Source organism: Rhinolophus sinicus, linkage group LG10 (genome assembly GCF_036562045.2).
Source record: "Rhinolophus sinicus isolate RSC01 linkage group LG10, ASM3656204v1, whole genome shotgun sequence".
NCBI classification, from domain to species: domain Eukaryota; kingdom Metazoa; phylum Chordata; class Mammalia; order Chiroptera; family Rhinolophidae; genus Rhinolophus; species Rhinolophus sinicus.
Window position 1 is genome coordinate 67,486,284 of NC_133759.1, and position 144,179 is coordinate 67,630,462.

The window sequence follows — 144,179 nt, forward strand, 5'->3', positions numbered from 1 at the left end:
CTAATTGCTAAACTAAGGAGTCATTTTTACTGCTATTTTATGCAATTTGTAAGGTGTCTGATGCATAACAGGTGATCAATAAATGTTTGTTGAAGAAATAAATGCATTTAAGGACTCCTATTTCCCATGATCACATATTTTATTTCTTTGTTTTTTTCCTGGACAACAAACATTAGGGAAAAAAACAAACTTACCTTTGTTTTTTGTGCCACCCAGCCTGTGTTCATTCTACCACTTGCCTTTAAAAAACTTTGGGGTAGGTTGAAAAAAAGAAAAAACATAATCTAAAACATAATCTATCTCAATTTGCATAAATCCAATTTAAGAGAGATGCTTTTCTGGTCTAGTCCATTTTCCAGATGTCCTGCTCCTCAGTGGCTACCCTATTTTTGGTAAAAATACTAGGCTAATGGTTATAGATCAACCAGTTACCTTCAGATATTTATATCCAGATTGGGGGTTGCACACCTGACCCATGAAGTGCCCAGACTGATCCTTAAGAGTCCCTTCCTATTCAGTTTCCAATTCTTGCTAACCTTAAAATTTCAGTAAACAACAATTACATCCTAAAATGTTCACACAAAAATGAGACCACTACGTCAATCAACTTAATAGAGAGTGTAATCTAGGAAACATTTCATTCCTTGTCAATAAAGTCTAGCCCAATAGTTCAACCCTCAGTCATTTTTGTTAAACTGTGTGTGTGTACTATTCCTTTGTTTGAGCTCTCAGAGAGCTCCAGAATTCAAAGGTTTGCAATGTACACTACTTAACACAGCCTTCTTTGAGTGTTCCTCTGGAATTCAGGATCTGTGTAGATGTAGAAGTGAGTACATGTATTTCCATCTATCTGTGTATGATCAACCAACTATGTTGTTCTAGAAATAAAATTTATCTCAAAAATGTTAATCAGTTATAGTAATTAATAGCATAACATTACCTTGTACTTACAAGGAATAACAAAAAATTGTCCCATTCCCATATTTGATAAATAAAAGCTGAGGTCTAGATTGTTTTCCTGTCTTGCCCAACATCATCATTTAATGACAGAACAAATACAAAAGCCACAGGAACTAAAAGATAGCTATCTCACTAACTATTTTTTATTAGTTTCAGGTGTACAAAGCAATGCAATAGTTAGACATTTACCCCCCTCACAAAGTGATAATCCCCCTTCCCTAATCTGCTACCCCTCTGACATTGTATATAGCTATTACAATTCCATTGACTCTATTCCTTATGCTCTACTCCACATCCTGTGACCATATATATGTATATATATGGTCAAATATAATAATATAATTGACTTTCTCTCACTAACTTTTATAAACCCCTTCAAGATTAAGTATACTCAATTTAGACAAAATTAGACTGAATTATTATCATCAAGGGAATTTTTTACATCTTCTGAAAGCAAGTTATATAATGTTTTTATAGCTTTGTGATTCTATATCCAACAAGCTGCTGAACCACAGGACAACTGGCTTTGGAACAGTCTGTAGAACAGTTATATTTCTCACGAGTCTATACTGAAAAATACTATTTCAGTGGCAATGAAAACTTAAGGAGAAAGAGTACCAGAAATGGTGAATTTGGCAAGCTTATGAAAATGTTATTTTTTTGCTAATGGTACTAAGTCTTCTGGGGAAAACTTGTGTTCCCAATAGACAATTAGTTGAGGAATTGATGAACTTCTAGGGATCATCCAAGAAAAATTACAACACATACTTCCTCAGTGCGAAGTATTCCTTTCTTTCTTTAGTATTATTCTTGGATTTCCTACTTCGTAAAAGAAATAAAAACCATGAGACTTGTCCAAAATAATATAAACAATACTTATTAGATTCTTTCTCCCTTCACCTGTACATTAGATTTCCTGCACCATATAACTTGTTCTAACTACAGGCATCTTTCTGTGTTAGTACAAAGAAACTTTATAGTAAAATTATTTCAGAAAATGCTAGATTTACTGTCTTTTTTACAATGTCAACTTTCTCTCTCAAACCTTTAAATCTATAGAACCCCATTCCAGTGTCCTCTTCTCTTATCACATATAATCTCTCCCTAATTGAACCCATTTTCTAATCACTATGTTAGTTATATATAGATTCCTATCCTGATGGTCAGATCTATGCATCTATCTTTCAAACTATTATCTTCATGTGAACATAAATATCAAATATACATTCAAAATCTAAGCCCTTTCTCTGAAGACTGTGATTCCTATGACACTAAATGGAGTCAACATCAATCCAATTATGCCCAATTGAGATGTAGGTCCATCTTTAAGGTAACTGTTATAACTTTATACACCATATCCAATCCACTAAATTTATAGATTTAACATCTTAATATGTCTCAACTCTGCCCATATTTTACTAGCTCATGAACCATCAATGTATAATGATTGAGACGAAAGAAAAGTTTGCGGTTCTAATGTAATTATCTTATTAAATGAAGCAGAAAAAAGAGAGTCCAAAATATTTCTACTAGGTATAAAAAGAATTAGGACTAAAACCTAAAACTTATCTTCTGACTCTGGTGTTCTTTGTACTATAATAATACATGGGCCATTTGAAATTGGGAAATTGTTTGTTTTCCATGTATTTAAATCATATCTCCTTTCTTTTTTTAATTTTTTATTTTTCAATTATGGTTGACAAAATATTATATTAGTTTCAGGTGTAAACCAACTAATTAGACATTTATATAACTTATGAAATGAACACCCCAATAAACTGGCACTCATATAACACAACACATCATTATTATAATATTATTGGTGAAATTCCTTATGCTATACTTTATATGCCTATGACAATGTTGTAACTACCAATATGAACTTCTTAATCTCTTCCCCCTTTTCACTCTGTCCCCCAACCTGCCTCCCATATGACAACCATCAAAATAACCTCTAACACAATAACCTCTAGTTCTATTCATGTTGCTGCAGATGGCAAGATTTCATTCTTTTTTATGGCTAAGTAATATTCCATTGTATATATGTGCCACATATTCTTTATCCATTCATCCACTGATGGACACCAAGGTTGCCTCCATATCTTGGTTATTGTAAATGTTGCTATGAACACATGGATGTATATGTCCCTTCAAAGTAGTGTTTTGGGGTTTTTTAGATAAACACCCAGAAGTAAGACTACTGGGCCCTTCTTTGTCTCTTGTTATAGCCTTTGTTTTAAAGTCTATTTTGTCTGATATAAATATTATTACCCCATTTCTTTTTTTTTTATTTCTATTTTCATAAAATATCTTTTTTCATCCCTTTACTGTCAGTCTGTGTGACTTTTAATCTGAAGTGAGTCTCTCGTAGGCGCCATACATAAGGGTCTTGTTTCTTAAGCATTCACACACCCTGTCTTTTGATTGGAGCACTTAATCCATTTACATTGAAAGTAATCGTTGATCAGGCATCATAAAACTGGTGGTGTGAGGTGAGCCTCTTGAAATCTCCCCTGGAATTTACAACAAATTGAACAACTATAACTCCACAAAGGAATCGTGGCACAGCAAACTGACAAGACTAAGAGGCTCAATACTGAAATCACCTAAAGGTGGCCAAATTGTGTGAGTGGGGGAGGAGGGAAAGAGAATTGCAGAGACGGGGCCATGCAGGCACAGGAAGCAGACCTAGCTAGGTGCTCTGAGCTCGCTGCTTTCTGGAACTACTGCAGCTATGGAAGAGGGAAGAACTCAGACTGTTAGGTTTCTGCTTATGGCCCACAGGGCTGAGGGGACAGCATATAACTCAGCTGAACACAACGCTCGCAGCAGATACCTCGGAGCAAAGACTGAGGGAAGAAGGCTGAAAACGGTGGTTTAAGCCCTCACTGCTGAGCAGAGAACAGATTAGGTACTGAGTCTAGCTGTCCCCTCCCTACCCTCTCAGAACACGCCCCACCTCCACTTGCCCACTGCTACAAGCAGAACAGTAGCAGTGTAAGATCAAAAGAACACAACATTTGCAGTTCTGAGAACTGTGGTCCACAGACATGGACTCACAGCCCAACTAGTTCTGGCAAAGGGGAGGGAGCTGTGGAAGCAAGACTGGCTGTGGTGTTGGTCTGGGTGTGGTGTTGGTGTGGCCCACTATTGCTCTGGGCCACAACTCACTACCCATCCTGCCCCTGTCCACATCCTGTCTGGGTGGATCCCTGTAAGAGTAAACAGAGCTGCTGAAACACATGGGTTCTGAATCTGGTGCAGGAAGAGCTTTGGAACATCAGAAGCTCTCTGCATCCCCACACAGAGGCGGTGCAGTATGACCCAGGCGAACTGTTCAGAGGAAAAGCCAGCCTTCCAGGGAATCCCCCCATTGTGTGAGAAGCTGGAATAGTGCAGAGAAAAAATAACACTACCGTGTGAGAAAGAGTAAAAGGCTGCAATCAGAGAGAAAATAAAACATTCTATGAACACCTACTGGAAGACAAAAGAAAGACCATTTCTATCAACCTGTTGCAGAACCCACTCCTATAGATGTCTATGAAGAGAAATAATAAATCATTAATGACCATGAATAACCAACGCAAAAAGACAGCCCAGAAAGAAAACGAAAAGTCTCCAGAAAATGAACTTAAAGATATGGTAATATGTGACTTAAATGACAGAGAATTCAAGATTACAATTCTTAACTCAACGAGATGCAAGAAAACAGATAGGCAGTTTAATGAACTCAGAAACGCAATCAAAGAACAAAATGAACATTTTACCAAAGAGTTTGAAATTTTAAAACAGAACCAAATAGAATTTCTGGAGATTAAGAACTCGGTAAAAGAAATGATGAATGAAATAGCCAGCATAGGAAGTGGAGTTGACCAGATGGAGGAAAGAATCGGTGACATCAAAGATAGAAACCTGGAAATGATACAAATGGAAGAAGAAAGAGACTCAAGTCTTAAAAGAAATGAAAGGACTCTACAAGAACTTTCTGACTCCATCAGAAAGAGCAATATAAGAATAATGGGCATACCAGGAAGAGAAGAAAGGGAGAAGGGAAGAGAGTATATTCAAACAAACAGTCGAAGAGCACTTCCCAAACTTGTAGAAAGAACTGGATCCTCAAATCCAAGAAGCAAATAGAATACCTAATTACCTCAATGGCAACAGGCCTTCTCCAAGTCACATTATACTGAAGCTGTCAAAAATCAACAACAAAGAAAGAATACTCAAGGCAGCCAGGGAAAACAAGACAGTAACCTACAACAGAATATCATCAGATTTTTCAGCAGAAACTCTACAAGGCAGGAGGGAGAGGAAACAAATATTCGAACTATTGAAAGAGAGAAATTATGAGCCAAGAATAATATATCCAGCGAAGATATCCTTTAGATATGAAGGAGGAATAAAGATCTTTCCAGACATACAGAAGCTGAGGGAATTTTCTAACACAGGACCTGCACTACAAGAAATACTGAAGGAGGCTATTCAACCAGAATAAATAGGGATAATTTGTGGCAACCAAGACATAAAAGGGGGAGAGTAAGGCCTGACCAGAATATGGGAATGGAGAAAATAAGCATGCTGAAGAAAATAGAATACTCTAAATATCAAAGTTTCTTTTACATAAACTCAATGGTAACTACTCAAAAAAAGTCCAGAACTGAAATATGCAGTGTAATAAAAGAAGAAACAGAGGGAAAAGTCATACAATACCACCACACAGAAATAATAGACAACAACAAAAAGGGAAAGAAACAATGGAGACACAATCTTACCAGAAAACTAAAGATAGAATGATAGGAAATCCTCACACATCAATAATCACCCTAAATGTAAATGGACTAAACTCACCAATAAAAAGGCACAGAGTAACAGATTGGATCAAAAAACTAAACCCAAATATATGCTGCCTCCATGAGACACATCTCAGCTACAAGGACAAACAAAGACTCAAAGTGAAAAGGTGGAAATTGACACTCCAAGCAAATGGTATCCAGAGAAAATCAGGTGTATCCATACTAATATCAGATAAACAGATCTCAGGATTTAAAAGGTAATAAGAGACAAAGATGGACATTTCATAAAGATAAAGGGGGCTACACAACAAGATGATGTAACACTCAATATCTATGCCCCCAACCAGGGAGTACTGAAATATACCAAGAAACGACTAACAGAACTAAAGGGAGAAATTGACCAAAACACAATTATACTAGGGGACCTAAATACATCATTGACAGCTATGGATAGATCATCCAAACAGAAAATAAATAATGAAATAGCAGCCCTAAATGACACATTAGATGAAATGGACATAATTGACATTTACAGAACACTTCATCCTAAAACATGAGACTATACAGTTTTTTCTAGTGTACATGGAATATTTTCAAGGATAGAGCATATATTGGGACATAAAACTAGCCTCAGCAAATTTAAGAAGATTGAAATCATACCAAGCATATTCTCTGATATTCAAACAAGGGTTTGAAATTGGATATCAACTGCAAAAAAAAGCAGGAAAAACCACAAATACGTGGAGATTAAACAACATACTTTTAAAGAACAACTGGGTCAAAGAAGAAACAAGAGGAAAGATCAAAAGATACATAAAACAAATGAGAACGAAAATACATCCTACCAAAATTTTGGGATGCAGCAAAATTAGTGTTAAGAGGGAAATTTATGTCATTACAGGCCTATCTTGAGAAATAAGAAAAATCCCACATAAATAACCTCACATTACACCTTAAACAAAGAACAAACGAAATCCAAGATCAGCAGAAGAAAGGAAATAATAAAAATCAGGGCAGAACTAAATGAAATAGAGAACAAAAGGACAATAGAAAAAATTAATGTGAGAAAGAGCTGGTTCTTTGAAAAGATTAATAAAATTGACAAACCCTTGGCTAGACTCACTAAGATAAAAAGAGAAAAGACACTGATAAACAAAATCAGAAATGAAAAAGGGAATTACCATATGACCTAGCAGTCCCTCTCCTGGGTATCTACCCAAAAAAATCTGAAAACATTTATCCATAAAAACAAGTGTACTCCAATGTTCATTGCAGCTTTATTGACGGTGGCCAAGACATAGAAAAAACAAATATGTCCTTCGATAGATGAATGGATAAAGAAGGTATGGTATGTATACACAATGATATACTATTCGGCGGTAATAAAAGATGAAATAGGACCATTTGTGACAACATAGATGGATCTTGAGATTATAATGCTAAGCGAAATAAGTCAGACAGAAAAAGTAGAGAACCATGTGATTTCACTGATATGTGGTATATAAACCGAAAACAACAAAAGAACAAGAGAAACAAATGAGAAACAAAAGCTCATAGACACAGACAATAGTTTAGTGGTTACCAGAGGGTAAGGGGGGTGGAGGGGTGGGAGATGAGGGTAAAGGGGATCAAATATATGGTGATGGAAGGAGAACTGACTCTGGGTGGTGAACACACAATGTGACTTATAGATGATGTAACAGAATTGTATACCTGAAATCTATGCAACTTTACTAACAAGTGTCACCCTGATAAACTTTAATTAAAAAAAAAAGAAAGTAATTGTTGATACATATATAGTTATTGTCCTTTTATTATTCATAGTTTTTATCTTTCTTCTTCTTCTTAAAGAACTTTCACTAATATTCTTGTAATACTGATTGGATGTTGAAAAACTTCTTTAGCTTTTTCTTGTCTGGGAAGGTTCTTATATGTCCTTTGATTCTAAATGATAGCTTTGCTGGGTCGAGTAATCTTGGTTTTCCTTGCTTTTCATCACTGAATATTTAGGGTCAATTCCTTCTGGCCTGCAAAGTTTCTGTTGCGTAATCGGCTGACAGTCTTGTGGGAGCTTCCTTGTAGGTAACTAACTGCTTTTTTCTTGCTCTTTTCAAGATTGTCTTTATAACCAGTGTTTTGAACTCTGCATCTGGTGGATTGCTTGTCTCCATTTTGTTCATTTTCTGGAAATTTGTTCTGTTCTTTTACTTGGGACATGTTTGTCTCCCCATTTTGGCTGCCTCCCTGTGTTGGTTTCCATGTAGGGCTGCTATGCCTCCTGGTCTTAGTAGAGTGGCCTTATGTAGTAGGTGCCCTGTGGAGCTCATTGGCACAGTCTCCCTGGTCACTAGAGCCGTGTGCTCCAGGAGTGTCCCTTCTGTGGTTAGTGTGTTCCCTCCTGTTGTAGTTAAGCCTTGGTTGCTGTTTGCAGGTCAATGGGAGAGATTCAGCCTCAGGCTGATTGGACTTGTGAGGACTGGATGTGACTACAGTGGAAGAGCTGTTGTGCTGGGGCTGACCTTATGAAGCCGGATTCACTTTGGCAGTGCTCTGGTGCCTTCCCAGACTGACTTTTGGGTGTGTTCACCTTGGTTTTGGCCAGGTGATACTCCAGTTCTGTCCAAAGCTGGCCACCAGTTGTGCCAGCGCCAGGGCCTCCTGGGAGGAGTCTCACTGCAGGCCAAGTTCAGCCTCAGCCTGTGCAGTACTTGGGGCATAAACCAAGAAGCAATCCCCAGATGGCCCCTACCTGTGCTGGGCTTAAAGTTGCCTCAAGAGACCAAACTGCAAACTGGGGCAATTGCCACCATTGCTGGGTTTTGGGGCTGCTCAGCCAGAGGTATGGGACACTCTGAATCCAGATGCTCTTTGTTTGGATTTTGTGAACCTTTGAGAGATTTTTAGAAAGTCCACAGTATGCGCCAAGACAGGTCACTTGTATGCAAAAGCCACTGGAAATTGGATGGAGCAGGATCTCAGGGAATCACCAGATTGGCACCAATGAATGTCTTAACCAGGTTGATGGAGACACAGATATGGCAGTCACCTGCAACTGTATGCCAAGATAAGGGCTAAACAAGAAAACAATGATTTCTACCAGGACTTCTGTCTAAAAGTAAGCTGCCCTTCCAGCTCTCACTCTGAAGACAGACAATTTAGTTCCTCCCTGAATGTTCCTGGCACCTTTTGAGCTGCTATTCCAGAGCTGGATATCAGAGTGAGTAAGTCCATTAGTGAGTAAGCACGTTCCCTTTAAGAGGCGCACCAGGACTCCGGCCACCCTCCAACTCACTCAGCCACAAATTCTGCTAGTTTTCACAGCCAGAAGTTATGGGGACTGGTCTCCCCGGTGCTGAAATCCTGGGCTGGGAAGTCTGGTGTGGAGCTGGGACCCCTTGCTCCTATGGGGAGGACCTCTGCAGCTGAGATATCCCTCCCAATTTTTAATGGTCACATACGAGTGTGGGACCAGCCCGTTCCACGTCTCTGCCCCTCCTAACAGTCTCAAGGTGGTTTCTTCTGTTGTCCTTAGTTGTAGGGCTTTGATTTAGAAAGATTTCAGGCAATTCTGGCTCTTTTGTAGTTGTAATTTTGATGTGGTCATGAGAGAAGTTAAGCACAGCATTTACATACTCTGCCATCTTGACAAGACTATTTTACAGTTTATAAATCTTATCATCTCACCTCAGAATCTTTAATCCAGGGAAGCCACTTTTTTTTTTTAAATTCTTTCAACATGTTCATAGTTATTCCAGTCATTAAAAAATGCCATTCTCATAGTCAATATTATGGCAATAACTATGTATAATGCAGGTGGCTACTAGACTAGTTAGGGGGATCACTTCTTAAATTATTTAAATGTATAACCACTATGCTGTACCCCTGAAATTAATACAAAATAATACTGAATGTCAACTGTAATTGAAAAATTAAAAAGGGGTGGGGGGGAAGAAGGGTAATAAATAGTCCAAATATCCAGGTATAAAAAAAAAAAAAGTCAGTTGCGATGGTTCCAAGGGGGAAATAGGGAAGAGGGAAGCTGCGGTGCTGCGGTTCACCAGGTTCACTTTTGCTGGTTCTCTTCCATTCTGCCTCTCACCACCATCGCCCTTGGTTCCTCAGCCAATGTCGCCAGAGTTCTGTGCAGAAAACTACAACATGGGCAGTAAGAGAACGAGAAGAGGCGGCGAAGGGTCAAGAAAGAAACTGAAATCAAAATGGCGGCGTGAGGTGAGCCTCTGTATAGCTCCCCTGGAATTTACAACTAATCGAACAACAATAAATCCACAAAGGACTCCCTGCACAGCAGACAGGCAAGACGAAGAGGCCCACTACTGAATTCACCTATAGGTGGGCGAATCACACGGGCGGGAGAGGAGGGAAGGGAGAAGTGAAGAGAGGGAGCCGCGCGGGCACAGGACGCATACCTACCTCAGTGCTCCGAGCTCGCTGCATCCCGGAACTACCACAGCTGTGGGAGAGGGAAGAACTCGGACTGCTAGGGCTCCGCTTACGGCCCACAGGGATGAGGGGGCAGCATATAACATGGCTGAACCCAACGCTCACGGCAGAGACCTCGGAGAAAAGACTGAGGGAAGAAGGCTGAAAATGGTGGTTTAAGCGAGCAGAGAATGGAGCCTTAGGCACTGAGACTAGCCGCCCCCTCCCTACCCTCCCAGAGCTCGCCCGCTCCCACCTACCCATTGCTAGAAGCAGAACAGTAGCAGTGTCAGATCAAAAGAACAGAATATTTGCTGTTGTGAGAACTGTGGACCGCAGACACAGATTCGCACCCCAACTAGTTCCGGCAAAGGGGAGGGAGATGTGGAAGCAGGACCGGCTGTAGTGGTGGTCACCGCCATTGCTCTGGGCCACCTCTCACAACTCACCCTGCCCCTGGCCCCACCTATCTGGGCAGATCACTGCAGGAGTAAACAGAACTGCTGAAACATACAGGCCCTGAATCTGGTGCAGGAGGAAATTTGGAACTTCAAAAGCTCTCCGCATACCAACACAGACACTGTGCACTGTAATCTAGGCAAACTACTAACAGAGGAGAACCCAGTCTCCCAGGGAATCCCCCCATTGTGTGAAAAGCTGGAATAGTGCAGAGAAAACATAGCACTACCGTGTGAGAAGAAAAAAAAGGCTGCAATCAGAGAAAAAATAAAACATTCTACCAACAAGTACTGGAAAACAAAAGAAAGACCTCTTCCTATCAACCTCTTGCAGAAGCCACTCCTGTAGATGTCTAGGAAGAGAAATAGTAAATCAGTAATTGCCATGAATAACTAAGGCAACATGACAGCTCAGAAAGAAAGTGAAAAGTCTCCAGAAGAGGAACTTAAATATATGGAAATATGTGACTTAAATGACAGAGAATTCAAGATTGCAATTCTGAAAAAAACTCAACGAGATACAAGAAAACACAGAAAGGCAGTTTAATTAACTCAGAAACACAATCAAAGAACAGCATGAGCATTTTATGAAAGAGATTTAAATTTTAAAAAAGAACCAAATACAATTTCTAGAGATAAAGAACTCAATAGAAGAAATAAAGAATGAAATAACCAGCTTAGGTAGTAGAGTTGACCAGATGGAGGAAAGAATCAGTGACATCGAAGATAGAAACCTGGAAATTACACAGATGGAAGAAGAAAGAGACTAGAGACTTAAAAGAAATGAAGAACTCTACAAGAACTTTCTGACTCCATCAGAAAAAGCAATATAAGAATAATGGGCATACCAGAAGGAGAAGAAAGAGAGAAGGGAACAGAGAATATATTCAAACAAATTGTCGATGAGAACTTCCCAAATTTGTGGACAGAACTGGACCCTCGAATCCAAGAAGCAAATAGAATACCTAATTACCTCAATCCCAACAGGCCTTCTCCAAGGCACATTGTATTGGAGCTGTCTAAAATCAATGACAAAGAAAGAATCCTCAAAGCAGCCAGGGAAAACAAGACGGTACCTACAAAGGAAAGCCCATTAGATTATCATCAGATTTTTCAGCAGAAACTCTACCATCCAGAAGGGAGTTGAACCAAATATTCAAACTATTGAAAGAGAGAAATTATGAGCCAAGAATAAAATATCCAGCAAAGATATCCTTTAGATATGAAGGAGGAATAAAGACCTTTCCAGACATACAGAAGCTGAGGGAATTTTCTAATACATGACGTGCACTACAAGAAATACTAAAGGAGGCTATTCAACCACCATCAACAGGGACAATTTGTGGCAACTGAAACATAAAAAGGGGGAGAGTAAAGTCCTGAACCGGAATATGGGAATGAAGAAAGTAAGCATGCTGAAGAAAATGGAATACTCTAAATATCAAACTTTCTTTTACATAAACTTAAGGGTAACCACTCAAAAAAAATCCAGAACTGAAATATATACTGTAATAAAAGAAGAAACAGAGGGAAACATCATAGAATACCACCACACAGAAATAATAGACAACAACAAAAAGGCAAAGAAACAATGGAGACACAGCCTTACCAGAAAACTAAAGATAGAATGACAGGAAATCCTCACATATCAATAATCACCCTAAATGTAAATGGACTGAACTCACCAATAAAAAGGCACAGAGTAGCAGATTGGATCAAAAAACTAAACCCAAACATATGCTGTCTCCAAGAGACACATCTCAGCTACAAGGAAAAGCATAGACTCAAAGTGAAAGGGTGGAAATTGACACTCCAAGCAAATGGTATCCAGAGAAAATCAGGTATAGCCATAATGATATCAGATGAAACGGACTTCAGTGTGAAAAAGATAACAAGAGACAAATATGGACATTTCATAATGGTAAAGGGACTATACAACAAGAAGATATAATGGTCATCAACATTTATGATCCCAATCAGGGAGCACCGAAATATGGACATGATTGACATATATAGAGCACTTCATCCTAAAACATCAGACTATACATTCTTTTCTAGTGTACATGGAACATTCTCAAGGATATACCATATATTGGGACATAGAATCAGCCTCAGCAAATTTTAGAAGATTGAAATCATACCAAGCATATTCTCTGATCACAAGGCTTTGAAATTGGATATCAACTGCAAAAGGAAAGCAGAAAAAACACACATACATGGAGATTAAACAACATACTTTTAAAGAATGACTGGGTCAAAGAAGAAATTAGAGGAGAGATCAAAAGATACATAGAAACAAATGACAATGAAAAGACATCCTACCAAAATTCTGGGGATGCAGCGAAAGCAGTTTTAAGAGGGAAATTTATATCATTACAGGCCTATCTCAAGAAACAAGAAAACTCCCAAATAAATAACCTCATGTTACACCTTAAAGAACTAGAAAAAGAAGCACAAGTGAAAACCAAGGTCAGCAGAAGAAAGGAAATAACAGAAATCAGAGCAGAACTAAATGAAATAGAGAACAAAAAGACAATAGAGAAAATTAATCTGACAAAGAGCTGGTTACTTGAAAAGATTAGCAAAATTGACAAACACTTGGCTAGGCTCACTAAGATAACAAGAGAAAAGACACTAATAAAGAAAATCAGAAATGAAAAGGGGAAGTTGTCACGGACACCACAGAAATACAAAGGATCATCCAAAAAAACAATGAAGGACTATATGCCACCAAATTCAATAACCTAGAAGAAATGGACAAGTTCTTAGAAACATATAGCCTTCCAAGGCTGAACCATGAAGAACTGGAAAATGTAAACAGACCGATCACCAGTAATGAAATTGAATCAGTCATCCAAAACCCTCCCAAAAGCCAAAATCCGGGACCAGATGGCTTCAGTAGTGAATTCTACCAAACCTTCAAAGAGGATCTAATGCCAATCCTGCTCAAACTCTTCCAAAAAATTGAAGAAGAGACAGTACTCCCTAACTCATTTTATGAGGCCAACATTACCTTGAGACCAAAACCTGGTAAGGACAACACAAAAAAAGAAAACTATAGACCAATGTCTCTGATGAATACAGATGCAAAAATCCTAAACAAAATTCTAGCAAATCGAATACAACAATGCATTAAAAAGATTATTCATCACGACCAAGTGGGGTTCATCCCCGGGGCACAAGGATGGTTCAACATTCCAAATCCATCAATGTGATACATCACATAAATAAAATAAAGGACAAAAATCATATGATTATATCAATTGATGCAGAAAAAGCATTTGACAAGATACAACATTCATTTATGATTAAAACACTTAATAAAATAGGTATAGAAGGAAAATACCTTAACATAATAAAGGCCATATATGACAAGCCCTCAGCTAATCTCATAATTAATGGTGAAAAACTGAAGCCCTTTGCTCTACGTTCAGGAACACGACAGGGATGTCCCCTATCACCTCTGCTTTTCAACATAGTGTTGGAAGTCCTTGCCAGAGCAATCAGGCAAGAGAAAGAAATAAAAGGCATCCAAATTGGGAATGAAGAAGTTAAATTATCATTCTTTGCAGATGACATGATGCTTTATGTAGAAAACCCTAAAGACTCCACCAAAAAGCTATTAGAAACAATCAACGAATACAGTAAAGTTGCTGGCTACAAAATCAACGTACAAAATTCCATTGCTTTCCTATACACTAGCAATGAAATCTCAGAAAAAGAAATACAAAAAACAATTCCTTTTGCAATTGCAGCAAAAAGAATAAAATACCTAGGAATAAACTTAACCAAGGATGTGAAGGACCTATATGCTGAAAACTATAAGACATTTTTGAAAGAAATTGAAGACACAAAGAAATGGAAAGATATTCCGTGCTCATGGATAGGAAGAATCAACATAGTTAAAATGGCCATATGACCCAAAGCAATATACAGATTTAATGCAATCTCCATCAAAATCCCAATGGCATTTTTTAAACAAATAGAACAAAAAAATCATCAGATTTGTTTGGAGCCACGAAAGACCCCGAATAGCCAAAGCAATCTTAAGAAAAAAGAACAATACTGGAGGTATCATGCTCCCTGACTTTAGCTTGTACTACAGGGCTACAATAATCAAAACAGCATGGTATTGGCAGAAAAACAGACACATAGACCAATGGAATAGAATTGAGAACCCAGAAATAAAACCACATAAATATGGACAGACAATTTTTGACAAAGAAGCTAAAAACATACAATAGAGGAAAGATAGCCTCTTCAATAAATGGTGCTGGGAGAATTGGAAAGCCACGTGCAAAAGAATGAAACTGGACTGCTCTCTGTCACCATGTACCAAAGTTAATTCAAAATGGAACAAAGACTTAAGCATAAGACCTGGCACAATAAACTGCATAGAAGAAAACATAGGTACTAAACTTATGGACCTTGGGTTCAAAGAGCATTTTATGAATTTGACTCCAAAGGCAATGGAAGTAAAAGCTAAAATAAACGAATGGGACTATATGAAACTTAAAAGCTTCTGCACAGCAAAAGAAACCATCGACAAATTAAAGAGGCAACCAACTGAATGGGAGAAGATTTTTGCAAACAGTGCCTCCGATAAGGGACTGATATCCAAAATATACAAGGAACTCATGCAACTCAACAACAAAAAAACAAACAACCCAATTGAAAAATGGGCAGAGGACCTGAAGAGACATTTCTCCAAAGAGGACATACAAATGGCAAATAGACATATGAAAAAATGCTCAACATCACTAATCATCAGAGAAATGCAAATCAAAACCACAATGAGATATCACCTCACCCCAGTCAGAATGGCTGTCATCAACAAGACAAATAGTAACAAGTGTTGGAGAGGCTGTGGAGAAAAAGGAACCCTCATACACTGTTGGTGGGAATGCAGACTGATGCAGCCGTTATGGAAGGCAGTGTGGAGGTTCCTCAAAAAATTATGAATAGAATGACCGTATGACCCAGCAATCCCTCTCCTGGGTATCTACCCAAAAAAATCTGAAAACATTTATACATAAAGACACTTGTGCTCCAATGTTCATTGCAGCTTTGTTTACGGAGGCCAAGACATGGAAACAACCAAAAATGTCCTTCAATAGATGAATGGATAAAGAAGTTGTGGTATATATAAACCATGAATACTATTCGCCAGTAAGAAAAGATGATATAGGAACATTTGTGACAATATGGATGGATCTTGAGAGTATAATGCTAAGCGAAATAAGTCAGACAGAAAAAGCAGAGAGCCATACAATTTCACTGATATGTGGTATATAAACCCAAAATAACAAAAGAACAAGACAAACAAATGAGAGACAAAAACTCATAGACACAGACAATAGTTTAGTGGTTACCAGAGGGTAAGGGGGGTGGGGGGTGGGAGATGAGGGTAAGGGGGATCAAATATATGGTGATGGAAGAACTGACAATGTGGTGGTGAACACACAATGGGATTTATAGATGATGCAATACAGAATTGTACACCTGAAATCTATGTAACTTTACAAACAATTGTCACCCAAATAAACTTTAATTAAAAAAAATTTAACTAGAAAAATGCCATTCTGTCTCTCTCCCCATACATAGACATACACACATACATACACATATATATATATACATATATATAATTATATATTATGTATAGATATGTATATATTATATATTATATTTATATATCATACACACACACACACACACACACAGAGAGGGTGCCAGAAAAATGTATACACATTTTAAGAAAGGAAAACACTATTAAAATTGTAATAATATATACCGATAACAAAAGATGAATACAAGTCACGTTTGACTTCTGCAATTACAAGAGGTGTTCAAAGTGGTTACCATCAGTGTCCAGACACCTCTGATTATGGTGACCTACTGCTTGAGCAACGTTGGCCAAGGTGTCTATTTGTATACATTTTTTTTTTGCATCCCTGGTATATAATACATGTAAAATCTTCCTGACTTTTATTCATTTAGCAAAAACGTTTATAGCACTCATAATGCTCATATCTGTAAAAAGGGGAGACGAGTAATCCTGCTGTATATGTGCTCCATCAGCATTGTGACTTTTCTACTCTAACAGTTACGTTACTTTATTGTTATTGGTCATTTCATTGCTTCTCTTTCTAATATGTAATTTATGTGATTCCAAGAGACTTGCCCCCAGTGCTCCGAACAGACTTAATACATATTTGATAAGTGAACTGATTAATGGACGAAATGTTTGACTCTGAATGGTGACAAAAGAAACATGAATTTCTTACTTACATTAGTCTTATTTTTGCAAAAGCTTAGTTGACTAGAAAGTAAAGGTCCAATATAAACTTTTGATGATTTTAGGCCATACACACTCTACAAATAAGTTATCCAGTATGGTTTTGGAAGGGCTTGAAATAATTATTTAAAATCCACAACATAAATTAGTGCAGCATTGTTTTTATTTTTATAATATACACAGGAACTTGGGCAACTGATCATGACACTACAATTACTCTTAAGAGAAAACAGTCTATATTTGTAAACATATTCTAATAACTTAGCTTGTAAACTGGATCTTTCTAGGTCTGGATGTTTGCTGGTATAGAATACCTCAGAAAAGCATATTCTTGCTGATAATATGAGAAGAAATGTAGTATTCTTGGGAAGATATGGAAGGATCAACCTGAAGAAGAGTGATCAGGAAGAATCAATCGAGTGTATTTAGTGTACGCTCTGTCATATATCCCCACTCGGAAAACGTTTTTGGTGTTCTAATCTCATGAAGAATTCATAAAGATCCAGCAAAAAGGCCATAGTAAATTTAAGAAAGAAAGTCTTCAAGGAATTTGTAAGAATTTAGGGGAGCTTGAAAAATAGCAGGGTGTATAATACGAGAGGTATATCCCATATCATCCAGATTTTGAATGTTAGGGTAAAACTCCAGCTGATATCTTGGCTACATTGCCTTAAGCACAGTCTTCTAGAAACTTCCTTCTTCTTATCCAGCCCCTCCTTTGTAGTTTTCCAGGACTACTCCTGAACTTTACTGAGGTCACAGATTGAGTGCCACTTACTCATGAAACCTTCAGTTAGCAAGGTAATATTCAATTGTATAACTCCCTCTTTGTTTTTCCTTCATGGATCTTATCCAAATTTCATTTCCGTGATAATCTTATAGTTTTCAGAGTCTATCTTTCTAATGGTAATGAGATCAATATGGGTGTGTCATTTCTTTCTAGTTTGCTTCCTGTACTTAGCAACTAGCAGCGCACCTGACATTCAGTATTAGTCTTCAAAAATTTGAATGAGTAAATAAGTGATTGAGGAATTAATACTCAAAGCACTGAAGGATGCTTGCTTCAGTAGCACAAATATTAAACTTCGAATTTTACAGAGAAGATTAGCATGGCCCCTGAGGGGAGAAAAACAACAACACTGAAAAGAGATAGGCCAGGCAGAATTTTATCTATCTAGTTATGCCTCTGCTTCTGAACAGTTATAGATGACAGTTCATTCTCTGACTTCTTATTCTTTATTTGGAACAATTACATTTGGACCTATGGGATTATACCACAAAATTCTTTTCCATCTCACTGAATTTGTTTACTTATTTTGATGTAAGTTTGAACCCAGAGCACTTTGCCAACTGTAAACTATGCAACCCTAATTTGCTATAATGCAATGAAAAGAGAGTATACTATTATGTTTTTACATAAAATTTCCCAAAATCAAGATGCAAAAGTTTCTCATTTTTAGAAAAGGAGTGTTATAGGCAAAAGCCATATAGAGTGAAGTAATAGGGGGTGAAGTAAAAGTGTTGTAGAATAAAAAATAATAGGTGTTTGATTAAGCTTTCATCTGGAAAATAAATCTCCAAATTATGAAAATATGTTTTTGCATATAGAAATGTAAGGGTTTAAATGTAAGATGGTGCAGACATTATGAAAAAACAGTAATAATTAACTATTGCATATTTTAAACATAACAAAACAAATATAAGATTATACTACCAATAATAAATGATATTATTTATATGTCTTCACAAGCCATAAAATATTCTGGAACTGTGCTTTTTCTTAGGAATCAGACTCCAATGTCAGGCAGTTCAAACTGGTTCGTTGGTTCAACCACAACATAATACAACCAGGCTCTTTCCTTCTGCTTTATCCTTGACCTGTAATGTGTGGCATTCTCCTCATGTTGTTTATGCATCTCTACACACATCTGCCACATTCTGAATGGATAGAGTATAAGGTAAAATAAAATAATCTTTTGTATGACAGCTTGCCTAAGGCTCATCCTTGCAAAAGTAAGCCTTAAGTCTATATAGAGATACAGGAAGGCTGAGAGACTTCCCAATGTTTTGTTCACAGATGTAAGAAAAGAGGATGACTGGTTTAAAACATTCCTTGAATAGTTTCATGTTTGTCTTAATCCGGTAAAGCATTTATTTATTTAAAAGGAGTGTCATATATGCTACATGTATAAATGTTTTGGAGAAAAGATATTGAAGCACAGATTGATTAAAGGATTTACTTTATGTTACTACTGGTTCACGGCAAAGTTTGGACTAGACATATATACTCGTATTCCATAGTATATTACAGAATGTTCTATAAAAAAATCAAAAGAAAATGGGAGAAAATTAGCCAAATAGGCTTCTATTAAAAAATGGTTTTTTACAACAAAATAAAGATGTTTATCACTAGTATTTATTCAAACTTTTTTGACAATCATGTAAAATGTATTCCCAGAATCTTTCCTAGAACTTTCTTGAGTGCCCCCTTAACGTCTTTGTTCCTCAGACTGTAGATAAGTGGGTTGAGCATTGGAGTCACCACAGTGTAGAAGAGGGAAACAAACTTCCCTAGTTCTTTGGATCTACTCTTGGCCGGCTGCAGGTACATGAAGATGATGGTTCCGTAGAAGATGATGACGACCATCAGGTGGGAGGAGCAAGTCCCAAATGCTTTTTTTCTTCCAGTAGCTGATTTGATCCTCTGAACGGCTTTGGCAATGTAGCCGTAAGAAACCAGGATGAAGGAGAAAGGCACTATAAGAAACAGGATACTAGCCAAAAAGAGCTCCGCCTCATTGAAAGTGGTGTCCACACAAGCCAACTTGATAAGCACAGGGACCTCACAGATAAAATGATCCACCTGGCGATGCCCGCAAAAGGGTAGCTGCAGGGTGAGAGTGGACTGTACCAGGGTGGTGGTCACTCTGCTGAGCCACGCCAAAGATGCCAAGGACATGCAGAGACGGGGATGCACTGAGACAGTATAGTGGAGGGGACGGCAGACAGCAACGTAGCGATCATAGGACATCACAGCCAAAAGGACACATTCAGTAGATCCCAGGGCAAGAGAGACATAAAGCTGAACCACACAGCCACCATAGGTAATGGGTTTCATGGGATCCCACAAGTTTACTAGGAGCTGGGGAATAACACTACTGGTAAAGCAGAGGTCCAGGAAGGAGAGATGAGAAAGAAAAAAATACATTGGTGTATGAAGTTTGGGCTCCAGGCGAGATACCAGAATGATGGTGGTATTCCCCAAAACTGTTAGTAAGTACAAGATTATAATAACCACAAAGAGAACCTTTCGTAACTGAGGATAATCAGAAAACCCCAACAGGATGAAACCTGCTGGGTTGCTCTCATTGATACTCCTCATGATCCCCATGTGCAAATTATGTCCCAGAAAGCTGAGTCATCGCTGAGAAAGACGACATATTACAGAAGGCCAAACGTTTAAGGGTCACCTCCCCAAAAAGTACTCTATTTTAAATGTTTAGAAGCCATGTCCTCACATGCAGTGACTTAGATCTGCCTATTTTCCTATGGTATGCATTCTCAATAAAAGCAATATACACCTTATTAATATCATAGCTGTTCACTGATGCTTTCCAAAGTAGAAAATATTTTTTTAAAACATCATCAAGCTACAGTAATTAAAATAGTATGGTACTGGTATAAAGGTAGGAATCAACATAGGAATCAATGGAGCAGAATAGAGTGCCCAGAGATAAATCCACTCATATACAGTCAACTGAGCATCAACAAAAGTGTCAAGAATACACAAAGAGGAAAGGACAGTCTCTTCAATAAATGGTGTTGGGAAAACTGAACATCACATGCCAAAGAATGAAATTGAATACCCAGTTTACACCATACACATAAATCAACTCAAATGGATTAAAAACTTAAATGTAAAATCTGAAACTAAAATTCCTAGAAGAAAACATAGGGGAAAATCTCTATGACATTAGTGTTGGCAGTGATTTTTATGGATACTAAAACCACAGGCAACAAAAGCAAAAATATATAAGGAATGGGAGAAAATATTTGCAAACCAGAGATCCACCAAGGGGTTACAATGTAAAATATATAAGGAATTAAAATAACTCAACATTAAAAATACCTGATAATCTGATAGAAAGTGGGCAAAGGAGTTGAATAGATATTTCCCCAAATAAGACATACAAATTCCAATAGGTATATGAAAAGGTATTCAACATCACTACTCATTAGGGAAATGCAAATAAAAACCACAATGAGACACCACTTCACACCTGTTAGAATGGCTGTTATCAAAAAACAAAATATAAATGTTGGTAAGTCATGGGAAAATTAGAAGTTTTGTATAGCATTGGTAGGAATGCAAGATGGTGCAGACATTATGAAAAACAGAATCAGCATTGCTCAAAAAATTAAAAATGTAAATATTGTATGATTCAAAACACTTCTGGGTATATATCCAAAAGAATTGAAATCAGAATACCAAAGAGATATCTTCATTCCTGTGTTCATTCCAGCATTATTCACAGTAATCAACCTAAGTGTCCACCTATGAATGAATGAATAAAGAAGACATGGTATATTATACATCCTTAATTAATGGAAATTATTAGAATATTAATGGGATATTATTCAGCCTTTAAAAAAGGAAATACAGGGGCCAGCCCGGTGGCTCAGGCGGTTAGAGCTCCATGCTCCTAACTCCAAAGGCTGCCGGTTCAATTCCCACATTAGCCAGTGGGCTCTCAACCACAAGGTTGCCGGTTCAATTCCTCGACTCTCACAAGGGATGGTGGGCTCTGCCCCCTGCAACTAAGATTGAACACGGCACCTTGAGCTGAGCTGCCGCTGAGCTCCTGGATGGCTCAGTTGGTTGGAGTGCATCGTCTCAACCACAAGGTTGCCAGTTCGACTCCCGCAAGGGATGGTGGGCTGCGCCCCCTGCAACTAGAAAACAGCAACTGGACCTGGGGCTGAGCTGTGCCCTCCACAACTAAGACTGAAAGAACAACAACTTGAAGCTGAATAGCACCCTCCACAACTAAGATTGAAAGGACAACAACTTGACTTGGAAAACAGTCAACAACTTGACTTGGAAAAAAGTCCTGGAAGCACACACTGTTCCCCCAATAAAGTCCTGTTCCCCTTCCCCAATAAAATCTAAAAAAAAAAAAAAAAAAATTAAAAAAAAATTAAAAAAAAAAGGAAATACATTTTGCAATGTCAAAAAAAATAGATGGACCTTGAGGGCATCGTGCTAAGTAAAATAAGGCAGATACAGAAGGACAAATACTCCTCCTATATGCGGTATGTAAAATAGTCAAATTTATAGAAACAGAAAATAGAATGATGGCAGCCAGGGACTAGAAGGAGGGGAAATGGGAAGTTGTTGTTCAATGGTTAAAAAATTATAGCTATCAAGATGAATACATTCTAGAGAGATGCTGTCCAACATATTGCCTATATTTTACAATACTGTATTGTACACTTAAAATTTATTGAAAGAGTAGATCATGTTAAGTATTCTTAACACACGCACACACACACACACACACACACACAGCAAAAGGACACAGGAATCTTTTGGAGGTAATGGATAAGTGTATTTCTTTGATTGTGGTGATAGTATCATCATCATGGTAATGATATATATCCATGTGCATGCATTTGTACAGACTCATCAAATTGTATACATTAAATAAATTGTGCAGGTTTTATATATCAATTATAACTCAATCAAGCTGTAAAAGTAACTATCATTTGTTGTAGGAAATAAATTAGACTATCACTTACATCCAACCAAATTTAACTCTTTATAGCAATGTTTTTCTAGTTACAAAAAAAAGGGAATCCCAGTTAATTCCAACTACAGAAAAAAATTACACTGAAGTTTTAAGCAATTTTCAATAAAGGAGAAATAAAGCCATTTTTCATCACCCCCCCAAAAGAGTGGAAATTAGTTACAAGTTTACATTTTTAAATATACTAGATGTGATTGTCGTTAACTAAAAATCAATTTCTGAGAGCTTATGTGACTCAGTCAAAGGCACAAACATACTCAGCAAGTGTTTAAGGCAACACTTGAATCTCTCTTACAACCAACTCCATGCTTTTGTTAATTGTACACTCTTATCTGGCTTTCTTTTTCTCGCGCTTACTGCTTTGTTTGTTTGTTTGTTTGTTTGTTTGTTTGTTTTAGCTTATTCATTTATTCAGAGACACAGAATCCTTCTGGATCCAAAATCAGATTTTAGGAAATGAGATGTTATCCTTATGATTTCAGATTTTTTTTCCTGTAATCATTTGCATTTTAGTCATCAGCTCAAAGTGTAGATGCAAAATGTGCTTCTTGTTTTAGAAGCAAGTAATTAAAAGGATATTTTATTTCCAATGAGGGCATTGTGTCTGATTTATGAAATTCTACTCAGAAAGCTACCAATTATGGTTTCATTATGAAAGGCCAGTTCTTCCTTTATCCCCATAGTTACCCAGGGAACTTCCTTAGTAAAAATAGTGCTTTACTGCTAGACACTTCCAAATCTTTGTTCTTAATTATATGGGAACCTTTATAAGGGATTGATTTTTTTTGTTTGACCAAGTTGTATACGTATCTATTCACAATATTTTGTGAAATTCATGAGGCCAGGGGTTGTGCAGGATATGATTTTGCAGGCCCCTGCCCTTAGAGTGTTCAGCACACTGCGGCTTATCAAAAAGGATTCAGCAGTCCACCCATATTATGTCCATCATTTTATACCTCTCTTATTTTCCCTTGAGAGACTAACACATCTCTAGTCAACTAGTAGATAGTAATCTGCTTACCAATTTTTCTCTAAATTAAAGCTGCCTCAAACACATGTGATTCTGCCATCTATTTGAACACGACTTGATTAAAAGCATAAATGTCAAAAGGGGGATTTGCAACGTGATAACTAGGAGTCATGATCACACATGGCCCTCTCCTTGATTTTAATGACCTCTACCCCAATCTTGTAATTACAGAATGAAAACATCCTTCCATGTTTTCGTTATTATTTGCACCCCTTTTCCCCACTTCTCCCCACTAGGAAGCTTCATATATTTTGTCTATTACTAAAGCAAATACATGTTTATTACAAAAGCAAGTGTTTTTCTTTCAAATTCATATTTTCCAGTAAATATTATGCATTAACAATTATTAGTTCTCTCTTTGTCAGTGACCTGCAAAATGGTCCCCTGTCCCTTCATTGGTGAGTCCTTGAATCACTGCCCTTTTACTTGCCGAACGATGGTGAACAATAACTGCCAACGTTCACCTTCCCTTTCAGTCTGAACCCTGAAGCCGCTGGCTCCGGGGACCGTGAGCGGGCTCACAGGGAGCAGGAGCAGTGTGGAGCTGCAGAAAGCCGGTAATGCCACTCACAGACAACGCTGAGCGGGGGCCCGTTTAGCAATAATTTCCTGAGCAAGCAAACTATCTTCGTTGCTCATTAGGACATCATACATTACTAAGTGTAAAAGTCTTGGAATAAGTTCTAAATAAACACTTTAAGACGTAAACATTGACAGTGAATGCAATATTTCCACAACTTCTCTCTTTAAAATTAATTTCTTGGACACAAAAAACAGAGAATACAAGGGAAATACCATTCTAAACAAGAATAGTCCTGAAACTATAGAATGTCTATGAGCATATATCACATAATCTACTTATCAAGTGTCTGATATGTTGAAACTTAAAAAAATCACATGAACAGACAGAGTGACACACTCTTCTTTAAGCACCATTCTACACACACTGACTCATCTTGGAGAAACTAAGTGTCAAATGTAGCAGGCCATGCAGAATAAAAATATCCCCTGGGGATGTAGTCCACACAGAAGATGGCTGCATAAGGGAGATGGGCTCGACTCACAAGCAAATGGCCGGGCTGGATAACAAAGCAAGCTGGGCATGGTTCCAGTGCAGAGACATCTTTCATAAGGGGTAAAGTGATTGGAAAGACTGTATCTGAGTGAACCTTTCAGATGTCCATGGTACCTTTCCACAAAGTGATTAAAGGATAGAATACAAACTGAGAAGTACTGACACTTAAGTCTTCAGCTCACGTTCTAAAAATACAACTAAAACAGCACCCAGGGAAAGAAAAGCAAAAGTGATCCTGGTATATTTGGGGACAGACAAGCCTAGATCATTGTCTGCCTCCAAAGATGACAGATATGTAAGAAATATAAAACAGTGGGTCACAATGTGATATGTAGATGATGTTTTACAGAATTGTACACTTGAAACCTATGTAATTTTACTAACCATTGTCACCCTAATAAATTTAATTTTAATAAAGCAACAACAGTGATTCTAGGTTTCACACATTTAAAAATCCATAATAAAAAAAGAAGACCAAAGAAACATTTTAAAGAGGAAAAGGAAAGGTCTTTAAGAAACAAAAATTAGGTAAGGAACATACACTGGAAGGAGAATTTCTCCAGGAAACAGTGTAGATATTTGGAAAGGTAAATGTATTTCTTCACACAGTCAAAAATTTAAGACAACCTGGAGCTACAAGAACAAATGATTTAAAACAACAGTAGATTTTAAAAGGAGACTGTTTGAACTATGTAAAAATAATTAATGAAATATATAATGGTTACACATCCTAAATTATGTTTAGGAAGTGAAAAAAAGAGCTGAATAAAAATATGTTTGAGTAACTTGCACAGAATGCAATGGAAATAAAAAAGAAAGAGTTATTAAGAAAGATTACATGAAAAAGTCAAAAAACGTAATATATTCTCAAGTTCTCACAGTCAGTAAATTTTCTTGCCATCAAAAGCTCACAGTTTTACCTATGAAAACTAACATCCAAGCAAATGAAATAATTCTTAGTTTCTTTATTACTGTATATTACAAAATCCACAATGAAGACATACCACTATTAAATTTTCAGGCACCAAGTAACATAAAATAAACACATATAAACCAAACATGTCAGTGATATAATGTTTGGTCATTGATCAGGTATTAAGCTTTAATAAAAACTTTTATTATCTATAGAATAAAAATTTTGCTTGTTATGTTCTCTAACTCATTGTTATAAAACTGAAGTCAATAATAGAAAGTTAGGTGAAAGAGGATGCCAAAATTTGAATTAGAGATTATTAAATGTATCATTTTTAAAAATATAAATATTAAAATTTAAGGATATCCACAGTTTTAACACTCTTTATAAACAAGATAAAATAAGAAAAAATTAAAGGTAAATAAGTTAGAAAAACACCAGAACATAAAACTTGTAAACACAAAAGTAACATTTTAAATAACGAAATAAACAAAGTAATCACGAATATTAATGAAACATCCTTTTAAAAGCATAGAGAAAAACATAATATTAAAGACACTAATACAAAATTAACAAAAGGATAATTTTTGGTAATATTTCAGAAACATCTCAGAGGTTACTGCACAAAAAAACATTCCATACAAAATATCTAATTAAGAAGTTATATAGCAAATAATTTGTATTCTTTATTACAAAATGTAAAACATCTATACTACAATTTCATTTATTATTATTATTATTATTATTATTATTATCATTATTCTGGTTGGAATATCTGACCTTCTTATCAATGCCAGTGTAAAAATTTCCCCAAGCTATTCGTTTTATTATTATTATTAAAATTTATTGGCGTGACAATTGTTAATAAAGTTACATAAGTTTCAGGTGTACAATTCTGTAATACATCATCTATATATCACACATTTTTAATTAAGGTAGAAAATATTTGTAAATAAAGATATTTCCTTAAATATACAGAGGCATCATGGAAAGAATCAGTTTGTCTAATTGGGACTGAATGAATCAAACTAATAATTTCCCCTTCCACTAATATTGAGAAGACTCTTCTAAGATCCAACCAAATTTCCCTCCCAGTCCCCCAAATGCAGAGTATGCCCTCTGCACTTCTGTTTCTTCTTTCTGTGTAGCCTACTTTTCCTCAGGCGCTCCCGCCCTTCCCCCACACACACACAATGGCATGGTCCTTAACCACCGTGTGAAGCTGACTGTTGGATTGGGAAGCTGAAAAGACCTCCTAACGTGTGCACTTTTGGTCCCTTTGTCCAGTACCGAACCACAAGGACCTAGGACATCCCATGGGATAGAGCTCTCTAAGCCCTTGAAGATCATACTCCCTGTGTCCCTATTGCCACCTACCCCCTTTAAAGACCACTGATTATTTGTGCCACCCTCAGGAAACAAGATGCTCATAATCAATGTTGCCTTGGGTGCTATCTCCAACCCATGTATTTTAAAGTATAGAAAACTTCTGGGTTTTTTAATGTAACTCTGTCCTGACTACAACAGAAACATTGAGAAAGCACTTCACATCTCCTCATGACCCACCTGGAGCTTGTCCATCCCTTGAGAACGGATTCAGATCCTACCTGTTCATGAGACTCCAGCTGCATTTTCACTTCCTGAGTGTGTGCCCCTCCGTTGACCCCATCACAAGTATTATGTGGATCAACACATTTTGTGAACTCCCATATTGTGCCAACTTCTCTAGCACTAATTTTTTGTTACTTTGGAAATATTCTAGTATCCGTTATTTTACTGTATGATTGCAGATTGTGAGTTGAAAGTGCTGTCATAATGCTTAACCATGAATTAGGATTCTCCTCAAAATACTTCACAGAATACAAATGTTGCCATGAACCATTCAACCTTCTGTTCTATTCTGGTAGCTCTTTTTCACTGCTAAAACCCATAAACATAGCTTATTTTTAAATATGCTAAAAACAACTTCCTCATCCAAATAGAATAGAAATAACTCCAGGCCAAAACCACAAATATTGTCAGCTAACTAGCTGTGCCTTTTAAAAACAACAAAATTTCCACTCAAAAACAATTTTTAAAACTGAGTTCAAATGTTCTTTCTCTTTTTATTAAATTTATTGGGGTGACATTGGTTAGTAAAATTATATAGGTTTCAAGTGTATAATTCTATAATACATCATCTATATATTGCATTGCATGTTCACCACCCAAAGTCAATTCTCCTTCCATCACTATATATGAAATAGAATAAGATTATGCTTCCCCCATGAGGGGGAAGCATGCTGATGTGAAAGACAAGAATTTCAATTGTCTGTGGGGTCAAACATAGCCCCAGAGCAGGTCAGAAGACTGAGGCTGCAATTAAATAAAGGGGCAAAGAAGATGGTAAGTGGAGGTATGGGCTATAAATTATGTTAATCTCCTTTTAGAACTGAAATTCTGGGAATTTATTTATAGTCATGAGCAAGATCGATTGGTTGAGCAGATATTGTATATCCTGACTTAGTTCCCTTTTTAACTCAATGATATTATCTCTAGTCCCTGGCAAGAGGTTTCAGAAATGTGCATCACATACAAAAATATTTGGGGTGGAAGATAGGTTGTGTTTTTGTTTTGTTTTTTTAATCATTTTGAAGAATACAGCAAGTTCAGGAATGATCAATTTAAACCCATTCTTTGCTGCCTTGAGCAGAGGTGATATTGGGCATAAAAAAATAGAAATCATGATTTTAAAATGTTCAGAAATATCAAGGACAACATGAAAGCACTAATTAGAAATCTACAGACTTCACAATTCTGAGTGCTTTAATGTCATAGTTTGCTCTATGTGCAATAAAACAGACAACATGACCATAATGACTGCATCTGGTCTCCTGCCAACATACCTATTTCAGGCCAAGAATATGCATTCTGACCTTGGGGTTATGTCCTTGTCCACAGTAACTCCTGCTGCCTGTGTCGTAAGAAGAAATAGCGGGGTGTCCCTGGGCTAAGGTTCCAGTGCCATGGGAGCTCTTCAAGGAAGAACAATCTGGGACCCAAATGTGAGGTTCCTAGAAAACGAAGCATCAGGTTTCAGCAGATACTGTCACTGATGGCCACCTGAGCTGGAGTCAATGTACCTGGAAGGAGAATAGCTAGACTTCTCCCCACCTGGAAGAGGGTGGTGCACAAGTGAGTGAGAAGTATCACAACGGCTAGGAAGCCACTTCTGTAGGGGCTGGATCTCTCTGCAAAGGCTCACGAAGATGTTGCTTCTGGTCCATGCCATCTGTGGTACAACATGGAAATGTCCATTCCAAATCATAGAAAAAATTAAATGTTTCTGAAGCCAGGAGTTGGGGCTAGCTTGGAAATGTCTCAGAAGAAAGCAAGCTATCTCCACTGACTACATTTCTAAGGAAATTAACTTGTAGGTGAGAAACCCCAGTGACTTACCTCCTGGATAGAAAATGGTTTATGCTAGGGAAGAAAAAAACTTGCTTTTCTGATATGACATCATCACATCCCCAGAAGGATAATAGAATTATAGTCTTCCCTCTATAGAAAATGTGTAGCTCATTAAAACATCCATAACACAGGGTTCTGGGGTGCAGCCATGAAAAAATGCCCTGCTGTCACAATTTCTTCTTATCACTTAAAGACACATGCAGTAACATATCAGAAACTTACCTTGACTCTTTCCAAAGCATTTGCCAAATAAATTCATCCTGATTACCCCAGTATAAACCTGCATGAAGCAGTAGAAAAGTACTATCACTCAGTAACTACAAAAAATTCAGAGGAATTACAATAATTCAGAGAAACAACTTCATGAGTCAATCCCTTGAATAATTGGTCTATGACATCACAGTGGCTATGGATTGAACTCCAGCTGGACAGCTAATGTCAGCCATTATTGCACTGCACTGTTCTCACTATACTAACATGCTCCTTTATGTTCCTAAGCAGACAAATAAAAAATTCTGTTCCTATTCCTCTTTTCTACTCTAATTGTCCTAAAGAAGTAAAAATTAACGGTTGCTTTATTGTTACTCAAAATAGGAGAGTCCTCATTTTCCCTTAATTATCTAAGTCTCCAGTCATGCTTACCAACAATGTCCAAAACTAGTAAGTCTATTTTCTTTTCCATATAGTTTCTAGGTCATTAAGCCCCACTTTACTTGGAGTTCAGAGACATTTGTGTCCTCTTCAGCACAGGGGAGAACATTTTATTTCCAACCACATCCTGCTATATTTGTGTATATATCCTCTGATTCTTTTAATAAGAATCAGACTAGACTAGACGTCGCATGGACTAGATTCTACCACTTGAATATGATTTAGCTTCTGTTATAAACTGTCAGCACCTTCACAATCTATTTGCGGATTATTTTCTTTCTTATACATATATGAACACATTTGTGTTCATTTGTGAACACATTTGTGTTCAATTTAGCAAATAACAATAATCTCCCTTCTTCAAGGTGAGATGTCACTGCTTATACAATATTTTAAAGGAACCATTATTAATTTAATACAGATATCTAACTAAAATAAAACCACATAGCCATTAATCTTGTTACTTGATTGAGATAAATTCAGTTTTACAATCAATTTGCTGAAAGTGTTTGTTTCCCCTAACATTGACTTCTATTGTTTAATAACATCACATAATGAAACTCTACCAATTAATAGAGCTAAGCCATTAGCATATAAACACTATAAAGGCTGTTTTGTTCACATCTGCATCCTCAAAGCCTCAGTAATTGTCAAATAAACAAATCCAATTCTTGAAAAAAATAAGACAAACATAAAACTCACATGTACCTACTAATGTATGAAAAAATAACAGGTATACTAGAATAAGTGATTGATTTATTACATAAATATCTTCTGTCTAGTAAGGAGGTCTTATTTGCAGTGCACGTGACAAGTGGTAGAATTTTTAAAATGGAAATAAGAAAGTAGACTAGAAAGATAATTAAAGAGTAAAATTCACAGGATTGTGTAAATGTTACATACAGCAGGTGAGAGAGAGGACAGGAGTTACAATGAGGTATGTTCCATTTTGTGATATTAAGATTAGCAAGAAAGATTTTCCGTCAAGATGACAGAGTAGGTAAACGCAGTGCTTACCTCCTCCCAGGACCACATCAATTACAACTAAACCACAGAATAACCATTATTGAGAATCACCTGAAGTCTAGCTGAACTGAAGCCCTACAACTGAGGACATACAAAAGACATACACCTCGAGTCTGGTAGGAGGGGCAGAGACACAGAATGGACTGGTACCACACCCATGTGTGGCCATTAAAAATCAGGAGGGATATCTTGACTGCGGAAGTACCCCCTGAGGAGCAAGGGGTCCCAGCCCCAAACCAGCCCAGGGTTTCAGTGCTGGGGAGAGAAGTCCCCACAATTTCTGGCTGTGAAAACCAGAAGAGATTGGGGCTGAGTCAGACTGGGACTGCTGGAGTCCCAGGCGTTCCTGTCATACATGGACTTGCTCACTAATGGACTCACTCACTCTGATCTCCAGCACTAGGGAAGCAGCTCAAAAGGCCCCAGGGACATACAAGGAGGAACTGAATTATCTACCTTCAGGGTGAGGGCTGGAGGGGCAGCTTTCTCTGGGATGGAGGAGCTGGCAGAAGTCATTGTTTCTTTGTTGAGGCTTTCTCCTCCATATCTGAGTCTCCAGCAAACTGGCTATCACATTTCATCTGCCCCACCCTAGTGATTCCCTGAGACCACACACCACCCAACTTTTGGGCACACCCAAGCTATTTCCAGTGGCTTTTCTGTATAAATGGTCTCTCTTGGCTCATGCTGAGGACTTTCCTAAAAGTTCATGCTGTGGACTTGCCTAAAATCTCTCAAAGGCTCACAAAACCCAAACAAGCAGCATCTGGTTTCTCATGTCCTATATAACTTGCTGAGAAGCCCTAAGCCCGACACTAGTGACAGCCAGCTTTGGTTTGTGAGTTGGCCTCTCAAGGCATCTCCAAGTGCAGCACAAGTGATGGCTATCTCTGGATTGCTTTGCGGCTCATGCCAGGTGGCCCTGGGCAGAGCACAGACTGTAGCTGAACTTGACCTGCAACAGAACCCCTTCCAGGAGGCCCTAGGGCTGGCAGGCCCAATGGCGAGCTTCAGACTGGGTGGGAGCATCACCCGGCCACCTCCAAGGATGACACACCCAAAGGGCAGACTGGGCAGGCACCAAAGTCCCACTAAAGTGAATCCTGCTCTATAGGGTCAACTCCTGCACAACAGCTCCTCTACTGTAGTCAAGGCCAATCCTCACCACCAATCTGCCTGAGCGTCAATCCCTCCTACTGATGTGCAAACAGCAATCAAGTCTCAATTACAGCAAGATGGTACACACAACTCACACAAGGGACACACCTGGAGCACCTGGCTCTGGGGACCAGGAAGACTGCAACACTGGGTCCCACAGGATACCTACTATATAAGGCCACTTTACTAACACTGGAAGGCATAGCAGCCCTACATAGAAACAAACAAAGGAAGGTCGCCAAAATAGGGAGACAAAGAAACATTTCCCAAATGAAAGAACAGAACAAAGCTCCACAAAAAGAACTAAACAAAATGGAGACAAGCAATCTTCCAGATGCAGAGTTCTAAGCACTGCTTATAAGGATGCTCAATGATCTCAGGGAGAACTTCAAAAATAAGATAGGAAACGTAAAAATGGAGATAGAAAACATTAAAAAGAGCAAGTCAGAAATAAGGAATACAATAATGGAAATGAAGTATATATTACAGGGAATCAACAGTAGATTAAATGAAACAGAGGATCAAATCAATGATTCAGAAGATAAGGTAGCTGAAAACACCAAATGGAAACAGAAAAAAAGAACTCAAAAAATTGAGGAGAGCTTAAGAGTCCTTTGGGACAACATCAAGCATACTAATATTTGCATCATAGGGGTACCAGAAGGAGGAGAGAGAGCAATGAATTGAAAACCTATTTGAAGAAATAATAACAGAAATCGTCCTTAACCTGACAAAGAAAATACATACACAAGCCCAAAAAGTACAGAGTCCCAAACAAATTGAACCAGAATAGGCCAACACCAAGACACATCATAATTAAAATGCCAAAGGTTAAAGACAAAGAGAGAATCTTAAAAGCAGCAAGAGAAAAGCAGTTAGTTACCTACAAGGGAGCCCCCACAAGACTATCAGATGATTTCTCAACAGAAACTTCACAGGCCAGAAGAGATTGGCAGGAAACATTTACAGTGATGAAAAGAAAGGACCTACAACCAAGATTACTCTACACAGAAAAGCTAACATTTAGAATTGAAGGACAGATAAAGCGCTTCCCAGACAAGAAACCATAGGATTTCATCACCACGAAACCAGTATTACAAAGAATCTTAGAGGGACTTCTTTAAGACAAAAAATAAATAAAAACTATGAATAGTAAAATGGCAGTAATTACTTACCTGTCAACACTTCCAATGTAAATGGATTAAATGCTCCAATCAAAAGTTACTGGGATGTTGCTGAATGGATAAGAAAACAAAACCCTTACATATGCTGCTTACAAGAGACTCATTTCAGATCAAAAGACACACAGAGACTAAAAGTAAAGGGAGGACAAAAAGATATTTCATAAAAGTGGAAATAAGCAAGCAAACAAAAAGCTGGGGTAACGATACTTACACCAGACAAAATAGACTTTAAAACAAAGACTATAACAAGAAGCAAAAAATGACCTAGTAATCCCACTTCTGGATATTTATCCAAAGAAACCTAAAACGGTAATTCGAGGGGCGGTGCTCATCTATATGTTCATCGCAGCATTATTTACAATGACCAAGATGTGAAGGCAGCTTGGGTGTCCCTGAATGGATGAATGGATAAAGAAAAGGTGGTACATATATACAATAGAATATTACTCAGCAGGAAAAAAAATAATAAATCTTGCCATCTGTGATAACATCACTGGACCTAGAGAGTATTGTGCTTAGTGTAGTAAGTCAGACAGTAAAAGACAAATGTGATATGATTTCACTTATAAGTAAAATCTAAAGAACAAAATAAACAGATAAACAAAACAGAAACAAACTCATAGATACAGAGAACTATTTGATGGTTGCCAGATGGGAGAGGGGTTGGGAATGGGTGAAAAAGGTGAAAGGATTATGAAGTACAAATTGGTTGTTACACAGCAGTCATGGGCATGTATGTTATAGCATAAGGAATATAGGCAATAATATTGTAATATCTATGTATGGTGTCAGATGGGTACTAGATCTATCAGGGTAATAGATGGGAGAGTGTTGGGGAGATGGTGAAAAAGGTGAAGGGATTAAGAAGTACAGATTGACAGTTACAAAATAGTCTTGGGGATGTAAAGTAAAGCATAGGGAATATAATCAATAATATGGTAATAACTATCTATAGTGCCAGGTGGGTACTAGTCAGGGGGATCACTTCTTAAATTATATAAATGTCTAACCACTATGCTATACACCTGAAATTAATGTAAAATAATATTGAATGACAAAAAAAATTGTTATGTTCAGTGAAGGCAATAATGGGGGAAATATAGAAATTGAATAAAATTGAATAAGAGAATTTAAAAAAACTTAATAAGAAAATGAACACCTGATTAAAAATTGCATCTTAACAGGCATCTCACCAATGAAGATATACAGCATATGCAAAGATGTTCCACATTACATATCCCTTAGGGAAATGTAAATTAAAACAATGATAAACTACTACACACGTAATAGAATGGCCAAAATCCAGAACACCATCAACATCAAATGCTGGTGAGGATGTGGGGCAGTGGGAGCTCTCATCCATTGCTGGTGAGAATGAAAAATGGTGCAGCCACTTTGGAAGACCCTTACAAAACTAAACCTACTGTTACCATAAGATCTAGAAATTGTACTCCTTGGCATTTGCACAAATGAGTCGAAAACTTATTATCTACAGAAAAACCTGTACATGGATGTTTACAGCAGCTTTATTCTTAATTGCCAAAACTTGGAAGCAACCAAGATGCCCTTCGGTAGGTGAGTGGATAAACTGTGGAGCTTCGAGACGATGGAATATTATTCAGCTCTTAAAAGAAATGAGCTATCAAGCCACGAAAAGACATGAGAAAACTTAAACGCACATGACTAAGTGAAAGAAGACAATTTGAAAAGTCTCCATACTGTACAATTCCAATTATCTGACATTCTGGGAAATTTAAAACTATAGAGTCAGTGATTGCCAGTGGTTGGGAGAACTGAGGATGAATGGGTGGAACACAAAGGATTTTTAGGGCAGTGTAACACTATAATAATGATGGATACATACCAGTATATATTTTCCCAAAACCACAGAATGTACAACATCAGGAATGATCCCTAATGTAAACTATGAACCTTGGGTGACAATGATATGTCAATAAGGGTTCATCAATTGTAACAAATATACGACAAATGTGGGGGAAATTGATAATGGCTACACATGTATGGAGGCAGGGAGTTCTGGGAAATCTCTGTACCTGCCTCTCAATTTTTTTGTCAATCTAAAACTTGCCCCAAAAAGTCTATTAAAAATTTATATGAGTTCATTCAAATATGGGTAGCAATACCTATAAATTACACACCATATTATCTGAGTACAAACTGTGGTGTCATACAAATAGCAATATGCCTTTGCTTGAAACACTATCAAACTTCCACTTATTTTAAACGGTACATTTATTTAGTGTGTTTCAGCATGGGGAATGCCACTATATCCTAAAAGGACTTGTTTTCTGAAAAGTCGTATATGTTTTCAAAAGCCCATATGACATTTCATGGTCTTCCCACCTGCATGCTACCATCCCTTTCCTGAGCAGCATGATTTCCCATTGCTTCTTGCGTCAGACTCCTAATTTGTTTCTCTGCTTTCAACTTTGTGCCCTAGAATCTATTCCTAACACAATAACCAAAGGTATCTTTTAAAAACAAGTTAGAAAAGTTTTCAGAATTATCCATCCAATGGCCCTCCATCTCATTCAGAAGAAAAGCCCAGATCCTTACAATGGTTTCAGTATCCTGCACAACCTGGACCCCTTTTCTCCACATTTTTGCCGACATTTGTTGTTAGTTAATTTATTGATGTGAGCCATTCTGACAGGTGTCAGGTGACACCTCACTGTGGCCTAATCATTTTAAAAGCATTGTATTTCATTGCCTCTGCTAGCTCACTTATTTGAGGTCCTTGGAGATCTAATCCTGCCACCTTTTATGTCTGTGGAATCTTACTAGTGACGGACGCTGTGCTCATTCCTTCCCTAAGTTCACACTGTGAGCTTGTTTTAGGAAGGGCTTGAGCTATAGGAGCTTCTTCTTAATCTACCTGGAGAAACAGGGACACCAAGAGCATCACCAACTCAAGGCTACATTTTATGTTAATTTATTGGTTTGAAGTCTAGAGTATTTTAGATATGATAAAAACCACAGGAATTTATAGACCATGGTTATAATATTACAGTAAAAATCGTATTTTATTCTCACTCAGAAGCCAGGATAAGACATTCTGTGGGGACTAAAGGAAAGAAGAAAGCTAAGACCCATAGACATGAAACATGAATGCCATGGGCCTCCCAGGCCCAGGAATAAACACTTCTTCTTTTTTTTTTTTTTTTTTTTTTTTCACTTAAAGCTTATTGGGGTGACAATTGTTAGTAAAGTTACTTAGGTCTCAGGTATACAATTCTGTACTACATCATTTATATATCACATTGTGTGTTCACCACCCAGACTCAGTGCTCTTCCCATTTCTTTATGTCTGTATTTTTTTTCTGGATTAAAAATGTTATTGGTCATTGTAATTTTGTAGGGAAAATACAGGTAAGTAAATATTAAGAAAATAAAACATTGAAAACACCAAAAATTTCACATTTGCATGTCTTCTTGCCCACGCACACATTTTACACACAATGCAATATATATAGATGACGCACTATAGAAATGTACACTTAAAACCTATATAATTTTACCAACAAATGTCACCCCAATAAATTTAATAAAGATAAAAATAATAACACTTGTAAAAAATTTAGGAAAATTTTACACTAAAATGTCTGCAATGGTTTCACTAGAATTACATGCACTTACACATACATAAGATGTATAATGAATTAGGCTCCTACTATATATCATATTTTATAATCTGTGTCTTCACTTAATAATATACTATCAATGCTTTACTCTTGCAATGTGTGTGTGTTATGAATACTTGAATAATGATAAATTGTAAAACATGGTATGCACCATAATTTGTCAAACAAATCTCCTATTGTTGGACACTACTGTTTCCATTTTCTCAATTATATAGTACTTCATGAAGTCTTAACACAGACCATTTTGCAAAATGGTTGGACACTTTTCAAAACTATTTTTAATATCTTCTCTAGAAATGTTGCATCCACAAACAGTGGGAGTCCAATGTCTTACGCCATTGACATCTTTGACTATGACATGCCTATTCAACATCTTTATTTCTTCACCTTTTTCCCAGAAATTAACAGTCACTAAATATCTGGTTCCCATGAGCCTCTCCTTAATGACCTCACTAGTATTAAATTAATTCTAGTCAGAAACTGAACACACTATTTCTAAACTTCCAACTTTAATCACATTTTACCTCTGCTTGACACCTCCCCACTCTACCAAATTAATCATAGTCAGTTTGGCTCACCCTACTAGTTGCCTACCCAAGATCCATCCCCCATTTTCTCCCTTAATTTGTTGAGCCCCAATTTTGGGGAGAAAGCAATGTGACTAGATGAAATACTCAATTTCCCAACCTAACTCAATGCCAGAACTGATCCAGTTCTGGCCAATAAAATATAGGAAAATGTACCTTCTCAGGTAAAAAGACAAAATATTCAGAGAATACATCTTTTAGCTTCTTTACTCAACGCTTTCATTCTGCTCAGAACATGAAGCCTACAGGTGAAAATATCTTTATGCAATCATAAGGCAAAAAGTATGAGAATGAAGACTCATGCTAAAGATGGTGGAGCAGAAAGAGAGAAGGAGCCTGAGGACTCTTATTCTGCTTGGCCTCAGATCCATCTTCTGATCTGCTCTTTGCCTTCAGAAGCTGATCCTTGTGGACTGCCATCTCCCAGCTTCATCTGCTTGTTGAATTTTCATCAGGGTCCCCACACCTATCAAGGCACCAGAAGATGAGAAAATGAAGTGAAAGCTTGCAGGATAGTTTCCCTTTCTTCCCCGTGCTTCAGTGCATCTCTGGGAGCAGCTGCATCCCTACAGCACACACAAGTCACTCCTATCCATAGTTCCCAATCTCTGATGACACTTTTCCTTCCCTTGTTCTTCCAGATCAAAAGGGAATACGCTTCCCCCTGTGGCTAGTCTCTGGGTGCCTCCCTATTCCTTCTGTTTCCCCAAACTCCTACTCAAAATGGTATGTATACCTTCATCTAAACCATCCAGGAGGATTTCTCTACCTGACAGGACCCTCTCTGATACCCAAATAATGCCTAATGGTGTCACTGAGCACCACAGTGCCAGACTGCTTGCTGCCCAAGAATCAAAGCTAATCTATAGTAATCAACAGCTGCAAAGATTTTCTCTTCTTTGCACCAAATATCGCCCCATCATCCTTTATAAGAACTTCCTCTGGGGGGGGAAATAAGTCCCTTCACAAAACTGTCAGTTTTTACATTGCCTGTAACACCTCCATTATAATATCTCTCTCTCTCTCTCTCTCTCTCTCTCTCTCTCTCTCTCTCTCTCGCTCTCGCTCTCACTCTCTCTCTCTCTACTGTTTTATAATTGTTTTGTAATTGTCATCAAAAGTGGACTGTAGTCTTCTCATGTGATGTTCTTCATTGATCATCAGGATTGTATTTCTAGAAAGGCACCAGTTCAGAAAAATTAGGAGCACTTATTAACATTGACTTAAAATTCATAAATGAAACATTCGTTAAATACAAATGAACATTCTAAAAAAAAACTGTTATCCAATAAGGCTTATCACAGCTTTGCAAATATGAGTCAATAGCAATAAATATAAGACTAAAATTCATCAGAATAATGGCCTAACAGAAAAATTTCACATATACAAGTATTTCAAAGTAAATGCACAAAAAAATTAATGGAATTTAATAACAATTTATGGGGGGCATTGCTTTTTTAATCTCATAAAACCAGGAATTAAATGGAAATTATTATATTTATTAAGAATTATATACCAAAACCTACCTCTAATATCATATTTAGTGGGGAAAAAACTTGAACACATTCATTTTAACACTAAAAAAAGAAAAAGTTACATGCCATTACTGATAGTGCTAAAGATTCTTTCAATGGCCCAAGTCAATATTATAAGATAAAGAAAAAAATGGCTAATGAAAAACTTTAAATCATGAATTAACTGAATAAGTGATAGCCTTAATGTATATAAGCAGTCTGTTTAATGTGTCATTGTCATATAAATATCTAATATGGCATTTCTACCTAAACAGTTTACTGACCTCTAATCATTATTAATTTCATTTACTCAATTACTCAACAAGTATTTATACAGCCTATTGTAAGCAAAGGACACCACTCTCTTTTACATTAGACTGGAAATGATGGTAAATAATTTGAGAAGTATTAAGAAAGAACATCCATAGGATGCAATGACCAATTTGATATTTTGAAAGAGGAGAAGTTTCAAGTTTGCTTCATACATTCTGGTTGACACAACCAAGCAAATAGAGGAAACACCAGCATCTATATGGTTTATATTTTTCTTGTTTTATTGCCCACTTTATAAGGACATGTTATAATTATTTCCATGCTGAGGAGACAATATTGGGTGAGAAAACAATGGAAAGCCCTCAGTAGCATAGGTAGTCTTCTGAGCTATGAATAGTCCTGACGGTACCACTCCAGTGGAGCAGGAATGCAATTCATAATACCTACTGCTATTCTCAATAGATGTGGAAGCCTATTGTCCATCAATATGATCATGGCCATTTTCCTTTCTACATGGAAAGAAAGTCTTGACGAAATTAACTGGAAAATAACCCCCTCATATGAAAATTAGGTTGGTTTTGGGCAAAAGATACTTAAAAGAAAAAGTCTTCCCATCTCACTATATCCATATAAATCAACTTGATCAGCAAAGTTTATTTGTTTATTTGTTGGAAGCAGATTTAAATTTTTTAAGTTGAATTAAAAACAAATACCAAGAATAGAGGGAACATCCCTCAACATACAACATAATAAAGGCCATATATGACAAACCCACACCTAACATCATACTCAACAGGAAAAAGCTAAAAGCATTCTCCTTAAGATCAGGAACAAGACAAGGATGTCCACTTTCACCACTTTTATTCAACATAGCATTGGAAGTCCTAGTCATTGCAATCACACAAGAAAAAGAAACAAAAGTCATCCAAATTGAAAAGGAAGAAGTAAAACTGTCATTATTTGCAGATACTATATATAGAGAACACAAAAATTTCCACCAAAAAACTATTAAACTGATAAACAAATTCAGTAAAGTAGCAGGACATAAAATTAATATTCAGAAATCAGTTGCATCTTTGTATACCAATAACAAACTATCAGAAAGAGAAATTAAGAAAACAATCTCATTTACAATTCCATAAAAAAGTAAAATAAAATAAAATACCTAGGAACAAATCTAACCAAGGAGGTGAAAGTCCTGTACTCAGAAAATTATAAAACATTGAAGAAAGAAATTGAATAAGATGCAAATCAATGAAAGCATACCATGCTCAGAGATAAAAAGAATTAACATCGTTAAAATGTTCATACTTCCCAAAACAATCTACAGATTCAATGCATTCCCTATCAAAATGCTATGGCATTTTGCACAGAACTAGAATAATTGTAAAATGTATATGGAACCACAAAAGACCCTGAATAGCCACAGCAATCTTGAGAAAGAGCAGAGGTATCACACTACCTGATTTCAAACTATATTACAAGGCAATAGTAATAAAAATGGTATGGTACTGGTATAAAAACAGACACATAGATCAGTGGGACAAAATAGAGTGTGCAGAAATAAACTTATGCCTATACAGTGAATCTACTATACAGAAGTCAAGAATATACAATGGGGTAAAGACAGTCTATTCAATAAATTGTGTTGGGAAAGCTGAACAGACACATGCAAAAAAATAAAACTGGATCACCTTCTTACTCTATATACAAGAATAAACTAAAAATGGATTAAAGACTTAAATGTAAGATCTGAAACCATAAAACTCCTAGAAGAGAACAGGCAATAAACTCTCTGACATTGCATATATATATATATATATATATATATATATATATATATATATATATATATGATATATCTCCTTGGGCAAAGAAAACAAAAGAAAAATTAACATATGGGACTATTTCAAGCTAAAAAGTTTTTGCACAGCAAAGAAGCCATTAACAAAACAAAAAGATAACCTCCTGAATGGGAGAAGATATTTGCCAAATATATATCCAATAAGGGGTTAATATCCAAAATTTATAAAGAACTCATTCAACTTAACACCAAAAAAAATTCCAATTAAAAAATGGGCAGAAGAGCTGAAAAACATTTTTCCAACAAGGACATACAAGTGTCCAATAGACATCTGAAAAGATGCTCAATATCACTAATTATCAGATAAATGCAAATTAAAACCACAACGAGATGTCACCTCACACCAGTCAAAATGGCTATTATGAAAAACATCAACAAACAATAAGTGTTGGCAAGGATCTGGAGTAAAGAGAACCCTCATGCACTGTTGCTATGAAATCAAATTTGTGCAGCCACTATGGAAAACAATATGGAGGTTCCTCAAAAAATTAAAAATAGAACTAACTTATGACCCACTAATCCCACTTTTGGGTTATCTGAAGAAATCGAAAACACCAATTTGAAAAGATATGTGACCCCTATGTTAATTGCACTATTATTTACAACAGCTAAGATATGGAAGCAACCCAATTGCCCACCAATAGATGATTGGATAAAGAAGGTGTGGTACATACACAATGGAATATTACTCAGCCATAAAAAGGAATGAAATCTTACCATTTGTGACAACGTGAATGGACCTAGAGTATATTAGGCTGAGTGAAATAAATCAGACAGAAAAAGACAAATTCTATATGATTGATTTCATTTGTATGTGGAATCTAAAGAATAAAATAAACAAACAAACAAAATAGAAACACACTCAGATAAAAACTGATGATTGCCAGATGGGAGAGTGGTTGTGGGGCTAGGTAAAAACAGTGGTGGGATTAAGAAGTACAAATGGATAGTTACAAAATTGTTATAAGGATGTAAAGTACAACATAAAGAATATAGTCAATAATGTTGTAATAACTGTGTATAGTGCCAGGTGGGTAGTAGACTTAACAGAGCACTCACTTCATAAATTATATAAATGTCTAACCACTATGCTACACACCTATAACTAATATAAAGTAATATTTAATGTCAACTGTAATTTTAAAATTAAAACAATAAAGATAAAATACTGTGATTGTGAGGAGGCCTGGCATCATGTGACCTAAGCAATAGAGGAAAATATTATGTGTTAATTCAGAAAAGTGCATAGCACTCTATTTCATATGTTGAAAATATTTAGGCAAAGGGAATATTATATTGTCAGAGGCTATTTGTCTGCCTCTGAAGGCCAAAGCCAAACCAACAGGGTTGATTTCATAAAAAGGCAAACTTCCAGCTTGATCTTCGGAAAAACAGGATAATGAGCATATCTTTCTAAATATGGAGTATGCACCTTGGGAAAAATAGATCCCCTTTTATGGAAATGTTTAAATAAATTTGAATAACTATCATTTAAAAATGTTTTACTGGGATTTGTTTGTTAGATCAATTAGGCCAGATGGACTCTAAGGTACCTACCGATGAGGAGATTATATAATTCTAAATAATCTAAAACTAAAATTAACCCCCTAAAATTGTATGTGGAATTGCTTGTATTTTACATTTGCAATCTACAAATCACTACTTTGTCTAACTCCATCTCACAGTACCTTCTCAACTATGCAGGATGGTATTTTCATTGCCTTTTTCTAATATTAATAATGACGATAAGAATTGCTTGAGTTAGTCATTGCCATTAAGCTGGTCATTGGTAGAGTGAAGATTAGCTAATCTCAGTTATTTATCCCTTGTAGTTAAGCTATAAAAATACATTAACCTGATAAAATTAATATGTTCTGTCTTATGAATTTGGCTACTCAGAAATAAAAGAAAGATCACCACTTTTTGAGAACGAAAAACATCTCATGGTTTGTTTCCATTTAGCAATTCTGCATTCTCCAGTTTCCACTATCTCTTCAGACTCCTTTTTCTTTACTCACTCCCTATCACTTTCCTCAGTGCCCCTTTCATATCTTTGTTACATAATGTGTAAATGAAAGGATTTAGAGTTGGAGTGACAGTTCCATAGAGTGAACTTGTCCCGGTCCCAGGAAGTGGCCGAAGTGGACTGCAGATACGTGGCCATAGCAGAGCCATAAAAGAGAAACACCACCACCAAATGGGAAGAGCATGTTCCCAGGGCCTTTTGACAATCTTGAGAGGCCCTGATCTTCCACAGGACTTGAGCAATGCAGCTGTGGGAAATAAGAATGAGAGAGAGGGGCACCCAGAGTAAAAATGCACTGACCAGAAAAAGCTCATCCAATTGAATGTGATATCCACACAGCCCAGTTTGAGGAGAACCGGCACTTCGCAGAAAACATGATCTATGACATTCCTTACACAAAGGGGGACCTGTGTGATAAGCACAGTCTGCACCAGTGAGCTGCCCAAGCCAGTCAGCCAGGTTGTGGCCACCAGTTGCCAACAGACTCTTGGATGCATGAGGATGGTGTAGAGTAAGGGCCGGCATATGGAGCCCATTGCCAAGGACACATACAGTTGACCAACACAGCCACCATAAGTTATCGTCTTCCTGGGCCCTGTAAGTTAACCAGCAGCTGCGGCACCGTGCTGCTGGTATAGCAGAGGTCCACTAAAGACAACTGTGTTAGGAAAATGTACATCGGAGTGTGGAGCCGGGGATCCAGACCAGCCAAAACGATGCTGGCCACGTTGCCCAGCAGGGTCAGCAAACACAGAAGCGCAGTGATAGCAAAGAGGTTCATCTACAGTACAAGCTGCTCAGAGAAGCCCAGCAGAAAAAACCCACTGAAGGAACTGAGGTTCAGAATGACTGTTATTTTTCATTGCATTACTACTAAAAGAGAAAAATATGCTGGAATAAGAAAATACGCAACAAGTCCAGCAAGCGTCTGGCACCATACCTCGCTATCACAATATTAGTGACTATATTCCCCGTGCTGTGCATGACATCCCCATGACTTATTTGTTTTATGCCTGGAAATTTGAACCTCTTACTCCTCTATACCCTTTCTCCCCTTTTTGTGATTTTTCAATTACAGTTGACATTCAATATTATTATATATTACTGAATAGAAATGTACACTTTCATCATCTTTCCTGGGTGCTGAACTGAAAGACACAAAGAGAACACATTCCTCTCTTTGAATTATAAATAATCACGTCAGATTTAAACCCTTGGCCTCTTCTTATGCCTACATTATTATATTTCGCCTGCCTTCCCTGGAATATCTGTCATTCACTTTATATATTTACACTACCTGTAACTATGACTTCTCCATTTCTTTACCTCTGCCTTCAAACATGCATATGTCTCCCCTATTTTGAAAATTGACAATGCTATTAAAATTCTTTTTTCCTTGCTGTTCTCTATACCTCCAGCTATCATGTCCTAATTAAGGCTGTAAAGATATGACTCCAATATCTAAATATAATCGGAAAGGTCCTCCTCTGATTTCACTGCTGAAGGCACCCTCCATCCCCCAGCGCTACTATCTTTGATCAATACACGTATACGCACACTGTATTATTAACCACTTTTTAAATTTTACTCAATATCCTAAATTTGTTTTCTGTGCTTTTGTCTTGCTGAAATGGGATTCACAAAACTTAGACATACTCTCTTAACAGTAAGTCCTGTGAGCTTGACTCACTTCCATTCTGCCTCAATGAATTACGTTGTCATGTTTTATTTTTAAACTCTATTCATTAGCATAGTCTAAACATATTTTGTTCTTTCTCTGCTATGACAACTTTTGCCTTTTCTATACTGAGTTCATTCTTCCTCCTCTTCATTGGGGTCATTTCCCAATTTTTCATACTTGTTTTCTTCTCTCTTCTGCCAATACTTCTCAACTATTCCACCTAACTTTTAATATATGCCTTGCTCTGTGAGCTTCTAAGCTTTTTCCTTGCCAGTAATTTTACATGGACTTGTATATAGACACAGACTTGTATATAGAATATCTCTATATAGTCATGTTAGCTTTATTATACATATTATGAGCATCTGGAAGAAAAGAGCAATAAATGTGTTTCAAAAGCCGCATAGCCAAATCTTGCAAATAAAACAGAAATTCTATGAAATGTGGGCTGATGACATTATTAACTATGCCAAAACTGAGTGCAAAGGCCTACTTCTTCTTTTCCTAAATATGCATGTTTTCTAATTCTCACCTTTCTTCTTTCTCGGTAAGATCCTGACCACCAATCTCATCTATGTAGCAGCATCAACCATCATCTCTAATCAGATAATTCACATGTATGCACACACATGTGTGCACAGACACATACACACACATGCATACGCCTCACTTTTGTCCTGCAACCTCACATTTTACGTGCACTTAATCAGCTCTAAAAATAATGATTTAAAAAAGACTTGTCTTCCATTGTTTTGACTCAATGTTGTGTTATGTTAACAGGTCTTAGTGAATGAAGCATGTTAACCTAGACATGTCGAAAGGCATTTATCCACAGATGTTTTCACTCTGCACCTGGTTAAGGACCGCTTGCTTGAAGCTTTGTCAGCAGGTTCCATCTGCCAGTTTCTTATTGCCAAGGAAATCCCTTAAATGTGATAATAATACAGAAATAGAGAAGAATGAAAGTACAGTTGGCCACTTTAAAAATTAGTCATGTTGGGACCGGTGGCTCAGGCGGTTAGAGCTCCATGCTCCTAACTCCAAAGGCTGCTGGTTTGATTCCCACATGGGCCAGTGGGCTCTCAACCACAAGGTTGCCAGTTCAACTCCTCGAGTCCCGCAAGGGATGGTGGGCTCCGCCCCCTGCAAATAAGGTTGAACACGGCATCTTGAGATGAGCTGCCGCTGAGCTCCTGGAAGGCTCAGTTGGTTGGAGCGCATCCTCTCAACCACAAGATTGCCAGTTCGACTCCCGCAAGGGATGGTGGACTGCGCCCCCTGCAACTAGCAACGTCAACTGGACCTTTAACTGAGCTGCGCCCTCCACAACTAAGATTGAAGGGACAACAACTTGACTTGGAAAAAAGTCCTGGAAGTACACACTATTCCCCAATAAAGTCCTGTTCCCCTTCCCCAATAAAATCTTTTTAAAAGAAATTAGTCATGTTGTTATATTCACAAGGAATGTCATCCATATTTTACTTTCTTAATAGTATTTTTAAAAATGATTTATACTTCCTGGAAATTTAATCTAATCACAAATTTCTACACATTTGCATACTAGAAGAACACAGAATTATTTGCAATGTTTGCGCCAAATCCAAGTAATTTTTTTTTAAATTAGCACTTCATCCATGCCATAAAATGGATTGATAGGTTTTGATCTGTATGCAATTTTTTCATTTAACGAATTCACATAAGAAAAACATATATCTGTCATGTAAAAATACTGAAAAACAATCATCTTCATTTCCTTTAAATCTGATTAATAACAGAACACTTTATTTAATTATGTATTTATTTATTATAGAGGAGCCAAAGCAACAAATGGCCTTACCCCCCATAGAGCTTTTGCCACAAGATCTATGGACACCACACATGGAAAGAACTATGGACATAACTGTCGGCCAGCATCTGTTACCTGAGCTCAAAAAGCAGGCACCAGGAAAGAGCAAAGGCATCTACTTCTAAAGTCAGGACTCTTCCTTTCTCTAAAATAATGAGAGCATGAGGAAGTCACAAAGAGGACTATGTCGTGTGTTTCCTTGGCTGGGTCACTGGGGCAACAGATCCCAAAGAAGCAATTAGGACTTGTGTTCACTCATGTACAGTTAGTCAGAACTCACTTAGGAAAAAGGACACCTGTGGGGCAAGACACTTTTGTCACTCTGCTCTTATTATTTAGTGAGAGATTACTTGCAATTTTCAAATTCCAAATAAGATGAATAGATAGGATGGGGTATCATCTTATTTGGAAGGTCTAACATTTTTCAAACCTCTGCTGAAAATCCATCTTTTCCAGATGTTCTCCTAACTGTTCCCACTCCCCACCCTACCCCCAATCTCCCTAAATAAAGGATGAAAAATGTAAAACGTCTTACTAGAAGGCCTCATGTAGGTACATATCATTGGTTATAAACTGATTGAAATAGGTTTACCAAAAGCATTCAAATCCAGTTGAATTAATATGCAAATTAAGCTTAATTACAACACTGAGATTGATAAACAAAAATAACTTCAAACAATGCCAGTATAGAACTTATGGACAAAAACTGAGTTGGAAGATGATGGGGATGTCACACATGATCTCCCTCTGTGAGAGGAATATAAATTTAGAAGAAAAAAATTGAGGAATTCTAGGAACACACACGTGCGTGCATGTGCACACACATACACAAGGCTGGGCTCCAATGTCATGTTGCTGCAAGACCTTCCTGAGCCTCCTCACTACAGACACTCTCCACCTGCTCAGAGATATACCATCCTGAGTGTCCTGTCTTCTGGAAATTTTCACGTTCTGAACCAAATTTAATTTTGTATGAGGTCTGACAATTAGGTTCGCAAACTTGTTGCAATGATGTTGCTAACCTTTTTTGATATCAGAGGGGTTATTCATTATGAATTTGTACCAACTGGACAAACAGTAACCAAGTTTACCATTTGGAAGTGCTGAAAAGGGTTGAAAAAGTTAGACGACCTGAACTTTTTGCCAACTATTCATGGCTCTTGCATCACGACAATGCACCAGCTCACAAGTCACTGTCTGTGAGGAAGTTTTTAGCCAGGAAACAAATAACCCTCCCAATTCATCTGATCTGGCCCCCAATGACTTCTTTCTTTACCCGAAGATAAAGGAAATATTGAAAGGAAGGCATTTTGATGACATTCAAGACATCAAGGGTAATACGATGAGAGCTCTAATGGCCATTCCAGAAAAAAAAATTCCAAAATTGCTTTGAAGGGTGGACTAGGCACTGGTGTCAGTGCATAGTTTCCCAAAGGGAGTATGTTGAAGGTGACCGTAGTGATATTCAGCAATGAGGTATGTAGCACTTTTTCTAGGGTGAGTTCGCAAACTTAATTGTCAGACCTTGTATGCGCAGGAGCCCAAAAGATATGAGACTCAAATAGGTGATCAAAGCAGTCATACCTTGTAGACAAAAAAACATGGAATTTGTGAAGAATTGACAAACACAAAGGGATTCGGGTTTGAAGCAGAAAATTAATGAAGTAATAATGTTTGCTTATAAAGCCTCCTCAGCCTTGAATTCCCTCTTTCTGGAAATAAGGATGCCTTCTATCCTCCTGGCATAGGAAGGATACTGAAACCAGAGGACAACAAACTCAAGGGCCCGTGCTTCCTGCACCACTCAACCAGTAGACAGACACAGAAGTTGGGCTTTAGGATAAGCATTTATTTTCAGAGCACTGGTTGTCTGAGAAGGCAGCGGGTCAACACCTTCAAAAACTCCCTTAACATTCTCAGACCGGCTTAGGGTATTTAAGAGAAAATCTGGGTGTTCCTCCAGAGGCTACATGAGGGTTCTGGGGGCCTGCATGGAGCTTTCCCTCTGGCAACGTGGTTCTCTGGTGGAATCAGGAACCCAGGAACAATGATGGGGGTAGCCTGGAAAGAATGGTAGACCATAGAGATTGTGATCAATAAGCCTAAGGGTATTAATTGTAAACTTCAGGGTAATTTTCTAAAATGGGAAACTGAGACAGGGGACATTCTGAGCTCAAACCACAGGGGGATGATCTGTTAAGCTATAGGTAGGTCAAGGAAAGGTGAGGCCAGAGTCACGGAGAGGTCTCTACTATGGGAATCCCAACCAGGCCTGCTTCAATACCTTCACATGGAGATTTATTTTCTGTTTTCACTGGGGGGGCAAAAGAGACTCAGAATGTCCTTCTTGCATGGGCTGCTTCTCAAGCAACTTTAATTCAAAATAATCAATATGCTAAAGTGGCATATTCTGCTCTTCCTCAGCATTAATGCTAGGATTTCAAACAAATTAAAGATTTTCTTGAAGTAAAATATGTAAATGTCAAAAAATGTTGTTACTGTTAGTGAACAATGTCAAAATATGCCACTCCAAAGTTGCCCCTTTGGCATAAGATTATTTTGAGCTGATTATTTTTTTTAAACTACACACATAAGTGAAGCTCTGAAAACCAGAGTTTAAGTTACTCTTTCATAAGAGAAATTTACATTTATAAAAGAAATCTCCATTTGTAAGGGCGTCGCACTCTCTGTAACCCAGGAAGAGAAGGATGACTAAATCACAAGAGAAACTTAGCAATGGAGAAAGCACCTCCTTAAATCTGCATAACAAACACTTACCTTATTTACCGTGCTTTTCCTGGTGACTTCCAACTCAGAAGTGCTGAGAGGGTAATGCAGCTGGAGAGGGCATAGGAACTCTGTAATTTTAATGACAATATAATATATAAAACTATAGTTTTAAGAATACATTTTGGGACTTAAACTGTCTGACTTTAATATTTACCATAAAACTACTGTAATCAAGACAGTGTAGTATTGATGTGACCATGAACATTACACAATCATTAACTTGAAGCAGTCATAAAGACAATCAAATGTGGGGAGGAAAGTCTTCTCAACAAATGGCTACATATCAATAGTTTTCTCAAAATGTCAACCGCAATACTACTTACACTATGCACAAAAATAATCTGAGGTGCATCATAATGATAATTAAAAAGCTAAAACCATAGCTTGGGAGTATACAATGGTTAGACAGGACACAGAAAGCAAAACATTAAAAATAAGTTGTAATTTAACTTCATCAATAAATATCTGCTCATCAGAATATCAATTACGAGAACAATTGGTAAACCACAAAATGGAAGAAAACATGGCAAAATTTACACCTGATAAAGGACTTGTAGCAAAGATAAACAAAGAAGTCTTACAACACAAAGATAAATAATCGAATAAGAAACAAATGAATATATATAAATGGTCAATAAGCATGTGAAAAGTACTCAATACCATTAGTCATCAGGAAAATACAAATAAAAAAACCAAATGTGATACAGATACATACCCACCACAATAGCTAAACTTAAATAGAGAGGTAATTGTCATGGCTGCTCGCTTGCAGGTTGTGAAAGCATTCACGAGGTAGGTAGAAATACAGAAGGAAGATTTATTAAAGTAAGAGGAGGGTCAGCTGGGCAGAGCGTCTGCTGGAGACTACTGCCTCGAACCTTTGTTTCTTCTGAAGTTTTATATTTTCTAACCAGAATGTAAATTGCCTCAGCCTGTAATGGAAACTTCCATTGTGTTCTGTTTTGTCCAGTGGGGTGGGGAAAGGTGCAGTTAAACTGGTTATCACAATCTTTGCATATGTTAATGTAAATTTAAGTTGGAGCAAGGAGTGGATCCCATACAGATGTAGAAAACCTCTCCCAAGTCACCGGCCAGGCATGCAAGGCCGAAGTAAACAGAACCATTAAAACTGGTATGCATGGTAAATGTATAGTAAACGGAGTCATTAAGGTTTGGTGGGGAGGGAAGCAAAGAAAAGAAAGAAAAAAACAACTTTCAGAAATGTCCCAAGCTAAATTACATTTGTTAAATTGAATTATACCAGGGTTCCAATCTCAAAATAGAAGATATAGTGCCACCTTACAACTCCCCATCTTATCAGTGATGACAAATGTTAGCAAAGATGTGGAACAACCAAAACTCATAAATTACATGTGGGAGAGTAAAATAATAAAACCACTTTTGTAAAAGGTCTATCAGTTTTCTGTACAACTAAACATATTTACCCTCTGACCTAGTTAATCCACATCTAAAAATTTACTGAAAAGCAAGGAAAATGCATGTCCACAACAACTCATGTAAAAAAAAAATGTTCATAGCAAGTAGCTCACATGACTATTAATAAGAAAATGGATTAACAAATCAGTATATTCATGCAATGGAACAGTGTAATGATGAGTGGGGAAAAGGAAGGGAAGGGACATGCTCAAGAGGGGCTAATTAATGTATTTAGCAATATCTAATCAATTTATTAGCAATATGCAATAGCAAAAGACAAAGGCAATTCAAACGAGGTGCTAATGACAGAAAGTAAAGGTGGTTAAGACTAAACTACATACATTGATAATAATGTCATGCCAAAAGAGTATGCATACATACAAGTTTAAGAGATCCCAACATATGTTTATTATTGATCAAAAATCACTTGGCTAAATACACAAATAACATTAATGAGGAGTATCTAAAAGCAGCAATAAGCTTTATAGGATAGTAACTATTGTAGTAGATGCCAAAAGCTCACCAAACTGTAGGGCAACAACAGTAGAAAGCTCAAGAATCAAAACCTTGCCAGGTCTGCAGCTGAGAAAGCTCAGGTGTCTCCTGATGTTGTAAGCTGCAAGCTGTATACAAGTTTCTAAAATGCTAACAAGTTCTCAAGAAGGCTAACCATGGGGAACAACACTGGAGAGGTCCTCACCAGGTCCATGGCTGGAAGTCAGGGCATCTCCTGGTGTTGTAAGCTGCATGTTGTATACAAATTTCCTAGATGCTAGAATGATGAAGAATCACTAATGACAAAAGATGAAATTACACTGCCAACTGAGGTCTGTCTTATATATTTTTTCAGATGTGCCCTATAGCCAAGCTCCTTGTTCCTGCCTGCCCCTCAGGAAACAGCCAGTTCCAGGAGGGTCCGGCAGTTACTGTGATTAAAATATTGTTTATCCGGCTGAAGGGCCAGTTTATTTGGACAAACAATACCGACTGTTTTCACCTGGAACCTTCAGCCCAAGGCCTTTCAAAGTCTGGCAACACGCCTGTCACATCATTCTGATATAATTTAGTTACTTCTCTACCTCATCTGCTGATGCAGGCAAAATAGACAAAAAAACAACTCAGAGTTAGCCTGGGACAAACCTCACATGCAGTCCTCCACATGCGAGGGAACAAAAAGCTAACCAGTACCTCATGTGCAGTCTCTCACATGAGGGAACAAAGGAACAAAAATGCTAATCAAAAACTAACTGGTATCTCACATGCATTCTCTCACATGAGGAAACCCCACATGTAGTCTCTCATATGGGGGAACAAAAAGCTAACAGACAAAAAAGAACATGAGCCAATGAAGGCAAATTTTCTCCACATCTTCCCTACAAATAGTAAGGAGGAAGAGGAAGGAAGAAAGGAAGGAAGGAGGAATGAAGGAAGGGTAAACAGTCAGTGCTTTCCCACTATATAAGCTGCTCTATAACACTATATTCCTAAATCTCATTCCATGTTTTGATTTGGTTGCTCCTGGTTCAAGAAATGTCTTTTTGTGGTGTGTACAATTAACTTTTACTAATCACAACTTCAGTGTTTTGGTATTACTTTACCTATTTTTGAACTTTGGACAATTATATTGAATTTAAATGTCACATTAAAAGAAAAATGGTAAGGAAATATTAAACTACAGTCATGGTATGCATGGTGAAGTATTTAATATGGAAGTGTCCTACTATCAGTGATTTAATTTGAAATGCTTCAAATAACTAAGATAGATTGATGGATAGAGATAGTCAGAGTGCTCCAAAGAACAGGAACCAACAAGATAAATACATCTATAGCTATTAGTCTATAGCTATTAGGTTGGTGCAAAAGTAATTGCGGTTTTTGCAATTATTTTTACCCTTTAAACTGCAATTACTTTTGCACCAACCTAATACCTGTATATCTATCATCTATCTGCCTGTCTGTAGAGATAGACTAAAGAATTAGCTCACACAACTGTGAAGGTCATATGTGTGAATGCCCTAAAGAGAGCCTGCAGGCTGAAAATTCAGATAAAAGTTGAAGTTGTAGTCTTGAGTCTGAATTCTGCAGGAAAGCACCCTGGAAATTTAGGCATGGCTTCTACGTTGTAGTCTTAGTGTCTGTGTTGCAGTTCCTTCTTTCTCAGGTAACACCAGTCTTTTTCTATTAAGACTTTCAACTGATTAGTTGAGACCGACACACACTATAAAGGGTTATCTACTTTACTCAATCAAAGTCTACTGATTTAAACATTAATCACATGTAAAATTACTTTTATAGCAACATCTAGACTGCTGTTTAACCAAAGAACTAGACACATTAGCCTAGACAAGTGAACACATGAAATTAACCATCACAGTCCACCCCTTGTCTATGAGGCATTCATATACATCTTCTTAAATCATACTAAATATCCAAATCAAGAAAAAAGTCAGGGCAAAATAGGCAAGGGTGGTGAAAAATTACAAATTTGCAGTTATAAGTCCTGGGGATGCAGTATACAGTATGGTGGTAATAGTTAACAGTACTATATCGTATGTTTAAAAGTTTCTAAGAGAGTAAATCTTTAAAGTTTTCATGACAAGAAAAAAATATATACATATATCAACATCATTATGTTCTACACCTAAAACTAATACAACGTTTCTTGTGTAAATTATATCTCAATTTTTTGAATTTTGTCATTTCTTAAATTTAGCTGATTTCTAAAAGACAGGCATATTTCTGACAGGGAGACTTTTCCAGAATTACAAAATTCCAATTATGTTCTCCTTTCAGACAATGTAATCACCACAAAGAAGCACAAAAATCAGTCAAGGGAGTCAAAACTTAGCCAGTGTCCATCTATTGATTGATATTTATGTATGACCAAAAAGTCATTACAAAGGAAAAAAATCATGGATGTTTCATCAGTTACAGCATTTGTGTCCTTATTAGGAGGTTGGCATATCATTTAAAGTTCCTTGGGAATTAAAATAAAAATGAATGGGTTATTTGCCAATATGCCCAAAATGTAAAATCAGACACTATTTGTTCTTCTTTAGCAGAGGCAACTAATTATAGGTTAAACTATCTAATATGCTGTGAACAAAGCTAAGGTACAAATTTACTTGATTTTTACTAATAGTTGAACAAAATTCTATTTGCTATTGGAAAGAAAGACAATGGGCAACTAAACCTGATGGGCAAGAAAGACAATGGGCAATTAAAACTCTTCTTTTAATGGTAGGCTCATCTACTCTCAGAAAAGCCAATATCAAAAACTATTGATTTTTGAACTGCTACTACAAGTAAAATTCGAAATACATGGAAAATCTCAAAAACGTGTTGAAGGTGAAATTGAAGTAAATATCAGGCTAGCAAAGGGTCTCATCATTGGTCTTATATTTTTAAAGTTTATTGAGTGGATGACACTTTAAAACTAAAACAAATAATTAGGAATGAGAATACTGGCATTTGAAATTTGGAGAGCATGGTTGGAATTGGATATTTTAGGTCAAATTTGTAGATGCTTATTGACAAATGCAATTTCCCCACCATCTCTATATCCTCCAACTTTACAAACAAAAAGATGTAGAATACTTTATATCATTATGTCAATTTATATGGCTTCACACAAACCACAGAGATGCCATGTTTAAGAGTTTCCCAAGACAATAGAGTAAAAGGGTATCATTCTAAACTCTGGGCAGAAATGAATGTTTTATGAACTGCTGAGAGCAACTTCCCCAGAGGGCATTGTTCTGTGCCATCTTTGTTACTGAAAGATGAGGTTCTAGTGGGGAAGCACAAGTTCATAATCATGCTCAGCGGTGCAGGAAGAAGGCCTAGTAATGCATGTTGTCCTGAGGAGGGCGTATTCTGTTTCTGACCCTTCTTTAAAGGATCTCACTCTCTTTGTGCAAGAGTCGATGTTCTCATAACCATTGTCATTGGAGTTCACGGAGGGCCTCCGATAGGAGCTGTGACTGATGACAGTGTAGCACACCTCTTCAGAACCACTGCCACTCTCATTTTCCTGCTAAGCACAAAGAAGAAAGAAATCAAGGATCCATAATCATCCATCAAATTTGAACTCAGTGCTGCAACCCTCCTTTCTTCTTTTGTAATGGTGATCTTACACCACAGGTACCCAAAGTCCTTTCTTCAAACCCTGGTGTCTTAAAGACCCCATTTAAGCAACATGAACTATGCTCTAAGTTGCTATTCATTCTGCTTTTATGTCACCTTATATAATAAAAGAGGAAAGAAAGATACTGTTATCCTTCTGAATATCAAGAGGAAAGCAGTTGTACAGTTTAGGTCACACATATTGGGACAGAATATATGCAACAATTAGAACTCAATAAGTAATTAATCAAGTTACATAACTATAAATTTTATAAGATAAAATATAATTAGTAAAATTTAGAGTTTAAATTGCAACAACATGGATGGATCTTGAGATTATTATGCTAAGCAAAATAAGTCAGACAGAAAAAGTAGAGAACCATATAATTTCACTGACACGTGGTGTATAAAACTGAAACCAACAAAGGAGCAAGACAAACAAATGAAGAAACAAAAACTCATAGACACAGACAACAGTTTAGTGGTTACTAGAGGGTAAGGGTGGAGGGGGGTGGTAGATGAGGGTAAAAGGGATCAAATATATGGTGATTAAATAAATTTTCAATTGCATACACCATGAAAGAAAAATTTAAATACTACATAATAATTAAATCAATAAAATGTTTGTGATGTAGTATTAAAAAGAATAAACATTTTTCACATGTTTGTTGATATCCACCAGGTTTGTAAATATAAATGCTAATTCATGAGCATAGGATTGGAAAGAAATGTGGAAAGCTAAAATAAATTGATGTTTTATGGTGGTCAGATTTTAAGTGTGTATTTATTTGATTTCATTTATTTTTGTTATAATAATTGTGAAAATTAAAATAATAGACTTCAGTAAAATTGGGACAAGAAGTTTCCAATCATCTAAATTAAAAAGTTAAAAATATTTTTTAATTTTTATTTCTTTCTATTTATGCATTAAAATTACCAAGATTATGATTCAAAATATGGAAAACATTGATCAATGCATTCAGAAATTGCAAGTAAAGGAAGATCTACAGCTATGTTTATAAAGTCATCTATATTTTGACATTTATCAGACAAATGTAGTATTTTTTATTACCTGATTAGAAGTGGATGAAACTTCTTTACCTAGAGGATAAAAACAAACAAACAAACAAAAATCTAAGAGTTTTAGACCATCACAGTTTGGAGATATATATATATATATATTAACCTGAATCCCAACCTCCAACAAGTATCTCTTGTCAGTTAAGCTGCCCCTCTGGTCTTGGATAATGAGGGTTTTCCTTCCTTGATTGACAGAAGAGACTCTGTTTCATTGCCTTTTCCAGCTCCTGGAGGTTGGCCTCATTCCTTGGATCATGGCTGTTTCTATCTTCAATGCCAGCAACATAACACCAGCAATTGCTGTTGGGATTTTTCACTGTTACATCACTATGATAGTCTCTTGTGCTTCTGTTTTCCACCTTTTAAGGACGTTTGTGTTCCCACTGCGCTCATCTGGGCAATCCAGGATTCTCTCCCCACCTCAAGATCCTTAACTTAGTTATATCTGCAAGTCCCTGTTGTCATTTTTTTTTTTTTACAAAAAAGCACGTTCAAACTTGGATATCATTGGGGTTTTTTATTCTGTCTACCACACATGTGTTCCTTGTTATAAAAAAATACAGGAAAATGTCTAATATTTAGGAGTATACAAATATTAAAGTGAGTATACTAATGTAACCTGTTATCTTTTCTCCAAATCCATGAAATAATACATTGGTGAGCATCACATTGTTTTCTGAAATGCTAATTTAACTTGCTGTTTGTTTTTTGGTAAATCTAGTAGTCCTATTATTATTTGTAGACTGCAATGTCTTCTCTGCCATTCAACCCAATAAGTTTATCTGTAGTCACCTGAATGGAAGAGGCCAGCCTAAGTAACTGCTCCAACAGACCATTATGAAAAGAATGAGGAATGTAAAGACTGGTCTGTGACCTGATTGCTTCTGGAGAACATAAACAGAGGAAATGGTACAATCATGACTTTAAATTTGTGATTCAAGAGCTAAAGCATTGTGCTAATAAATAGATATTGATTTTTCAATGTTATTTTCACAACCACAATCTGAAGTTGTAGCTTTTTTTTTTAATTTTAAGACTGTTGTCCATATGGAGAAACCAAAATTTAAAGAATATAAGTAACTTGTCTCAAAGTTTATATATGATATATGACAAATAACTTGATAAAACCCACAAAGCAGAAATAACACAGACACTGATAATGATGCAATAAATTTAAAACTTATTAAAAATGTAAAACAATGCTTGAAATTAAAAACTGCTTAGATCCAAAAAGAAATAAAAGGCAAAGTAACAGAGTTCCAGTCAACATGGCGGAGAAGAAAAATGCTCTGCTTGCCTCTTCCCATGATCACATCAAAATTACAACTAAACTGCAGAACAACAATCATTGAGAATCACCTAAAGTCTAGCTGAACAGAAGTCCTATAGCTAAGGATGTACAGAAGAAGCCACATAGAGAGTGGTAAGAGTGGCAGACATGGAATGGGCTGTTCCCAAACCCATGTGCGGTGGTCAAAATTTGGAAGGGATATCTTGGCTGTAGACATCCACCCCCTGAGGGGTGAGGGGTCCTACCCCCACACCAGGCTCCCCAGTACAGAATTCCACTGCCAGGGAGAGGAGCCCTCATAACTTCTGGCTATGAAAGCCAACAGAGACTGTGGCTGAGTTAGATGGAGGGTGGCTGGATTCCCACGTGTTTCTTTTAAAGGGCCTATGCATGGACTTACTCACTAGCAGACTTACTCACTCTGAACTCCAGCGCTGAGGCAACAGCTTTAAACGTGTCAGGGATATATGGGGAGGAACTGAGGTGTCTGACTTCAGAGAGGGGGCTAGAGAGGCAGCTTTCTCTCAGATAAAAATGGTAGCAGAAACCATAGATCCTTTTTAGAGCCCTCTCAAAAATTTTTTTTGAGATGCAGGCAGCACCATATCTGAATATGCATCAACCTGGCTAACATATTTCAACCCACCCTGGTGATTACCTGAGACCCTGCCCCACCCAACTTGCAGGCCCACTCAAGCTACTTCCAGTGACTTTTCCATACAATGGCCTGTCTTGTCTCATGCTGCATACTTTCCTAAAAACTCTCAAAGGTTCACAAATATGCAGTGTCTGGTTTTGGCATGCTCTGTACCTCTTGCTAAGCAACCCCAAGCCTGGCTCCAGTAGCAGCTGGACTCAGTTCCCAGCTTAGATTCTCCCAGGCACCTCCAAGCCCAGCACAAGTGGAAGACATCTGCGAATTGCTTTTTGGCTCATACTGAGTGGCCCCAGGAAGGGCACAGGTGGAGGCTAAACTTGGTGTGTGGCAAGCCCCTTGCAGGAAGCACCAGGGCCAGCACTGCCAGTGGCTGGCTTTCAACTGCGGCAGAGCACCACCAAGCCACCTCCACAGACAACATACCCAAAGGGATGAATGGGCAGGCACCAGAGCCCTGCTCTGTAGGGTCAGCAGCTGCACAGCCTCTCCTCTGTAATCATAGCCAGTCCTCACAACCAAACAGCCTGAGGGTCAGTCCTCCTCACTGACCTACAAAGAGCAACCAAGGCTCAACTACAACAGGAGGGCACACACAACCCACACAAGGGACATACCTGTAGCTCCCAGTTCAGTTGACCAGGAAGACTGCACCACTGGGCCCCACAGGGCACCTACTACATAAGTCCACTCTACTAAGATTGGGACATAGCAGTTCCACCTAATACATAGAAACAAACACAGGGAGGCAGCCAAAATAGGGAGACAAAGGAACATGTCCCAAATAAAAGAAGAGAACAAAGCTGCAAAAAATGAGCTAAACAAAATGAAAAAAAGCAATCTACCAGATGCAGAGTTCAAAACACTGGTTATAAGGAAGCACAATGATCTCAGTGAGAACATCAACAAAGAAATAACAAGCATAAACATGGAATCAAAAAAAATAAAAAGAACTAGTTGGAAATGAAGAGTACAATAACTGAAATAAAGAATACATTAGAAGGAATCAACAGTAGATTAGATGAAGCAGAGGGTCAAATCAGCAATTTGGAAGATAAGGTAGCAGAAAACACCCACTCAGACAGCAAAAAGAAAAAAAGAATCCAAAAAAAAATGAGGATAGTTTAAGGGGCCTCTGGGACAACATAAAATGTAACAACATTTGCATCACTGGGGTATCAGAAAGAGAAGACAGGGAGCAAGAGATTGAGAACCTATTTGAAAAAATAGTGACTGAAAATTTCCTTAACTATATGAAGTAAACAGACACTCAAGGCTAGGAAGTACAGAGTCACAAATAAGATGAACCCAAAGAGGCCCACACCAAGACACATCATAAATTAAAATGCCAATTTTGAAGCAAAGAGGGAATCTTAAAAGCAGCAAGAGAAAAGCCGTTAATTACCTTCAAGGGAGTTCCTATAAGACTGTCAGCTGATTTCTCCACAGAAACTTTGCAGGCCAAAAGGGATTGGCAGGAAATATTCAAAGTGATGAAAAGCAAGAACCTACAACCAAGATTACTCTATCCAGCAAAGCTATCATTTAGAATCAAAGAACAGAGAAAGAGCTTCTCAGAAAAGAAAAAGCTAAAGGAGTTCATTACCACCAAACCAGTATTACAAGGAATGTTAGAGGGACTTCTTTGAGAAGAAGAAGAAAAAGATAAAAAAAATATGAATACTAAAATGGCAATAACTACATCTCTATCAACAACTACTTTGAATGTAAATGGATTTAATGCTCTGATCAAAAGACATAGGGTGATTGAATGAATAAGAAAAGAAGACCCTTACATATGCTGCTTACAAGAAATGCACTTCAGATCAAAAGATATGCAGAGACTGAAAGTAAAGAAATGGAAAAAGATATTTCATGAAAATGGAAACAAACAAACAAACAAAAGTTGGGGTAGCAATATTTATACCAGACAAAATAGACTTTAAAACAAAGGCTATCACAAGAGACTAAGAAGGACCCAGTAATCCCACTTCTGGGTATTTATGCAAAGAAACCCAAAACACTACTTTGAAAAGAAATGTGCATACATATGTTTACTGCAGCATTATTTACAATAACCAAGATATGGAGGCAACCTGGGTGTCCCTCAATGGACGAATGGATAAAGAGGAGGTACATATATGCAATGGAATGTTAGCCATAAAAATGGTGAGAACTTGCCATCTGCAACAACCTGGAAGGCCTAGAGGGTATTGTGCTGAGAGGAGTAAGTCAGACAGAGAAAGACAAATGCCATATGATTTCACTTATACGTAGAATCTAAAAAAGAGGATAAATGAACAATCAAACCAGAAACAAGCTCATAGACACAGACACCATTTCTATGTGGAGGGAGAGGATTGGAAAGATTTATAAAGGGGGGAGGAGATTAAGAGTTATAAATTGATAGTTATAAAATAGTCATGGGGATTTAGAGTACAGCATAGGGAATATAGTCAGTAGTATTAAAACAACTATGTGGTGTCAAATGGATACTGGATTCATCAGGGTGATCACCACACATGGTATATAAATGCTTAATCACTATATTGTACACCTACAACTAATATAATATTGTATGTCAACTTTAATTGAAAAAAACATTTAAATGAAACAACAACAACAAGTATTTATGGAAACACGTCCTGTGAATTTCACCAAAACTTGAAAACATGTATGAAATAGCTCTGTTGACCAACTGGGAGCATCATCACTCTAATTCTTTTAACCTGCTCTTGTAACTTGGCCTAAATGTGATGTAAACAAAGAAATAAACTGACAGTAATATAGCCTCCCTAAAGAGATTAGTAAGTTATTTATTTGAATATTGAAAAGACGCAGAGGTGGTGATTTAATCACTTTCCCATTTAATTTCCCTTTTGGACCTGGACAAAAGATGGCTGGGTCTTGGACATTTTTCAAATTTAACTAGATGGCAACTTCATTGTATTTACTGCTGCATGAGGTCTGTTTGTTTGACTAAATTCATACAATGGTAGATATCTAACATGAATTTGATTCTACATGGAGAGAATCCAGCACAGCTACAATAGTGTATCTCAGGGCTTTATCAATTTCTGTCTCTCTGTCAAAATCTCCTTTGCAGGAACATTAACCATTCCATACATCCACAGCATATAATAATGGTCTACTACGTGGAAAACACACGGCTGATAGGTCCTGGTGAATAGGAAAAAGTGGGTACCCTAAGCAACTTTAAACACATAGCATGTCTAAGAAAAACGAAGGTTCCTGCACCCCAGTGAAGTTTCTCAGGGGTTAGTAGTCTGAATTATTTCAGGATAACCTCATCCAAATTAAGTTCCATCTCCTCTTCCTGTAAAAGCAGAACGATATTTGGTGAGTCTCTTAGAATTTAAGTAATCCACATATCAGTTGGAGTTGGGCTCAGGAACAGAGACACTCTGCTGTGCTAAAGGATTAATAAAACATAAAATTTGATTCTATAAAAATATTAATGAATTCTGGTAAAACTGACTAATCAAATAATAGGTGGAAAGCACATGAACTCTCTCTCTCTCTCTCTCTCTCTCTCTCTCTCTCACACACACACACACACACCATACATACACACACACGCACACGCACACAGAAGTAATGTCAGAAATGAGCAAGAAGGCACCACTATAGATCCTACTAACACCAAATATCTATAAGAATAGTATTTTGTTTTGTTTTGTGTTGTTTTTAGATTCCACATTGTGGGGCCAAACCCCAGAAAGCAGTTTCCAGGCTCTCGGCCTCACATAGACAGGTGCTGGCTCAGGTAGTAAATGGCTATCAACTGTGATTGGATGGCCATCAGCTGTGGCTAGTTGGCCGTCAGCTGTAACCAGTGAGCCATTGGCCACTAATATAACTGCTGTGGCTATGCTAACAGAAAGAGAGAAAATGGGGGCTAGCAAGAAGATGGTGGCTGAGCCCTGTGATGCCCTGGCTGTGCCCAGGAAGTCGGGCTGTTCCCAGAGAGAGTGGCAGTGCCCTGAGAAATCCTAGCTGTGCCCGGGGAAACTAGTGGTACCCTAAGAAGTCCAGGAAGTCTGGCCGTGCCCAGAAGTACTGGTGGTGCCCTGAGAAACCCTGGCTGTGTCTGGGAAGACAGGTGGTACCCTAAGAAGCCCAGGAAGTCTGGTTGTGCCCAGAAGTACTGGTGGTGCCCTGAGAAACCCTGGCTGTGCCCAGAGAGCCTGGCTATGTCCAGGATATTGCATTCACTTCCAGGCTCCTCGCACAGGTCCTCTCGTGGAAGACGCTTGTCGCGCAGATTGTGAGGTGAGAGCCTGTAGGGGTGGAGTGTGGGGCCAAACCCCAAAAAGCAGTTTCCAGGCTCTCGGCCTCAAATAGACAGGTGCTGGCTCAGGTAGTAAATGGCCATCAACTGTGATTGCATGGCCATCAGCTGTGGCTAGTTGGCCGTCAGCTGTAACCAGTGAGCCAATGGCCACTAATATAACTGCTGTGGCTATGCTAGCAGAAGGAGAAGAGAAAGAGAAAATGGGGGCTAGCAAGAAGATGGTGGCTGAGCCTGCAAGCGGAGCAATGAGGGTTGAGAATTGTATGGCTCCTGTTTCCTGTTTCTCCAACCCAGCCACCAGCGAGAATATAGTGGTATGACTCCCCTACCTATGGCTCCGTGGGTGTTCCTTTTTGGCCTCACCATATCCTGCGTTCTTGTGTGGGGAGTGGGAGCAGAGACCCCGCAGGCCTCCCCGCATGACAAATGGCGCAGTGAGCAGGGTCTCCCGCATGACACACATATAAATGAAACCATATGGTATTTGTCTTTCTCTGCCTGGCTTATTTCACTTAGCATAGTACTCTCTAGGATCTAAACAAAACAAACAAACAAAAACCAAAATAGACTAATACCGTGTTTCCCCCAAAATAAGACCTAGCTGGACAATCAACTCTAATTCGTCTTTTGGAGCAAAAATTAATATAAGACCCGGTCTTATTTTACTATAAGACCAGGTCTATAATATAATAATATAACATGATATAATATAATACCAGGTCTTATATTAATTTTTGCTCCAAAAACTGCATTAGAGCTGATTGTACAGCTACGTCTTATTTTCGGGGAAACATGGTAGAAACAGACCAAAGGAATGGTTACCAGAACTGAGGGGATGGGGAGATGGGTGAAAAGGGGAAGGGTAATATAGTCAATAATATTGTGATGAGATTGCACGGTGACAGATGATTACTAGAATTAGTGAGGTGGTAACATTATAAAGTATAAAAATGTCAAAGCATTAAATTATAAACCTGAAATTAATAAAATCAACATAAGATTACATTCAACTACACTTAAATAAAAATAAATAACAGTGAATTTTACCAAACATTCAAAGAAGAATTAATACCTATCCTTCTTAACTATTCCAAAACATGCTTCTGGACTCATTTTACTGGGTCAGCATTTCCCTGACACCAAAACCAGACAAAGATCTTAAAGAAAAAAGGAAGGAAGGAAGGAAGGAAGGAAGGAAGGAAGGAAGGAAGGAAGGAAGGAAGGAAGGAAGGAAGGAAGGAAGGGAAAGAAAGAAAGAGAAAGAGAGAGAGAAAGAGAGAAAGAAAGGGGGAAGGGAAGGGAAGGGAAGGGAAGGGAAGGGAAGGGAAGGGAAGGGAAGGGAAGGGAAGGGAAGGAAATTACAGGCTAATATCCCTGATGAACACTGATGCAAAAATCCTCAACAGAATATTATCAAACCAAATTCAGCAATACATTAAAAAGATCATACATCATAATTAAGTGGGATTTCTTCCAAGAATGCAAGTTTGGTTCAATATCCTCAAATCAATTAATGTGATACACCACATAAAAAAAAAAGAAGGATAAAAATCACATGATCAGGACGTCATAGGAATGGTGGCAGCGAGGTGGTCTTCTTCAGTTCTCCAGAACTTAACCTCAAATTGAACATCTATGACCCATCAAAGGACTCTCTGCTAATCACACAGAACAACTAAGAGACTCGTAGGAGGATTACTTGAAGATGGGCAAACTAGGCGAGCAGGGGAAGAGGGAAGGGAGCAGAGTGGAGATGCAGCCTGCATCTGCGGCTGCGGAGATGCAGGGGGTCCCAGGACAGAGACCACAAGAGTCAGGAAGTGGGCTCTTTCCCTGCGTCCCACAGCTGTTCTCTCCCGCCGAGAGCAATGGTATCCAGCCTTGGAGGCAGTAACCTCAGCTGAGACCTTCAGCCGGGCCCTAGGTCAGAAAGGATGTAAATACCATACATGGGCCCCTCCCCCCACTCTCCCAATCCTACCCCTACCCTTCCAGAGACTCAAGCTGGCCCCTGAACTGAGGAGTGGTGTCAGATTACAGAGGAGACGTAGTGCTCAGGATCTGGGAAGATGCAGCTTGCAGCTCTGACCCAGGGAAGAGGCTGGGTACAGTGTGACACTGCTGGGCTGGGAGAGAGAAGACTCCTCCATCCCCAAGCCCCACCTTTCTGACCTGCCTAAGGCAGGGCAATTATAACCGCAGAGACACTCCCAGGGGTCAGCAGCAGGCCACAGACTCAGCTTCAGGCTTTCAGCAGCTCAGAAATCTCCCCCCGCACACACAAACACACACACACACACACACACACACACACACACACACAGAAGAAGTGGTCTAAGACTCAGGAGACCTGGGCACAGGGCTGGTGTGTTACTCTCAGTGCGCATATGTACAGGCAAGAGCAGAAACTGCACTGACTTTGTAAAAACTACCATCCAGACCCTTCAGCCCCGCTCATCTAGAATTGCAATCCCAGGGTCACTCTGGGCACCAGGTGACCGCCTCTGCCTGCACAAGACGCAGAGGACTCTTTGGTACAGCAGAGGACAACCTGGAGATTACTTGGTGGGCTTAAGCCAAGACGGGCGATGCTTTGTTTTGTTTTGTTTTTTTATTTTTGATATCTTTGCCTGTGTTGAGTGTGAGTTATCAGCTGTTTTTACATGTGAGTGTATTTGGTTTTTCTTTGTTATTGTTGTTGTTCTTGTTGTACTTGGTGATTTGCTTTGTTCTGAAATTGTCCTATACCAGGGCCCAGCTCAAGAGGCACAAGATTCAACATACCCAGAGGCCAACTTCAGACCAAAGCAGAGTATTACCGGGTTTGACCTACAAGTGACACACCCAAAGGGAATTCTCTACGGGCACAGAGCTCATAGGGGCCAATCCTCATTTGAGCAGTCAACCCTCACGCAGCAGAACATCCACTGTGGGCAGAGCCAAGTCTCACAACTAGTCATCCTAGGAGTCAATCCCACCTACTGACAAACCGAAAGCAATTAAAGATCAACTTTAATAGGACAATATACACAACACAAGGGTCACCTTTGGAGCACACGCACAGGAGACTAGAGAAGTAGCGTAGGTCAAATATAAAGGACACATACCACATAAGATAACCCAGCAAAAACCAAGAACCCTAGAGGATCTACCTAATACCTCGAAACAAACACAAAGAGTCAACCAGAATGGGGAACAAAGAAACATGTCACAAATAAAAGAACAGAAGAAACCTCCAGAATTGGAACCAAATGAAATAGAGGTAACCAACCTATCAGAGACAGAGTTCAGAACACCGATGATAAGAATGTTTAAGGAGCTTAGAGACGACATAAAGAAGGATAGAGAAATCATAACGAACAACCAGTTAGAACTAAAGAATACAATAACTGAAATAAAGAATACACTTGAAGGAATTATCAGCAGGTTAGATGAGGCAGAGGATCGAATCAGCGACTTAGAAGACAAGTTAGCAGAGATCACCCAAACGGAAGAACAAAAAGAAAAAAGAATGAAAAACAATGAAGATGGTTTAAGAGACCTCTGGGATAACATCAAGCACAACAACATGCGCATCAGAGGAATACCAGAAGGTGAAGAGAGGGAGCAAGGGATCAAGAACATATTTGAAGTAATAATGTCCGAAAACTTCCCAAACCTGGTGAAGGAAACCAACATACAAGCCCAGGAAGTGCTGAGTGTTCCAACCAGGATAAATCCAAACAGGTCCACACCAAGACACATTATAGTTAAAATGGCGAAGGTTAAAGACAAAGAGAGAATCCTAAAAGCAGCAAGAAAAAGACAGTGGATTACATACAAGGGAACTCCTATAAGACCATCAAATGACTTTTCTACAAAAAATTTGCAGGCCAAGAGGGAGTGGCATGAGGTACTCAAAGTGTTGGAAAACAAAGACCTATAACCTAGATGGCTTTATCCAGCAAGACTATCATTTAAAATTGAAGGAGAGATAAAGAGCTTCCCAGAAAAGAATAAGCGAAAAGAATTTATTACCACCAAGAGAGCATTGCAGGAAATATTAAAAGGGCTTCTGTAAGCAGAAGAAAGATGAAAACAATATAACTACAAATAAAAAAATGGCAATAGCTCTGTACCTATCAATAATCACTTTAAATGTAAAAGGATTAAATGCTCCAATCAAAAGACATAGGGTGGCTGAGTGGATAAGAAAATTGAAATCATACCAATTGTCTCCTCTGACCACAATCTGGAAGAAATGGACAATTTCCTAGAAACATACAACCTTCCAAGGCTAACTCAAGAAAAAACGGAAAACCTGAATAGACAGATTACCACCAGGGAAACTGAATCAGTAATCGACAAGCTCCCAACAAACAAAAGCCCTGGAACAGATGGCATTACAGGTGAATTGTAAAAAACATTCAAAAAAGAATTATCACCTATTCTCAAACTACTCCAAAAATCCAGAAGGAGGGAAGGCTCCCAAACACTTTTTATGAGGCCACTATCACCCTGATCCCAAAATCAGACAAAGACATTACAAAAAAAGAAAACTACAAGCCGATATTGCTAATGAACATAGATGCAAAAATCTTCAACAAAATATTAGTGAACAGAATTCAGCAATACATTACAAAGATCATACAGCATGATCAAGTGGGATTAATTCTTGGTATGCAAGGTTGGTTCAACATCCCCAAATCAATTAATGTGATATACCACATTAACAAAATGAAAAATAAAAAGCATATGATCATATCAATAAATGCAGAAAAAGCATTTGAAAAAATCCAGCAGCCATTTACGATAAAAACTCTTAAGAAAGTGGGAATAGAGGGATCATATCTCAACATAATAAAGGCCATATATGATAAACCCACAGCTAACATCATACTCAATGGGGAAAAGCTAAACCCATTCCCCTTAAGATCAGGAACAAGGCAAGGTTACCCACTTTCTCCACTTCTATTCAACACAGTTCTGGAAGTTCTAGCCACAGCAATCAGACAAGAAAAAGAAATAAAGGGCATCCAAATTGGAAGGGAAAAAGTAAAACTGTCATTATATGCAGATGACATACTATCTAGAGAGAACCCTAAAGACTACACCAAAAAACTATTATGACTCATAAATGAAATCAGTAAAGTAACAGGATACAAAATTACTATTCAGGTATTAGTTCTATTTTTTATACACTAATAATGAACTATCAGAAAGAAAAATTAAGAAATAATCCCATTTACAATTGCACCAAAAAGAATAAAATACCTAGGACTAAATTTATCAAGGAAGTGAAGACCTGTACTCAGAAAACCATAAAACAATAAAGAAAGAAATTGAAGAAGATAAAAATAAATGGAAGTATGTACCTTGCTCACGGTTAGGAAAATTAACATTAAAATGTCCATACCCAAAGCAATACACAGACTCACAGCAATCCCTATCAAAATATCAATGGCATTTTTATTTAATTTATTGGGGTGAAAATTGTTAGTGAAATTACATAGATTTCAGGTGTACAATTCTGTATTACATCATCTATAAATTCCATTGTGTGTTCACCACCCAGAGTCAGTACTCCTTCCATCACCATATATTTGATCCCCCTTTACCCTCATCTCCCACCCCCCCCCCTTACCCGCTGGTAACCACTAAACTATTGTCTGTGTCTATGAGTTTTTGTTTCTCTGTATGTCTTGTTCTTTTGTTGTTTTTGGTTTATATACCACATATCAGTGAAATCATATGGTTCTCTGCTGTTTCTGTCTGACTTATTTTGCTTAGCATCAGACTCTCAAGATCCATCCATGTTGTCACAAATGTTCCTATATCATCTTTTCTTACCGCTGAATAGTATTCCATTGTGTATATATACCACAACTTCTTTATCCATTCATCTATCCAAGGACATTTTGGTTGTTTCCATGTCTTGGCCACCATAAACAAAGCTGCAATGAACATTGGAGCACACGTGTCTTTATGTATAAATGTTTTCAGATTTTTTGGGTAGATACCCAGGAGAGGGATTGGTGGGTCATACGGTCATTCTATTGGTAGTTTTTTGAGGAACCTCCACACTGCCTTCCATAACAGCTGCACCAGTCTGCATTCCCACCAACAGTGTATGAGGGTTCCTTTTTCTCCACAGCCTCTCCAACACTTGTTACTATTTGTCTTGTTGATGACAGACATTCTGACTGGGGTGAGGTGATATCTCATTGTGGTTTTGATTTGCATTTCTCTGATGATTAGTGATGTTGAGCATTTTTTCATATGTCTATTTGCCATTTGTATGTCCTCTTTGGAGAAATGTCTCTCCAGGTCCTCTGCCCATTTTTCAATTGGGTTGTTTGTTTTTTTGTTGTTGAGTTGCATGAGTTCCTTGTATATTTTGGGTATTAGTCCCTTATCGGAGGCACTGTTTGCAAAAATCTTCTCCCATTCAGTTGGTTGCCTCTTTATTTTGTCGATGGTTTCTTTTGCTGTGCAGAAGCTTTTAAGTTTCATATAGTCCCATTCGTTTATTTTAGCTTTTACTTCCATTGCCTGTGGAGTCAAATTCATAAAATGCTCTTTGAACCCAAGGTCCATAAGTTTAGTACCTATGTTTCCTTCCATGCAATTTATTCTGTCAGGTCTTATGCTTAAGTCTTTGATCCATTTTGAATTAATTTTGGTACATGGTGACAGATAGCAGTCCAGTTTCATTCTTTTGCACGTGGCTATCCATTTCTCCCAGCACCATTTATTGAAGAGGCTGTCTTTCCTCCATTGTATGTTTTTAGCTTCTTTGTCAAAAATTATCTGTCCATATATATGCGGTTTTATTTCTGGGTTCTCAATTCTTTTTCATTGGTCTGTGTGTCTGTTTTTCTGCCAATACCATGCTGTTTTGATTATTGTAGCCCTGTAGTACAAGCTAAAGTCAGGGAGCGTGATACCTCCAGTATTGTTCTTTTTTCTTAAGATTGCTTTGGCTATTCAGGGTCTTTTGTGGTTCCAAACAAATCTGATGATTTTTTGTTCTATTTCCTTAAAAAATGCCATTGGGATTTTGATGGGGATTGCATTAAATCTGTATATTGCTTTGGGTAATATGGCCATTTTAACTATGTTGATTCTTCCAATCCGTGAGCATGGAATGTCTTTCCATTTCTTTGTGTCTTCTTCAATTTCTTTCAAAAATGTCTTATAGTTTTCAGCATATACATCCTTCATATCCTTGGTTAAGTTTATTCCTAGGTATTTTATTCTTTTGGCTTCAATTGCAAAAGGAATTGTTTTTTGTATTTCTTTTTCTGAGATTTCATTGTTAGTATATAGGAATGCAATGGACTTTTGCACGTTGATTTTGTAGCCAGCAACTTTACTGTATTCATTGATTGTTTCTAATAGCTTTTTGGTGGTGTCTTTAGGGTTTTCTATATATAGAATTATGTCATCTGCAAAGAGTGATAATTTAACTTCTTCATTCCCAATTTGGATGCCTTTTATTTCTTTCTCTTGCCTGATTGCTATGGCGAGGACTTCCAACACTATGTTGAAAAGCAGAAGTGATAGAGGACAGCTCTGTCGTGTTCCTGAATATAGAGCAAAGGGCTTCAGTTTTTCACCATTGGTTATGAGATTAGCTGAGGGCTTGTCATATATGGCCTTTATTAGGTTAAGGTATTTTCCTTCTATACCTATTTTATTAAGTGTTTCAATCGTAAATGGATGTTGTATCTTGTCAAATGCTTTTTCTGCATCAATTGATATAATCATAGTATTTTTGTCCTCTATTTTGTTTATGTGGTGTATCACATTGATGGATTTGCATATGTTGAACCATCCTTGTGCCCCTGGGATGCACCCCACTTGGTCATAATGAATAATCTTTTTTAATGAATTGTTGTATTCGATTTGCTAGCATTTTGTTTAAGAGTTTTGCATCTGTATTCATCAGAGATATTGGTCTGTAGTTTTCTTTTTTTGTATTGTCCTTACCAGGTATTGGTATCAAGGCAATACTGGCCTCATAAAATGAGTTAGGGAGTACTGTCTCTTCTTCAATTTTTTGGAATAGTTTGAGCAGGATTGGTATTAGATCCTCTTTGAAGGTTTGGTAGAATTCACTAGTGAAGCTATCTGCTCCCAGACTTTGGCTTTTGGGAAGGTTTTGGATGACTGATTCAATTTCATTACTGGTGATCGGTCTATTTAGATTTTCCAGTTCTTCAGGTTCAGCCTTGGAAGGCTATATGTTTCTAAGAACTTGTCCATTTCTTCTAGGTTATTGAATTTGGTGGCATATAGTCCTTCATAGTATTTGTGGATGATCCTTTGTATTTCGGTGGTGTCCGTGATAACTTTGTATTTCGGTGGTGTCCGTGAAACTTTTTTGTTTCTGATTTTGTTAATTAGTGTCTTCTCTCTTTTTATCTTAGTGAGTCTAGCCAAGGGTTTGTCAATTTTGTTAATCTTTTCAAAGAACCAGCTCTTTGTCACATTAATTTTTTCTATTGTCTTTTTGTTCTCTATTTCATTTAGTTCTGCTCTGATTTTTGTTATTTCCTTTCTTCTGCTGATCTTGGGTTTCACTTGTTCTTCTTTTTCTAGTTCGTTAAGGTGTAACATGGGGTTATTTATTTGGGATTTTTCTTGTTTCTTGAGCTAGGCCTGTAATGAGATAAATTTCCCTCTTAAAACTGCTTTCGCTGCCTCCAAAAAATTTTGGTAGAATGTATTTTCATTGTCATTTGTTTCTATGTAGCTTTTGATCTCTCCTCTAATTTCTTCTTTGTATGTTGTTTAATCTCCATGTATTTGTGTTTTTTCCCTCTTTCTTTTTGCAGTTAATATCCAATTTCAAAGCCTTGTGATCAGAGAATATGCTTGGTATGATTTCAATCTTCTTAAATTTGCTGAGGCTTATTCTATGTCCCAATATATGGTCTATCCTTGAGAATGTTCCATGTACACTAGAAAGAATGTATAGTCTGATGTTTTATATAAAGTGCTCTATAAATGTCAATTATGTTCATTTCATCTAATGTGTCATTTAGGGCTGCTATTTCATTATTTATTTTCTCTTTGGATGATCTATCCATAGCTGTCAATGAGGTATTTAAGTCCCCTAGTATAATTGTGTTTTGGTCAATTTCTCCCTTTAGTTCTGTTAGTCGTTGCTTCGTATATTTCATTGCTCCCTGAATGGGGACATAAATATTGATGACTGTTTTGTCTTCTTGTTGTATAGTCCCCTTTACCATTATGGAATGTCCATCTTTGTCTCTTGTTATCTTTTTCACCCTGAAGTCTTTTTCATCTGATATCATTATGGCTACACCTGATTTTCTCTGGGTACCATTTGCTTGGAGTGTCAATTTCCACCCTTTCACTTTGAGCTAATGCTTGTCCTTGTAACTGAGATGTGTCTCTTGGAGACAACATACGGTTGGGTTTAGTTTTTTTATCCATCTGCTACTCTTTGCCTTTTTATTGGTGAGTTCAGTCCATTTACATTTAGGGTGATTATTGATATGTGAGGATTTCCTGTCATTCTATCTTTAGTTTTCTGGTAAGATTGTGTCTCCATTGTTTCTTTGCCTTTTTGATGTTGTCTATTATTTCTGTGTGGTGCTATTCTATAATGTTTCCCTCTGTTTCTTATTTTATTACAGTATATATTTCAGTTCTGTATTTTTTTTTTTTTGAGTGGTTACCCTTAAGTATATGTAGAAGAAAGTTTGATATTTAGAGTATTCCATTTTCTTCAGCACGCTTATTTTCTCCATTCCCATATTCCAGTTCAGGCCTTTACTCTCCCCCTTTTTATGTTTCGGTTGCCACAAATTTCCCTGTTGATGGTGGTCGAATAGCCTCCCTTATTATTTCTTGTAGTGCAGGTTGTGTATTAGAAAATTCCTTCGGCTTCTGTATGTCTGGAAAGGTCTTTATTCCTCCTTCATATCTAAAGGATATCTTAGCTGGACATATTATTCTTGGCTCATAATTTCTCTCTTTCAATGGTTTGAATATTTGGTTCAACTCCCTGCTGGCTTGTAGAGTTTCTCCTGAAAAATCTGATGATAATCTAATGGGCTTTCCTTTGTAGGTTACCGTCTTGTTTTCCCTGGTTGCCTTGAGGATTCTTTCTTTGTCGTTGATTTTAGACAGAGTCAATACAATGTGCCTTGGAGAAGGCCTGTTGGGATTGAGGTAATTAGGTGTTCTATTTGCTTCTTGGATTCGAGGATCCAGTTCTGTCCACAAGTTTGGGAAGTTCTCATCAACAATTTGTTTGAATATATTCTCTGTTCCCTTCTCTTTCTTCTCCTTCTGGTATGCCCATTATTCTTATATTGCTCTTTCTGATGGAGTCAGAAAGTTCTTGTAGAGTTCTTTCATTTCTTTTAAGTCTCAAGTCTCTTTCTTCTTCCATCTGTGTAATTTCCAGGTTTCTATCTTCGATGTCACTGATTCTTTCCTCCATCTGGTCAACTCTACTACCTAAGCTGGTTATTTCATTCTTAATTTCTTCTATTGAGTTCTTAATCTCCAGAAATTCTATTTGGTTCTTTTTAAAATTTCAATCTCTTTCGTAAAATGCTCATGTTGTTCTTTGATTGTGTTTCTGAGTTCATTAAACTGCCTTTCTGTGTTTTCTTGCATCTCGTTGAGTTTTTCCAGAACTGCAATCTTGAATTCTCTGTCATTTAAGTCACATATTTCCATATCTTTATGTTTCTTTTTTGGAGACTTTTCACTTTCTTTCTGAGCTGTCTTGTCACCCTGGTTATTCATGGCAATTACTGATTTATTATTTCTCTTCCTAGACATCTACAGGAGTGGCTTCTGCAACAGGTTGATAGGAAGAGGTCTTTCTTTTGTTTTCCAGTATTTGTTCGTAAAATGTTTTATTTTCTCTGACTGCAGCCTTTTTTTCCTCTCTCACACGGTAGTGCTATGTTTTCTCTGCACTATTCCAGCTTCTCACACAATGGGGGGATTCCCTGGGAGATGGGCTTCTCCTCTGTTAGTAGTTCGCCTGGTTCATAGGGCGCAGTGTCCGTGTGTGTTTGCGGAGAGCTTTTGAAGTTCCAAAGCTCTTCCTGCACCAGATTCAGAGCCCGTGTGTTTCAGCAGTTCTCTTTACTCCTGCAGTGATCTGCCCAGATAGGTGGGGCCAGGGGCGGGGTAAGTTGTGAGAGGTGGCCGAGAGCAAGGGCGGTGAACACCACCACAGCCGGTCCTGTTTCCACAGCTCCCTCCCCTTTGCCGGAATTAGTTGTGCTGCGAACTTGTGTCTGCGGTCCACAGTTCTCAGAACAGCGAATATTCTGTTCTTTTGATCTGACACTGCTACTGTTCCGCTTCTAGCACCAGGCAGGTGAGGGCAGGGCGAGCTCTGGGAGGGTAAGGAGGGGGTGGCTATTCTCAGTGCCTAAGGCTTCCGTTCTCTGCTTGGCAGTGAGGGCTTAAACCACCGTTTTCAACCTTCTTCCCTCAGTCTTTTCTCCGAGGTCTCTGCCATGAGCGTTGGGTTCAGCCGTGCTATATGCTGCCCCCTCAGCCCTGTGGGCCGTAAGCGGAGCCCTAGCAGTCCGAGTTCTTCCCTCTCCCACAGCTGCGGTAGTTCCGGGAAGCAGCGAGCTCGGAGCACTGAGCTAGGTCTGCTTCTTGCGCCATTGTTGCTCCGTCTCTGTACTTCTCCCTTCCCACCTTTCCCGCTCACTCAATTCACCCACCTTTAGGTGAATTCAGTAGTGGGCCTCTTCGTCTTGCCTGTCTGCTGTCCAGATAGGCAAGTCCTTTGTGGAGTTATTGTTGCTCGATTAGTTGTAAATTCAGGGGTGCTTTACAGCGGCTCACCTCACGCCACCATTTTGATGACGTCTATCAATGGCATTTTTAACTAGAATAAATAATCCTAAAATTTCTATGGAATTACATAAGACCCCCAAATAACCAAAGCAATCTTAAGAAAGAAGAATAAAGTTGGAGGTATCATGCTACCTGATATCAAACTATACTACAAAGCTATAGGAATCAAAACAGTGTGGTACTGGCATAAAACCAGATACATAGATCAATGGAAGACCATAGAGAGCCCAGAAACAAACCCACACCTATATGGTCAATTAATCTATAACAAAGGAGGCAAGAATATACCTCCTTTGGGGTAAAGACAGTCTGTTCAATAAGTGGTGTTGGGAAAATGACAGACATTGCTAAATAAATAAATAAATAAATAAATAAATAAATAAATAAATAATAAATGTAGGCCACTTTCTTAAACCATCTACAAGAATAAATTCAAAATGGATTAAAGACTTAAATGTAAGATGTGAAACCATAAAACTCCTAGAAGGAAACATAGGCAGTAACATCACTCTTAGTAATATATTTTTTGGATATATTTCTTCACTTAAGGGAAACAAAAGAAAAAATAAGCAAATGTCACTACAACAAACTAAAAAAATTTTGTGCGGCAAAGGAAACTACCAATAAAACCAAAAGACAACCTATTGAATTGAAGAAGATATTCTCCAATGGGACATACAATAAGGTGTTAATATCTAAAACATATAAGGAACTCATTCAACTTAACACCAAAAATCCAATTAAAAACATACTGAACAGACATTTCTCCAAAGAGGACATACACATGGCCAATAGACACGTAAAAAGATGCCCAACATCACTAATCATCAGGGAAATGCAAATTTAAACCACAATGAGATACCACTCACTCTGGTCAGAATGGCTATCATCAATAAATCAACAAACAATAAGTGTTAGTGAGGATGTGGAGAAAAGGGATCCCTCATACACTGTTGCTGGGATTGCAGATTGGTGTGGCCACTATGGAAAGCAATGTGAGGGTCCTCAAAAAATTAAAAATAGAACTAACACATGACCCAGCACCTCTCAGAATTCATACAAAAAATCCAAAACACTAAATTGAAATGACATATGCATCCCTATGTTCACTGAAGCATTATTTACAATAGCCAAGATACGGAAGCAACCTAAGTGTTCATCAACAGATGATTAGATAAAGAAGGTGTAGTACATATACAATGGAATATTACTCAGCCATAGAAAAGAATGAAATCTTACCATTTTTGACAACATGAATGGAGCTAGATGGTATTATGCTGAGTGAAGTCAGTCAGTCAGAGAAAGGCAAATACCATATGATTTTACTTATATGTGGAATCTATATAGCAAAATTAATAAACAAACAAAACAGAAACATCTCATAGATACAGAGAACAAACTGATGATTGCAAGATGGGAGGGAGTGGAGAGATGGGTGCAAAAGGTAAAGAAATTACAAAGTACAAATGGTCAGTTATAAAAACAGTCATGGGAATGTAAAGTACAGCATGGGGAATATAGTCAGTAATATTGTAATAATACGAAGGTCTGATAATTAAGTTTGCAAACTTGTTGCAACAATGTTGCTAACCTTTTTTTATATCAGAGGTGTGGACGGAAAAGGGGCCACCTATTAAACCTAACAAGGTCAAGAGGCTGAAAATAACCACATAAGATGGCGTGAGCATAAAAAATTTCATAACTAAGTGGGCCATGGCGGGAAGTCACATTTTTAGCCAAAAGCATCCTGCATAAAGTTAATCTGTGCCTTTGAGTGGGCCTGTCTTTTGTCTTTTTGCACCTAAGATGACATTATTGGAATGTCAGTAATCGCTTTTTCTGGACCAGAGCAGGAAAGTACAGAATCCCTCATTATTATTCTTGTCCCTTGATCAACATCTCTATGTGAACTATTAACTGTCCTGTACCACCTATGTGAAAGAAGTATCTGTCTCTCCAATTTACGTTTATCCAATCCCAGAAATTTCCCTACTTTGCTTTCTCCCATCTCCTTAATCTATCACCAGTGGATTTCATGTAACCCTCCTCCTTTGGGTCTGTGTATAAAATAAGCTGCAAAAGGCCATTTTCCGGAGCATTTTTTCAACCTGTTGAGATTTTGCCTCCTGGCAATTGTCGTCAGTTTGGCTCAAATAAACTCTTAACAAGTTTTCTCTTAGGCTGGATGTTTTTTGCTATCAGAGGGTATATTCATTATGAATTTGTACCAACTGGACAAACAGTTAACAAAGTTTACTATTTGGAAGTGCTGAAAAGGCTGTGTGAAAAAGTTAGACAATCTGAACTTTTTGCCAACAACTCATGGCTCTTGCATCACAACAATGCACCAGCTCACACGGCACTGTCTGTGAGGGAGGTTTTAGCCAGTAAACAAATAACTGTATTGGAACACCCTCCCTATTCACCTGATCTGGCCTCCAATGACTTCTTCCTTTATCTGAAGACAAAAGAAATATTGAAAGTAAGACATTTTGATGACATTCAGGACATCAAGGGTAATACGATGACAGCTCTGATGGCCACTCCAGCAAAAGAGTTCCAAAATTGCTTTGATGGATGGACTAGGCGCTGGCGTCAGTTCATAGCTTCCCAAGGGGAGTACTTCGAAGGTGACCATAGTGATATTCAGCAATCAGGTATGTAACACTTTTTCTAGTTCACGAACTTAATTGTCCGACCTCATTTGTGTGGTGTCAGATGGGTACAAGTCATATAGGGGAGATCACTTCATAAGTTATATAAATGTTTAGTCACTATGTTGAGACCAATATAATATTGTATGTCAACTGTAACTGAAAATTTTGACACATATAAATACATGTAAGAATATGAATTAATTTTAAACTTAAGACCTTGAAATTTTAATAAAAAGACAGATTTGATGAGAAAAATATACGTTACAATGCTGACAAAATTAAACAGAAAATGTGAATACTTTACAACAACAAAAGCATTTGCATCTGCATGTAAAAAATTCCTCACAATAAATATCACCCTGGACCCCCATAGCTTCACGAGAAAATTCTACCAAATATTAGAAGAGGAAATAAGATCAATCATACACAAATTCTTTAAGGGAGTAAAAAATTCCCAGGTTGGATCACTGTGGAGCACTGGTATTTTCTGTGTACTCAGGAAAGGGTAGTGTTAGATGGCAGAAAGGGAGCTGTAACCCAGGATGCAAACAATGGAGTGTGGTGTCAAGTGGAGGAAGGAACGATGTCAGGAGGGAGATATGGAGCAACATTTGTAAGTGCTAGAAATGAAGAGATTGAGATTAAGATTGAACATTGCATTTGTAAGTCTGTAGTAATTACATTTGGGTAGAGGCATTCAACTTTTTGTTTCAACATGACCCATAGTTAGAAATATATTTTATGCCGTGGTTCAGTACAACCATATACATTAAATACAATCAAAAGAACTTTGTCATTAGAAAAGGACAAGAACTATATTATTTCACTCATATGCGATATATAAAACAAAAAGCAACAAGTGAACAAACAAACAAAAAGCTCATAGACACAGACAACAGAAAAGTGGTTACCAGAGGACATGGGGGATAGAGGGTGGATGAAGAGGGTAAAGGGTGTCAAATATGTGGGTGTTTGGGTGTCAAATATGTGGGACTTTGAGTAATGAACACACAATGCAATATACAGGTGATGTATTATAGAATTGCATACTTGAAACTTACATGTTATCAACCAGTGTTACCTCAATAAATTTAATTTAAAATAATTGTCTCATATGACAATTTTATGTACGGTACATTTTGATGCTTTTTAAGTATGTTATGCTGTTTATGGTCATTATGATGTTGGTGAAATACATTTATTTCATAGCCCATCAAATACACTCAGTGGAGCTGAGAGATGATTGGGAAATGCAAAGTTCCGAATAATGTGGCTATACAATGCCTCGAAGAAGCTTGACTGTAAGGTGAGAAGACAGTTGAAGTAACAGCAATGAAAAAAAGTGAGTTTCCTTCAGATAGGCCTGTCCCTAGCGACTGAACATTGTTATTCATAATTGTCCATTTTAAGTAATTACATCATTACTACACATAGACACTATGTCAAACAGAGCAAATGCATGAGAAAAAAAAATACACTTAACACCAGCTAACATTCAAAATGGCCCTTTTTTTTTTCTTTTCTGGCTGTGCATCAGTCACCTACAGAACTATTTTATTTTATTTAGTTATTTTTTATTATTAGTTTCAGGTGTACAAAACAATGTAATAGTTAGACATTTCAACCCTTACAAAGTGATAACTCCCCTCCCCCAATCTATTGCCCCTCTGACATCGTATACATCTATTACAATTCCACTGACTCTATTCCCTATGCTGCACTCCATATCCCATGACTATATATATGTTAAATTATAGTTGACATACGATATTTTTCAGCTTCAGCTTCAGGTGTACAGTGCAGTGGTCAAGCATCTACACTGTCCATGAAGTGGTATCCCTAATAAGACATGTGCTCATCTGACACCCTACAAAATCTTTATAACATTATTGATTATATTCCCCAAACTGTCTTTCATATCCCGTGGCAATATTGTAGTTACCAATTTATGCTTTCTAATCTTTTCCCTCATCCCACCCCCTCCCATCTAGCAACCATCAGCTTTTCCTCTATATCTCTGAGACTATTTCTATTTACTTTGCTCATTTATTCAGTTCTTTAGAGTCCACATATAAGTGAGATCATATGGCATTTGTCTTTCTCTGACTGACTTATTTCACTTAGCATAATGTTCTCTAGGTCCATCCATATCGTTGCAAATGGTAAGATTTCAGTCTCTTTTATAGCCGAGCCAGTATTCCATTGTTTAAGTGTACCACAGTTTCTCAATCCAGTTGTCTACCAACAGGCATTTCAGTTGTTTCCAAGTCTTGGCTATTGTAAATAGTGCTGCAATAAACATAGGGTGCATATACAAAATGACCCTATTTAAAATAACAATATAGAAATTAAAATCAGTAGGATTTTGATTAATTGCTTCAATAGAAGTTTGTGACGTGTTGCTTGAAATAAATTGTATATAGATACTGCTGTAATACAAAGAATAATATCCTTTTTGTGAGACAAAAAAAATGAAGGCTAAGACATCTCTATAAGGACTCCAAACAAAATTTCCTCCCATCCTAACAGAGTATCAGAATCTCAGCTAATTTGGATGTTTAAATTTACAACTTCCCTAGTATAAAAAATATTATCAAGCAATGACTTACTTTTCTTATCTTGACGTTGATTTTGTCTCTCAACTGTAGTCATTTCCTGCCTACAAAGAAAAGAGATTACATGAGAAACTCCAGTTATCTGAAGCTGAAATTGCACTTGAAATAAATGCTTCATTGCTCTTAACCTAGATTAACAATGCAAGAGATAAATAAAAGCTTTCTTACCCTAGTTTTTTTTCTGTAAAACCATGAAATATAGCTGATAACACTGTATTATATAATTGAAATTGGCTAAGAGAATAGAATTTAAATGCTCTTACCAAACCAAACAAGCAAAAAAGATAAATATGTGAGGTGATAGGTGTGTTAATTAACTCAATGGGTTGGGAATCTTTCACAATTTATATATATATCAAATTATGACGTATACTTAAAATGTCTTACAATTTTATTTTGAATTATATTTTAATAAAGCTGGAAAAAACCACTAAATCAAGGGAAATAATTTAACAAATGGAAAATAAAACCTCTTATTGTATGAAATTTAAGGAATTACTAGATTATCAGACCATATTTATTACATGTGCGAACTATATATGTTCAATATAGTGAAATTTGGAAATATTCAAGTGAGAAGATTGAAAGTGACTTTATTTCTCTGCTGTTCTTGGTGAGGGAGTATATATCTTAAAGGTAAATGAGAAGGCCTTAGGAATTCTAAATACAAATTTACAATGACAGATATTAATAAGTGTGAGCTGGTGATGAGAGAAATAGAGATGATTTCTATAGGGACACGATTCCACACGCAACAGAGGGGGCTAAGAAGGGATGGAGTTGCCAGCACATCACAGTTTGTTCCTCAGTCTCCCAAACTACTAAACTAGAGGGGAATACAGAAGTGACCAAGGATACCACCTGTAATGACCTGCCCACCTCAAGGTCGGTAATACACACAGAACAGGAATGTTCCCAGGGCACAGGGAAGAGAACATTTGGTGAGGAAGCAGTCTGAGACAACATCAAAATCAATCCTGAATCTCAGCTTTTTTCTTTTCTGCACTCTCCCCAAACAAATGCACAAAGATTCACACACACCATTTTATCTCACAAATGACCTGCTTCCACTTAAAGTAGTAAGCACAAAGTTGCAAACATGAACTGGATATCAAAAATAATGTACAAGAAAGTAGAAACAACATATTAAAGGCAGATAAGGCAATAACTATATTTTTAATTATTGTTAATAATAATAATACATGGAGAGGGAAAGTGGGCTAGCATAAATCAGGAAAATAACAGATAGAAATTACAAACTCTTTAGAGAAATTAAAACAGAATTAAAAGCATCAAAAGCTAATAGAAATTCTTCTAAAATAAATTGGTAGCATGTGAAGCATGCTTGAAATAACAATTAAATGGTAGAAAACAAGGAAGTAGAGTGGTTAGAGAAAGGATGATAATTATGGAAAAAAAACAAGACCTAATATACACATAATTGTTATTCCTGGAGATGAGATCCAAACAAATGAAACAAAAGTATCTAATGATATAATAATAAAAGAAAACTCCTGAAATAAAGACTTGTATATCAAAATTGATTTTACCAAAAACCAAAATAACAACAACAACAAAAACCCACAAATCACACGGAACACCAAGATATGCAATAGCTTCTGAACTTTAAGAATAAATAATGAATTCTAGAACACCCATTGCAAAAGCATATGTGTAAAACCAAGCGATCAATAAGATGAGCTTAAGGTGGGCCAGACTCCATACCTGGAGACACACTCACAAAGTCGTGAGGAAGAGAGGATGATCCCAGAACTACATGACCCTCCAAGGAAAGAAAACATATTGTCAAATATCTTAGTACTCAGAGGCTATAAAACCTATGAGTTCTTTAGGGGAAAAAAAAGAAAAAGAAAACAAACGATGAATGTAAAACCATATTTGAACTTTGTAAAATGAAAAGTCATATTGCAAAAGGGTTGGTGAATGATGAGTCCAACTAGCTCAGCCAGCTGTCTGTGGTTCTAAGGGTCTGGCCATGAATACAAGCCTGTCTAAGTCCAGGTTATGAATTACCACCACCTACTGCTAATTGTCTACTCTCTGTTATACATACAGTGGGACAGTTTTGGGTCCTGTGCCTCACTGTAACTTCGAGAGTGAAAATCTCTTTCTATTTTCTTTTTAAAGCTTTTTTCTTTTAATTGACCTGTGTTATAGACTAAATGATGCCTCCAAAGAAAATTGATATGGGGAAGTCCACCCTCCCACCCCCACCATGGACCTCAAAATGACACTGTTGTATTTGGAGACAGGGTCTTTACAGAGGTAATTTAGTTAAAATGAGGTCATTGGAGTGGGCCCTAATCCAGTTTGAGTGGTGTCCTTACAAGAACAGGAAACTTGGACACAGACAGGTGCAGATGGAAGACAGTATGTAGACACAGGGAGAAGACAGGCACCTACAGGCCAAGGAGAGGGGACTCAGGAGAAACCCACGCTGCTGACACCTTGATCTTGGACTTAGGGCCCCAGGACTGTAAGAAAATAAATTTCTGTTGTTTAAGTCGCCCCGTTTGTGATACTTTGTTGTGGCAGCCTGAGCAAAGTAATACAACCTGATAGTGGAATTTGGACCAGACAAGACTAAGTATTAACACTATACTCCCCCTCATCCTCCTTATTTGCCGAGGGAGTGCCCTGCCACTTCCTCACTTTCGCTCTCCCTTCCACCACATGGACCTTCTCACACCCCAGAAGATAAAGCCATTAGCAAACCTCCCTTCTCTCATATCAGAACTACATCCAGATAGGAGATGGCATGACAAAGATGAAAACCCCAAACACCTATGACTGTCATAAATTGTTACCCACTAACATATTTAGAATCAATATGAAGCAAAGAAAAAGAAAACGTGAATATTAATGAAAACAAAATAGCAGTAAATTAATTTCTCACAGCCAATAACAAAAGGTAAGAAAAATGAGGATGTAGACTATTGAAATACATAATTAATTCTTTATTTAATAGATTAATTTCAAAATTGTGATCCTTAAACAAAAATTTATATAGTAATTTTCAAAACCTATGGGGCATAGTGAACATAATGCTAGCTCATACTTATGGAATGCTAGTTCCAGCCAGGAGCTGTGGTGATGAATAGACATTGTTTTTTTTTAACGTTATTTTCACAACCACAATCTAAAGTTGTAGTATTTAAAAATTCTAAGACTATTATCATATGAAGAAACTAAAATTAAAAGGTATAAGTAACCTGTCAAAGTTGATACATAATATATGACAAAGGACTTCGATGAAATCCACAAAGCAGAAATAACACAGATACTTATAACAAGGCAATAAAATTAGAACTTAATGTAAAAAATGTAAGACAATGCTTGAAATTAAAAACTACTCAGATACAAGAAGGAATAAAAAGCAAAGTAACAAAATATTGGATAATAACATTTCCTTTAACAAAATGTGGGGTACAGATAAAATATTTTTAAAGTAAACGTTATATTCTTACATACTCCCATTTCTAAACAAAAAGAAATTAAAAACACAAAAGTTAAGTTTTTAATTCAAAACAGTTAGAATAGCAGCAATTTCAAAAACTAAGGTAAGCAGAAGTAAGAATCCAATAAAGATAAAAGTAACAACACTGTGCCATCCTGAAAAAAGCAAAACAGAAATCCGGCCAGTGGTTCACGGGGCTATAGGTGAGGGGAGAGGGAATGGAAATATTTTATATCTTGAGTGAAGGTGATGGTTACACGATTGTATATGTTTTCCTAAACTTATCAAATTATTTACCTAAAAAGAGTGAATTTTACTGTACTATCCCTCTACAAACCTAAATTGTTAAAAAGTTAAGTGACTTGAAAGAGCTTATATTATCATTTTGATGAATATATTTGAAGTCATGAGTTAAATGAATGGTAGTCTAGTAAAATTAGATAACCAAAATTGACTCAAGAAGATGTAGATAACGTAACTTTATTCAAAGAGTATCATCCTGTCAAATTAGCCAAAAACAAAATTGAATCATTTCTAGCCCATATAAATCTTATATGTATTTCACTGAAATTAATTGGGATGGTCAAAATGGTTGAGATTTTCCTCCCCAAGCTGGTTAAAATTCTGTGTCTCACTCATAGAATTTGCTTGCATGGGGACACCCTAGACATGTAATTATTCTTCACTTAGTTATTGTCTGTTTGTAATAAAGACTTGCTTGTATTTGAAACTGTTGACACTTCAGTTCCTGTAACCGGGAAAAATTAGAGATTATCAGCTGATGCAGATCTCGCTTTAGACACGATAAAGCTTGACTCCATACAGAGCTGACTCATGGCAGCCTGGAAGGAGGAACTTGGTTCAGTAACATCAACAGATGTTTGCTATAATTTAAAGGGGAGTTGCAAAGAGTCACACAGTCCAGGCACAGCCACTCCACTGTTTCTACCTTTTTCTTGGTGCAGAGAAAGTGTAGGTGGAACATAGGAAATGGCGGATTCCTGCAAACATCTTTTCATATCACCAACAAATACCTGGGTCCTCCCCTCAGCCCCCCACCCTTTCACACTGTGTAAAAGAAAAAGGTCTATCTCTGAGATAGAAACCCAGACTTTGAGATTAAATGATTAGGAAAGAGGGAGGCTGAGTGCCAAGATATGAAACGCCCATGATTAACAAACAAGCATGGTGTTTCTGTTCATCTAAGCTGGGGCAAGCTATCAGTGTCCAGTTATCTGATGTTTTTCCACTGTTCTTTTTTCATTTTTTCCATTGAGCGTCTTGTAGGGGTTAGTCCACAGATAGGCACTAGTAAATCAGGTAGTGGTTAGTGCCTTGAAAGCACATGGTAAACTAACTAATATCAGGTTACAAGTTGAGAGAAAAGCATGGCAAGTACACGCAGCAAGCAGTGCAGGAAATCCACATGGCGTATTCGTACAGACTGTAGTCCGGGGTCTTGCAGAGGAGAGTGAGAGCCTGCATCTTCAGGGAGAGATGCCAGCGAGCACAAGTCCCGGAACTAGAAACTGTGTGCATGGCACAGCAGCATGTTCCAAGGCCCTGCAGTGAGGCTAAGTATAGTGGCCTGAAGAATAGGAAATGAGAGCAGGATGCCTGGGGACACTGCGTGAGAAGAGTGGGGAATGAGGCTGGGGAGCACACAGGGCTCAATCCCTAGAGGACTGTAGTCCCTGGTAAAGAGTTTGAACTTTATTCTGGATGCAATAGAGAACCATTGAAGGGTCTTAGGGAAAGGTATGATTACACTTACATTTTCTAAATGTTATTCTGGCTAAACATAAAGAATAAGTTGGAAATATGGCCACTACAAATAGCCAATGGAAAAAAAAACTTCTTTTATTTCAGCTACACATTTATACATTTGCTTTATATAAACATTAAGAAACAAAGCAGGTACATTTATACAATGGAGTATTACTCAGCCATAAAAGAGAAGGAAATCTTACCATTTGCAACAATATGAATGGACCTAGAGAACATAATGCTAAGTGAAAAAAGTCAGACAGAGAAAGACAAATACCATATGATCTCACTTATATGTGGAATCTAAAGAACTGAATAAATAAGCAAACTAAATAGAAATAGTCTCAGAGATACAGAGGAAAAATCGATGGTTGCTGGTTGTGGGGGGAATTGGGGATGAGGGAGAAGGTGAGGGGATTAGAAAGCACAAACTGGTATTCACAATATTGCCACAGGGATATGAATGACATTTTGAGAAATATAATCAATAATGTTGTAAAGATTTCGTAGGGTGTCAAATGGGCACTTCTCTTATTAGGGAGACTACTTCAAGGATGATGTAGATGCCTGACCACTGCACTGTACACCTGAAGCAGAAGCTGAATAAAATTGAGTGTCAACCATAATTTAATATATATATAGTCATGGGATATGGAGTACAGCATAGGGAACAGAGTCGATGGAATTGTAACAGCTATGTATGATGTCAGAGGGGTAGTAGATTGGGTTATCAGTTTGTGAGGGGTGTAAATGTCTAACTATTACATTGTTTTGTACACCTAAAACAAAAAAAGAAGAAAGAAAAGAAACAAAGAATGTGCACTAATACCTCATGTCTCGTTTCGATTGAGTCACCATCTCACCTTCTGCCAAGTCTTACAGGAAGTCACCAAAGAACTTTATCATTGTGACTCTAAGAGGTCTAAGATGTCCACTCTCACAGGACAGAAATTTGGGGCATAAATTTCAGAGAAAAACACTTTCGTATGCTATGTTCTTACCGTTTCTGTTCCACATCTGGGTTTACCTTCCTGGACTTCTTTTGATTGTCTCTGAGGCAACTAAATGAAAACACATTAAAAATAAATAAATAAAAGAGGTTGTTACCTCCCTCCAAATGTTTTCACCACCTTTTCTAGCTTTCTCTATCATTAAGACAAAGCCTGCCATTTTTTTCCCTAACAATCTTTCCCTCAGAATTGACATGCAGTCATAGACATAAAATGCAATTCAGAAATTAACCACAGAGGGCAGGCTAACAATGGGATGAAACGCCTATAGCCTAGCCTTTGATTCTCTCAGGTTTGTATTTCATGATCAGAAAATTTTCCAGGGCTGAAATTTATCATGATCTATGTAAATTTCCTGAATCTCCAGAAGAGGTGGGTGGGGCCAAGAGAGTAGAAGGAGCCTAACAACCTCAGGACAGGAAGGAAGGTGGGGCTTCCCCAGCAAGCCTAGGTGGGATCAGCAGCTCACCAACATCCATCCCATGGAGTATAAGACTGTTAACCTTGGCTCTCAGAGCCAGAGCAAGCTTCTCCCAGCCCTGCTATTGGCCACCTATGTACAATATAGGGTGCTGTGATCTTCAGCTACATTCAGGGAAGTTTCTGTTGTGCATATTACTCTTGTGCTCTCCCATCAATTATCACCATCCTTGGGAAAATCAAGCTGCAAGCACTTGCAAATGATGAAGTGAAGGCCAGAGAAATCAGTGCCTTGCATGCTTACACAACAGTTAGCAACACACCCCAGCTTTCTACTACACCCGTTGTCCAATAATGGCATTTCTTTGAATGCTCTTTTCTCTCTATTATCACACCTCTTCCTGTTTGCATATAAAATATCATAGGATAGACTATGAGCCTCACACCTGCTTACTGCCAATATTCATTGTAGGCATTTCCTCAGTGTTGATGTTAAAAAATACAGAAACATTGTTAGACATTGACATATGTTAAAAGCAAAGTAAGTCAAATTTGCAGACTAAGAGACCCTTTTCTTTTATAGGATGAGATATGATATAGAGATTTCTGGACAATAGTCACAAGTATTCAAATTTGAATGTAATAATTACTTAATAGTATAGACTGTACACCTGGAAAAATTTAATTTCATTGTCCCCTATCTTCTCTTCTTTTCCTGTTCCCTAGAGTTCAGTTTCCTAGTGATTTCACCTTCCTAAACTGGTCAATAAAGAAAGAATGCTAAAATTATTATCTTTGAGATTATTAATGAGTTACTGACTTACCCTTCTAAAGAATATTCATATTTCAAAGTTAAAATCAGGAGCATAACACCCAAAACATTAGTAGGAGTCTGATTAGAATTCCACATCATTAATATTACTAATTATAAATGGATACTAAATTCTGCTATATGTGAAGTAAAAGTTTGTTTTGTTTTAAATCAGGGGGAATTCAAGATACTATCAAGCAATAGGTGATATACAAAGACTTGTTGACTGAATTTAAAAAATCGTCTAATACTCTGCCATTAAAAAAGATTAAATTAAGCATAAAAATGTATTGGCCAAAATATTGAGATCATGGGTCATTTTCCCATACATTTTGGGTGTTTTTAACTTTCCAAATATTTGACATTAGTTTGAGACATCATAACTCCAAAAAGAAAATCTTAAATAAATATTCAAAATATCCACAACATACACACTATTTCTCCATCAAGCAATAAAGTTAAAAATCTGGTGAAGGGGCCGGCCCGGTGGCTCAGGCAGTTAGAGCTCCGTGCTCCTAACTCTGAAGGCTGCTGGTTTGATTCCCACATGGGCCAGTGGGCTCCCAACCACAAGGTTGCCAGTTCAATTCCTTGACTCCCACAAGGGATGGCGGGCAGCGCCCCCTGCAACTAAAAATTGAACATGGCACCTTGAGCTGAGCTGCCGCTGAGCTCCCAGATGGCTCAGTTGGTTGGAGTATGTCCTCTCAACCACAAGGTTGCCGGTTCGACCCCCGCAAGGGATGGTGGGCTGTGCCCCCTGCAACTAGCAATGGCAACTGGACCTGGAGCTGAGCTGCGCCCTCCACAACTAAGACAGAACAACAACTTGAATTTGAACAGAACCCTCCACAACTAAGATTGAAAGGACAACAACTTGACTTGGAGAAAAAGTCCTGTTCCCCTTCCCCAATAAAATCTTAAAAAAAAAAAAAAATCTGGTGAAATAATAATAATAATGTACATATGTCTAGAAATTAGGCAATAGAATAAGTAATCCTTATTTTAAAGAATAAATTATAAAGGAACTTTTTAAAAACACTTATAATAAAATAATAGTAAAAGCTATACAAGACTATTTGAAGCATATAGATAAAGAAAATGTAAAGAAAATGAGTTTTTAAAATACATTTATAAGAAAACACAAAGTAAGCACATCTCAAAAAGTTGAAAAAAGAGAGAAAAAAAAGAGAAAACAAGAAAAGTTATGGACAGAAGTAAAAGTAAGATAGAGACTCATTTATTAAAAAATAATACAAGTAAGATAGGCAAAACTCTGGCAAGATCAATTAAGTAAAAAAATAAGGAATCAAAAATAATACAAAAGTGAATTTCAGAATAAGTGCTACAGGGATAAAACAAATATTATGAACAATTATATATATATAATAAACATAATGACTTAAAATGGATAAATTTAATGAAATAAAATGCAAAAATTGGGTGGATCTCATCAAAATGACAACGTGAGATGAACCTCTGTAAAGCTCCCCTAGAATTTAAAACTAATCCAACAACAATAACTCCACAAAGGACTCCCTGCACAGCAGACAGGCAAGACAAAGAGGCCCACTACTGAATTCACCTAAAGGTGGGCAAATCGCACGAGCAGGGGAGGTGAGAAGGGAGAAGTGCGGAGACGGGGCTGAGCGGGCACAGGACGCAGACCTAGCTCAGTGCTCCGAGCTCGCTGCATCCCGGAAATACCGCAGATGCGGGAGAGGGAAGACCTCAGACTGCTAGGGCTCCGCTTGTGGCCCACAGGGCTGAGGGGGCAGCATATAACACGGCTGAACTCATCGCTCATGGCAGAGACCTCAGAGAAAAGACACAAAGAAATGGAAAGACATTCCGTACTCATGGATTGGAAGAATCAACATAGTTAAAATGGCCATATTACCCAAAGCAATATACAGATTTAATGCAATCCCCATCAAAACCCCAATGGCATTTTTTAAAGAAATAGAACAAAAAGTCATCAGATTTGTTTGGAACCATTAAAGACCCCGAATACCCAAAGCAATCTTAAGAAAAAAGAACAATACTGGAGGTATCACACTCCCTGACTTTAGCTTGTACTACAGGGCTACAATAATCAAAACAGCATGGTATTGGCAGAAAAACAGACACATAGACCAATGGAAAAGAACTGAGAACCCAGAAATAAAACCACATAAATATGGACAGATAATTTTTGACAAAGAAGCTAAAAACATACAATGGAGGAAAGATGGCCTCTTCAATAAATGGTGCTGGGAGAATTGAATAGCCACGTGCAAAAGAATGAAACTGGACTGCTATTTGTCACCATGTACCAAAATTAATTCAAAATGGATCAAAGACTTAAGCATAAAACCTGACACAATAAACTGCATGGAAGAAAACATAGGTACTAAACTTATGGACCTTGGGTTCAAAGAGCATTTTATGAATTTGACTCCACAGGCAATGGAAGTAAAAGCTAAAATAAACAAATGGGACTATATGAAACTTAAAAGCTTCTGCACAGCAAAAGAAACCATCGACAAAATAAAGAGGCAATCAACTGAATGGGAGAAGGTTTTTGCAAACAGTGCCTCCAATAAGGGGCTAATACCCAAAATATACAAGGAACTCATGAAACTCAACAACAAAAAAACAAACAAACAAATTGAAAAATGGGCAGAGGACCTGAAGAGACATTTCTCCAAAGAGGACATACAAATGGCAAATAGACATATGAAAAAATGCTCAACATCACTAATCATCAGAGAAATGCAAATCAAAACCACAATGAGATATCACCTCACCCCAGTCAGAATGTCTGTCATCAACAAGACAAATAGTAACAAGTGTTGGAGAGGCTGTGGAGAAAAAGGAACCCTCATACACTGTTGGTGGGAATGCAGACTGGTGCAGCCGTTATGGAAGGCAGTGTGGCGGTTCCTCAAAAAATTATGTATTGAATTACCATATGACCCAGCAATCCCTCTCCTGGATATCTACCCAAAAAATCTGAAAACATTTATACATAAAGACACGTGTGCTCCAATGTTCATTGCAGTTTTGTTTACGGTGGCCAAGACATGGAAACAACCAAAATGTCCTTGGATAGATGAATGGATAAAGAAGTTGTGGTATATATACACAATGGAATACTATTCAGCGGTAAGAAAAGATGATATAGGAACATTTGTGACAACATGGATGGATCTTGAGAGTCTGATGCTAAGCAAAATAAGTCAGACAGAAAAAGCAGAGAACCATATGATTTCACTGATATGTGGTATATAAATAAAAAACAACAAAAGAATAAGACAAACAAATGAGAAACAAAAACTCGCAGACACAGACAATAGTTTAGTGGTTACCAGAGGGTAAGGGAGTGGGGGGTAGGAGATGAGGGTAAGGGGGATCAAATATATGATGATGGAAGGAGAACTGACTCTGGGTGGTGAACACACAATGGGATTTATAGATGATGTAATACAGAATTGTACACCTGAAATTTATGTAATTTCACTAACAATTGTCACCCCAATAAATAAAAAAAAAGAACAATAGACATACTATTGTATTGACAAACTTCAATTTTGAAGTTTTTGTGCCATTATTAAGGAATCATCCCATTATTTACAGGTGATTAGGGCTTGTTTGCGTGGTGTGTATATACACATACACACACACACACACACACACACACACACACACTGCACACGGACAGGCAGATAGATAAGTGGGAAGAATTCATGTGTGCTAGTTGTAATGTGTTTGCTAGCTGTGGTTTTCCAGAAGAAAAAAGCACTCATTATTATCCGTTTAATGTTAAACCCATAGATGAACAACAGGTAAAGGACTGCATTGCACCCCTCCTTGCCCTCTGAGGGACCCCATCGGCTTTGAACCCTCCCGATTTCCAGAGGGCCCTGGGCACAGTGTGGACTTGCCATCTCCGTGGAAATGAGTCCTGGAGAAGGCCTCTCTCAAGTAAACAGACGAGGTCCACAGGCTTTGGAGTCTTGCTCGATTTATGTCTAGTGACCTAAACTACCTCTTCTACCTGTGAGACTGACACCCTTGTACCCTAAATTTCAAAACTTGTAAAAATGGAGAAAGCAATGCCTTCTTCAAAGTATTACTAATGAAGGTTAAATCCAACTACACGACATGCTCGGCATCCTTCAGTTGCTTGATAAATGTCATTTCCCTTTCCCATCAACACCATTGGACTAGTGACAGAAAAAAAACCCAAAATCTCTGGGAAGCCTTTGGTACAAGTCTCATGCCTCTTTCATTGGATGAATGACCCCACAGAGGCAGAGTAACAACTGAGTCAAGAGAGAGTGAAACACGTTATCACAAAGAAAAATGACTCATGGGTTGGGTCTCTGTTTCTTATCATTTTTGTTTCCTCCATCTGGTAGATTTGATGGGGATTTATTTGACAGCTGCAGGAGGAAGTTGGGACTCCCCAGTACTAGCTCATCTCAGATCCATCACTGTTCTCCCTGCTTCTGTGTCTCTTCCATCTGCAGATATGTACAGCATATCCCAAGACTCTCCAGTGATGGACGGGTTCCCTGGAGAGACCGGGAGTGAACTTAACTTCATTTGGGAAAATAATTTCAGGCTTCTCTCACACCACATCTGTGACCTAAATGACTGACAAGCACAAGATGAATCAATGGAATGCATTTACTTTCACTGAACCTCTTTCTTCATTGTGGTTGCTCCTGCAAATTTCAGTTCTTCCCTATCTCTTGCTTGTTAAATTTTATGTTTCTTAACATTGTGACTATTTCTCTATCATTGCACCTTACACACTGAGGACAGACATTTTTCCCTAAAATATAAGCCACATTACATATTTCTCTAACTTACAAATGTCTACCACATTACTTCCTGTGTGCCTTTGAAGACTCTTCATCATCAAACACTGAACCTCATTTTCAGTTTCTCCTCGTGTTGGCTCTATCCTTAAACAATATGTTCCAGGTATTGAAAAATACTTTTCCTTCCTAAATCACTCTTCTACATTTGCATATGTTGTCCCTTCAGTTTGGAAAGTCTTTTCTTCCTCTGGTAAGCCTGCCTAACATGCTTCACAATCCAGACAGCAATTCCTCAAACATGTCCTTCCTTCCGCCATTCCAAACCTCCAAACCCGGTGCCATTCATTTCTTCTTCTGGTTTCTATAGCACATTGTCTGTGTTTCTACCTAGAACCCACGAACATCTGCCCTATCTGAAAAAGAGGCTGTTGTGGTGCTATGGAAATGGCAGAGACCTGACATCAGAAATTACACCCTGGAGGTCATTTCAATGTATACATATAACAAATCATCACATTGTACAAGAGAGAGAGAAAGAAAGAGAGAGAGAGAGAGAAAGAAGAAAGAAGAAAGAGAGAGGGAGGGAGGGAGAGAGAGGGAGGGAGGGAGGGAGGGAGGGAGGGAGGGAGGGAGGGAGAAAGAAAGAAGTTATACTGTGGTTTCATTGCTTACTAGCAAAAGTGACCTTGACAAGTTTTTATCCTCTCAGCTATATAATCTCTATTTTTTTTAAAAAAAGTACAGTGTTTAATAATTACAGTGTTTCTTGAAGGTGTTCATCAATTTTTTAAATTGGCATCCACTGGAGTCTATCCTCTATGCCTATATGACTATTTTCTTCTTGAAGCCAAGAGTGCTGTTTCATGTAGGTTTCCCATAAATACTGATTAACCTTAAAGAGAGGGACACATTTTTATCAGAGTACATGTTTGAATTCAACTCTATGAGCACAATTGTGTCATCTGTCCTGCATCTCCAAAGAGGACATAAAGATCCCCAATAGATACACGAAAAGATGCTCAACATCACTAATCATCAGGAGAATGCAAATCAAAACCACAGTGAGATACCACCTCACACCTGTTAGGATGGTTATTATCAACAAGACAGTAAGTGCTGATGAGGGTGTGGAGAAATTGGAAAGTTTGCACACTGTTGGTAGGAATGTAAATTGGTTCAGCCACTATGAAAAACAATTTTTAAAAATTAAAAATAGAAGTACCGTATGGTCTAGCAATCACACTTCTGGGTATATATAAAAAAAATCAGTATCAGCATGTCAAAGAGATATGTGCACTCCCATGCTTATCTCAGATTACTTACAATAACCAGGATATGGAAACAATCCATATGTTCACTGATGATGAGTAAAGATGATATGGCACATATACAATAAAGAATTATGAAGCCTTAAAAAAAGAAGAAAATCCTGCCATTGGTGACAATATAAATGAAACTGAAGGGCATTATGCTGAGTGAGATAAGCCAGTCACAGAACAACAATTATTGTATAAGCTGAAATAGTCTCATAGAAGCAGAGAGTAGCGTGGTGGCTGCTAAGAATTGGTGAAAAGGACATGGGAAGTCATTGCTCCACAGGTATAAAATTTCAGTTCTGCTCCATGAATAAATTCTGGGGATCTGCTGTACAGCATCGTACCCATAGTCAAGAGTATGGTACTGTGTAATTTACAATATGATAAGGGGATAGATCTCATGTTAAGTGTGCTTAACACAAAACACAAAACGAACACAAAACGAACATCTGCCCTATCTGAAAAAGAGGCTGTTGTGGTGCTATGGAAATGGCGGAGACCTGACATCAGAAATTACACCCTGGGGGTCATTTCAATGTATACATATAACAAATCATCACATTGTACAAGAGAGAGAGAAAGAAAGAGAGAGAAAGAGAGAAAGAAGAAAGAAGAAAGAGAGAGGGAGGGAAGGAGGGAAGGAGGGAGGGAGGGAGGGAGGGAGGGAGAAAGAAAGAAGTTATACAAAAACATAACAAAACCCTCAAAAGAACACAAGGAAACTTTTGGAGGTGATGGATATATATAGTGTTTTTGTTGCAGTGACGGTATCACAGGAGTTTGCATAGGTCCAAACTCAAAATAATATGTACATTAAATATGAGCAATATTTGGCATACCTATTATACTGCAAAAACTCTAAGAAAAAAGTCAGGACAACCAGATGTGGGATATGACGTGCTCAGTGACCTAATTCATCTCATTAACTTCATGTCCCCCCACCCTCACCATCCCACTACCCACCGTGCCCAACCCCTCCTTAGGCCCTTACCTAAGGTCTCTTGGAAGCCAGTCCCACAGTCTTTGCCTAACCTGCTCTGTCTTAATCATCCAGGTCTCTCCTCAGAGGTCAGGTCTCGGTGACATCGCACCCTGCCCTCTGCTGTTTATCATCTGTAACACTCATCCCTACCAAATTGCATGATTTACAGGTGTTTGTTATCCTTGCTCCCTGTTAGAATACGCTCTAGGAAGTAGAATTCTTCCATCTCATTACCAGTCGTTTCAGCTTTGAATGAGATTCCTCATGAACCAAATAATTCTGAAGAGTGGTTCACTGAGACAAAATGCACGAGAACCTGAAAACCCAATGGACTTCAGAGCACTGAGCTAGCTAACCAGTAGCCATCACTGACTAATTAATCACCCACTGTGTCCCTGCATTGTTTTCCTTTATCTTCACAACTAAATCTAGGATGTGGCAAAATTCTTATCCCCACCGTGGACATGGAGATATTGTGTCAGGAAGACCAAGGAACTTGTCCAGGAGTCCAGGAAAAGCAGACCAGGATGAAGCAGGACACAAGCCTCATCTGGCTTCATGATTTCCTGGGTGAACTGTCCATCAGAAACCCTCCATCTCCCCTGTGGGGGCAGAGCCTCCGAAAGTAGTTTCCAGGCTCTCGGCCTCACATAGACAGGTGCTGGCTCAGGTAGTAAATGGCCAACTGTGATTGCATGGCCATCAGCTATGGCTGCTTGGCCGTCAGCTGTAGCCAGTTAGCCAATTAGCCGCTAATATAACTGCTGCGGCTACGGAGGAGAGTGAAAGAGAGTCGTCGGTGGGTTGCAGACAAAAGGGACAGCAGGTCGCACGTCCAGTGAACCCAGCCTCCAGTGATACCGTAGTAGTATGACTCCCCTACCTATGGCTCCGTGGGTGTTCTTTTTTGGCCTCACCATATCCTGCGTTCTTGTATGGGGAGCGGGAGCAGAGACCCCGCAGGCTTCCCCGCACGACAAATGGTGCAGTGAGCAGGGTCTCCCGCATGACAAATGGCGCAGCGAGCAGGGTATGGTGCCAGCCAAAGCTCTCCAAAGGACGGTGGAGCAGTCTGTGTGTATGAACACTCAGTCTCTGGAAGACCAGGAGGAGCAGCTGCCTGAGAGCTGGACCCCCATGCAGGGGTGGGAGGATGTGGACGGTTCTCCCACCCGCACAGGAAAAGCCATGCAGCTGCTGGAGAGATGGAGCCCCGTGGAGAGGTGGAAAGATGTGGACGGTTCCCCAACCAGCACAGGCCGGAGAAAGCAAAGGTCGTTGCAGCCCTGTGGGCTGGGAAGTGCTTGCTGAGGCAGCCCGGATGCGGGACTTGTCCCAGGAGGAAAGGCTTGCTGAGTCCTTCTTGGGAGATGAGGGTGAGGTCAAGGTCATCCCTCACCCCCAGGACAGCCCTGGTGAATGACTATGGACTATGGGGAATTGCCTTCCATCCCTAATTTAATGGACTGCTTGACTGTTTGTTTGGGAACTGTTGTTAGTGGAACTGGGGGATATTTGCTTTTGTCTCTTGACTGGCCGCCATTGAGAATATGTAAGCACCTTGATTGTGAGTCGCTATTGTTCCAGCAGGGTACCCTGAGAGGCACAGAGAGAGTGGCAGTGCCCTGAGAGCCCTGGCTGAGTCCAGGAAGTGTGGCTGTGCCCACAGAGAGTGGCAGTGCCCTGAGAGCCCTGGCTGTGTCCAGGAAGTGTGGCTGTGCCCACAGAGAGTGGCAGTGCCCTGAGAAATCCTAGCTGTGCCCAGGGAAACTAGTGGTACCCTAAGAAGTCCAGGAAGTCTGGCCGTGCCCAGAAGTACTGGTGGTGCCATGAGAAACCCTGACTGTGTCCGGGAAGACAGGTGGTACCCTAAGAAGTCCAGGAAGTCTGGCTGTGCTCAGAAGTACTGGTGGTGCCCTGAGAAACCCTGGCTGTGCCCAGAGAGCCTGGCTGTGTCCAGGATATTGCATTCACCCCCAGGTTCCTCGCACAGGTCCCCTCGCGGAAGACGCTTGTCGCGTAGATTGTGAGGCGAGAGCCTGTAGGGGTGGAGTGTGGGGGCAGAGCCTCAGAAAGTAGTTTCCAGGCTCTCGGCCTCACATAGACAGGTGCTGGCTCAGGTAGTAAATGGCCAACTGTGATTGCATGGCCATCAGCTGTGGCTGATTGGCCGTCAGCTGTAGCCAGTTAGCCAATTAGCCGCTAATATAATTGCTGCGGCTACGGAGGAGAGTGAAAGAGAGTCGTTGGTGGGTTGCAGACAAAAGGGACAGCAGGTCGCACGTCCAGTGAACCCAGCCTCCAGTGAGACCGTAGTGGTATGACTCCCCTACCTATGGCTCCGTGGGTGTTCCTTTTTGGCCTCACCATATCCTGCATTCTTGTATGGGGAGCGGGAGCAGAGACCCCGCAGGCTTCCCCGCACGACATCCCCCTTTTCTGATTGTGTGATCTCCAAGCACTGCTATTCTTAGGAAACCCGTCTCCCAAGTTTCCTAACACACAAAGTGCTCTAGACAGAAATCACCCAGATTTCACTTACTGGGAATAAAATATCTCCCCTCACCAATTAATAAATGTATCCAACTATGAAACCCTTTTTTATATTTAATATTGAATTTTTTCAAGCTCATGGTAAATAAGTGTCAAGCGGGAGACCCTGCTCGCTGCGCCATTTGTCATGCAGGGTGTCAGGTCTCTGCTCCCGCTCCCCACATAAGAACGCAGGATATGGTGAGGCCAAAAAGGAACACCCACGGAGCCATAGGTAAGGGAGTCATACTACTATATTCTCGCTGGCGGCACTATACTCTCACTGGAGGCTGGATCCACACTGTCCGCAACCCGCCATCCTAACAGCAATCCATGCTTGCCAGCCCAGCCACCATCTTCTTGCCAGCCCCCATCCTTTCTTCTTTTGCTAGCATAGCCACAGCAGTTATATTAGTGGCCAATGGCTCACTGGTTACAGTTGAAGGCCAACTAGCCACAGCTGATGGCCATCCAATCACATTGATGGCCATTTACTACCTGAGCCAGCACCTGTCTATGTGAGGCCGAGAGCCTGGAAACTGCTTTCTGGGGCTCAGTCCCCACAATAAGTATAACAACTACTTCATACAGTAGTTTTGGAAAAGTAACGAGATAATCCTGTAAACTTCTTAACACTGTGCTGGACAGAAAGAATACCTGGGATGGACGTCATAGGAATGGCAGCAGCGGGGCGCACTTTTTGAGTTCTCCTTCAGATCTTATCAGAAACTGGACATTTATAACCCATCAAAGGACTCTCTGCTCATTACGCAGAACAGCTAAGAGACTCGTGCAAGGATTCAGGAAGGTGGGCAAATTGGGCGAGCAGGGGAAGAGGGAAGGGAGCAAAGTGGAGATGCAGCCACATCAGCGGCGGTGGAAGGAAACGCGGCCGACAACTTCAGCTGTGGAGATGAGGCCCACATCTGCTGCAGTGGAAATCTGGCCGACATTCGCAGCTGCAGAGACGCAGGGGATCCCAGGACGGAACAGAGAACACAAAAGCCAGGAGGTGGGCTCTTTCCCTGCGTCCCACAGCTGATCTCTCCTGCCGAGGGGGCAGCATATCTAGGATTTGAGGCAATAACCTCAGCTGATACCTCCAGTTAAGCCCTAGACCGGACACAGGACACAAACTCCATACCTGGGCCCCTCCCCCTGCTCTTCCAATCCTACCCCCGCCCTTCCAGAGACTTGAACTGGCCCCTGAACTGAGGAGTGTTGTCCGATTGCAGAGGAGCCTTGGTGCTTGGGCTCCGGGAAGACTGGCGGGCAGCTCTGGCCCAGGGAGGAGGCTGGGAGGAGTGTGGTTTTTGCTGTGCTGGGAGATAGGGGACTCCTCCGCCCCCACCACCACCTTTTCTGGCCTGCAGGAAGAGTGTGACACGGCTGGGCTGGGAGAGAGAAGACCCCTTCATCCCCAGCCCCTACCCTTTCAGGCCTGCCTAGGGCGGGGCAATTACATCGGCGGAGGCACTCCCCGGCATCAGCAGTAAGCGGCAGATGCAGCTCCCAGCTTTCAGAAGCTCAGAAATCTCCCGCCCGCCACACACACACACACACACACACACACACAGAAGAAGTGCCCTGAGACTCTGGAGAACTAGGCACAGGGCTGGTGGTGCTACCCTCAGTGCGCATATGTGCAGGCAAGGGCAGAAACTGCACTGACTTTGTAGAAACTACCATCCAGACCCCTCAGCCCCACGCATCTAAATCTGCAGTCCCAACGTCACTCTGGGCACCAGGTGACCAGCTCTGCCTGCACAATACGCAGGGGACTTTTGGTACAGCAGAGGACAACCTGGAGATTACTTGATGGGCTTAAGCCAAGACTGGCACTGTTTGTTTTGTTTTGTCTTTATATCTTTGATATCTTTGCCTGTGTTGAGTGGGGATTGTCGGTTGTTGAATGTATTTGACTTTTTCTTTGTTGTTGTTGTTGTGCTTGGTGATTTGCTTTGTTCTGAAATTGCCCTACCAGGGCCCAGCTTAAGAGGCACAAGATTCAACATACCCAGAGGCCAACTCCAAACCAAACCAGAGTACTACAGGGTTTGACCTACAAGTGACCTACAAGTGACCTACAAGTGAATCCCAGAGGGGATTCTTTACAGGCACAAGAGCCCATAGAGGCCAAACCACATTTAAGCGGTCAACCCTCACGCAGCAGAACACCCTGCAGTGGGCAGAGCCAAGTCTCACAACCAGTCAGCCTAGGAGTTAACCCCACCTACTCATAAGCAAAAAGCAATTAAAGATCTTCTTTAACAGGACAATATACACAACACAAGAGTCACCTTTGGAGCACACGCAGAGTAGAAGAATGAAGTAGTGCAAGTCAAATATAAAGGACACATACTACATAAGATAACCCAGCAAGAACTAAGAACTCTAGGGGATCTACCTAATACATCAAAGCAAACACAGAGAGTCAGCCAGAATGCAGAAACAAAGAAACATGTCCCAAATAAAAGAACAGAAGAAACCTCCAGAAATGGAACCAAATGAAACAGAGGTAACCAACCTATCAGAGACAGAGTTTAGAACACTGATGATAAGAATGTTTAAGGAGCTTAGAGAGGACATCAAGAAGGATGTAGAAATCATAATGAATAACCAGTTAGAACTAAAGAACACAATTACTGAAATAAAGAACTCACTTGAAGGAATTAACAGCAGGTTAGATGAAGCAGAGGATCGAATCAGCGACTTAGAAGACAAGTTAGCAGAGATCACCCAAACTGAACAACAGAACGAAAACAGAATAAAAAACAATGAAGATGGTTTAAGGGTGGAGTAAGATATTTCATGCAAATGGAAATGAGAAAAAAGCTGAAGTTGCAAAACTTATCTCTGACAAAATAGACTTTAAAATGAAGAAAATATTAAAAGAAAAAGACGGGCACTATATAATGATAAAGGGATCGATCCGACAAGAGGACATAACCCTAATAAACATTTATGCACCCAATATAGGAGCACCTAAATATATAAAACAGATATTGACTGACATAAGACAGATCAACAGTAACACTATCACAGTAGGGGACTTCAACACACCTCTGACAACAAGGGACAGGTCTTCCAAACAGAAAAACAATATGGAAGCAACAGCCTTAAATGACACATTGGACCACTTGGATTTAATCAATATTTTCAGAGCATTTCACACCAATGCTGCAAAATATACGTTCTTCTCAAGCGCACATGGAACATTTTCCAAGATAGACCTTATGTTAGGCCACAAAACAAGTCCTGATAGATTTAAGAAAATTGAAATCATACCAATTGTCTTCTCTGACCACAGTGCTATGAAATTAGAAATGAACTTCAGGAAAAAAACTAGAAGACACACAAATTCATGGAGGCTGAATAACATGTTACTAAATAATGAATGGGTCAAGCAGGAGATCAAGGAAGAAATCAAAAGATATCTCGAGACAAACGAAAATGAAAACACGACGACCCAAAATCTATGGGATGCCGCGAAAGCAGTCCTAAGAGGGAAATTCAGAGCATTGCAGGCCTACCTAAAGAAACAAGAAACATCACTAATCAACAGTTTATCTTCACACTTGAGGGATCTGGAAAAAGAACAACAAAATAAGTCCAAAGGGAGTACAAGTAAGGAGATAATAAAGATCAGAGCGGAAATAAATGAAATAGAAACCAGAAAAACAATACAAAAGATCAATGAATCCAAGAGTTGGTTCTTAGAGAAGATAAACAAAATTGACTAACCTTTAGCCAGACTTATTAAAAAAAAGAGAGCGAGGAACCAAATTAATAAAATCAGAAATGAAAAAGAAGTGACAACAGGGGGACTTCCAGAAAAATGGCGGCGTGAGGTGAGCCTCTGTAAAGCTCCCCTGGAATTTAGAACGAATCGAACAACAAAAACTCCACAAAGGACTCCCTGCACAGCACACAGGCAACACGAAGAGGCCCACTACAGACTGAAATCACCAAAGGTGGGAGATTCGCGCAAGTGGAGGGAGGAGGAAAGGGAGAAGTGCGCGGAGACGGAGACGCGCGGGCGGGGGACGCAGACCTGGCTCAGTGCACCGAGCTCGCTGCTTCCCGGAACTACCGCAGCTGCGGGAGAGGGAAGAACTCGGACTGCTAGGGCTCCGCCAGGGCTCCACAGGGCTGAGGGGACAGCATATAACAGGGCTGAACCCAACGCTCACGGCAGAGACCTCGGAGAAAAGACTGAGGGAAAAAGGCTGAAAACGGTGGTTTAAGCCCGCACTGCCGAGCAGAGAACGGAGCCCTAGGCACTGAGACTAGCCGCCCCTCCCTACCCTCCCAGAGCTCGCCCCGCCCCCACCTGCCTGGTGCTAAAAGCGAAACAGTAGCAGTATCAGATCAAAACAACAGAAAATTTGCTGTTTTGAGAACTGTGGACTGCAAACACAATTTCACAGCCCAACTAGTTCCAGCAAAGGGGAGAAGCTGTGGAAGCAGGACCGGCTGTGGTGGTGGTTGCCACCATTGCTCTGGGCCACCTCTCACAACTCACCCCGCCTCTGACCCCACCTATCTGGACGGATCCCTGCAGGAGTAAACAGAACTGCTGAAACCTACGGGCTCTGAATCAGGAGCTGGAAGAGCTTTGGAACATCAAAAGCTCTCCGCATACCCACCGGGACACTGCGCCCTGTGACCTAGACGAACTATTAACAGAGGAGAAGCCCGTCTCCCAGGGAATCCCCCCATTGTGTGAGAAGTTGGAATAGTGCAGAGAAAACATAGCACTACTGTGTGGGAGAAGGAAAATAAGTTGCAGTTGGAGAAATAATAAAACATTCTACCAACAAGTACTGGCAAAAAAAGAAAGACCGCTTTCTATCAACCTGTTGCAGAAGCCACTCCTGTAGATGTCTAGGAAGAGAAATAGTAAACCAGTAATCGCCATGAATAACCAAGGCAACAAGATAACTCAGAAAGAAAGTGAAAAATCTCCAGAGAAGGCACTTAAAGATACAGAAATATGTGACTTAAATGACAGAGAATTCAAGATTGCAGTTCTGAAAAAACTCAAAGAGATACAAGAAAACACAGATAGGCAGTTAAAGGAACTCAGAAACTCAATCAAAGAACAGCATGAGCATTTTACGAAAGAGATTGAAATCTTAAAAAAGAACCAAATAGAATTTCTGGAGATTAAGAACTCAATAGAAGAAATTAAGAATGAAATAACCAGCTTAGGTAGTAGAGTTGACCAGATGGAGGAAAGAATCAGTGACATCGAAGATAGAAACCTGGAAATGACACAGAGAGAAGAAGAAAGAGACTTGAGACTTAAAAGAAATGAAAGAACTCTACAAGAACTTTCTGACTCCATCAGAAAGAGCAATATAAGAATAATGGGCATACCAGAAGGAGAAGAAAGAGAGAAGGAACAGAGAATATATTCAAACAAATTGTCGATGAGAACTTCCCAAATTTGTGGACAGAACTGGACCCTCGAATCCAAGAAGCAAATAGAACACCTAGTTACCTCAATCCCAACAGGCCTTCTCCAAGGCACATTGTATTGAAGCTGTCTAAAATCAACGACAAAGAAAGAATCCTCAAGGCAGCCAGGGAAAAGAAGACGGTAACATACAAAGGAAAGCCCATTAGATTATCATCAGATTTTTCAGCAGAAACTCTACAAGCCAGGAGGGAGTGGAACCAAATATTCAAACTATTGAAAGAGAGAAATCATGAGCCAAGAATAATATATCCAGCAAAGATATCCTTTAGATATGAAGGAGGAATAAAGACCTTTCCAGACATACAGAAGCTGAGGGAATTTTCTAATACACGACCTGCACTACAAGAAATACTAAAGGAGGCTATTCGACCACCATCAACAGGGACAGTTTGTGGCAACCAAAACTCAAAAAGGGGGAGAGTAAAGGCCTGAACCAGAATATGGGAATGGAGAAAGTAAGCGTGCTGAAGAAAATGGAATACTCTAAATATCAAACTTTCTTTTATATAAACTTAAGGGTAACCACTCAAAATAAATCCAGAACTGAAATATATACTGAAATAAAAGAAGAAACAAAGGGAAACATCATAGAATACCACCACACAGAAATAACAGACAACAACATAAAGGCAAAGAAACAATGGAGACACAGCCTTACCAGAAAACTAAAGATAGAATGACAGGAAATCCTCACATATCAATAATCACCCTAAATGTAAATGGACTGAACTCACCAATAAAAAGGCACAGAGTAGCAGATTGGATCAAAAAACTAAACCCAACCATATGCTGTCTCCAAGAGACACATCTCAGCTACAAGGACAAGCATAGACTCAAAGTGAAAGGGTGGAAATTGACACTCCAAGCAAATGGTACCCAGAGAAAATCAGGTGTAGCCATAATGATATCAGATGAAACAGACTTCAAGGTGAAAAAGATAACAAGAGATAAAGATGGACATTTCATAATGGTGAGGGGACTGTACAACAAGAAGACATAACAGTCATCAATATTTATGCCCCCAATCAGGGAGCACCGAAATACACCAAGCAACTACTAACAGAACTAAAGGGAGAAATTGACCAAAACACAATTATACTAGGGGACTTAAATACATCATTGACAGCTATGGATAGATCATCCAAACAGAAAATAAATAACGAAATAGTAGCCCTAAATGACACATTAGATGAAATGGACATAATTGACATTTATAGAGCACTTCATCCTAAAACATCAGACTATACATTCTTTTCTAGTGTACATGGAACATTCTCAGGATAGACCATATATTGGGACATAAAATCAGTCTCAACAAATTTAAGAAGATTGAAATCATACCATGCATATTCTCTGATCACAAGGCTTTGAAATTGGATATCAACTGTAAAAAGAAAGCGGGAAAAACACAAATACATGGAGATTAAACAACATACTTTTAAAGAAGGACTGGGTCAAAGAAGAAATTAGAGGAGAGATCAAAAGATACATAGAAACAAATGACAATGAAAATACATCCTACCAAAATTTCTGGGATGCAGCGAAAGCAGTTTTAAGTAGGAAATTTATCTCATTACAGGCCTATCTCAAGAAACAAGAAAACTCCCAAATAAATAACCTCATGTTACACCTTAAAGAACTAGAAAAAGAAGAACAAGTAAAACCCAAGGTCAGCAGAAGAAAGGAAATAATAAAAATTAAAGGAGAAATAAATGAAATAGAGAACAAAAAGACAATAGAAAAATTAATGTGACAAAGAGCTGGTTCTTTGAAAAGATTAACAAAATTGACAAACCCTTGGCTAGACTTACTAAGATAAAAAGAGAAGACACTGATTAACAAAATCAGAAACGTAAAAGGGGAAGTTATCACGGACACCACAGAAATACAAAGGATCATCCAAGAATACTATGAAGGACTATATGCCACCAAATTCAACAACCTAGAAGAAATGGACAAGTTCTTAGAAACATATAGCCTTCAAGGCTGAACCATGAAGAACTGGAAAATCTAAACAGACCGATCACCAGTAACGAAATTGAATCAGTCATCCAAAACCTTCCCAAAAGCAAAAGTCCGGGACCAGATGGCTTCACTAGTGAATTCTACCAAACCTTCAAAGAGGATCTAATACCAATCCTGCTCAAACTCTTCCAAAAAATTGAAGAAGAGACAGTACTCCCTAACTCATTTTATGAGGCCAACATTACCCTGATACCAAAACCTGGTAAGGACAGCACAAAAAAAGAAAACTACAGACCAATATCTCTAATGAATACCGATGCAAAAATCCTAAATAAAATTCTAGCAAATCGAATACAACAATGCATTAAAAAGATTATTCATCACGACCAAGTGGGGTTCATCCCCGGGGCACAAGGATGGTTCAACATCCGCAAACCCATCAATGTGATACATCACATAAACAAAATAAAGGACAAAAATCATATGATTATATCAATTGATGCAGAAAAAGCATTTGACAAGATACAACATCCATTTATGATTAAAACACTTAATAAAATGGGTATAGAAGGAAAATACCTTAACATAATAAAGGCCATATATGACAAGCCCTCTGCTAATCTCATAATTAATGGAGAAAAACTGAAGCCCTTTGCTCTACGTTCAGGAACACGACAGGGATGTCCCCTATCACCTCTGCTTTTCAACATAGTGTTGGAAGTCCTTGCCAGAGCAATCAGGCAAGAGAAAGAAATAAAAGGCATCCAAATTGGGAATGAAGAAGTTAAATTATCACTCTTTGCAGATGACATGATGCTATATATAGAAAACCCTAAAGACTCCACCAAAAAGCTATTAGAAACAATCAACGAATACAGTAAAGTTGCTGGCTACAAAATCAACGCACAAAAGTCCATTGCCTTCCTATATACTAACAATGAAATCTCAGAAAAGAAATACAAAAACAATTCCTTTTGCAATTGCAGCAAAAAGAATAAAATACCTAGGAATAAACTTAACCAAGGATGTGAAAGACCTATATGCTGAAAACTATAAGACATTTTTGAAAGAAATTGAAGAAGACACAAAGAAATGGAAAGACATTCTGTGCTCATGGATTGGAAGAATCAACATAGTTAAAATGGCCATATTACCCAAAGCAATATACAGATTCAATGCAATCCCCATCAAAATCCCAATGGTATATTTTAAAGAAATAGAACAAAAAAATCATCAGATTTGTTTGGAACCACAAAAGACCCCGAATAGCCAAAGCAATCTTAAGAAAAAAGAACAATAATGGAGGTATCACACTTCCTGACTTTGGCCTGTACTACAGGGCCACAATAATCAAAACAGCATGGTATTGGCAGAAAAACAGACACATAGACCAATGGAATAGAATTGAGAACCCAGAAATAAAACCACATAAATATGGACAGTTAATTTTTGACAAAGGAGCTAAAAACATACAATGGAGCAAAGACAGCCTCTTCAATAAATGGTGCTGGGAGAATTGGATAGCCACGTGCAAAAGAATGAAACTGGACTGCTATTTGTCACCATGTACCAAAGTTAATTCAAAATGGATCAAAGACTTAAGCATAAGACCTGACACAATAAGCTGCATAGAAGAAAACATAGGTACTAAACTTATGGACCTTGGGTTCAAAGAGCATTTTATGAACTTGACTCCAAAGGCAATGGAAGTAAAAGCTAAAATAAACGAATGGGACTATATGAAACTTAAAAGCTTCTGCACAGCAAAAGAAACCATTGACAAAATAAAGAGGCCACCAACTGAATGGGAGAAGATTTTTGCTAACAGTGCCTCCGATAAGGGGCTAGTATCCAGAATATACAAGGAACTCATGCAACTCAACAACAAAAAAACAAACAACCCAATTGAAAAATGGGCAGAGGACTTGAAGAGACATTTCTCCAAAGAGGACATACAAATGGCAAATAGACATATGAAAAATGCTCAACATCACTAATCATCAGAGAAATGCAAATCAAAACCACAATGAGATATCACCTCACCCCAGTCAGAATGGCTATCATCAACAAGACAAATAGTAACAAATGTTGGAGAGGTTGTGGAGAAAAGGAACCCTCATACACTGTTGGTGGGAATGCAGACTGGTGCAGCCGTTATGGAAGGCAGTGTGGAGGTTCCTCAAAGAATTACGAATAGAATTGCCGTATGACCCAGCAATCCCTCTCCTGGGTATCTACCCAAAAACATTTAGAGATAAAGACACGTGTGCTCCAATGTTCATTGCAGCTTTGTTTACGGTGGCCAAGACATGGAAACAACCAAAATGTCCTTCGATAGATGAATGGATAAAGAAGTTGTGGTACATATACACAATGGAATACTATTCGGCAGTGAGAAAAGATGATATAGGAACATTTGTGACAACATGGATGGATCTTGAGAGAGTAATGCTGAGCGAAACAAGTCAGACAGAAAAAGCAGAGAACCATGTGATTTCACTGATATGTGGTATATAAACCAAAAACAACAAAAGAACAAGACAAACAAATGAGAAACAGAAACTCATAGACACGGACAATAGTTTAGTGGTTGCCAGAGGGTAAGGGGGTGGGGCCGAGGTGAGGGTAAGGGGGATCGAATATATGGTGATGGAAGAACTGACTCTGGGTGATGAACATACAATGGGATTTATAGATGATGTAATACAGAATTGTACACCTGAAATCTATGTAATTTTACTAACAATTGTCACCCCAATAAATTTAATTTAAAAAAAAAAAAAAGAAGTGACAATAGACACCGCAGAAATACAAAAAATTTTAAGAAATTACTATGAGCAACTATATGCCAACAAATTTGACAATCTGGAAGAAATGGACAATTTTCTAGAGGCGTACAACCTTCCAAGGCTAACTCAAGAAGAAACAGAAAACCTGAATAGACTGATTACCACCAGGGAAATTGAATCAGTAATCAACAATCTCCCAACAAACAAAAGCCCTGGACCAGATGGCTTTACAGGTGAATTATACAAAACGTTCAAAAAAGAATTATCACCTATTCTCATCAAGCTCTTCCAAAAAATCCAGAGGGAGGGAAGACTCCCAAACACTTTTTACGAAGCCACTATCGCCCTGATTCCAAAATCAGACAAAGACACCACAAAAAAAGAAAACTACAGGCCGATATCGCTAATGAACATAGATGCAAAAATCCTCAACAAAATATTAGCAAACTGAATTCAGCAATACATTAAAAAGATCATACACCATGATCAAGTGGGATTCATCCCTCGTTTGCAAGGGTGGTTCAACATCCGCAAATCAATTAATGTGATACATCACATTAATAAAATGAGAAATAAAAATCACATGATCATATCAATAGATGCAGAAAAAGCATTTGATAAAATCCAACAGCCATTTATGATAAAAACCCTTAAGAAAGTGGGGATAGAGGGATCATATCTCAACATAATAAAGGCCATGTATGATAAGCCCACAGCTAACATCATACTCAATGGGGAAAAGCTAAAACCATTCTCCTTAAGATCAGGAACAACCAAGGTTGCCCACTTTCTCCACTTCTATTCAACATAGTGCTGGAAGTTCTAGCCACAGCAATCAGACAAGAAAAAGAAATAAAAGGCATCCAAATCGGTAAGAAGGAAGTAAAATTGTCATTATATGCAGGTGATATGATACTATATATAGAGAACCCTAAAGGCTCCACCAAGAAACTATTATAGCTGATAGATGAATTTAGTAAAGTAGCAAAATACAAAATTAATATTCAGAAATCAGTTGCATTTGTATATACCAACAATAAAACATCAGAAGGAGAAATTTAAAAAGCAATCCCATTTACAATTGCTCCAAAGACTATAAAATACCTGGGAATAAATTTAACCAAAGAAGTAAAAGATCTGTACTCAGAAAATTATAAGACACTGAAGAAAGAAATGAAAGAAGATACAAATAGATGGAAACACATACCATGTTCATGGATAGGAAGAATTAATATCGTTAAAATGTCCATACTGCCTAAGGCAATATACATATTCAACGCAATTCCTATCAAACTACCAATGACATTTTTCACAGAAATAGAACATATAATCCTAAAGTTTATATGGGACCATAAAAGACCCCGGATAGCCTCAGCAATCTTGAGAAATAAGAACAAAGTGGGAGGTATAACAATACCTGACATCAAATTATACTACAAGGCTACAGTAATCAAAACAGCATGGTACTGGCATCAAAACAGACACATAGATAAATGGAACAGAATAGAGAGTCCAGAAATAAATCCATGCCTATATGGCCATTTAATCTATGACAATGGAAGCAAGAATGTATGGTGGGGTAAAGACACAGTCTATTCAATAAATGGTGCTGGGAAACCTCGACAGACACATGCAAAAAAATGAAGCTGGACCACCTCCTTACACCATATACAAAAATAAATTCAAAATGGCTTAAAGACTTAAATGTAAGATCTGAAACCATAAAATTCCTAGATAAAATATAGGAAGAAACTTCACAGACCTTAACCGGGGTAAGATTTTTACTGATATATCCCCTCGCACGAGGCAAGTAAGAGAAAAAATAAACATTTGGGATTACATCAAACTAAAAAGTTTTTTCACAGCAAAGGAAACCATCAATAAAACAAAAAGGGATCCTACTGAATGGGAAAAGATATTTGCCAATGATATATCTGATAAGGGGTTAATATCACAAATTTATAAAAAAACTCACTCAATTCAACTCCAAAAAAACAAACAACCCAATTAAAAAATTGGCAGAGGACATGAAGAGACATTTTTCTAAAAAGGACATACAGATGGCAGACATATGAAGAAATGCTCAACTTCACTAACCATCAGAGAAAGGCAAATAAAAACCACAAAGAGATACCACCTCACCCCAGTCAAAATGGCTATCATCAATAAATCAACAAACAACAAGTGCTGGCGCACATGTGGAGAAAAGGGAACGCTGGTGCACTGTTGGTGGGAATGCAGATTGGTGCAGCCACTATGGAAAACAGTATGGAGGTATCTCAAAAATCTGAAAATGGAACTACCTTATGATCCAGCAATCCCACTCCTAGGTATCTATCCGGAGAAATCCAAAACTCCAATTCAAAAATCTTTATGCTCTCCTATGTTTATTGCAGCACTATACACTATAGCCAAGACATGGAAACAACCGAAATGCCCATCAGTAGATGACTGGATTAAGAAACCGTGGTACATTTATACAATGGAGTATTACGCAGCCATAAAGAAGAAAGAAATCTTACCATTTGCAACAACATGGATGGACCTAGAGAGCATTACGTTAAGTGAAATAAGTCAGACAGCGAAAGACAAATACCATATGATCTCACTTATATGTGGAATCTAAAGAAAAGAATAAGTGAATGAACTAATCAGAAACAGTCTTGGAGAAATAGAGGAAAAACTGAGGGTTGCTAGATGGGCGGGGGGGTGGGGATAAGGGGGAAGGTGAGGGGTTTAGAAAATAGTTGGTAACCACAAGATGGCCACGGGGTTTTGAAAATTAATTTGGGGAACATAATCAATAATGTAAAGATTTTGTAGGGTATCCGATGGACATGTGTCCCATTTGGGAGATCACCTCAGGGATGATGTAGATGCCTGATCTCTGCACTGTACACCTGAAGCTGAATAATAATGAATGCCAACTATAACCATATATATATATATATATATATATATATATATATATATATATATGTGTGTGTGTGTGTGTATATATATATGTATGTATATGGTTACAGGAAGCGGAGTACAGCATTAGGAATAGAGACTGGAAATGTAATGGCTCTGTGCGATGTCAGAGGGATAGTGGATGGGGGAGGGGGGTTTACACAGTGTGAGGTATATAAATGATAAACGTCTAAGTATTGCTTTGTCTTGTGCACCTGAAACTAATAAAATTTAAAAAAAGAAAAAATTTAAAAGAAAAAACTAGTTCTGAATTTAAAAAAAAAAGAATACATGGGATAATTATCACACATTATTGTCAACGCATATTAATTCGTTTCCTAAACGTGCCCTTGCATTGAGTGCTACTGAATTTGGCTGGCTTCAGCAGTGTGTCTGGGCGCTGGCTGGGAAAAGGCCAGGACTGTGGAGATGTCACTCACAGATGCAACCGCGAGACCTGAGCCCATGTCCTCCTTTTTCTGCCTGGAAAATCCAGCATCTGCCTGGATTTTAGAATAGAGTGGAATCCTGCAAACAGGCTTCTTCAGAAAGTGAGTCATAGGACCCTAAGCAGAGAGAGAGAGAGCAGTGACTGAGGGCAGAATGAGAAGGAGACTTTGTGACCTGGACCTCTGATTCGAGAGCTCCCTGTCTTGGAGTCTAAATGGGCTTGTTTACAATGTGGTTGGATTGAGTCAGCATCCTCCTGCTGCTTTAAAGTTTATAAAGTAGGGGAACTTCATGTTGTTCCCAAAGACCTTCCATCCCATCAGAACACAGTAACATCTATAAGAGGGAAATTTTAAATTCACACAGAGAGGCAGACAACTCAAAACAGAAAGCTTTATGTCTCAGTATTCCAAAACAGACCATGTGACCCTCGGCTGGGAAGGCTGGGAAGACTGAGAATTCCACTCCACAGGAGCCAGGAAACATTTCTGAGGGCCTTCTCTCTGCAGAGTATGAGCAAGGGTTTCAGAGATCATGAGCATTGATCCTGTGACCAAAGAATTATAATCTAAAAGACATACAGTTATAACCATGACACTAGACAGGATATGTTTAGTGTCTTAAATGTATATAAATAGTTTACAAGTCACAGTATGGAAAATAACTTCAGAGCAAAAGTTCTGACAGCCAAATCACACAGACTTGGAATCAAAAGAACAAGTCTGATAAGGGCGTAGGTCCATACAACACATTTATGGCAGAAAGGGCAGAAGGGCACATTTAAGTAAACTAACTAGGCACACATTCTTTAAATGTCTGCTTGGTGCTAAACTCTAGGGAGGCATAGGGGCTGCAAAGATACATCCAAAGCAACAATTGCCTTTGAGAGGCCAGGAGTTAGGAAATAATTAGAGGCCAGTTGCTACGGAAGACAGTGGAGGCAATGCTCAAAGTGAGAAGAGAACAAGAAGAAGAGAGTGATTAAAACAGAATACACAGAACCTTAAAATCCAGAACAGGTGGTCCGCACTTTTCACATTAGCTAGTGAGAAAAGGATACACTCATGGGAACACAGAGTAATGTGATTCGAGTTTTGTATGGCCAGGTCAATCCAGTTGTGTTAAAAAAAAAAAACACTTCCGAATGGCCAACAGGTACATGAAAAGGTACTCAACATCACTGATCATCAGGGAAATGCAAACCAAAACCACAGTGAGATATCACCTCATATCTGTTAGGATGGCAACAATGAAGAAGACAAGAAAAAAGAATTAAAAAAAAGAAAAGAAAGAAAAAGAAAAGATATCAAATGTTGGCAAAGATGTAGAGAAAAGGGAATACTTGTACACTATTGGTAAGAAGGTAACACTTGTACACTGTCTGTTCACCAACTATGGAAAACAATTTTTAAAAATGAAACCTAAAACTACCATATGATCCAGCAATCCCACTTCTGGGTATATATACAAAGGAAATGAAAACAGGATCTCAAAGAACTGTCTGCGTTCTCGTGTTCATTGCAATGTTACACACAATAGCCAAGACATGGAAATCACCTGTCTGTCAACAGATGAATAAAGATGTGATCCATCTCTATCTCTATCATCTCTATATCTCTATCGCTATCGTCTCTTCTATATCTCTATCTCTACCTCTATGTCTGTAATGGAATATTATTTAGCCATGAGAAAGAAGGAAATCCTGCCATTTGTGACAACATGGATGAACCTTGAGGAAATAATGTTAAGTGAGGTAAGTCAGACAGAGAAAGAAATAGTGTATGACCTCACTTACATGTGAAATCTACAAAAGGTGAACCTGTAGAAACAGAGAGAAGAATGGTGATTATCAGGGGCTAGGAGTTGGGGAAATTGGGAGATGTCGTTTAAGGTACAAACTTGGAACTAGAAGTTGCAAGTCCTGGACATCTCATGAACAACACAGTGATTACAGACAACAGTACTTACTATAAACATCAAAGTTGCTAAGAGACTAGATCTGAATGGTTTCCACCACAAAAAAGAAATGATAATTATGTGGTGTGATACAGTGTTTGCTAAACACTACGAGTATGGTGGTAATCATATTGCAATATACAAGTGTATCAAATTAACACATTGTACATCTTAAACTTATACAATATTATATGTCAATTACATGTCAATTTAAAACATATAGTCTTGTTATGTAACATAATAAGACTGGAAGGAGTTAGGGAGAATGGATGGGAAGTGGGGTGCTGTGGAGAAAATTATTTAAAATTAAGCAAGATGTAAAAAAAAATAACACCTGTTATCCATATCTGTTCTAAAACTTCAAAGCATTTGAAAATCATAGAGATAAAAATCACCAATAGAAGGTACTACTTAAATCAAAAGCATTTGAGTGCATTATTTTACATGCATTATTTTCAAGAACCTGACTTTTTGTTCTCATACTGACCCCCTGAAGCTGATGAATGGGAAGATAATCTCTATACCCAAATGAGGAAAGAGGTACAAAAAGGTTCAAGTGACCATAGTCAAGGGTTGCTGGATAAAATACAGGATTTCAAATAAATGATGATTTATTTGAATTTATTTGAATTTCAAATAAATGACGATTTTCTTTGTATAAGTATGACCCATGCAATAATGCGCCAAATATTACGTGGGGCGTGTTTATACTAAAAAGAAAAGAAAAAAATGTTTGTTTATCTGAAATTCAAATCTGACTCTGTATCTTGCATTTTTATTTTCTAAATCTAGCAACCTACCATGGTTCCAAAGTAAGGTAAGAGGAGTGCATGAGGGCGTGGCAGCTGTGTGTTCGTAGAGGAAGCCATTCAGGTTCAACCTTCTTTAAAGCACAAGTACCCCGCCTCTCCCCCCGCAAATGTGTAAAGCCAGCCTCCTTCTCCTTTTTCTCCCAAGAGGGGCAGTCCCAAGAGTCAGGACTCACCTGAGTTCTCTGAGGAGGTTATTTCCCATCCTGTCAGTGTGGCTGGGGTTCTCAGCTCCTGCGTTCACTAGACTTGGGGCAGTTTTGACCAAAGCAGCATGAGGCAGGATGTTGCCTCCGACCACGCGCTTGTGCTCCGCCAACCACTAGCTGACTGGGGACAGGCATGTTAGAGAAGGAAGGGGCCATACTGAAGGGGAGGGGCAAAGAAAGGCATGTTTTTTCAGTGTGGGTGTGGGGACGGGGGCGCACATCAGACTGAAACATGAGAGAGTAAATCTAACACTCTGGGTTCACTTGGCTTTTAAGGAAATTCCAAGATTACAAGACCAGACAGGGTAGGGGCTTTCCTATTCCTCAGAAATCTGGTATCTCAAGACTCCTGATATTTTGTTCTCTTCCAAACACACAAGAAAGCCTGTTAGAAGAAAACAAAAACAAAAACAAACAAACAAAAAAAGGAATGAAATGTCTGTTTGTTCCTCCAGTCTTACAAAAAAAATCAAATGTAATACCTTCCCTCAGAGTTCTGAGGCTTTAAAGACTAGGCTGCAAAGAAAGAGAGTGGCAATGAAGAGTTATCCGGGCAGGTAGCGGAGCAGTTCTTCTTCCTGTTGTTGTTCCAAGGCTAACACTACAGGGGAAGAAGCCGGCCTGCCGGAGCCATCTCTGCCGTCTGGCTGACTTCCTCCCACAGCACCGTGGCCCACAGAGCCCAAGCTGGCTGCAGTGATAAGTTCAAGGACAATTGGCTGCCAGCTGACTGAGCCAGGGTTGCTGGAGGAGTAAATGACTTGTGTGCGTGTCTTTCACCCGGTGAAGTGCAGGACAGGAGCCTGGTTTTCTTTGGTTTTCATCCAACATGAAATTCACATGCTGAATTCAGAAACTATGTGTTTACCTATTCCAATTCTTGTTTGTTTCTGAATAAGGGTACCAAGGCTGACAAAGTTTAACTCACTGCCAGAGGTTTCAAGTGTCTTATAATAATTTCTAAATTTTATGTGCTAATCATAAGCTTGAGAAAATTATATCTGAAGCAGGAAGGTCACACACCCCATCCCCAGCTTTGGGTTTACCTGACTCGTATTTGAGAACCTAGGCCCCAGGGCCCTGCTCCGCAAACTTTCACATCTATGCTGACCATTTGAGGATCCTGTTAAATGCAGGTTCTTACTGTGGCAAAGCAGGTCAATAATTCATGTTTCTAACACGCTTGCTGCTGAGGCCACTCCTGTTGTCCCAGACCAACAGCCGTAAGTCACCTGAAAACTTGTTAGAAATGCAGATTCTCAGGTCCCAACTCACACCTGCTGAATCAGAAACTCGGGGGGGGGGGGAGGGTTGTTCTTGCTGTTGTCTGCTAAAGTTTGAGAACCACAGCAATAAACATTTATTAATCACAGATTAATTCCTCAAGCCCGGAATGCTCAGTAAGTAGGCCCCTATTGCATCCCAGTCAGTCAACCATGGAGATGTGATAACAGCAAAGGTCTCCAGTTTCCTCAGCCGCTTTAACTCCCCCTCTGCCCACACTAGCACGAATCAATCTAGTAAAGGAGACTTTAATTCCACTACTGAAGGCTCACCAATGAACCCCCTGGGCCTCACGTGCTTTATCTGTACAAAGATAGGACACAGGTAAAAGTGAGGTTTTAGTGACCTGTAAGAGTCTTCTGTGACGTAATGGTGGCTGTCATTACTGACTGAATACAGAAGGCACGCCTAGCTTCATTTGTATTCTCAATGTTGTGTGGAAGAGCAGAGATGCCAGTCCTTTCGAAGGTAGTGCCTCAACTTCCCCCAATGCCGGTCATCTCCAGCCTTTACCGGGACCCTCTCTGTAATAGCCCCACTTGCTTGCTCCTATGTTTGGTCTCTCTACTTGGTCTCCTGACTATCAACAAGTTAAGGTTTACTTATCTGAACTTTAAAAGACACGCAGTGCTTTCTATTTACTCTGATAGAGTTATCATCTCACTTTGTGCTTTCAACGTCCAACGTTTTTCTTATTAAATTATGTGCTTTGTATTGAAAATCTATTCAGGTATAACTGGTATATTTAAAAAATGGAATATAATTAACATATATCATTTGGTGAGTTTGAACATATGTATACACTCTTGATACCATCACCACAATCAATGTAATAAACATATCCAGCACCTCCAAAAGTTTTTTTGTGTCCTGTTGGGGTTTGTCTGTGTGTGTTAACAACACTTAACATAAGGTCTACCCTCTTAATAAATTTTCAAGTGAACAATATTGCGAATCACATATCTGATAAGGAGTTAATTCCAAAATATATAAAGAACTCCTACAACTCAGTAACAAAACAAACAAAACAAAACAAATAACAGTTTAAAAATGGTCAAAGAATTTGAAGAAATATTTCTCCAAAAAATAATTACCATCACAAATTGTCAGGGAAATGCAAATCAAAACCACAATGAGATATTACCTGTGCTAAACTAAATATCTTTAATTTCCATGACTGAAGTCTTTTTTAAGTAAGGTTTTATTGAACCAAAAATACCAGCCAAAAGACGGGTTCTTGGGGCATGGGGTCTAAAGCACCAGCAGCATGCCTCGGTAAGAAAAGACAGCTTGTTTGCAATAGCTATAGGCAAGGGGTGGGAGACGGTGAAGTGGGGCCACCTCTGGGATAGATGCAGGGCAGGCTCCCCACTCACAAATGTCCCAGAAAGCCCTCATGTTAACAAGCAATCTCCTGGAGTTAGGTGGTGCCTGGCCGAATAACACACAGAAAGAGCCCTGGAAAGTAAACCGCAGCTCCAGCAGGCAGAACAGGAACGGGATCGGGTTTTTGTTAGCTGATCAGCAGCCATTAACAGACTAACAATTCCATCTTTTTGTCTGTCTCTGGCCGCTGTAATTTAATTAGAACATCTCAGAATTTTCTTCTTGTCACCTCACACCTTTTAGAATTGATATTATTAAATATATTTTCTTAATAGTCTTACTAAGGGATGCAAAGTACTACATTGTACAATACTCATTTTGAACTCCTTTTTTGGTTACTTCCAGTTTTTCTATTATAACAAATCTGCAATTAACATTCTTATAAATAAATCTTGATATGGTATTGTTGATAATGTTTAAGATTTCTAATACTAGATGCAAATTTCCCACCATGAAAATGATAGATACTTGTAACATTTTCGAATCAGTCTACCCAAGGTGTGGGAAATGTGACCTCATTTGCTTCTGTAAAGCTTGGAGCTAGACCAAGCAGGGGAGGTGAAACACTGTTTCTGTTAACAGCTGGTTCCTGCTCATTTGCAGATACTATTGGAACCCAAATCAGTTCCTTAGCCAAACACATGGTAGAGAAACAGACTCTGAAGTTTGATCAAATGTTTTATTAGTAAGGAATGGCCAATTAGATGAATATTAACCATTGGAAAACCTTACACTCCAACAAATCAGATATTTGGTTTGCAAATGTTTTCAATGTTATTATTTGAGTAAATTTAAACTTTGTTATGTTTGTGGTATGAAATAAAGGAATTATCTCAAATTTGGGAAAAGGTAAAGTGATGATTGTGTAGGAACTCAAAATAGGCCACAAAATGCGTGTATCTGGTATAATGCAAACTCTTGAGGATCCACAAGTACAGGTACAGGCTTTCTCTGAACCCACTTGTCTGCTAAGAACAGACCCTCCAAAAAAACCTCCATTGTCATACACCTCCCTGAGTTTTGTCAGCAGGGAAGACTGATCACAGGTGAGAAGAGAAGTTGGCACCACGTCTAAACAGACATCACCTACTATCATGCCTTCCACCTATTCCCCTAAGGGGCCACTTATCTTTCCTAAAAATTTCCACTGTAAGTAGCCTTTGTCCCCTCCTTTTTCCTACTAAAATGCTATATAAGCTTTCATATCTCACTGCCCCTTTGGACATTAATTTCCTTCTGTGATGACCCATGCATGTAAAATTAACAATTAATAAATTTGCACGTCTTTTATCATATTAATTTCTCTGTTGTCAGTTTAATTCCAGGCCCCCAGTCACTAAACAGGAGGGTAGAGATAATGGGTTTTTTTTCCCCTCTAGTCATTTGGTTAATGATGATGATTATTTCAGGCTAAGGAATTTTATAATCTGCCTAACAGATTCTCATCTGAAACTTGTGGGCAATGTACCTTTCTTGCTACAATATATTTGCAAGTGTAGAAGGAAAACTTCCCTTGACAACACCACTCGCCTAAACAAATCAGAGTACAGTGTGGTGTGTCCTCCAGTGCTGCTGTCCATAAATGACCAGAAATGCTGAGGAATTCAAAAGCCAAAGCTAACAGTGTAGAAGGACTTGAGGAGTGTCTGTTTACCATCCCCTTTGGATCGGTACCTAATTGAAAACATTTCCCCGACCAATCAATGACGTACTTGTAACTTGGTTTAACAAACTGCGTACAGACCTGTGGTCTCGATCTGTTCACCCACAAAGCACGTGTTTGTTCATTTCATAGCACACCCATCTGAACGCCCCTCCTATAAGCTCCCGTGAACTTTCTCCTTAGTCATCTGTGTAGCGCATTGCTTCCCTGGCATAAGGCCCCTTACTGTTGATAAGCAGTTTTCTTTAATGTTCTGATGGTCTTGGTTTTGTTGACACTAAGAATGAGCAAATCTTAAGAGGTTCTGATATTTACATCTTAATAAGATTAGAGGTGAAACTGCAGAAATAAGTTATTGTGGATTGATAGCTGCTAGAGGACAGGTGGTTCAGACTTACTTTAAGTAGAAAGTTCACATGTAGTGTAGCAATCTTAATTTTGGCACTTTTTTCCTGAAATAACTATATAAATTCCTATTATTGAAATTCTTTTAGTACCATCTCCTTTATCTTCCTGCTGTATTCTTAATAATTAATATAATGATAATAAAAATAATAATGTCAATGGCCAGTGCTTTGACACATTCAATAATAACTTTGAACATCTTGTTCTTATAATGTTATTTCCAATTAAAAGACACGCCATGAGGAAAACTAACCTGGGTTGTGTGGTTAAATCTCAAATGCATGGGCATTTCTTTCCCTATTTTCTTCTTTTTTAGGTATGTCATAGCTTTATTTGTTTTGTTTTTAATTGAGATGTAATTGACATATAAATTTAAGGTATACACATGTTGATTTGATACATTTTACATATTTCAATATGTCTGACTTTGTAGCATTAGCTAAGGCCTCGATCACATAATTACCATTTCTTTTTTTATGGTGAGAACATTTTCGACCTTCTCTCTTAGCAACTTTCAAGTCTGTAAATACAGTATTGTTGACTATAGTCACAATGCTGTGTATTAGATGCCCAGAACTTTTTTATCTTCTAGGTGAGTTTGTGCCCTCTGCCTGACATCTCCCCAATTTTCAGGGCACGGATCCTAGCCAGGAGGCTGAGTAAAACCAGGCTGAGTAAAACACTCTGGCTCTATTGTTGATTAGACCCCAAGAGGAGGGAGGCAAGGACAGACTTAGGTTGTAGAGCCTGAGTTTCTTAAATACTCTGTTTTACAACTGTAGTCAATGCCTGTCTTCAGAAATAACTTCTCTCTATCCAGTTCCTTTAACTTAAGAGTTGCCTATAGTAAAATTTTTAATTGTATTAAATTAGGTTTGACTCTCAGTTTTTCAGATGTCTATTATTAGTAAGAAAAAAGTATCAGTACAATCTATTGCGGTAAAACCAAGATGCATCCATCTCTCATTAGAAATCAACTTAATAAGTGGCTGTAGATTGTAAGTAAATACTCTTATCCCTGATTAAATGAACTACAGTTGTCAATTTGGCTTGCCTTCAAAAGAGTGGAAACTTCTCATCTAGAATTGAGACGTTGTATTGCTTTGCTTCACACAGTCCCACTCAGTAAAATCAGGTGTTCTTTAAGAGAACAGTGCACAGAACCGCCTTTTATTTCTGATGCTTCATTCTGCAATTCCACAAAATTATAATTGCAAATGTTCCCCAAGGATCCCCAAGCCTGTGCCTCACACTCTGGCGTTAGCAAGAACTTGCATGTGAAAACACCCAGTGAAAATGATTATTATCACAGCCCTCTCCCCACTGGTCTCCAGACTTATTGTAATCCTTGTAGGAAATAGAGCTCATCCTGGCCAGACCTCAGCCCTGCCTTGTCCTGGAGGAGGGGAATTAAGCCCAGAGAGTCATTAAAGATGCTGACCGAAGCATCCTGTTCCAGGCAGTGGATCCAGATGCCAGAGAGCAGAAGATCTGATGTGCATGAGTCTGTGGCGATGGTCATGGTCTGTCATTTGTTGGGATGAACATGGCTAAAAAGGTTCTCAGTGGGAGACATGCGGCACCACCTACAGGATGTGGAGTCCCCATGCATCTTCCTTCATGACAGATCAGCATTCTCACATCATTTTTCAGATTCCTGGACAGAAAAGAAGGCACAGGTTAAACCTGACAAGCTCAGGAGACTGAAAATAACCACATAAGATGGTGTGAACACAAAAATTCCTAACTAAGGTGGGCCATGGCGGGAAGTCATATCCTTGGCCTGGAGCTTCCTTGACAAAGGTCAGTCTTTACCTTAAGTGAGTCTGTCTGTTGTCTTTTTCCATCTAGGATAACATACCCTCGGATTGTCAGAGTAATCCCTTTTTCTGGACCCCCCAGGGGGCACAACCCACCACACCAGAGCAGGAAACTACAAAATCCCTCATTGCTATCTTGTTCCCCAAATTCCATCTCTCTGTGCTGTAAAACGCTATTAACTATCCTGTACCCACCTATGTAAAAGAAGTGTGTGTGTCTCCATTTTGCTTTTTATTCAATCTCTGAGATTTCCCTGCTTTGCTTTCTCCCACCCCCTTAATCTACAGCCAATGGATTTCATGTAACCCTCCTCCTTTGATTCTAATGTATAAAATAAGTTACAAAGCGGCCATTTTCCAGAACATTTTCTCAATCCATTGAGACTTTGCTTCCTGGCATTTGTCGTCAGTTTGGTTCAAATAAACTCTTTTAATCTTTCTTTTAGGCTAAATGGTTTTTCGTTGACAGATTTTACGTTCATTTTATTTATTTTTGAGAGAGAATTGACAAATAAATTGCATATATATTTAAGGTGTACAAGATGATGTTTTGATAAACACACACTATGAAATAGTCACCACAATTCGGTTAATTATTACACCCATCATCTCACTTACTTATTTTTTTTTTTTTGATGGCGAGAATGCTTAACATCTACTCACTTTGCAAATTTCAAGTGTATGATACAGTGTCATTAACCATAGTTACAATGGTGTACATTACATCCTCCAAGCTCAGTCACTTTATAACTCAGTTTGTATCCTTTGACCAAGTTCTACCAATTTCCCCCAGCCCCTGGCAACCACCATTCTACTCTATGTTTCTATGAGTTCAGCTGTTTTTTTTAGATTCCATATATAAGTGATACCATGCAATGTATATTGTCTTTCTCTGCTCGCTTATCTCACTAAACCTAATACCCTCCAGTTTCACCCATGTTGTCACAAATGGCATGATTTCCTTCCTTCTTTTTTATAGCTGAACAATATTCCTATATATACCACATTTTCTTTATCCATCCATGTGTTGACAGACACTTAAATGTTTTGATAACTTGGTTATTGTGAATAAAGCGTCAATGAAAAAGGAAGTACAGGAGTTGGCAACAGGTGTATGAGCGTCACTAATCATCAGGGAAACAAAAATAAAACCACAATGAGACATCACCTCACTCCTGTAAGAACGGCCATCATCTGTAAATCAACAAACAAGTGTTGATGATGATGTGGAGAAAAGGGATCCCTCATGCACTGTTGGTGGGATTGCAAATTGGTGCAGCCACTATGCAAATCAGTATGGAGGTTCCTCAGCATTCTTACTTAAAACCTCAATTCATATAATAAAAATTTTGTCATTTAAGTGGAGCAATCAAGTAATTAACCAAGCCAAATGGTGTCCTTTCATTTTCCCCAAAGCACCAAGGTGTTCTGAGGAAGTTTGATGCATCAAAAAAGTGTGTTTGGAGTTCTGTAGACAGGCTGAATCATAGTCAGTCTGCATTTCAGCAAAGGTGCCAGGCAGACAGCAGGGTGTGTGTGTGTGTGTGTGTGTGTGTGTGTGTGTGTGTGTGTATACCTGCGCATGCAGGTATTATGCAGCTGTTCTTCATAAAGTACAGTTCTTCAAGTATTGAGTTTGGCTGTGTGGAAGGAATATAAGAGGTGACATTCTTGGCTAAGAGGTGGCCTGTGTGATGTCATCATTTCCTTATTATTTGTGTAAATAGGAGGCTTAGATCTCATCAGAGCTAAATGAAATATAAGGGTACAAGCTTTGAGTTGTAAGGTGACTAAGTCCTGGAGACGTATGTCCTGCATGGTGTCTGTGGTTCATAATACTGTATTGTGTACTTAAAATCAGCTAAGAGAGTAAATCTTAAATGTTCTCATCACAAACTATGTGAGGTGATAGATAGGTCCATTAGCTTGATTAGAGGCATTATTTCACAAGTGTACATGTTTCAAAACGTAACTTTACATACCTTACATACATACATTGTTTATGTGTCAATCATTCCTCAATAAAGCTGGGAGAAAAGGACAAAAACTAACTTAATGTTTCTCAAGACATTGAACCTAGAATCACAGTGTTATAGACTGAATTGTGTCCCCACAAAATCCCTATGTCACATCCCTAATGCTCAGTCCTCGTAATGTGACTGTATTTGGAAATAGGATTTTTAAAGAGGTGATTAAACTCAAATGTGGCTGTTAGGGTAGGTCCTAATCCAGTCTGACTGGTGTCCTTATAAACAGAGAAGATTTGGACACATAGGGAGATCAAGGATGTGCATACACAGAGGAAAGAGATTGTGAGGACACAGAGAGAAGGAAGGCTATTGCTTGCAAGCTGAGGAGAGAGGCGTCAGGGGAAACCAACTGTGCCGGCATTTTGATCTAGGATTTCTGGCCTCCAGAACTGTGAGAAATGAATTCCTGTTGTTTGACCCTCCAGTCTGTGGTATGTTGTTACGGTAGCCCTAGCAAATTAATACATACAGTTTCCATCACAGCTTGTCACAAACACATTCACTCACCAGCAGAACACAAAGGAAGAGAAATTAAAAGTGTATTTCTTTGGCCTACACAGAGGAATGGACAGAAAGAAATAGAAGTCACCTCCTGGGCGCTTATGTTCTGATTTTCCAAATGACGGTGTGTTTAGTACTGTGAGCAGGTGATGGGCTCAGTCTGCAAAATTTCAGGTTTTCATAAATCATAAACCTAGGGAGCAATTCACTTTTCTCTCTGAGGTGCAATGGAAAAATCCAGGACAGAATACACCTGACAGGATGAAATGTCCCATGTGGGGGTTTTCTGTGCAGACCTTTCCTTCCATGGGGCAGGACGTAAGCACCCTTCCCCACATGCAATTCCTTGGATCACCAATACCCCTACAAGGAGGTCCTCTCCATTGAAAATATTACACTAGCAGGCATTTTTTCCCTAAACCATATTATATAACATGTGCTATGGAAATACAACAAGAGTATTTACTAGTTATTAGTTTGTCTTTTCATCTTTTCTAAGAGTCCATTACCATCCTTAAAAATAGAAATCGCTGCCACCGTTCACCTGAGGATTTCCCATTTTAAGAAGTCTCTATGTTACAAATCAACACCCCACATTTGGAATGTCTGTCAGAGTGAGTTCTGACTGAAAACCACCATTTGTTTTCTGACGCCACGATATCAAAATGCAGTGGCCTGGTTTTCTGCTTGGGATTCTCTGTTTGGGGTCTATACCTTGGTATCAGCACTCTTGGACGTAGATTGCTTGCCCCACATCAGGCAGAAGGAGGCCATTAGACAAAAACATTCACTGCCAAAGGCTTTTCTGAAAGAAAGGCTGTGTTGAGTCATATGCTGGCCAGAAACGGACCAGGTGCTAGGTCATGACCCTTGAAACACCAACAACAGGGTTAGATGGAGAAGACAACTTGTCTGTCATCCTGGATTTGACAGGCGCTTTTACAAGTGATATTTTGGGGAAGAAAGATGCAAGCTGTTTTGAAAAAATTGACACCAGCTACAGAGAAGGAGGTGGGATGTGGTGAAGGCAGGCATTTCTATACTAGGAACACAATCTGTGAGGAAGAGACATTCACTACTTCTGATCACTTACAGGTAACAGTTCTGAAAGTTCTCGTGCAGGACCCGGTGGTCTCTGCTGGTCATGACAGAAGGTGACTCAAAGCTCCAACACACACTTGGGGATGTGAGCCGTCTAGTTGGCACACAGCTAGTAACTAGTTAATTAATCTTGTCTCTTTCTCTCCCTGTCTGGTCCACTGTAACTTAATTCAGAACATCTCAGAATTTTTCAAGACCATCTAAAATGTACCATTATGTGATTAATGGATGACTCAATCCTCGCTGTTGTATCCCAGTTAATGTGGCCTGCATGACAGGAGGCCACAGCCACTGCTTTGCTGAGTGACATACACAGAACTGTGAACTCAGGGGAGCTTGAAGCCTGGGAAGATGCAATGAATTTCTGTATGACTAATGAAGTACATTTCTTTTTGTTTTAGTAGCTTCCATAGGAAATACATATATGATTTCTATTTTAAAAAGTCACAGTATTTTAATTGTAAAACAGCGTATTTTAAGACAAAACTATGACCACATAGGTCTTTGAGGAAGGTATAAAAAATAATAGTAAAAGACTTGAGTAACATAATTATCATTTAAAATATTTGTCATTTTGAAAAAAATGATTTTTTTTATCTTGAGATACGAATTTCTCTTACAGTGCTAATATTCCAAGCTTATTGAATTCTATACAGAAATGGAGTTATGTAAGAATGACCTTATACATGACTTCCGCAGGCGCCCAGCACCGTGCGCTCTACAATCCAGCTTACTCATTCACAAGGGTTTCGTGCAGCACCGATGTGCTTCTGGGAGCTGGGAATGCAGAAGCAACGGAAGCGAGCAGCAGGCCATTTCTCTCGTGAGCTTGCTGTCTGACAGAGTGTGGCAGTGGGAAGCGATGGAGAGAAGCAGAGCAGGGATGGAGGAAAGGTGGGTCTCCAGTTCTGAGTAGCAATCTGAGAAGCTGTCCTGAGGTGAAGCTTGAGGACAGACCTGAGGAGATGGTAGCAATCCTAGGCAGGGTCGTCAGAAGGGACAAAGGCAACATGGCAAGTAAGTGCCTCGCACTGCTTTCAGGGGCAGGCAGGAGACTCGTTTGGCTCCACTCAGGGGTGGGGGTGGGAAACAGGTCAGAGAGGTGACGGGTAGGGAGAGCCCAAAGGCCAGCCAGTACAGGGCACCACAGACTTTACAGCAAGACTGAATGCTTACTCTGTCAGGTGGAAGGCACTGAATGAAGGGTTTTCAGGGAAGATGGATATGGTTTGATTCACATTAGTATGATTATTATGGCCAAGACAGGAAGACGAACAAGTTGTGAGAAGTAATTGTAATCTATTTTGAACGCAGAGTCAATAGGGTTTACTAATGGATTGTAGCTGCTGGGTGAGGGTAGTGGGTGGGGAAGAGAGAGTGGTCAAGTCCACGCTGAGCTTTCTGACCGGGGAAGGCCAAGCACAGAGTTGTGATAAACTGACATGGGTCCTGAAGTTGCAGCAGACCTGGGAGGGAACAGGGTTTATTATTTTCTGAGGGCTTTATATTAACCGTTTGCATTAATCAGCTCAGGCTGCCAACACACAATACCACACACTGGGCAGTTTAAACAGAAATTTATTTTCTTAGATTCCTAGATCAAGGTGTGGTCAAGATTGGATTCTGACCTCTCCCCCTGACTTATAGATAGCTGCCCTCCTGTGTCCTCATTGGGCCTTTCCCGCTTTCCCTGTGCATGCTCGGGGGAGAGGGAAGGGACAACCTGTTTTTGTTTTGTTTTTGTTTTCTTTTCTTGTAAGAACACCAGTCCTATGGGGTTAGGGTGCCACTCTTATGACCCTCCCTCAGCTAACAGTAATTATTCCTTAAAGGGCCCATCTCCAAATACAGTCACAATAGGAGTAAGGGTTTCAACATATGAATTGGGGAGAGGGGGCATTCAGTCCATATCACTTTCCAAATGAAGGTGGTAAGCTGTAAGGCAGTAAGCTGTAGAAACCTGAAGTTTGTCATAGACATGCTGGCCAGGGCTATAACTGGGAGAGGCTTCAGGATGCAGTTAGCATTTGAACCCATTAGGCTACTTGAAATCACTAATGGAGTATGTGAGAAGGAACAGAAATACTTTGTGAATGCAAACCTATGTGTGGTCCTTTCTCTACCATCTAATTACGATGTTACGTTGAGCAAGTCACCAGCCCACTCAAAGCCTCAGTGACCTCATCTTTAAAGTGGGGTTCATAAGAGCTCTTTGAAGAGTCAAATTAAGAGTAATTTGGATAATTCAGGTTGGACTGAAAAATCAGATAAAAGTATGATTGGTATCAAATGCCTCATACAAGATTATAGGCAGTAGATTGTGTCAATCACATATTTCACTGCCTATATTGCTTGGTTATATCCCATTCACAATAGAATCAAAAACAATAAAATACTTAGGAATAAATTTAACCAAGGAGGTAAAATACCTTTATGTTCAAAACTATAAGACTTTGAAGAAAGAAATTGAAGAAGACAAACAAATGGAAAAATACCTTTTGCTCATGGATCAGACAAATTAATATTGTTCAAATGTCCATACTACCCAAAACCATTTATAGATTCAGTGCAATCCCTATCAAAATCCAATGTCATTTTCCACAGAAATAGAAATAATAAATCCTGAAATGTGTATGGAACCACAAAAGATGCTGAATAACTAAAGCAATCTTCAGGAAAAAATAACAAAGGTGGAAGCATCACAGTTCCTTATTTCCAACTATACAACAAAGCTATAGTAATCAAAACAGTATGGTAGTGGCAGAAAAATAGACACATAAACCAGTGGAACAGAATCAAGAGCCCAGAAATGAACCCTTGTATAGATGGTCAACTAACATTTGACAAGGGAGCCAAGTACTCAGTGGGGAAAGGACAATCTCTTCAATAAATGGTGTTGGGAAAACTGGATAATCATATACAGAAGAGTGACATTGGATCCCTATCTTACTGTGCTTACAAAAATTAACTAGAAATAGATTAAAGACTTACATGTAAGATCTGAAACCTTAAACACCTAGAAAACAATGCAGAAAAGTTACTCCTTGACATCAGTCTTTGCAATGATTTTTTTAATATGACACCAAAATTACAAGCAACAAAAGTGAAAATCAATAAATGGGACTACAATTAAACTAAAAGCTTCTGCACGCAAAAGAAACAACTATAGTCACACAACAGCCTAGCCAACTGTCCCCCCATGTCTTTCCTTAAGGAAAGAAGAGTCTGTGAGACTGCCTTTCTGGGTCTTTGTTCCATCCTTATGTTTACACCTTATGTCTCTCTGTCTGGTCCCCAAAAGATGGTTTGCAGCCAAAGACGGGTAAGATATCTCACGGGAGATACAACCTAAGCCAGGCAGAACCGAGTGGGGACCCCCAATGAGCTGCCTTAGAAAAATATGGGAAGGGGCCTTGCCTCCCCTTTCCCCGGCCTGGGAAAAGCTGTTGCCGGCTCTGCCTTTTCCCTGGCACCTGTTTGTGAGAGAAGTTACAAAAACAATAAAGGTCAGTTCTCTCCACTTAGCTCAACGGAACTGTTACAAAATAAGAGACTTGGCCCTTCTGACCCTGAGAAGGTACATACCTTAATTAGGACATTGTGGGACCTTGTGCTTCAGCTGTTGACTGACAAAGGGTGATTGAGATAAATATTTTTCTGTTATGATGTGTGAGTTTCAGAGACCGTGTAAGAAACAATGTTGCTTTCTCTTGTTTTTGTATACCTCTTCAATAAAAACCCCCAGTCAGCCTTATTCTGGGCTCCAGTCCTCTGAGACTGAGAGACCCGTGGCCTTCGGAGAGATTTAACTGCATTAAGTCTCTGTTTGTTTCTTTCTAAAAAACTTAACCCAAACCGCCCCTTCTCGCACCCTCACTGCCCGTGTTGTGCTGGACGCGACAAACAACCAAGAAAATGAAAAGACAATGTATGGACTGGGAGAAAATGTTTACAAAACATATATCTGATAAGGGGTTAGTACCCAAAATATATGAATAACTCATATAACTCAATAGCAAAAAATCAATTAAACAATTTTATTAAAATGGGCAGAGGATCTGAATAAACATTTTTTTTCCAAAGAGGACATCCAAATGGCCAACAAGTAAATGAAAAAATACATCAATAATCATCCTGGAAGTACAAGTCAAAACCACAATGACATATCACCTCACACCTATTAGAATGGTTTTATCAAAAAGACAGAGATAACAAGTGTTGGTGAGGATGTGGAGAAAAAGGAACTCTTGTGCACTGTTGGTCAGATGTAAATTTGTGCAGCCATCATGGAAAACAGTACAAAAGTTTATCAAAAAAATAAAAATAGAACTACCATATGACCCAGCAATCTCACTTCTGGGTATTTACCTAAAAGAAATGAAAACAGAATCACAAAGATATATCATCCCTCCGATGTTCACTGCAGCTTTATTCACAACAACCAAGACATGGAAACAACCTAAGTGTCCTACAATAGATGAATGGGTAAAGTGGCACATACATACACATACAATAAAATATTCTCCAGCCATGAGGAAGAAGGAAATCCTGACATTTGCAACAACATGGATGGGCACACAGGGTATTATACTAAGTGAAATAAGTCAGACAGAGAAAGACAAATACTGTATAATATCACATATGTAGAATCACATATATAGTATCACTTGTATATGAAACTCATTAAAACAGAGTAGAATGGTAGTTGTCAGGGGCTTAGAAGTGGGGAAACAAGGAGATACTGATCAAAGGGTACAAAATTACAGTTAAAAGATAGTTAAGTTTTGAGGATATCATGTACAGCATGGCGATTATAGTTAATACTGTATCATATACTTGAAAGTTGCTGAAAGAGTAAATATCAAGTGTTGTCACCACACAAAATAAATCATAATTAGGGGATTCCGTTCAAAAGGGTGGATTAGGTAATGCTGTGCTCACCTTCTCTCACAACTACATCAAAAGTACAACTAAACCACAGAACAAGCATCATTGAGAATTGCCTGAAATCTTGCTTAACCGAAACCCTACAACTATGGACGTGCAGAAGAAGGCACCTCAAACTGGTAGGAGGGGCAGAGATGAGGAACGGGCTGGTCCCACACCTGCCATTAAAAATGAGGAGAAAGCTTTTTTGAAAGGGGTTTGCTGCCAGAACACAGATGTAGTGAAAACCACCACTAAATCTAACCCAAAATGGGAAAGGAAAAGACACACATCAACATCATTGTCATCGGACACGTAGATTCCAGCAAGTCTACCACTACTGGTCATCTGATCTACAAATGTGGTGGGATCAACAAAAGAACCATCAAAAAATTTGAGAAGGAGGCTGCTGAGATGGCAAAGGGCTCCTTCAAGTATGCCTGGGTCTTGGATAAACTGAAAGCTGAATGTGAATGTGGAATCACCATTGATATCTCCCCGTGGAAATTAGAGACCAACAAGTATTATGTGACCATCACTGATGCCCCAGGACACAGAGACTTTATCAAAAACATGATTACAGTCATATCTCAGGCCAACTATGCTGTCCTAGTTGCTGCTGGTGGTGTTGGTGAATGTGAAGCAGGTGTCTCCCAGAATGGGCAGACCCGTGAGCATGCCCTCTGGCTGACACACTGGGTGTGAAACAATTAATTGTGGGTATTAACAAAATGGACTCCACTAAGCCACCTCATAACCAGAAGAGATATGAGGAAATCATGAAGGAAGTCAGCACCTACATTAAGAAAATTGGCTACAATGCTGGCACAGTTGCATTTGTGCCAATTTCTGGTTGGAATGGTGACAACATGCTGGAGCCAAATGCTAACATGCCTTGGTCCAAGGGATGGAAAGTCACCCATGAATATGGCAGTGCCAGTGGAACCAGGATGCTTGAAGCTCTGGATTGCATCCTGCCACCAACTTGTCCAACTGACAAACATTTGCATCTACCCCTCCAGGATGTCTACAAAATTGGTGGTATTGGTACTGTCCCTGTGGGCCAAGTGGAGACCGGTGTTCTCAGACCCGGCACCTTTGCTTCAGTCAATATAACAACTGAAGTAAAGTCTGTTGAAATGCACCATCAAACTTTGAGTGAAGCTGTTCCTGGAACAATGTGAGCTTCAAGGTCAAGAATGTGTCTGTCAAAGATGTTTGTCGTGGCAGTGTGGCTGGTGACAGCAAAAATGACCCACCAACTGAGGTAGCTGGCTTCATGGCTCAGATCATTATCCCAAACCATCCAGGCCAAATCAGTGCCAGATACACACCTGTGCTTCATTGTCACACAGCTCACATTGCTTGCAAATTTGCTGAGCTGAAGGAGAAGATTAATTGTCATTCAAGGAAAAGCTGGAAGATGGCCCCAAGTTTTTGAAATCTGGTGATGCTGCCATCGTTGACATGGTTCCTGGCAAGCCTACGTGTGTTGAGAGCTTCTCTGATGACCCTCCTCTGGGCCATTTTGCTGCTTGTGACATGAGACAGACAGTTGCTGTGGATGTCATCACAGCCGTGGACAAGAAGGCAACTGGGATTGGCAAGGTCACCAAGTCTGCCCAGAGAGCACAGAAGGCTAAATGAATATTATCCCCAATACCTGCCACCCCAGTCTTAACCAGTGGTGGAAGAATGGTCTCAGAACTGTTTGACTCAATTGGCCATTTAAGTTTCATAGTAAAAGACTGCTTAATAATTACAATGAACCATACAAACTTCAGAAGGAAAGAAGAATGTTTTGTGGACCATTTGTTTTTTGTGTGGGGTAGTTTTTTTTTGTTTTGCTTTGGGTTTTTTTCTTTTGTTTTTCCTTTCTTTTATGAAATTTATTGGGGTGACAATTGTTAGTAAAATTGCATAGATTTCAGGTGTACAATTCTGTATTACATCATCTATAAATCCCATTGTGTGTTCACCACCCAGAGTCAGTTCTCCTTCCATCACCATATATTTGATCCCCCTTACCCTCGTCTCCCACCCCCACCCCCCTTACCCTCTGGTAACCACTAAACTATTGTCTGTGTCTATGAGTTTCTATTTCTCATTTGTTTGTGTTGTTCTTTTGTTGTTTTTGGTTTATATACCACATATCAGTGAAATCACATGGTTCTCTGCTTTTTCTGTCTGACTTATTTCGCTCAGCATTACACTCTCAAGATCCATCAATGTTGTCACAAATGTTCCTATATCATCTTTTCTTACTGCCGAATAGTATTCCATTGTGTATATATACCACGACTTCTTTTTTTTTTCATTTTAATTAATTTATTTATTTTTAATTAGTTTCAGGTGCACAAGACAAAGCAAAACTTAGACGTTTATCATTTATATCCCTCACACTGTGTGAACCCCCCTCCCCCCATCCACTATCCCTCTGTACGTTCCCCAAATTAATTTTCAAACCCCCATGACCATCTTGTGGTTACCGACTTTTTTTCAAAACCTCTCACCTTCCCCTTATCCCCACCCCCCCCGCCCCTCTAGCAACCCTCTGTTTTTCCTCCATGTTTCCAAAACTGTCTCTGATTAGTTCATTCACTTATTATTTTCTTTAGATTCCGCATATAAGTGAGATCATATGGTATTTGTCTTTCTCTTTCTGACTTATTTCACTTAACATAATGTTCTCTAGGTCCATCCATGTTGTTGCAAATGGTAAGATTTCTTTCTTCTTTATGGCTGCGTAATACTCCATTGTATAAATGTACCACGGTTTCTTAATCCAGTCATCTACTGACGGGCATTTCGGTTGTTTCTAGGTCTTGGCTATTGTGTATAGTGCTGCAATAAACATAGGAGAGCATAAAGATTTTTGAATTGGAGTTTTGGATTTCTCCGGATAGATACCTAGGAGTGGGATTGCTGGATCATAAGGTAGTTCCATTTTCAGATTTTTGAGATACCTCCAAACTGTTTTCCATAGTGGCTGCACCAATCTGCATTCCCACCAACAGTGCACCAGCGTTCCCTTTTCTCCACATCCACGCCAGCACTTGTTGTTTGTTGATTTTTTGATGATAGCCATCTTGACTGGGGTGAGGTGGTATCTCACTGTGGTTTTTATTTGCATTTCTCTGATGGTTAGTGAGGTTGAGCATTTCTTCATATGTCTGTTTGCCATCTGTATGTCCTTTTTAGAAAAATGTCTCTTCATGTCCTCTGCCCATTTTTTAATTGGGTTGTTTGTTTTTTTGGAGTTGAGTTGAGTTGAGTGAGTTTTTTATAAATTTGTGATATTAACCCCTTATCAGATATATCGTTGGCAAATATCTTTTCCCATTCAGTAGGATCCCTTTTTGTTTTATTGATGGTTTCCTTTGCTGTGAAAAAGCTTTTTAGTTTGATGTAATCCCACATGTTTATTTTTTCTCTCACTTCCCTCGCACGAGGGAATATATCAGTAAAAATCTTACTCTGGGTAATGTCTGTACCACAACTTCTTTATCCATTCATCTATTGAAGGACATTTTGGTTGTTTCCATGTCTTGGCCACCGTAAACAAAGCTGCAATGAACACTGGAGCACACGTGTCTTTATATATAAATGTTTTCAGATTTTTTGGGTAGATACCCAGGAGAGGGATTACTGGGTCATATGGCAATTCTATTCGTAATTTTTTGAGGACCCTCCACACTGCCTTCCATAATGGATGCACCAGTCTGCATTCCCACCAACAGTGTATGAGGGTTCCTTTTTCTCCACAGCCTTTCCAACACTTGCTACTATTTGTTTTGTTGATGATACCCATTCTGACTGGGGTGAGATGATATCTCATTGTGGTTTTGATTTGCATTTCTCTGATGATTAGTGATGTTGAGCATTTTTTCATGTCTATTTGCCATTTGTATGTCCTCTTTGGAGAAATGTCTCTTCAAGTCCTCTGCCCATTTTTCAATTGGGTTGTTTATTTTTTTGTTGTTGAGTTGCATGAGTTCCTTGTATATTCTGGATATTAGCCCCTTATCGGAGGCACTATTTGCAAAAATCTTCTCCTATTCAGTTGGTGGCCTCTTTATTTTGTCGATGCTTTCTTTTGCTGTAAGTTTCATATAGTCCCATTCGTTTATTTTAGCCTTTACTTCCATTGCCTTTGGAGTCAAGTTCATAAAATGCTCTTTGAACCCAAGGTCCATAAGTTTAGTACCTATGTTTTCTTCTATGCAGTTTATTGTGTCAGGTCTTATGCTTAAGTCTTTGATCCATTTTGAATTAACTTTGGTACATGGTGACAGATAGCAGTCTAGTTTCATTCTTTTGCACGTGTCTATCCAATTCTCCCAGCACCATTTATTGAAGAAGCTGTCTTTCCTCCATTGTATGTTTTTAGCTTCTTTGTCAAAAATTATCTGTCCATATTTATGTGGTTTTATTTCAGGGTGCTCAATTCTATTCCATTGGTCTATGTCTGTTTTTCTGCCAATACCATGCTGTTTTGATTATTGTAGCCCTGTAGTACAAGCCAAAGTCAGGAAGTGTGATACCTCCATTATTGTTCTTTTTTCTTAAGATTGCTTTGGCTATTCGGGGTCTTTTGTGGTTCCAAACAAATCTGATGATTTTTTTGTTCTATTTCTTTAAAATATGCCATTGGGATTTTGATGGGGATTGCATTGAATCTGTATATTGCTTTGGGTAATATGGCCATTTTAACTATGTTGATTCTTCCAATCCATGAGCATGGAATGTCTTTCCATTTCTTTGTGTCTTCTTCAATTTCTTTCAAAAATGACTTACAGTTTTCAGCATATAGGACTTTCACATCCTTGGTTAAGTTTATTCCTAGGTATTTTATTCTTTTTGCTTCAATTGCAAAAGGAATTGTTTGTGTGTGTTTTTCTTTTTCTGAGATTTCATTGTTAGTATATAGGAAAGCAATGGACTTTTGTACGTTGATTTTGCAGCCAGCAACTTTACTGTATTCGTTGATTGTTTCTAATAGCTTTTTGGTGGAGTCTTTAGGGTTTTCTATATATAGCATCATGTCATCTGCAAAGAGTGATAATTTAACTTCTTCATTCCCAATTTGGATGCCTTTTATTTCTTTCTCTTGCCTGATTGCTCTGGCGAGGACTTCCAACACTATGTTGAAAAGCAGAGGTGATAGGGGACAGCCCTGTCGTGTTCCTGAACGTAGAGCAAAGGGCTTCAGTTTTTCACCATTAATTATGAGATTAGCAGAGGGCTTGTCATATATGGCCTTTATTATGTTAAGGTATTTTCCTTCTATACCTATTTTATTAAGTGTTTTAATCATAAATGGATGTTGTATCTTGTCAAATGCTTTTTCTGCATCAATTGATATAATCATATGATTTTTGTCCTTTATTTTGTTTATGTGATGTATCACATTGATGGATTTGCGGATGTTGAACCATCCTTGTGCCCCGGGATGAACCCCACTTGGTCGTGATGAATAATCTTTTTAATGCATTGTTGTATTCGATTTGCTAGAATTTTATTTAGGATTTTTGCATCGGTATTCATCAGAGATATTGGTCTGTAGTTTTCTTTTTTTGTGCTGTCCTTACCAGGTTTTGGTATCAGGGTAATGTTGGCCTCATAAAATGAGTTAGGGAGTACTGTCTCTTCTTCAATTTTTTGGAAGAGTTTGAGCAGGACTGGTATTAGATCCTCTTTGAAGGTTTGGTAGAATTCACTAGTGAAGCCATCTGCTCCCAGACTTTGGCTTTTGGGAAGGTTTTGGATGACTGATTCAATTTTGTTACTGGTGATCGGTCTGTTTAGATTTTCCAGTTCTTTATGGTTCAGCCTTGGAAGGCTATATGTTTCTAAGAACTTGTCCATTTCTTCTAGGTTATTGAATTTGGTAGCATAAAGTCCTTCATAGTATTCTTGGATGATCCTTTGTATTTCTGTGGTGTCCGTGATAACTTCTCCTTTTTCATTCTGATTTTGTTAATTAGTGTCTTCTCTCTTTTTATCTTAATGAGTCTAGCCAAGGGTTTGTCAATCTTTTCAAAGAACCCGCTCTTTGTCACATTACTTTTTTCTATTGTCTTTTTGTTCTCTATTTCATTTAGTTCTGCTCTGATTTTTGTTATTTCCTTTCTTCTGCTGAACTTGGGTTTTATTTGTTCTTCTTTTTCTAGTTCTTTAAGGTGTAACATGAGGTTATTTATTTGGGATTTTTCTTGTTTCTTGAGATAGGCCTGTAATGAGATAAATTTCCCTCTTAAAACTGCTTTCGCTACATCCCAAAAATTTTGGTAGGATGTATTTTCATTGTCATTTGTTTCTATGTATCTTTTGATCTCTCCTCTTAACTTCTTCTTTGACCCAGTCGTTCTTTAAAACTATGTTGTTTAATCTCCATGTATTTGTGTTTCTTCCCGCTTTCTTTTTGCAGTTGATATCCAGTTTCAAAGACTGGTGATCAGAGAATATGCTTGGTATGATTTCAATCTTCTTAAATTTGCTGAGACTGATTTTATGTCACACTATATGGTCTATCCTTGAGAATGTTCCGTGTACACTAGAAAAGAATGTATAGTCTGATGTTTTAGGATGAAGTGCTCCATAAGTGTCAATTATGTCCATTTCATCTAATGTGTCATTTAGGGCTGCTCTTTTTAAATTTAGTTTCTGTTTGGATGATCTATCCATAGCTGTCAATGATGTATTTAAGTCCCGTAGTATAATTGTGTGTTTGGTCAATTTCTCACTTTAGTTCTGTTAGTCGTTGCTTGGTATATTTCGGTGCTCCCTGGTTGGGGGCATAAATATTGATGACTGTTATGTCTTCTTGTTGTATAGTCCCCTTCACCATTATGAAATGTCCATCGTTGTCTCTTGTTATCTTTTTCACCTTGACGTCTGTTTCATCTGATATCATTATGGCTACACCTGATTTTCTCAGGTACCATTTGCTTGGATTGTCAATTTCCACCCTTTCACTTTGAGTCTATGCTTGTCCTTGTATCTGAGATGTGTCTCTTGGAGACAGCATATGGTTGGGTTTAGTTCTGTCCACAAGTTTGGGAAGTTCTCATCGCCGGTTTGTTTGAATATATTCTCTGTTCCCTTCTCTCTTTCTTCTCCTTCTGGTATGCCCATTAGTCTTATATTGCTCTTTCTGATGGAGTCAGAAACTTCTTGTAGAGTTCTTCCATTTCTTTTAAGTCAAGTCTCTTTCTTGTTCCATCTGTGTCATTTCCAGGTTTCTATCTTCAATGTCACTGAGTCTTTCCTCCATCTGGTCAACTTTACTACCTAAGATGGTTATTTCATTCTTAATTTCTTCTATTGAGTTCTTAATCCCCAGAAATTCTATTTGGTTCTTTTTTAAAATTTCAATCTCTTTCGTAAAATGCTCATGCTGTTCTTTGATTGTGTTTCTGAGTTCATTAAACTGCCTGTCTGTGTTTTCTTGCATCTTGTTGAGTTTTTTCAGAACTGCAATCTTGAATTCTCTGTCATTTAAGTCACATATTTCTGTATCTTTAAGTGCCTTTTCTGGAGATTTTTCATTTTCTTTCTGAGCTATCTTGTTGCCTTGCTTATTCATGGCAATTACTGGTTCACTATTTCTCTTCCTAGACATCTACAGGAGTGGCTTCTGCGACAGGTTGATAAGAAGCAGTCTTTCTTTTGTTTTCCAGTACTTGTTGGTAGAATGTTTTATTTTTTCTCCGACTGCAGCTTATTTTTCTTCTCCCACACGGTAGTGCTATGTTTTCTCTGCACTATTCCAGCTTCTCACACAATGGGGGGATTCCCTGGGAGAAGGGCTTCTCCTCTGCTAATAGTTCGTCTAGGTCACAGGGTGCAGTGTCCTGGTGGGTATGTGAAGAGCTTTTGATGTTCCAAAGCTCTTCCAGCTCCAGATTCAGAGCCCATATGTTTCAGCAGCTCTGTTTACTCCTGTAGGGGTCCACCCAGATAGGTGGGGTCAGGGGCAGGGTGAGTTGTGAGAGGTGGCCCAGAGCAATGGCGGCGACCACCACCAAAGCCGGTCCTGCTTCCACAGCTCCCTCCCCTTTGCCAAAACTATTTGGGCTGCGAATCTGTGTCTGCAGTCCACAGTTCTCAGAACAGCAAATATTCTGTTCTTTTGATCTGACACTGGTACTGTTCTGTTTCTAGCACCAGGCAGGTGGGGGCGTTGTGAGCTCTGGGAGGGTAGGGAGGGGGCGGCTAGTCTCAGTGCCTAAGGCTTCCGTTTTCTGCTCGGCAGTGAGGGCTTAAACCACCATTTTCAGCCTCTTCCCTCAGTCTTTTCTCTGAGGTCTCTGCCGTGAGCGTTGGGTTCAGCTGTGTCATATGCTGCCCCCTCAGCCCTGTGGGCCACAAGCGGAGCCCTAGCAGTCCGAGGTCTTCCCTCTCCCGCATCTGCAGTATTTCCGGGATGCAGCGAGCTCGGAGCACTGAGCTAGGTCTGCGTCCTGAGCCCTCACGGCTCCGTCACCATACTTCTCCCTTTCCTCCTCCCCCCGCTCGTGCGAATCTACCACCTGTAGGTGATTTCAGTCGGTAGTGGGCCTCTTCTTCTTGCCTGTCTGCTGTGCAGGGAGTCCTTTGTGGGGTTTTTGTTGTTCGATTCATTGTAAATTCCAGGGGAGCTTTACAGAGGCTCACCTCACACCGCCATTTTTCCTCACCTAGCCTCGGGCTACGTTTTATATAGCTACAGAATTTGGGTGTTGAATACGCATTCACCATTCACACTGAGACGGAGTTGAGGCAGCAAAACTCTATTTATTAAGTGAGGCAATAAGTAAGATAGACAGAATAAAGCAAAGTAAGACAAAGAGCAACAGCGAGTTCTCACCACCCAACTAATGTTTCTAAGGCGCTGGGGAACCGAGACAGCATCTTGGCTTCAAGTGTGTCCAGCGAGCGTCCCTGTGAAAGAGTTCCAACTACGAGTCCCCCAGGACACTAATTTTATAGAGTTTTTTCTAATAGATTACCAGTCAGGAAAGAATGCTAGACCATAGGATTACAATCAGCAAGCATGGGGACAATGAATCAAGTTTCAGGGTAATTATCTAGGGTAGAAGGCAGGGGACATAATTTCGGCAATTTCACAATGTACATGAGGTTACTATTACCACAGGGCAACCTACGTGATCCTATTCAAGCGTGCCACTGGCGGGTCAGCTATTGTTCAACAAGGAAGGCTGACAAGGCCTTCCTGAGTTTACTCCTGCTGACTGGGGAGTCAACGTCCGGTACCACCCGGACAGAGAGTTCCCCTGATGCAACAAGTGGAAGGCACAAAGGGGCACCTAACTTAAATTATATTTACTTTACACAAGCACATTTTACGAGGCCACTATCACTCTGATCCCAAAACCAGACAAACATATTACAAAAAAACAGAAAACAAAAAACTATAGATCAGTATCCCTAATGAATATAGATGCAAATATACTCAATAAAATATTAGCAAACTGAATTCAGTAATACATTAAAAAGATCATGCAACACAATCAAGTGGGATTCATTCCTGGTATGCAAGATTGGTTCAATATCAGTAAATCAATTAATGTTATACACCAGATTAACAAAATGAAAAATAAAAATCATTTGGTCATATCAATAGATGCAGAAAAAGCATTTAACAAAATCCAGCATTTATTTATGATAAAAACTCTAAGCAAAGTGGGAAAAGAGGGATCATATCTCAACATAATAAAGCCCTTACATGATAAACCCACAGCTAACATCATACTCAATGAGGAAAAGCATTCCCCCTAAGATCAGGAACAAGACAAGGCTGCCCACTTTCACCACTTAGTTCTGGAAGTTCTAGCCACAGCAATCAAACAAGAAAAAAAAAAAAAAAGTCACCCAAATTGGAAAGAAGGAAGTAAAACTGTCATTATATGCAGATGACATGATACTATATAGAGAGAACCCCAAAGACTCCCCCAAAAAACTATTAGAACTGATAAATACATTTAGTAAAGTAGTAGGATACAAGATTAATATTTAGAAATCATTTGCATTTGTATACACCAATAACAATCTATCAGAAGGAAAAATTAAGAAAACAATCCCATTTATAATTGCTTCAGAAACAATAAAATACTTAGGAATAATTTTTTTTTTATTAGGAATAAATTTAACCAAGGAAGTGAAAGACCTGTATGCAGAAAATTATAAGACACTGAAGAAAGAAATTAAAGACACAATAAATGGAAACATATACCAAGCTCACAGATAGGAAAAATTAATATAGTTAAAATGTCCATACTACCTAAGGCAATATATAGATTCAATGCAATCCCTATCAAATTACCAATGACATTTTCACAGAATTAGAACATATAATCTTAAAATTTATTTGGAACCATAAAAGAATCCAAATAGCCATGGCAATCTTGAGAAATAAGAACAAAGTGGGAGGTATCACACTATCTGACATCAAATCATACTATTATATAAGGCTATAGTAATCAAAACAGCATGGTATTGACATAAAAATAGGCACATAGATCAATGGAACAGAATAGAGAGCCCAGAAATAAATCCATGCTTATATGGTCATTTAATCTATGACAATGGAAGCAAGAATTTAATAAATGGTGCTGGAAAAACTGAAGAGACACATGCAAAAATATGAAACCATATACAAGAATAAATTCAAAATAGATGAAAGACTTAAATGTAAAACCTAAAACCATAAAACTCCCAAAAGAAAATATAGCAAGTAAATTTGCAGACATTACCCTTAGTAATATTTTTCTGATATATGCCCTCAGGCAAGGGAAGCAAAATAAAAAAAATAAACATGTGGGACTACATCGAACTAAAAAGTTTTTTCAAAGTAAAGGAAACCATTACAAAACAAAAAGGCATCCTACCAAGTGGGAGAGGACATTTGCCAATGATACACCTGAAAAGGGGTTAATATCCAAAATTTATAAAAAATTCATACAACTCGACAACAAGAGACAAAAACAACCCAATTTAAAAATGGGCAGAGGACATGAAGAGACATTTCTCTAAAGAGGACATACAGATGACCAATAGACATATGAAAAAATGCTCAACATCACTAATCATTAGAGAAATGCAAATAAAAACCACAATGAGATACCACCTCACTCCTGTCAGAATGGCTATCATCAGTAAATCAACAAACAGCAAGTGCTGGTGATGATGTGGAGAAAAGGGAACCCTCATGTACTGTTGGTGGGATTGCAGATTGGTGAAGCCACCATGGAAAACAGTATGGAGGTACTTCAAAAATTTGAAAATGGAAAAATTACGTTATGACCCAGCAATTCCACTCCTGGGTATCTATCCAAAGAAATCCAAAACACTAATTCGAATAAATATATGCACTCCTATGTTTTTTGCAGCACTTTTCCCAATAGCCAAGATATGGAAATAGCAAAAATGCCCATCAATAAATGATTGGATAAACAAACTGTGGTACATTTATACAATGGAGTATTACTCAGCCATAAAGAAGGATGAAATCTTACCATTTGCAATGAAATGGATGGACCTAGGAATATTGTGCTACATGAAATAAGTTAGACAGAGATCTCACTTATATGTGGAATCTAAAGAACAGAATAAACACACAAACCAAACAGAAATAGACTCAGAGATATAGGGGGGAAAAACATGGTTGCTAGATGGAAAGGGGTGGGGCTGAGGAAGACGGTAAAGAGATTAGAAAGCACAAATTAGTCCACAATATACTCATGAAGATATGAAATACAGTATGGAGAATACAATCGATAATGTTGTAAAGATTATGTAAGGTGTCAGATGGGCACTGGGCTTATTAGGGAGAACACTTCATAGACTGTAGATGTCTGACCACTGTGCTATACATCTGAGGCTGTCACTGAATAATATTGACTGTCAACTATAATTATATATCTATAATAGTTATATAGTTATATATCAGTTATATATCAGTATATATAACTGATAGTTATATATATCAATAGTTATATATCAATAGTACATCAATAGTTATATATCAATAGTTAACTGTGGGCAGAAGCTATAATAATTATATATATATATATATATATATATATATATATATATATATATATATTTTCCCCCCAGGGGATGTGGAGAACAACATAGGGAATAGAGTCAATGGAATTGTAACAGCTATATATGATGTCAGAGGGATAGTAGGTTGGGGGGGTTATCACTTTGTGAGGGGTGTAAGTGTCTAACTATTACATCATTTTGTACACCTGAAATTAAACAAATAATAATAATAATTTTTAAAAAAGAAAAAAGAGTCTGAAATTGGATTGGTGCACCGGATTTGATCCTCTGACCAAAGGCTATGGCCAAACCAGCACCGACCCCCATAGGAGGACCTGGTGAATGGCTCTCCAAGCTTATTGAATGGGACTTAACAACATCAAAACAGTAGAGCTGTTTTGTGTCTATCTCAGGGATATAGCACATCTTTATCATCACTCTTTTCACATTTCCAATATGGTAAACATTTTGCACAGTTTTGACACTACAGTTAGAGGCCATACTCACAGCAGCCCCACAAGGTGGGCAGGCCAAACGTTATGGTCTCCATGTTGGAAAGAACAACCCAGTGACAGAGAGGTCAAAGCATAGCCAAAAGTGACACAACAGCCTTTTACCTGAGCAAGGTCCAAAACGCTAGTCCTACCCCTTAGTTCAGTACTGGGTTCACTCTGCCGCCCTCCCCCTGCTCCTATCTACTTAAACATTTTAAAGGTGATCCGTTGGTACTGTCCCCTAATTGGCACATGCAGGCCCGACAATAAAATCCATGACAAGCACTTGCTGGGAGAGAGCTTGCTGGCATCCTCAACATTGCCAGAGCAGGCATGCAACACTTGGTTTGCCACTGTACCGGAAGAGACAATGCAAAGGTTTTCTGTTCAAATTCACTGTCATTTCATGAGGCAATTAAATAGAATGATTTGACAAGTGTGGGGACAGAGCCCCAGAAAGTAGTTTACAGGCTCTCGGCCTCACGTGGAGGAGTGCTGGCTCGGGTAGTAGATGGCCGTCAGCTGTGGCTGATTGGCCGTCAGCTGTAGCCAGTTAGCCAATTAGCCGCTAATATAACTGCTGCGGCTACGAAGGAGAGCCGAGGAGAGTGGAGGAGAGTGAAAGAGAGTCGTCGGTGGGTTGCAGACAAAACAGACAGCAGGTCGCACGTCCAGTGAACCCAGCCTCCAGTGAGACCGTAGTGGTATGACTCCCCTACCTATGGCTCCGTGGGTGTTCCTTTTTGGCCTCACCATATCCTGCGTTCTTGTGTGGAGAGCGGGAGCAGAGACCCTGCAGGCCTCCCTCCACGACAAATGGCACAGCGAGCAGGGTCTCCTGCACGACAAATGGCGCAGCGAGCAGGGTATGGCGCCAGCCAAGGCTCTCCGAGGGATGGTAGAGCAGTTTGTGCGTGTGAAAATGCAGTCTCAGGAAGCCCATGAGGAGCCGCGCCAGAGAGGGGGAGCACAGTCTGCCTGGGAGAGACGTGACCCCTCGGTGAATTGGTGGTCCTCTCGAGCCTCCTGATGGCATGCCGCCCTGTTGGCCATAGCAGGCATTACCGGCTTTTTGGTGGGCTGCTGCTATAGGCTCCGAGGGCTGTGGACATCTTACATCGAGGCCTCCACCCACTCAGACACCTGGCACGGTAAGCAAGATTCCGACCAGGTAGGAATGGCGTCTGACTCTGGGCAGGAGGATGTATGGCCCCCACACAATGTGTGGTGTACAGTGGCCACTGTTCTCAAGGGTTGGACCCCCAAGGAGGGGTGGGAGGACATGGACAGCTCTCCGGCCAGCGTGGAGAGGGCCCTGCAGGCTCTGGCTGAGCAGTTGCCAGAGGAGGAGAAGGCTACAGCCGGCCGTGTGGGCTGGATGTTCCTCAAGGCCTTGAGTCTCAACACGGAAAATGTGCTTAATGAAGTGGCCTGGGTGCCTGACCAGGTGTCCCGGTTGGAAGCGCTGGAAGCCCGGGTCTGCCTGTTAGAACAGGGGCCCCACAGTGGAGACTCTGAGGCAGAGGCGGAGGAAGCAAGTGGAAACAATGTAGCTCCCAATCCCCAAGCCCGGCCAATCTTGAAGCAAAGGGTAAAACGTGAGCAACCTTTGGGCCCCGGGGGCGTTGCTGCCGGCAACCCAGCTGTGACTGAGTTCACTACCTACACCCCATACACTCCCACTGAGTTGCAGGAGCTGGGGAGGCGGTACAGACAACGCCCTGGAGAGCCAGTCTCGGCTTGGCTGTTACGTTTATGGGATGAGGAAGCAGACAACATTCTCTGCTCCCCAGGCGAGATGGAAAAGCTAGCCTTCATGACAGTGCATCTGTCCCTGCGACAAAGGTTACAAAACTGCCATAGGTTGGCCAACAACCAAGGCAACCATTCTCTAATGGCGTGGCTCACGGCTGCGGTACGCACCGTATGGGAACAGGCTGGCGAGCTGCCAGACACTGTGAGTCAATGGCAGTCATATACAGAACTTACGCAAATAATCCGTGAAATGGGTATGAGACATGCTATTTTTAACCTCAACATGCAGGGCCCAGATGATGAGCTTTTTACTGCCAGCATGAGAGATCTGGTTTTGGATACTGCACCTGCGAGTGCTTTTGGATCCTTGGTTGCTATTCTTACACCGTATGTAGGGCGACGGATCCATGAAGTTACAACTGCCATGGCCACCCTAGGGGATGTTGAAAGCCGGAGGCGAAGGAAGTTAAGACAGGAGGTCCGCACAGTTGAGACCTGGAAGCCCAAACCAAAGGTAAAGGGGCGAGGTCGCGGGCCTCAGAGAGTAACACACGCACAGATGTGGCGTGATCTCGTGGCAGCAGGGGTCGATAGGAAGAAAATAGACCAGCAACTCAACGCACTCCTGCTGGAACTTTGGAAACAGTTGTGTCCGGAACAACAATTCCGGAGAAACATAAAGGAGGAGTCTGGCAAAGCGCGACCGGTGTCCCTCCAGGACTTCATGCAGCCGCTTGAGGCCGACTCCTTGCAGCTTGATTAGGGGTGGGGCCAAGGTACCCGGTCAGAGGGGACAAGCAGGGACCGGAGGCCCCACGTGGAACTGTCCATACATTGGTCCCCTTCGAATGTACAGAGGGTTTTGGCTCTAGTTGACACTGGTGCTGACTGCAGTCTCGTTTATGGGAACCCAGAACTGTTCCCCGGACCAGCAGTGTCCATTGATGGCTACGGGGGGAAAACTGTGACTGTGAAAGCCGTTTCCTTACCACTGGGTATAGGAAGGCTCCCTCCTCGTACCTACAAGGTTTATGTCTCCCCCGTTCCGGAGTATATTCTAGGGGTGGACGTGCTACATGGCCTCAGCTTACAGACGTCGGTCAGAGAGTTCCGTCTCCGGATCCGGGTGGTGAAAGCGGTGACACGCGGGCATGCTCACCACCCTCCTCAAGCGTTGCCACAACCCTGGCACGTGGTTACAGTGCAACAGTACCGCCTGCCAGGAGGACAGGAGGAGATCGGTCGTACAATATTGGAATTGGAGAAGGCACATATTGTGAGGCCAACGCACAGTCCCTTTAACTCCCCAGTATGGCCTGTCAAGAAGCCAGATGGGACCTAGCGAATGACTGTGGACTATAGGGAGTTAAATAAGGTGACGCCACCCTTGCACGCTGCAGTGCCTTCAATTCATGATTTAATGGATCGTCTGACTGTCCGCCTAGGGACATATCACTATGTAGTGGACTTGGCCAATGCTTTTTTTCTCCATTGACATTGCACCCGAGTG

At 38.9% G+C, this 144,179-nt stretch overlaps 2 protein-coding genes, 1 non-coding gene and 1 pseudogene across 3 annotated transcripts; 2 read left to right on the forward strand and 2 right to left on the reverse strand.

The window, feature by feature from the left end:
• The first annotated feature begins 18,007 nt into the window (after positions 1 to 18,007).
• LOC141567425 (U6 spliceosomal RNA) lies at positions 18,008 to 18,119 on the forward strand. The gene has a single exon (XR_012490005.1). It is a non-coding gene; the product is annotated as a U6 spliceosomal RNA (small nuclear RNA).
• A 1,267-nt stretch (positions 18,120 to 19,386) lies between these two features.
• On the reverse strand, positions 19,387 to 20,356 carry OR2G2 (olfactory receptor family 2 subfamily G member 2). Its single transcript, XM_019719198.2, has one exon. The coding sequence runs from the start codon at positions 20,338 to 20,340 to the stop codon at positions 19,387 to 19,389; it is 954 nt and encodes a 317-aa protein (XP_019574757.2). The 5' UTR covers positions 20,341 to 20,356.
• Positions 20,357 to 53,194: 32,838 nt separating this feature from the next.
• Positions 53,195 to 113,324, reverse strand: GCSAML (germinal center associated signaling and motility like). The gene is made up of 5 exons (XM_019719201.2): positions 113,221 to 113,324; positions 85,758 to 85,817; positions 79,506 to 79,555; positions 56,121 to 56,149; positions 53,195 to 54,959 (listed from the first exon to the last, which is right to left on the reverse strand). Exons 1-5 carry the CDS (start codon positions 113,247 to 113,249, stop codon positions 54,714 to 54,716), a joined length of 414 nt encoding a protein of 137 aa, XP_019574760.1. The 5' UTR covers positions 113,250 to 113,324; the 3' UTR covers positions 53,195 to 54,713.
• A 15,282-nt stretch (positions 113,325 to 128,606) lies between these two features.
• On the forward strand, positions 128,607 to 130,032 carry LOC109439013 (elongation factor 1-alpha 1; annotated as a pseudogene).
• The last annotated feature ends 14,147 nt before the right edge of the window (positions 130,033 to 144,179 follow it).

Bases quoted from the DNA above. Each gene is read 5' to 3' on its own strand.
- OR2G2 (XM_019719198.2), bottom strand. From the start codon at position 20,340: ATGGGGATCATGAGGAGTATCAATGAGAGCAACCCAGCAGGTTTCATC.
- GCSAML (XM_019719201.2), bottom strand. From the start codon at position 113,249: ATGGGAAATAACCTCCTCAGAGAACTCAG. The intron at 85,818-113,220 runs GTGAGTCCTGAC...GTTTTCATTTAG, and splicing joins AACCTCCTCAGAGAACTCAG to TTGCCTCAGAGACAATCAAA. The intron at 79,556-85,757 runs GTAAGAACATAG...TTTTCTTTGTAG, and splicing joins CCAGATGTGGAACAGAAACG to GCAGGAAATGACTACAGTTG.